The 101545-nt window shown below is 38.2% G+C and overlaps 2 protein-coding genes across 4 annotated transcripts; one reads left to right on the forward strand and one right to left on the reverse strand.

The window, feature by feature from the left end:
• Window positions 1–8263: 8263 nt before the first annotated feature.
• fam72a (family with sequence similarity 72 member A) lies at window positions 8264–11723 on the reverse strand. The gene is made up of 5 exons (XM_052609877.1): window positions 11584–11723; window positions 11043–11237; window positions 10862–10939; window positions 10143–10267; window positions 8264–9403 (listed from the first exon to the last, which is right to left on the reverse strand). The coding sequence occupies exons 2-5, from the start codon at window positions 11186–11188 to the stop codon at window positions 9309–9311; spliced, it is 444 nt and encodes a 147-aa protein (XP_052465837.1). The 5' UTR covers window positions 11189–11237; window positions 11584–11723; the 3' UTR covers window positions 8264–9308.
• Window positions 11724–12788: 1065 nt separating this feature from the next.
• srgap2 (SLIT-ROBO Rho GTPase activating protein 2) lies at window positions 12789–98078 on the forward strand. Of its 3 annotated transcripts, none has more exons than XM_052609872.1 (23): window positions 12789–12934; window positions 13516–13948; window positions 53924–54116; window positions 64095–64257; window positions 72203–72265; window positions 75398–75613; window positions 77154–77282; window positions 78515–78736; window positions 80047–80148; window positions 80559–80756; window positions 82588–82672; window positions 85581–85608; window positions 86137–86167; window positions 87375–87435; window positions 88449–88526; window positions 88632–88766; window positions 88896–89001; window positions 91214–91438; window positions 93313–93392; window positions 93675–93882; window positions 93996–94142; window positions 94293–94611; window positions 95551–98078. In XM_052609872.1, the coding sequence occupies exons 2-23, from the start codon at window positions 13882–13884 to the stop codon at window positions 96007–96009; spliced, it is 3315 nt and encodes a 1104-aa protein (XP_052465832.1). In that variant the 5' UTR covers window positions 12789–12934; window positions 13516–13881; the 3' UTR covers window positions 96010–98078. The 3 variants fall into 3 exon arrangements, with proteins under 3 accessions (XP_052465832.1, XP_052465834.1, XP_052465833.1); XM_052609874.1 differs by having other exon boundaries at window positions 93702–93882; XM_052609873.1 differs by lacking the exons at window positions 12789–12934; window positions 13516–13948 and adding an exon at window positions 52507–52713.
• The last annotated feature ends 3467 nt before the right edge of the window (window positions 98079–101545 follow it).

Raw genomic sequence — 101545 nt, forward strand, 5'->3', positions numbered from 1 at the left:
GTGGTCCATCTAGATTAAACACATTTGAACCTGAGATCTTAGGGAATAAGGATAGTACCTATCAGACGTTTTTTGGCTTGGTTTTATTTTCATCTAGATCTCTAGTGTCACATATTTCACAACAAAAAGTCTGTTTCTTCCTGGCTCCAGATTTTGGAAGTGCTGTCAAAACAGAAGACAACAACAAGTGTTGGTCATCATCGCTACAGCCCCTGGGAGCATCGCTGTTTGCTCATAACAGACATCTGGCTATTGTTAACAACGGCTGCTTCGCTAACCCTGAACTGTTGACATCCGGTGTATCTTTTACAATTTGGAAAGACTGCAGCGATTAAAGGAACACAATGTTCTTTCTGAATTCAAGGCCAGCGTCCAATGATGTGTCCTGCCAGATCATTAGTTAGATTTTTTAGATCAATGAGAAATGAGTTATATTTTTAAGGTATAAGAAAGCTGAGGCAAAAAGAGGAGGTGGGCTATTACTAACACCCTCTTCCCCCTCCTTTTTTTCCTCCATAACCCTTATCGTCTTCGGACTAGAGGGACTTTCGTAGGCTATAGGCACCTGCAAATTACAACTTAGTACTCGAAGAGTTAAGAATGTGTTTCTTTCAGGCTATTGTTGGAGTGCGCGGGTCAGGGGGTGGGGCGAACAGATTCTGGTAAGAGCCTTTAATCCACAGGCTGTCAGGCCCAAACCCTGCTTGACGCCCTATTGAAGTGTAACAGAACAAAACACTGGGCCCCTCACTAAGCTCCTGCCCGGGCCCCATTCACAGCGACAGGAGAGCGAATTCTTCAGCTGCAAAGAGCCCCCTTCTTAAAGGGGAACACGCAAACTTCAAAACAATGCAACACACAGGACGAACTCATAAATGGCCAATCATTGTCGAGAGTGCGTTTGTCAGGGACAGAAAATCTTTTTCCATCTGCATTTTCAAATCGCAATCCCACTATAAAACATTGACCCTTACTACAATTATAACATATTGAATAGACTGCAACAATGCCGGCATACTGCAATGGAAAATATGAAAACGTACCATTGAAATCAAGGCATTTTAAAGAGTTATTTGTGCAATGTGTGGTCTTTCTACTACTATTACTATTTAATATTACTACATTTATTATTTGAAGTAATCTAAAACTGAAGGTCTTAATATTAAGTACCTTGGCAATTGGCAACCCCATATGAAAGGAAAATATATTTACCAATATATTTCTTAAAATAGATTGTGATATATTGTAATATATTATTTTCCCTTTTTATTTTCTAATATATTATATATTTGAATACATTTAATAATATATTAATGATACATATATTATATCATATATTGCAAAATATACAAATGATTGCCATTTTCAATATATTGCAATATATTGGAAAAAAATATATATATAAGAATATATGCCTAATATATTACATATTTTCCAATATACTGCAATATATTTTTGTTTCATAAGGGACTGGCAAAAAAAAAACAACAACAAAAAAAAAGTACTTTGCCACCCTGATGTCCTTGTGAAATTTATTTACATTAATTTGGTTTTAGTGCTTTTAGTTTTAGTATACAACTTTAGCCACACATTCAATTTAAACTGAAGAATGAAAAGGAGACATATATATGTATGTGCGTGTGTGTGTGTGTGTGTGTGTGTGTGTGTTGCGAAAATGCCTTTTAACTCTGAAGGCTTGAAAACAGATGTTAACGCTGCACATTTGAGTACATTTGACCCAACTCAGAATACTGGGAATCAGAAATGGAAATACCAAATGTACAACAAAATATGACAAGTTTTATTACATTGTGATCAGCGAGGATTGTTTTACCCTTTGATGAGGAGAGTAATAATTTCATGAAAATGAACGTAATACTTTAATTTCAACTAATGAAAGCCCTGTGGAAATGTTCTGAAGGTTAACTATATACTGTTCAAATTAGATTTAATTGTGCTATGAGTAAGATCGTGTCCTGTTCATTTTACTCAGGCTAAAAAGTCAATGAATTAAAATGGCCTGCCTTTGAAAACAAACAAAGAATAAAAATAAAATCAATTAATAAAAATAGTGTAATTAATTTTATGAAAAGTGAAATAGCTGTAATCATTTAATTTTTAATATCTAAAGAGTTATTCAGACTACAAAAAGTATATCTGCTGTATCTGAGAAGAGCATGCATATATTAGACAAAACTTGCATTAATCAGATGGATCCACTGACCAACCACAGCCTTAATGCTCTAGGTTAAGAGATGCATATTCATGATACATGTATTCAAATGCACAGACATGTCCGACAGACCCAACCCCCTTCACAAGAACCCAAACCACCCCATACCTCTTATTACCCTTTTAATTACAAAACGGTGCTGCCGTATTAAAGGTTTGTTTAGATAAAGGAGAGCATCTGCTGAGATTAGCACTACATTATTCTTAGGGAGCAGAATAAAATGTTAAAACTGAAGACCGTCAGGGATCTGTCTCCTGCAAAAGGACTGCCGTTTAAACATTGATCATTTTGAATCCGTAAATCAGAAATAAATGATGTATTCTCTAAATATTCACATGGCACCAGATGAGAAAGAATCATGAACATAATGAATACTGAATAAATAATGAGTGAGGGTCAAAGTTAACCTGTAAAATCAAGCTGATCAGTATACAAAATTATATTGATATATTTGCTTTTTATCATGGTCAATACAGACATTTGAAAGGCTGAAGGTAAGTATAGTGAAATTAGTCCATGCAATAACCCTGGTCTCTTGAACTGAAAATAAAAGAAATATTTTTAAGGAGGGAAACTGTAATACATAGTGTTGAAAAAAATAGCGATCAATCAATTTTCTAAACATGCAAAACGATAATATTAGTATATAAAAATTTGCACAGCTTACAATACTAAGTAGACTATATTTATTTGTCATATATTTACTGCAGAAACACAATCTAAAAAAATGCAGCTTTTGGTCGTTTCTAGATGACTTTTAGATATTAGACTTTTAGGTTTTTAGACAAAAAAAAAAAAAAAAAATCAAACTCCTCCACTAAATTACTACAAACTATTAGATTCACTGCAATGCTCAGGGTTACAGAACAAAATATATATTTTAGTATTTTAGGCCTATATGATATACTAGGCTAAACGATATGAAAACGTTTGTTATACAAACAGCAATTTGCACTTTTAAAATTATAATATTACATTTTTGGGAAAAGGTTCTTAGACAATATGACACAATAAAATTATATCTACGTATTTAACTTCAAATTATCGTTCTCATACACAGAACGCATGAGTGGCACTTCATTGATTTAAATGGGCATTTTTAGGTAAAAGATTGACAGCTATTTATCTGAACAGACGTCCCTTCAGAAAATTAATTACAACCTTCAAAAACGCAGTAAAATCAAACGGCTCATGCAGAGATACTCCAGCCTTTTCTTATTGTAATGGCGTTGACTGTTGTTTATTGCAAGAAGCGTGCTGAATGAATTCACGTAGAGTACAACACAGGTTCTGTATTATCAATTCGTTTTTATAATAGTTTATTTAGTCCAAATAAAATGTACAAATAACATATCCATTATTGCTGATCACCCGTACAATATTTGGAGTTTAGGAAAGAGTGGAGAATATGTAGGGGCATTTCAATTGCATATACATAACGAAAATATCATCATATTATCAGTCTACAAAACCGAAAGTGATTCTGGAACGAGCTGCGGACCTGAAAAGCTGAAAACTGATCTACAACGATAAAAGTGTACTAGGCGATGAATATTTTCCCCTCCTCAATCCTTGTATAATGACGCCCTCTTGCGCCACTGAGGCTTTCATTCACTCTTTCATTCCCTAACACTTTGCCTAACATCTCATTTTGTGTTCCACTGAAGAATTGGTCAAATCAAATTACTGTTTCTAATATTAAGATGATAAACATTAATTTGAATGCACACAATTATTTCCAAATCTATCTTTAGGGAATGGCAAAGCATTCATAAACCAATCCTGGTGAAGACAAACTGCATGTTATGAATAACCAGCAGATGGAGCCAATTACCATTTATAGACACATGCCCAGCCAATTCATATTTATTTTCGGTCTTCACTGCATGTTCACTGCATGCAACCCCTGTGTGAAACCTGGAAATAATTTCACAAAATCATAAAGAAATAAAGTAAGGTTTACATTCCTTCCATTTATATGTTAATTTGATGTCCAGCCAATATTGTCCAAGCTGTCATCCACTGATTCCCTGTTTATCCACCACAAAAAAATAACAAAAACAAAAAAAGGTATAAAAACACACAAAAAAACACATACAAAATGCTGCGTCATTTGTTGTTTTAAATGTCTACTGGCCTGTTTAAATATCTTGTTCCAGGACAGCACAATCATGATCACTCTTTTTTGTCGAAAAACTAATGACGCGCGATATTTGTATTTCTTGTCATCTTTTGGACAAGCTTGTTCCGCCTTTTGTTGTGTGTAGGCACCAATATCAAAAACATATTTAAGTCTGTCAGTTTGTGAAGGCAGTTTGTTTTATTTTCGTTTCCTCCCTAATAGTTTCTGAGCGTTTGATGATGGCTCTGTTTGATGCAAAAACACGCTGTTTACATGATAACTACAGCTGCAAGTAGCAGGTGAATGTTGACTTTTAAGCTGACCCACAGTAATAGCTATTGATAGAGAAAAATGCAATTGAACAAGTATACTATAACTACTACGCAGTATAAGTTCACACTGTTGCAAACTTTCCAGCTCACCTAAAATGCACATGCGTGCTCTGAAAGCCAAACGTTGCGTTTGGCCTTGTCCCAAACGGCGCTCTAAAATCCATCAGATGTAAAGTAGCCTACTGTTGAGTAGTATGCTGTAAAGAGCACGCTTGTGGGTAAGGGAAGACACTCCTGAACACCTTTTTGAAATCCCTAACAAGAAATACTAGGCATAGGCTTCATATGGCCAAAGAAAGTCCCAGGTTACACATTCATCCAAAGGGAAATGATGGATTTAAACATTGTTGGATTTCAGGATAAATGCTATATATTTTATTCTCCAATTATATTCTTGACATTCTTGTCTTGATTGACAGGCCCTGTCAGTGACTGACAATGTAGCAATATAGTCCCTGTCAGTGATGCAAAAAACAACAACAACATACTTTCACCCACACAGTATAAAATGTTGAAGTATCCTATGTTGGGGCAACACAGCATGCTAAATTACCCATGATTGCTGAATCTCTATTTGCATGTTTGAACAAATATAAGGGATAAAGGCCAATGTTTACCCTTCTTTGTTTGTTCGATCAGGGATGCTTTTTTTTTTTGCAGCTCTCTGCATTGGCAGTCCCTCATTGTGATTGTGCAGTCCTAAAATCTCAAATTTAATGCAGATTAATCATTTTGCGAAAATAAATAAATAAATAAGTAAATAACAGCTTTATGTGTATTGGAGTACTTAATGGTTTCTGAAACTGAAATAATTCATATTTATTTGTAAACTAATAGATTTGTACCCTTAAATGAATCAAAATTAATTAGAAATAAACAGAGTTTTGGCTCACGTTAAGTCAAGGTTATCTCAAAGTTGCAAATACAATGTTCAGTAACATTACTTTCCAGACTTAACAAAAATCTCAAAATATTAACATGAAAACACAAATCATACTTTGTGTTTATACTTAAATCAAAGAATTAATATTTTAAGGACATAAAAATGTCTAGCTTATTTCTGTTGGTCTTAAGTAGGTGTATGATGTGCAATTTTGTATGAATTTGTACCATCGGAGTCATACAAAAACAAAACAAATAAAAAAAGTCACTCTTGGGGGCATGAGCAGATCATACATGAACATAAAAAAGAGTTAGTATGAATTCAAGCATATTCGCAACTTATTCACCAAACTGCTAAATAATCATGAGCTATAGTACAAGCTATAGACAAATTATTGTGGTAGAACCACACCTCACACTCTTAGGAATTTTTATTTATTAGTTTTTGTTGGCATTGATGGTCCCATCTCTCCATTGCACAAAAGTGGAAAAAGTTATTTTGCTTATTAAAATGTTCTTCACACCAAAAGAAAAGAAAAGAAAAAGAGGTTCTTTTAAGGACTGTTTCCTGAAAGGTTATTTAGGGAACCAAAATGGTTATAAAATGTTATTTTATTTACTGTCGATTTAGATTCAGCACACAAGCCAATCTCATGTTTGACAACATTTAACCATTAGCAGGTCGCTGAAAGTGGCAAAACTAAACATTTTGTGTGGTGTCATTATGTTGAACTATATATTATTTCTAATGTTTATTGCTTTTTAACACTGCGTTTGACGGGAGGTGTGTTTATAAAGACAAAGGCTGTTTTGATAGATAGGCCTGCAGTTAAGAGTACGTCAGCATTTTCCAGAGAAAAATAAGGTTATTCTCAAATGGAAAAGATCTTATTTGTGGATGTGGTTTCGGGTTGCTGAAATAGCCCATGTTTGATTCCCACATCTTCCTTTTATGGGCAATCATATTTGCTCATTTGAGATTATGGGCATGGATTTTGGCCTGTTGTGCTGAGTGACCGATCAAATATTTTGACATTTCAAATGCAGTAGTTACCAATTTAAACTTCTTAAAGGAATGACATTTTTAGGCTGTCCAAGATAAAGATGAGTTTGTTTCTCCATATCTGGAGAAATTTAGCATTACATCACCTGCTCACCAGTGGGTCTTCTGCAGTGAATGGGTGCCGTCAGAATGAGAGTTCAAACAGCTTATAAATACAACACAATAATCCACATCAATGTCTAACAATCAATGTCATGATGTGAAAAGCTGTAATAAATCCATCATTTAAACAAACTTGTGATGTTTGAGCCGTGAACTGTTTCAGATGGTTCTAATCATTTCGCTTCATAACACCTCAGTATATCGTCAGGAGTCATGGGTATTAATTTTGTTTAAAAAAAAAAACATTTTCTCAGGCACTGAATCAGCAAGGACCACGGTTTCAGCTAAAAATCTTCTTTACTGTACTACTAAAGAGAACAAGATTCACCTACATCCTGGATGGCCTGAGGCGGAGTAAATTAACAGCAAGTTAAAACGTTTTTTTTTTTTTTTTACTTCCAAATGTCACTACATTAGCCCAAATTTAATAGAGAATGTCTGTGAACTGCAATGTTCAAGTCATACAGGTTTTTTATTTGGATTCAAATCTGGGTCATTCCAGCCTTGTTTATTCAAATGAATTATTTCATAGCTCCTGCTTTGTGTTATAGTTCTGCTGAAATATGATTCTTTTTACGATATGCACATATGTGGTTTAATGAAATATAGTCTATGATTTGAAATGTGTTATATGATTTGACTGTTTAGTTTCTATTTATCAACCTTCCTGCTGAAAATGCTTATGTATATTATTGCTTTCTCTGGATTCTAGTGAATTGTGGGTCACGCTTACTGCAGGCATTTCTTTCATCTGTCTGTCCACTCTCAGAGGTGAATCAGAGAAATATTGAAGATATGGCTTTAGAGTTTATGCAATTCCAAAAAAAATAGCTCTACATCTGTGTTAGCATTGTAGCTAAACTAACCAAACCCCAAACCTATGAATAATAGTGTAGGTTTTGATCTGTCATGCGATCTATATCAATTCATAAGGATTAATGTTTTAAACCGATTGAAAATGACAGTATTGACCTTTGGTGAATAAAGGAAATGTACAAAGGCATATCCACATTAAAAGGTTTAATATCAAGAAATTCAGCATACAAAATAACCCAAAGTTTAAACCAACAACATATTGTCAGTGCAGATCAAAAGTATACAAATTATTATTTTTTTCTCTCATCCTCACATGGCGCAAATTAAATCACGTCAGTATAAATACAGTACCGTGTCTGTTAATAAATACATTCAAAACCCATAACTTAAATCAATTAAATCCTCTGTTAATAAGTTAAAATGCAAAACAGATTTGCCATGGTTTCATTTTGGTCATAAATGCATACTAAAGATTGCTTCAAGGCATAAAAAGCCAACCTCTAAAAATGCTACACCTGAAAGCTATCACAATAGTGGTTGTTTATTCTTTTGCTGTTATTTTGACTGAAAATGCAACCTTAAATACATTTACATTTACAGTTGGGCATAATAGCCTTCTTATTTTTAAATATTTAAAAATGATCATCACAGTGAAATGGTAAACAGGATTGTGAAAAGAAAAAAAAACTGCTACTGACGGACTGTATCATGTCTTAATAAATCAAAATGGAAGAGGATGTAAGTCATTTTGTTACCTCCATGGAAAAAAAAATCTGAAATCTTAAAAATGCTTTGTCCAGTATGTCACAGTTTCATGTAGCATTTACAGTAATTAAGTGCAGATTTCTTTCTGTCATTTTTTTCTTCATGATTGCTCTGTTGACAAACAGTGAAACATAACTTTATTAAAAAAAACACACATTTTAAACTATAAATAAAAATAATAAAATCATGAAACTGCATTCATTGAAAAGAGTGTGCCATAAAAATGTTAAATCAAAGTTGTTCAAATGCCAAATGTCACCGAGCTGAGACCTAACTACTCAAAGTTACCAAATCATTTTGTGCCACTTCAAAATTTCAAAGCCATGAAAAATTGAAATACAGAAAATAATCAGATGAAAGACAAGATTAAGCCTAGTTTAGGATACATGTATCAATTCATATTCATCTTCAGGAGACAATGTGTGACATTCAATAAAAATGGACAAATATACTGGTAAACCATTAAAACATGGTTAATGTCAGTCATTTTCATCCTATAAAACCACCTACACTTGTGGAACCAGCATACAATTTTGCACGATTGTTAATCCTTATCTATCTATCTATCTATCTATCTATGAAAAAAAATTGTTAGCTGGCTGGCCATTTGGCTGCCTTTCAAAAACTGCTTTCGTAACGGAGCAAATCAATTCTATTAACACCTCAAAGTAACACTGCTGTTAATCTTCGTGAACCATTTGTGAATCCTGAATAAAGACATACCGTATGAGGATAACATCATAAATCTTTAAATCCAATCATCATGTATTGTGCTACTGTAACCGCAAAGCAAAGAAAACGGAAACATTGTTTGCTAATGGCACTCTGACATGCTTAAACTAAAGTGAGAGAATGCAGAACGAAAATGCATATAAATCAAGCTGGGATGGTAAAGATTTTGTTTTCCTTTTGCCCGTTCCCAGTCAGCTGAAGAGAAGACAATGTGCTTTAAACGGAGATTTATGTAAATCTACTTCATTTAGACGTGTGTTTCTATCTGAGGTACTCTTCTTCTGACAGACTGTCCAGGCTTTCGTCATCACTGTCCTCCAGTTCTGGAAGATCTCCCCACAGCAGCAGGTTCTGCCCTATGAAAGACACAGACTTGAATTATTAACGTTTGAAGCATTTTTAACACAAATGCAATTGTTACACTACCATTCAAACGTTTTGGGGTCTGTAAGAGCCGTTAACAGCCATTACTAGAGTCTTCAGTGTCACACAATCCTTCAAAAATCATTCTTATATGCTGCTCAAGAAATATTTCTTATTATCAATATTGAAAACGGTTTTGCTTATTAATATTTTTGTGGAACCACTTAATATTTTCAGCAGAAAAGTTCACAAGATCAGCATTTTTAAAACACAATTATTTCGTAAATACTAAAAATTTATTTCCTGTCACTTTTGATCAACATTTTTTTTTTACCTTTTAAAATGCACTTTTGTAGAAGACCAAAATAAAAAGAATATAAATCTGTATCAGAAGATATCCTTTTACTATTTTTTTTTTCCACAATTCATTTGCCAAATATTTTAATCTTTCATTGGGTAATATTTCAACTCATTGTACATGCTCCACCTGCATTTAAAAACATTTTGTGAGAACATCCATGTCTACTAATGTGTGTTAAAACATCCTAATCACAAGCAACTAAACAAGTTACTGCTCTTTAAGTATAATTATACACTATATAATTATATGGGTGCTTATACAGGATCTTTTTGATGGCTATGAGCAGATAATCACTGAAACAATGGTAAGCAGAAGTTATCTGAACATAAGCAGTGGGCATAGACAGTGTTTTTGCACCAGACGTCTCAAACCTGTTGCATCCAGTCTATTGATGGTGGACACAGCTTCACTGTTGAACATCCAGAAGTGACCATTGTTGCAGGACAGCAAGCAGGGCTTGCATGGGGCCACCACGTGATATCCCACAACATTCCCACTGAATGGGCAGAAAGAGCCAGAGAGAGAGAGTCAAAAACACCTGATTCAAATGCTTTGTGGGACACAATGAAACAGAACAGCAAATGGCTCAGTGTTAACAATGGACTGAACATTACCAAAACACATTTGATGCCAGCCTACAAGTCTAAATGCAGCAGTGTAAATAAAAAAGGATAATACACTACCATTCAAAAGTTTAGAGTTGGTAATATTTTTATGTAAAATTGTAAAGCTGAATTGCCACCATTCCAATCCTAAGTGTTCAATAAACATTCCTTATTATTATCAAAGCTGAAATGTTTTGTGCTGCTATTTTTATTTTATAAATGTTTTAGTGTAAAAGGGATTTCCACGATTTTTTTCGGACGTATAGAAGGTTAAATTATATTTACATGAAATATAAATATTTTATAATATTATATAACTGTCACTTTTGATACATTTAATGAATCCATGCTGAACAAAAATATATATAAAAAAAACTTACTCAGATTTTGAACAGTAGTATATAATATTTGTAATACATTTTATTTTCTGATTCCAAACACTATGAGTAAAAACTAAGTGATAATAAATATAAAGACCTCTTTACCATTTCAAACAAGCAATATCTCTTAATTTGCATTTGCAGCTTTCAGTGGAATAGCAGCTGGCCACAAAATCAACAGTCCTACATGAAGAAAACAACACAGACTCGTTCATATTAGGCATTGAACACAAAGCATGTGATGATCATGATTATATATGTGAAATCTGATCGCGGAAAGCCTCACCTATTTGGTGGTATGTCGGTTGAGAACAACTCTATTTCCGTGTCAGCCAAAAGTACAGCTTTCATCCCTCTCATACACAGCAGATTGTCACAGTATATACAGTTGACTTGCGTCACACACTTATTCTTGAAATTTGAAGTAGACATTGTTGAGTTGAGATCTTCTCAAGTAAAGCTCTTAACAAAACGCCGGGTCCTGTTGGTTTAAAACGACAATAAAGAGTCAGCACCTGCAGTGAAGGACACAGCAGATGTTTATCTGAGACGACCTGCACCTGTCTGGCTATAGCTAGCTCGAGCCTGTTTGCACCTGTATTACACGTTTGCAGTATCTCCAAGTTAGAGTCTGTTGATCCCAAAAACGGAAAAGCCCTTCAAATTAACAGTATTGATATAAATCACAGTAATTCCTGATCATTTTACTCTTCTGTTAAAATATAGAAAAACTGTTATTTTCTTATTATTATACAGCTAAGTTAGCCTGCTAACTAAAAAGACTTTTTTTTTTTTTTTTACTAAGCATACCATAAAACCATTCTTACCTGGTACCGGATATCAGATCGTTCTAGATCTAGACGGCAGAGAAACACATTGTACTACGGTACAATCTCTCAATGGTTACAGCAAGGCTTAGATTGCTAAGCTACGTTTGTTTACGTCCGCGTCAAAGCGGATATACGCTTCCTGAAAGATTTTCAAACAGTCCGATCTCTAACGTTGATTGGTGCCAAATTACCATATCTCACACATGATTGGTCAGCTCAGATTCCATGGGTGATTGGTTGCAGTGACTTTGCGCAAACCACAAAACCACTAGGGAGGGGCAGTCCAACTCGATTCTGCAAATCGGTTCTTTTGAACGAGTTGTTTCAAAGATTTGGTTCACAAGAGGTTCTGTGATTCTATTATCACGTGGTCACTGACATCCCGTTGTGGTAGATTGTTTATTCCAAAAATGCAATTTGTAGGCACATGTTGTTGTATATTACGTTTATTTTGATTCATTATTATTATTAAGGATGTTTATTTTGATGCCATGTGTTCCAGTTTAGTTTGCTGAAGCATTTCAGCTCATAGAATCAGAAAGCACCTAAAACCTAAACAAAAATTATTCTTGAGTACATTTAGCTTTTAGTGAGGATACACAAATGCATCATATGAAAAGTATTTTTTGTCACATCCGATGAACGCAGACATTATCATCACCTTTCAAGCAAAACATAATTTGCACTTAGTTCGCACAGGTTGTTTGACCGACTCGTGAATTAGTCAATGAATCGTTCAGTTCGATTTGTAAATGAATAATTTTTCAGACCGGCCGGTTTTTGAACCGATTCATTTAAAAGATCCGACTCGCAAGGATTAATTCACGAATCAGACATCGCTAGAAAAATAAAAAAATAAAATAAAAAATGAAATAAAAATAAAATAAAAAAATAAAAATAATAAAAAATACATAAAATATTTTCTGATGATTATTACATGTTTTATTGTGAAGACAAGGACGACATAAATAAAAATGAAAAAATAAAACAAATAAAAATAACCCAAAAATTAAAAAAAAGAGGATTTAAAATTGCGGTTTGTGAATTTCACTCAAGCCTTTAAAATATCCGACATGGCCTTATGAGATAAAATAGTATTAATGCCTCAGAAATCTATCTTTTGGCAGTTTGATAGATTCACGCATAGACAGTAAAAGCAAGGATTCAAGTCGTGTTCGCATGTTGTGACCGGTTGTGACCAATGACAATAGAGGGGGGTTGTTCTTTCTCTTCCATGAAAAGAGGCGGGGTTTGAGTTTGGGAAAATTCAGAGAAAAAGCGTAACTAGTCAGGAGGGAGAAATCTGGTATATCAAACTCGATTTTAAACATGGAAATCGTCTTTTAAGGTAAGTGGTTTACAGATTCAATGGCACAGTATATGATTGGGCACGAGAAACCTCCGCAATCGTCCGGATGAAATGCAGGAATCTCCTAAAGGAAAGCCCTGAACTATTCAGACAGTAACCAGGGGCCTCTGCTTTTCACATCACGTTAACTTACTCGACAGACTGCCTCTTGTTGCTCATAGCCTCTTTCATTTTAGGACTGGAGATTTAAAGTCCTCAACATCCCTGCAGTCTACAAGATTGGCAGCTTCTATTTAAACGCGTTTTACATTTTATGACAGCGTTAAAGTAAAGTACTCTTAACCTCATCTTTCCATTTGACCAAAATACTTGACACATTTGTTTCAGGGTTTTCTTATCCTATGGCAAAATTGAAGTTGTCATGATTGTACATTTTAATTTTCTTTAATCGTCTTAAAAAAAATCATAATATCATACCTAAACATTGTAAAGAGGAGCGTCGATGGGGTTGAACGTCTGTTTTGAACAAATGAAAGAAATCGAAAATAGTTTGAGGAAGTTTACTGGAAGGAAGTAGCCTTTAGAAATCTGATCCAGTGAACTTGTTTGTTTGTGTGCAGTGTGATGCTGGGAAGTCTAATTCATGCCTTCATCATCCTGCCCCGAGAAGACTCTAGCCTCTCTCTCTCACACACACATCTGACCGCTTAAGGAAGGCGCAAACTTTGGAAGGCGCTGCGTCTTGTCGCTCGTGTCCAGTGTGAGTGAACGGTGCGATGAAACTATTCTTTTTTGGCTTCACTCCTCGCGTGCTGTCACGGACATATTCCACCTAGGAAGCCAACGGCAGCTCCAGCTAATAATGCGGCGTGATTGATCATCGGTAGGAGACAATACCCATCCACTCTTTTGGATATCTGTGGACGAAGAGGCGTTTGTTCCGCGGTGTTTCTCGCTGTGACAGGACTTACTTCTTTTAGATCAGTATGACGTCTCCGGCTAAATTCCGAAAGGACAAGGAGATTATAGCCGAATATGAAACGCAAGTCAAAGGTAAGTGAAATGTGTCGCTAATGTGTTTTTCCTGCACGGCTACCATTGTGTTTCTTGTTGGATGGGTTACAGTGCATGTATGAGCGCAAGTGGTGCAAACGCAGTCGTATTTACCAAAGAAAAACGCTATTTATTTGACTTTGTCAGAAACAATGCTAGCTCGTCACTACATGTGGCAGTGTGTCCAAACGGAATGATGGATGTGCGGTCGGTCAGTCAGTCAGTCGCCTGTGTGAGAAGCGATATTCTCAATCAATACTAACTCAAACTGGGTTTTACTATTAAACATATGTCATTTCTGTGACGTTTGTGTTGTTTTTTTTGTTGTGTTTCCTTCAGTCAGCTTGTGTAGGTTGTACGTATAGTCAAGGCAGGGCGTTTTCTTTTGCCCTGCGCGTCTCTGTGCGAGCTGGTGTGGTGCTGTGTTCAACATTGATTTTTGAAACATGTCATGCTGGCTGACAGAGATGTTTTGCAGTAGGTCACGGATTTAAGCAACACGTTTAAAGCCGTTTTGAATTTTATTTGACCGAGAAACGTTCTACTGTCTGTGCGTGAATGAAGTAAAGGTGTGTTGCTCGGTGACAGCTCGGTTATTGCTGTAACCTCATTAATGTTATTCTTACTACGATGTGGTTGGTAACCGTTTAAAGCACTAGCCTGAAGGCTTCGAGAATATTTTCGCCTATTCTGAGAGGTAATGTAGTATTTAATGAAGTAATTTTAACAGTACACTGTGCTTGTTTCATTTGTGTGTTTTTGTCTCACTGAAGGGATTGTGTTCCCATAGAAACGTCTGTCTGATGAGGCAAAACGAAGCTGTTGATTGACTGATGCACTTCATTAGTGAAGCTCGGTATCACGTTATTCACGCAGTTATGTATTGTGCACTTTGAGTTGAGCAACTGATGAGCCCTGCCTGTTGCTGCTAAGTGAGGGGAAAAGCTCCTTTAATAAGAGCCAGTGGGTTTCTCATCTATGAGAGTTTTCATTCAAGTAGGTCATTGTGACATACATATTGCTAAACAGAGCATGAACCTAGTTTAGGGTGTTTAAATGTTTTGCATTGAAATATAGCTAAAACCATTCAAACTAGCCTAAGCTGGTATGATGATTTTCCCAGCTTGGTCTTTTAGCTGTTTTTTTTAAAGGGGTTTTTGTCAGCTTTTCAAGTAATCCTGCTGGAGGCCATCTTAAACCATTTAAATGAAGCGGGACCATTAAAAGTCATTACAATTATTAAATATCAGTTCTTGTAGTTATGCTCGGCTCACTGGTTTTCAACAAAGGGGGCCAGGGCCCATTAGAGGGCTGCAATATGATTTAAAATAAGTTATATGACAAATAAATCTAGCGTAATTAAAATTACAACTAAATTAATATTTCATACGTCATTCATTTTCAGTGTGAGCTGCCAACTTTATAAAAAATATTTAAAAAATCTATTCCACCAATCACAAATTGATGGAAAAGTGATTCATTGGTCACCTGAATGTCTGGATAACCTGAATGTCAATTGCGACTGTTGCCATTTTTTACCTGCCTTTTAAGTTGAGCCTTTTAGTGTCTTTAACAGGTGAACTGCAGAATTGAAGAATAATTGCATTCACATCCCTGAGAAATGCTAGCCCCAACACATTGATCTGTTTCAGTTGCTGAAATAAATGCACATCTATAAACCTGATATTAATTCTGCACTATTGTTCCTCCTCCAGCTCCTCTCTCTGGATGCTGTGTCATATCACTTTCTCTTACCTGTTTGAACCCCCAGCCTCCCTCACAAGCAAATGAATCCCTATTACTCTGCCATTCCTGAAAAAAAAAAAAAATTCTTATGGATCAGTTTGATCAAATATCTTGAGATGACAGGATCTGGAAAGAAACAATAATATGCATGATTTTCTTCTCTCAGGAATTGCAAGGGTGCACACAGAAAAATTGGCTAGATTTCGAAAGCATCCTTGCCTAGTGAAACATCGCTGATTTGGCTTAATAATCTGTCATAAATTAGTGGCAGAAGAGGAAGCAGTAATTGCTTGGTGATCTATTTCTGTGCTGAGGCAACCAGACTTGAGAAGAAAATCTAAAAATGGAGAAGTCAGAGAGAGACACATCAAAGCTGCGTACATTTCTAACTGAATTATCATTGATTAACATCAGCTTGATGCAGAACATAGAGTTTTCCCATCAAAATCATGCTCTTATTCTCAGTGCCCTGGAGTTGGTGCTATAAGCTATTATCCATATCTCAATGATCAGACTCTTTTCAGCCATTCTCAGTACCTTGGCTTCTCCATTCAGATTTTTATAAAGGAATCACAAATGAGACCAACTCAAAGGCTCACTTATGGCTCAGGTACGAGCTTCTCTTACCAGAAACAAGCTGAAGGAGATGGAAGACTGGGCTTGACGTTTCCAAGGATTGGCAGGAAATGTACATCTGTTTTTTTACCATGGCTGTTTGGAAGGATTGGTTAATGTAGCTATAATCCTTCAGACATGGGAAGTGAGCCTGTCAAGCATGTGAAAAGTGACTATGCGTATAAGAGCGTTCTCAAGCTGTGGGAAACAAAATGATTGACTGCTCTAATTGGCATCATTAATAAAAAAAGAAAAGCCTGGAAGATGCTTTGCCCCTCTTTTTGTGCTATGCCTGATGTCTTTTTAACAATGGAAAGAGAACCAAAAGCATTTGGAGAAATTGTTTTAGTGAAGATTTGAAGATGGACATTTCCATTAGTTCCTGTAATTTAAAGATGGCAGAGAAACTGTGCAGTGCAAAATGGATTAGAACTTTGTTGATTTTTAATAGTAACTTCACGCCTATGTATGTAGGTCACTGTTGAATTCTGTTTGAAGTGCTTATGGTGTTTCGGGGGGAGGGTGCAACAGCCTACTAACATTTTCCCTCTCAACATATTTCGGCAGAGTTTCTCACATTTCCCGGTTTGAATGTCAGTAATCACTGCGTTCATCCAGTTTCACAGCATCTGAGGCCCAAAACAGACCATTGCTTTTGATCAGTTATACTATATCCTCTGTGTTCTCGATCCTACGCTTTGAATGCTCATTTGAATGTGTTTCTGCTGACAAGCGAAATAGTGGAGTCTTCACAACCCAAGCAGCTGTTCTTTGGCTTTATGTGGCAAAAAAGAGATGGAATGAGAAAACCTTCACTTGGTTTCATTAGCAGTGGTTTTGGTGTTTTCAAACATCTGGTTCTTTGAGCAGACAGTGAGATATTGATTGGTTGAGGAGAGTGAAAGATTCAGAGGCTGATCCAAAGAGAGACATCATGATGTGTTAACATTATTGATCGAAATATGGACCAAGCTGATTATTTGGCTGATATTTAATGTTTAGAGCTTGTCAGCGTTGGTTGTGCAATGTCCCTGACAAATGAGAGAGAGCGGAAGAAAGAGAGAGTTTTTAAATAATTTTTATGAATAAATCTTATCAATAAAGTAAAAAATAATAATAAATACAGATTTTTATATTACAACAGGGATATAATTGGTTGTTGGGTAACTATTTGGCCACTGTGACCCCTATGATCTCATTGTGATACCTATTATACATCAACTCTGGCTTTTTTCCATTTTGGTTAGATATTGTTTTGAAGGATGTGTTTAAACGGCACTGCTTGTTAGATGTCACCCCAAAGGTTATGGATTGGTTGGTTTTTAAAAAGTGGCATCACCTCTTCCAACCCATCCCAAAATGTTCAGTTAATCTACAAGGTCGATGATTAGAAGGTCTTTTGGGTTTACGGCTCTGCATCAGCCTTTGTTTGCTCACGCTGCAGCTGCAATGAATCTTTACAATTCCACTAATCTCTTCTTGTCCTTTTTAATACCCTTCCCCTAACAAGTTTGCCTCAATTAGAACAGGCCAGCATTGATCCATGGCTCCTGCTCCGGCCAAGACTCTCCACTTTAGCACTTAATGAGTCCGTGGAATGGATGGTGTGCCCGGTATGGCGCTAGAATACAGTATGCAAATGTTCTTTATGTGGAAATGCTTACTTGATCTGAAATAATCTTCCCCAGGAAGGATGTTTGTTTAAGGAAGATGAGGAGAGGAAGGAGGGGGAGACAGTGCACAACACACATGTATTGTTGCTATTGTGTGCTCCTGAATTGAAAACTCACCCCCGATTTCTGGACTTCCTGTCAGAGGACCAGCCCTGAGGGAGTTGACCTGGATAACTTGTTGAGTTGGTCCAGATTTAAGTTTTTATCATTTATTTGATTAACTTGTGGATTAACAGAAGAGGCCAAGTTATATCTGTAAAAGAGACAACCCATTCTTGTAGGAATTGGTCTCTGCAGCTTTCCTCATACCATTGTAGTAGTTCTCACACTTGCATTCACTTTAGAGAGCTCTTTAACCAATTAATCATCAGTGTTTCCAACATCTGTTATGTACTAAATGCCTCCTATGCAGAATAACTTTTTGGTTGCCTCAATCCACTAATAGACAGCGTAATGTTTGTGGATGCAACAGAAAGGTCATAATTGACAACAGATGCCCGATCCCTCAGGATGCACATGACTAAATGCACAAAACTGTTACCTGACATAGAATAGGAAGGAATGGGGCCGAAATCACACCCCTCAAAACTCCATTATACTGTTTGTACTACATCAGCATAATTTACTGTGGAAATGAAAATGCCTGGATCGACTTTCTGTTGCCTCTAATTAATCTCCCGCTGTGATTCTCAACAAATGAACACCAGGTGAATCCCAGTCCAAATTTTAAAACTCTGCAAGACTGGATCACAAACATATGGATGAAACTCAAGGGAAGATGGATGCTCCGCTTACCTGCCATCATGAACCTGCTTCTGCTTGAGAACTTGCCCAGGGACCAGCTATTTCCAAACCCCCTTTCTTCTTATTTTTCTATACATTAGCAAGCATGCAAGTCATGCACACATGCTCATTTTCATGGCCTGATGACATTTCATCTCCCTGATGGGTAACGCTGGACTAAATAATGTGATTTCTCTGTCAGTTCATGCTAAATGTCCTGAAGTCCAGCAGACCTTCAAATAGGCACGGTAAAGTCATCAAGCACTTTCCCGGCGATCAGCCAAGGGAAGGTGTGGGGGAGGGTTAGAGAGAGCCTGCAAAGTGGAAAACCATTTACATTCTGTCTTCCATTTACTTCTTTGTCAGACTGAAATGGCCAGTCTTGGTTTTAGTGGAGTTTTGCATTCTGCATGACAGTAGAACACATGCCAGTCGTCGACATCAAAACAGACTGTGAGGTTAATTCTAAGACCCGGAACAGAAATTTTTACTCAGACGTTTTGTTTTAATTTAAAGAGCAGATCAAATCAAATAGGTCAGAGTCCACACTTTGTATATATTTCCATGTTTCGGCTGTTCTGATTGGAGGATAGCAGACAGGAAGGGGCTTACCTTTTAAGAAGTGACATGGCTGTTCCACCTTTTGAGGATGTTGGATTTCCACAAGGTAGAGTCTTGGGGCAAATAATTGAAGTAGATGCACATAAATGTTAGTATTGAAATTATTTAATAATTGTTGCAAAGTGGTCATCTCAATGGCTGCTTATTGATAATCCAAAAAAAAGGGTATGTTGAAGCACCAAAGGGAAATACAGATTGCTTGTTAGTGGTTGTTGTTATTATTATTAGCAAATGAAGGTTAAATGTTCAATGTTTGCACAACTAAGGGCAACCCCATAGTTGCGCAAATTTGCTCACTTCAGGAGCAGTTTACTGAAGAAAACGATTATTTAAAGGGTACATACACAGTTTCACCTAATCTCATGTTTATCTTGAGTACCTATAGAGTAGTACTGCATCTCTAAACTGTCTTTAGTTTTATCATATTTATAAAAGAAGAATACAGATTTCCGATTCTTTACAGAAAATCCGAGTTCCTGGAGGCGTGCCGTGAGCGGAGCTATAATACTGATGTTTCGTGTTGTTTCCATTAACATATATTCACTTATGTGCTGATTTCCAACAAAATGCAGAAATCTGATGCATTGTACTTACATGAATGGGGTCTTTTATCACAGGGACGGCTCCATGTTTTAATAGCAAACGATGTGCAAGTCTAGAGTCGACTTGGGCCTTGTTTATAAAACATTCATCACTCAAATGAACAGAACACACTTGATACACTCCGTTGTTGCCTCGGAAAAACAAACTACATCCACTGTTCATGTAACGCTGGGTTCTTGGGGAAGCTGAACACGGTAAACTTTCCCTCACATCCAAAATCGCACTTATTTTGAAGCATTCTCGAAAAAATCCTATGCAGCGCTGCCGACGATTTTGAAGCGTGTTGAAGTGTCCTCTGGCCAACATGTGCCCGGACACGTTTTTTCCGGGAGAAATGCTCATATAAGAAGTTCTGCTCTATGTTCCGCTCTTGTCTACGTCATTAGGTCCACGATGGAAACCAGCCGAATCTTGTATCAACCCGGAAGTAAGATCTTCGGCACAAAAATTCTCAGTCATTCTTCTGAATTATTTTAGAAAACTTTGGCCATGTTTAGCATGAGAATCCATCTCTTTAACACTGTGAACAACTCTGAATGCACAAAACACCATTTGTAGCCCCCCCCCCCCTTAATACACTCATGATGCGTTTATTGTGCTTGTGTATTGTATTTTTGAGTTTGTCCCCATTCCCTTTTATTATACAAACATCTTTTTTGTGTGTTCCACAAAAGATAGCAAGTAAATAAAACCGAATTTAAATTTTTTGGTTGAACTGTGCCTTTAAGATGGCTGTCTTTTAGCTCTTTGTTAGCTAGAACAGTGATTCAGTTTGAATGAATCTAGTGGTATTTATGCTGAAATTTGCATACTGCCAACAGACTCATTCATCCATCAGCTTGTCCGCTATGCAAAATCTGAATGGCAGCTCAACGCAACTCACCTTCTCAACATCTTCTCTTTGACTGTGTGGAGTGTTTTTATTAAAATGAGGAAGCATTTTCTACTCGGTTTTTCCCAAAGGATATCTCGGTTCCTCCTCTCACTTAAGCCTGGCCGCTGTGGGAACGAAGTCCACGTCTCACACGGCAACAGACCTGAAACCTGTAGGAATGTGCAACATGAGTCAGGACCACCGTCTTTGGAGAGCACCAGTGTCTTTTCTTTCTCCTTCTCCTTTCTTTCCAGATCTGCTGTGGTTCTGGACTAACAATAAGAGCATTGTATAGAACTGCAGGACCAAAGCGGTCTCTGTTCTTCTATTGTTCTTTTTTTCGTGGCCTGCTCACTCCTACTTTTCTCGCAACTCCTGAAATGACGGTTTGCCATTCAGGATGAAATATGAAACATTGGTTTTTGGTGTTTTCCTCCCCCTCCCCCTTCTTGACCAGACTTTTAATAATTGCAAACACATGACGTTTTTACACACGGTTGACCACACACTTGGGCATGTTGTTTTCTGCTTTGTATTCATTTCCATATATCATACAGTGTAGAGACCGTTTAATGAGAGACCACAGGCTATATTGCCTGTGTAATAATTATGATTGATCGTGTATAATATCCACATCATGGCTCTACACTGCTTGTAAATATGATTCAAAATATAGAAAGATTTAGATTTACAAGACTGACAAAATCCGTTCAGGTTTTAGAAATACACACAATAAGCAAAGAGCTATAAAAACCCATGTACATCAACAAAAGAAGATTAAAATCCTCAGTTTAAAAGTCAATAAATAAAGGGCAGCAGTTCCTCTAAATAAACCCAGCCTTAATGAAAAACAATTGAAACCGAGGTATTGGATGTCTGAGAAGTCCCTTGGGTCAGGACTGGAGAGGAAACAGATTTTTTCTTTATGTTAAGGCCTGCTTTGTTTCCTGCGTTTGTTAGGCCGGTTCATGATTACAGTTACTGACCGCTAGGTTACTTTCTGGTTCTCTTCCTATAATCCACCATGTTTTAATCCACCGTGGTTTATAGTTAATGGTTCAAACAATGGTGAGCTCTGAAATTAAGTTGATAAAGAATACAGAATTGTGGGATTGTGTGAAGAATGATGTAATATCTACCATCCTCAGTATTCAGACACTCTCAAATGTCTTGTTGTTGACTATTTCTTTGTGCTGCAGATTGGAAAAAGTATTGGCTGCCAAGAACAAGACACCTACCTTCATCTTTTGTATATTTATGGGTGTAAGAATGATATTAGGTGTGTCTCTTTTCAGCATAAATAAACGTTGCCTTCATCTCAATACCACAGACATGGTTTTCCTCCAAACCCAAACTTTTTTAGGTGTCTCTTTTCCTGTCAACTCTTATCACGAAAGTCTGACAAGTCGAATGTCTTCTCTCCAAGATTGAACCTTTATGTCACTGGTCTTTGCCACATGAGTCTTCTCTGTGCCATTTATATAATTTCATTTCAGACTGAACGTTTTTTTTTAATGATATGGCTATTAAGTGGCTTTTAATTCATTACTAACCACGAGAGTTGAGTACTTGCTTTAAGGGGAGTCTGTATGGTTGTCATGCCTTTTCTGAGTGCTTAGCCATTTATTCATTTGTTTATATTTCCATTATTTATCTGTTTATTTTTATTTTCCCTTTTTTAATATTTATATCAAATCTGACAGTTTTATTTTTGGATATATCTCAGCCTGAATTTTAATATTATGTATTCCTGCGGTGTTTACAATATAACTGCTAAAAGACACGCTCTTTTTGGCTGTAAATGAAGAATATTGGCAGAGATATGGGCCTAGCCATTAGCCCAAATCCACACTATCAGGTATAAGATAGCAGCAGGATTTTCAGCATTGGAAATGAGGTGCTACACTGCACCATTGCCACGAGCCATGCTGCAGGGACCATGCCTGTCTGACTGGGTCACACTTCTACTAATGCTTTTTTAATGAAGCAATTCATCACTGCTTTTTGTTTTTCTCTTAATATGTGGTCTCTCTTTGTTCCCCCCTCCACAAACATGCTCGGGTTTGCACCTGATCTGATGCTGGGTGAGAGGAGATGAGCCAAATGTATGCTTCATCTATATTCTGATGTGCTAGCACAAATTACTTGGAGCCATTTTAGGTGAACCAAAAAATATCAAAGCATTTTTCATTTTTTTCAAGGGAGCGTAGGAGAGCCGAATTCCTCTTCCTCATGATCCAGATACAGTAATCCCACAGTTACACACGTAAACCTTTTATACCTGTGTAACTTCCCAGGTTCACAAATAGCCTTAAACCAAACGCACATTACAGGCAGAGGGTCATCATTGTGTGTACACTTTACTCAACCAAATCAGACTAGTTTCTGTGAGAAAAGGAAAGAAAGACATGTATAAAGATGTTTTACATAGAAAAATGTTTAAAAAAATACTTTAATTGACTTATTCTTATATGTTAGATGTTAAAATATGTCAAATCTATATTTTATGGTAAATATTTTCAATATTATTTTTTTTATTGTTAATTTTTTTTTTTATCATGAATGGTTAATTAATAAATTCTGTCTCATCTCATATTATGTATATTTATTTGAATTGATTTTTATTTTTACATGAATAAAACACATTTATGGCTGATAACTAAGGTATTGTTTTAAGAAACTGTATTATTTTACTGAGATTTTTTTTCTTTTCTTTATGATATCAAGACCAGACCTGTTGCAGACTTCAGTTTTGTAGTGTGCGTTTTGCAGGAAAGAAAAATAAATGCACTGTCTGTGTACTGAGCCATTGAGTGGTTCCATACACTGAAACCAACATTGTGTGTGTTGGATTACCCACAGACCCTTGATGAGCGACCCTTGGAGGTTCCTGTGAATGGGGGACAGGCGGATCCCTGCCCGCCGTGGGCTTTCTAGACTCTGACTTGGTTTTACTCAATCCAGATGTCTGCTCACCCTGCACATGACACCATAATGAGAGCCAAACCCGAGACTCTCATTCCTTTGCTTCATGCACAATATTCCTCCTTACGTAATAATTTACTGCCTTATTTTAAAGGATATAGGAGGTTGTGCTCCTTTGAAGTGTTTGCACAGCCCCACTGTGTGCTGGTACTTGTTTTTGACTTCTGTCCAGCTCATATATTGACTGCACGTCTGCATAATGATAATTAAACCGAGATGAAACTCCGGGGTGTGCTGTAAATGTTTATCATTTTATTGCTCCAGAATGGTATTGTCCATTAGTGTGATTTGCATATTTTGATACATCTTGAAATATTCCTGTGTAGTACAAAGTTTGCATTGTGTAACTAAGTACATATACAGTTACAAGAAAATGTTGGGTTATGCAACTATACGTGTATAAACACGTCCTGCTGCCAACAAGCAGAGAAATAACATACAGGAAAAGCAACTGTTTGTTCAGTTTCAGGTGACCGAAAATCAACAATACCTGTGTTTACATCTCAGTGAACTGGTTCTATTCAAGAAAAGATATTGCTTAATATCACTCAATCAACCTGTTAAACAAACAAAAGTAATTTTAAGGGTCAGATCAGGTAAAATATGTAAAAGACTTCCTATTTACCAGATAGTTTTATTATTATTATTATTATTATTATTATTATTATTATATAAAAAAGAAATGTTAGCTTAAGTGGTCAGACCTTAGAGGATAATTGTCAACTAAATGTTTTACTTCTGTTTTTATATATATATATATATATATATATATATATATATTAGGGGTGTAACGATACGCGTATTCGTATTGAACCGTTCGGTACGACGCTTTCGGTTCGGTACGCGGTACGCATTATGTATACCGAACGGTTCGTTGGAGTAATTAATTATATTTGAAAAAAAAAAAAAAGAGAGAGAGAGAAATATAATGATATGCGTTCAACAAGGTAGCCCAATAACCCAAACAACGTAACAGGCAACGCCCCTGACACTCCTGAAGAAGAAAAAAACACCATCTTATATGTTTATGTTAGGCTACTCAGCAGGCGCTCGCTCACTCAGTACGCGCTGAAGGCTCGTTGCAAAATAGCCAATGCGTTTAACAGACTAGAAATGAGAAGATCCTCCAATAACCAACAGGTCTGGTGTTTGGGTGCACTTTGGATTCCCTTTAAGCTATAATGGTGATGGCAAGAGAGTGGTGGATAAAAAAACAACGGTATGTCGCATCTGCAACATGACAGGGTACACCAGCGGGAATACAAAAAAAAAAAAAAAACACCAGCGGGAATATCTGGGATATATGCGTCAGTACTATCTGGGAAAAGACGAAAAAAAGGAGAAACATGCACGCAGCAAACTATCCCTGCAGCATTTAGACACTATAGCTTACAGGGAATCCAACCCAAACACCACACCTGTTGGTTATTTTAGGATCTTATATTTCTGGTCTGTTAAAGGCATTCGACATTTTGCAACGAGCCTTCAGCGCGTGCTGAGTGAGCGAGCGCCTTAGGGGCCGTTCACATATCGTGCCTAAAAACGCATGGAAAACGCTAAGCGCGTCTTTCTCCTCCTTTCCAAAGCGCTTGGGCAGAAGCGCTCATGAGGCGTCTGTCTTTGCTAAGCAACAATGACGTGATCTCTCCATGAGACGCGGAAATTTCTGCGAAGGATAAATGGATTTGCAGCTCTAAAAATCGCTTGCAGTAGCTCTGCTACTAAATTTATTTCAAAATTGCAATCCATATACAACTATGATCAGCTGATCCTTCATCTTGGCTGAGCTCTCAACGTTGTTACGGGAAAGGATGAAGCTGATTGGTTAGTTCTTGTCACATGACCCGCGGTGCGCTTGCGGCATTCTGAAAAGTTGAGATGTTTTTACATTTTGCTGTATCTAAAACGTATCGAACCGAACCGAACCGAACCGTGACATCAGTGTATCGTATCGAACCGAACCGTGAATTTTGTGAACCGTTACACCCCTAATATATATATAATATAATTAATATTGCACTTTAATTAAGCAAAAAGACATTTTATCCAATTACTCGATTAATCGATGGAATTTTTGGTAGAATACTCGATTACTAAAATATTCGATAGCTACAGCCCATATATATATATATATATATGTATAAATCTGTCATATGCTGCCTGCCAGCAAAGTTATTTAATAGATCTACAGAGTTTCCTTGTGCTCTAATCTGAATTATTGACATTATGTCATGTACATTTTTGTTGCTGCCGTTTTACTTGGGAGAATAGTTCACAGTTAAGCAGTTCATAAATACTGCAATCCCTGACCACAGCACTCTCACCAATGCCAGTGTGGTCAACGATCAAATGTAAATCCGTTGGAAAGCAGTGGGCCTCTATAGTTTTTCCTCAAAGTGGCAGTTTAGTGTGATGTTTCTAGCCTCTCATCTTTATATGTTGGTTTCCCATGGTTACTTTTTAGTACTTTATGATTAAATTTGATCATTCTGACATGACTTGAAGGCATCATTAAAGACTTTAAAGGTGATCTGTGATGCTTGCATGAAGATTTGAACAAATCCAGCCTGCTGTAAGCAGCAGTCATCAGTCACTCATTACCTGATGTCCAATGCGCCCTGATTATCTTTTCAGATTGTGAGAATACGTTTCCCTGTGTATCTTTTTTACAATTAATGTTTCACACCTCAGATTATTATAGGGATACACTGGTGCTCAGACATAAATTTATAAGATCATGTGCTTATGCTAAGCCTATTCTGCATCAACTCAAGGCACCCAAAATGTCACATGTGCTTACACTGCCTCTCCACAGATGTAAACATGTGCTCTGTCTCTGTCTTTCCTAGTACTTTTCTCACTCTCTCCATGAGTCTGTTTTACCCTGACACTTTACAAAGGCCCCATTGGAGTGGGAGGTAATTCGTCTTGACACTAAGGAGCCCCGGCCATCTGACCCCACACTGGAATGCTGAAAGTACAGAAATCTCTTGTAGTGCTATATGATTTAATTACATAACTGTAAGGTATTTCTTAGTAGCTCACTGTATAATTTATGACATGATAAAATGTCATCCTCCAGCAGCCTCTGAATCCACCAGTGTAACAGTCATGGGAGGAAACACAGAGCCCTTTTGCTATATGGATAGATTATTTGTACTTTATAATAGCAAGAATATTTGTGAAGTTTTTTTTTTTTTTTTTTTAACTAAAACAAAAACCCCAAAAACTGTGTGTGTGTTTGTGTGTATGTTTTTTTTTTTTTTTTACTTTTTAATTACCTGATTTTTATATTAACTTGTACATCTCTTCTTTTTTTTAAGTTTAGCACACTGGAAAAAAAAGGGTTGGATTTACTCAATTCAATAATGAACACTGGTTCCACATAATTCGTGTTTACAGTACCCTACACATTCACATTCAATAGTTTTGTGTTCATCAGAAAAGAGAACATGCTCTAATGAAGTTATCCTAAAATAATTCAATCATGTTAACTTTACATCATCTCTCTCCAGCTGTAATGCTTTAGGTTGATAATGTTCCATTTTATTTTTTAATAACGCAAACACGACAGCTTTCTTCTATCGTGAGGGGGTTTGGCGCCACGGTATCTTTGTTTCCAGGCAGAACATTAAAGAACGCGACACACACGTCTCACAAAAATCCTTTAGAATTCAACCAATCCGATAACAAATTAGAAATTTGCTGAAGTGTTTCCACTTTTGTGTCCCATATGCTTCAGATGTTTAGCCAACGGTCCGTGGGTGTGATGTCACATCTGAGGCTGAGACTAAGGGCTGTATTTTCTGCAGTTTAGCAGCCTCCTTTTTACCAATTGATTGGAAAAGTATTCTTAAAATGCATTCCAAATTCTGTATAATTTGTAATATATAATTATTCACGGTATTTAGAAGTGCCCACGATAACCATATCATGCATATTCATTACCATGATATATCACATTACCGAATACCGGCACATGTCTAGTGTTGACTTAGAAGGAAGTTGGCTTTTGGAGATAGAGAGAGAGAGAGAGAGAGAGAGAGAGAGAGAGAATTGCTGACTGTAGCTCTAAAGTTCAGATACAGTTGTAGTGTTTGAGCTCAGCGACATCAAACAGCTTCCTGGTTGATGTGTTTCCAGTCTCCCTTTAATGTTCTTCAGATAAAATGAATATTTAAAGGTGGCCCAAAAAAAAAAAAAAAAAAAAGGAATGCAATCTGGGATCGCAGCATTCTTCCTTTCCAGCCTGCCATTTTGAAGCAGACATTATTTAGTCAGGAAATAGCAGACATGTTCCAGATGATCAGTAGCTTGTATCTTCCTATGAGTTAACGCATAGTTATATCATTGTGGTAGTTGTATTATCTAGCCGGCAGTGTCTGTTTTTAAAGGATGTCTTAAATAAGATATGGCATCTACATCAATCGAATATTTTGTTTCCATTTAATCAGATGTGTGATGTTTGAGTTGATTTTATCTTCATATCGACATGGCCACTTCAGATTGAATAATGAGAAAGCATTCAGTTTTGTCATTCATCTCTTTGGGTAGAATTAAACTGTTGTAATTCACAGATTGTTTGTCTCTCAGTAAATAATAGATTATCTTTTCCTCTGTACATCAGACCTTGCTGTTTATATTCAAGGTGTGATGTACCTATTCTGCATATGTAACAAATTTACTACTGCACATATGGGGAATAGGTTGTAAATGTGTTTTTGGTGACCCGACTAGCAGTTTAAAATTGATTGACCCTTTCAATCGTTATGCACATCTTGTGTTGACCGCTCAGAAGGTTTGCAGACAACTAGTCATGTGCAGAGTCATGTGCAGTGTTTACTATCATCACTCAGTCCAGATTCCTCTTTACATCACTTCTGTATAGCTGGTTAAGGGTTGGGGTCGCTGGTCCCTGGTGGTTAAGCTCTGTTTATCCTTCATCCTCTATTTATCTTTCCACTAAATAGACTGTTCAATTGTTTTGTCAGTGCTTCATTTATTAACATCTGAATTTATTCCATTCAAAGCAAAAATATAATGAAATAGGGCTAAATCGAGCTGACTATATCAGAAGCTACACCATATATATATATATATATATACACCAGCTACAGATATATACTCATAGAACTTTTAAGTATTTGTGGGGGGGGGGGTAATTTAGAGGAGATAAACTCTGAAACATCACTTGTTGAAGAAATCTTAGCATTGTGCGTGTGTGTTTGGATTCTTTGGATTCTCTTCCTCACTCCCTCGCCCTTAGCAGTATGACAAGTTCTTCAATAATCAAACAGCTGATGAAGAAAACATGAAGTAGGCAGCAGAAGCCACCAAACATCTTTGTTCACTTTCTTTCATCCTCCTCTCTATAGTATAGGGGAAACCCAAAGCAGAAGTTTAATAGGTGAGCCTTTGCCCTCAGCTTCAATAACAAACGATCCCACGAGCTGGAGATCCGTGAAGAGGGGTGTGTTGGAAGAGACCAGGGAGTTTTGTGGTGGAAGATGGAGAGGTTGGCTTTCGCTTTGTTTGCATTGGCTGTTACTGCCCTGTTCAAGGCCTCTGATAACACGACCCCTCTACTGCTGGAATATCCGTCATGTGGCCCAATCTTATTTATTCAGCTCGGAAGAGCCAGATCCTTCGTCCTCCTGGTCCCTCAAGCCACCAGAAGGAAAGGGTGTGGCTTCAGAACACAGCCATTGTCTTTCTACAATATCTTACAGTGGAACATTTATTGTTTTTTTTTTTATGACCGCAGTAGCTGAATACACAGTGCATCAATGCAGGCTTTTCTCTTGGACACCCAAACTCACTTCGTGCCCACTTTGCATTGTTTAATGATGCCTGTTGGGGGGTGGGGATTCTGGCATCTCGCCTGTGACCCCTGCTCTTCGACAGCCATGAGCCTGTCAGTGCCATTTCCATGGCAACAGTTGACACCCTACCACAATGCCTAGTAACAGTCTAATACATTATGTTGCTGTGGAACACTTGGACAAATGGCACAACGCTGATCAGAGCTCAATCCCAAGCATCCGTCAACAGGTGATGGTGAGTGGTATTTGCCTTGTCGCAGCTAATGTGCAGTAGACTGTGAATCTGAATGCGATACTGAGGTCGTCCTTCTCCCCCGACCAGCTTCACAAGCTTTGCCTCATTTGGCATTCTGACTCCATTGCTCTGGAGTAGTAAGAACTGACCCATTTGCTTTTAAAACCGATCACCTGACCTTTTTATCAAAGCGATAACATCCTTAATTCGATTTTTGCCTCAGTAGTTCAGAGCATTTGAGAGAAATATCATCACATGTTTGCAGTTTCTTGGCTATTAAGCTAGTGTAAAGGAACACCGATCCATTCCCCCTTTTTCTTTTCACTCGTCTCGTAAAACACAATGCAGGAGTCCTCAATAAGCCTCTCCCATCTTCCTAAACCACATAAACCATCTTGAAGTGGATGAATGTAGTATTGATTGATGCTCGGGTGATCGTTTTGGTCTCATTTTAGATTTTTAAGGTCGGTAGAGGTGAAATGCTATACAGACACATGCTGATTCTCCAACGCAGAACTTGAATCTTGCATTGCCAGTCACTGGGAATTGAAGCTAAGCTTTCTGACCTCCAGGCGCTGTGGACTGAGTGTTCCTAAGCTCTTGTGGAGGGGGCTTTGGAAGTCAAACACATCTCAAGGGATCTTTTAAGCAACTTTACACATAGCTGGGTAGCTGCCTCTGGAAACTTAATGCTATGTACAAATAAATTGTAAATTGTTGTTCAACTCAAATCTTCAGTTGATTCTTGCTGAAGGCTAGCAATGCAGCCTCTCTACAATATGTTCAAAATGTTGAATTCTTTTATTAACAATGGTTATTCACAAGTAAATATTTCAGCATTACCGTAATTACCATAACCACAGCAGGCTAATCAGGTTTTATAGTTCTCTAAATTTCCTTTTGCCACTATGTGCACAATCTGGAGATATTTAGCATTTGTAAATTCAGTTATTCACATTGGTATAATGCAGTGGATTCTGAGAAGCTTCATGGAATTTTCTCCTTTCCATTGAAGGACAGTCTTGGACTTCTGTGCAGAACCATAAAAAAAGACTTGGGAATGATTGGCTCCTAAAATGAAACATTAAGGAGCCAAATGGCTTTTTTACTTGCTAAATTATAGAATTGCTAGTTAAAGAAGGTTGTTCAGAAGCACTTCAGTTCATAGCTTTTTACTTTTAGTTTTTAACAGTCACTGTAGTGTGATGAAGGGAATGTGCATCATATAGACTAAGATGATTTAAGTTACATGAACTGCAGTGCTGTCTAATTTTATTTAGTAAAATTGTGTTTTGAAAGAATATTTCTCTCTGTTTGAAAATCTAAAAATTAAACCTGTTTATTGGACCTCATGAGTTAATATGATTGGTGAACTCAGTAAACTCTCTGAGTCTGAGTGATATTCAGTCAGTGAACTCACAAGTGAGTTTCATAAATCTTTAAGTCTCATTAAAAAGCTCTGGTTCAAAGGAGTAATTTGTTGATGAATCAGACATCACACCCTATGTTATTATAGTTTTTGGTAAAATTGGAGTTGTGCCATGTAAGATTGACTTTTTAAAGAATATTTCGGTTTGTTTGGGGGAAAAAATAGGCTAAAAATTAATTAATTTATTATTATTATTTGCTAAATATAGGAGTGTCTTTGTTTTTTACTTTATTAATTTTGTATTGGAGTCAGAACTGCTGTGATCCAGTTTTAACAGCTCTTAGTGACTCACTGACTGCCTCTTTTCTAAAAGTTTTGTGAACCTTTTTGTCTGAGGTTTGAAAGTCTTTTTTTTCATGAATCAGACATCATGACTCCTGTTGTGTTGTGTTGTTGCAGGCAATAATTACTAGCACACTCACTAAAAAGAGGTCACCTGACAAAACTGCATATGGATGCACACAGAGCTTTCCTGGAGAGGATTTAAAATATTGTCACATTTGTATGTTGTGTCGCTTTTGAGACCATTTTTGTCAGAGTATTGAGCACTGAGTAACATTGGGAAGTGGCCTGGGTATCCAGATTTCACTGTGGTTCTTATTTGTGTTCTTGCCAGATTGATTCTTTCAGTCTGTCAAATATAATCATGCCTCCTGCACCCGACACAAATGGCTGTACAGTTTTCTCAAGCTCACAACTCGACCCACCCCTGATTAAACCCAATGGGGAGATTAATTTCTCCTCATATAGCTCAGTGTGCTTGAGCTACAGCTGACAGCGTTCATTTTTCCAGATGGTTATTAACCTGATTCTTGCACTAAAAACCGGCAAGGTTTGCACAGCAATATTGCATCACTATATGATGCCCTCCATCAATTGTTATTGCAACATGGAATAGGACATCTCTCCTTATGTCATAGTGTTATATAACACCTGCAGTCACCTTATGGTGCATCGAATTCATTAAACACACAGGAACAGGTGATTTCTAGAACAATGTGTCCCAATGCATTGCAGCTTTCTGTGCCTGGGGGCTGCAGGAACTAGAACAGTACCACACATTCCCCAGCAAGCGAGGGAAAAGAAGAAGCTTGCAATGAAAGGAATTGCAGTGGATCTTATAAGTTATAAAACCAGTTGCAAAGGATTGCAGAACTTGCAGTGCAAGCCATAAATAAGCACATCTTTCATGCAAGATTAAAAACAGGTCGAGATCTTTTTTTAGATGTTGTTTCTGAGTTGCATTTTTTTTTCAGGATTGCATGCAAGTTCAGGCTGGTTTCTGCATCAGTAAAATAACCTGTTATATCTATATAATATAATATAATAATCATATATTAAGATATTAAAATATTTAGACTTTCAACAGATTTCATTGCAGGAATGATCATTTTCCTCTTCTTTTTATTCATCTTTTCCAGAAGGTGTTTTGCTTTGCAGAGGTATTATTCAGCATGCCAGAGTGTATTTCTGCTGAGGTGTTGTAAGCCTCCCTCCCTTGTTCTCTTTCAGTCTGCATTGTCCTACTTCTTGTGTGTTGTGCATCTGCGGTAGAAGGTGAGGACAAAGGAAGCATCACCTTGTGCACAGTGGCATTGTGCAAAACCCACAATCCATCTTACATGAACAGGTCATGGGCTGATAATTACCGTCAAGTTATAGGTAGTTTTTCCCTTTGGCCTTTTTCAGCTATCTCAGATTTTTTTTTTATGGCCTCTTTGTTTTGCTAAATGATGCTGACAAGGTATATGGCTGTGGTATTGCAGCATCCTCCCATGTTTGCGGTTGAGCTGTGTGTTTTTCCAGCGCACCATCTCTCCTGGTGATTGCAGGCTTTCCTACATCTCTAAATGGCTGTCATATTTCACCTTGTATGCAGTGTCGCAGTCGCCACCCAGCCCAGAAAAACCTGCCGCTCTCCAAGTCATTACAGCGACACATTGCTGTTTCCCAATCGAGTGACTAAATCACTCTCACACACTGCAGGCTGCTGGGATGAGTTATACCACCCAAGAGTGAAGGGCGGTGGAGAGAGGAAGCTGCCGTGATTAAGAGATTGCAGTCATTGGAACAACTCATTCTGATTCAGCTCTTTCTTTCCTGCCTCTCTGTTCTCCTTGAGTGTAGATGAGACTGTATAACATCATTTCAGCACTACTCATCTAATAAGATTGTGAGAGAGAAGTTTTCCTCCCTATAAAAGCCAGATTATTTTGTTCTATCATCACAAAATCTTCATGTTGGGTATGAGTGTGATGTGTAGGGTTGGGAATGGATTATCGATTCTCATTCAGAACCAGGTTTTCATGTTTTGTTTAAAAAATATTCTAAATACAAATAAATACATGAATTTTAAAAAGCAGAATGAAATGCTAATACTTTAAATCTAAATTATTTATTTATTTTTATTTCTTGGTCTAACGACTCACTCTCTCAATGAATTGTTTGGAGAGGTTCATTCAAAAAGTTTTTTTTTTTTTTTCCAAGTAAAATAATAATTATTAATTAAATCATTAAGACTCCAGAATCGCTCAACACCTTTATAGTACCATAAATGTATTATATATTTTATATTAAATATATTTTTCTAAAAAAAAAAGTTGATGCAAAACAAATCATGGGTTTTGACAAAATGAAAAAACAGGATGCATTTATTTATTTACTTATTTAGTATTGTTATAGTTTTATTTTGTCTTGGTCTAATAACTCACTCCCTCAATTACAGAGATTCATTCAAAAAAAAGTCCTAGAAGAAGCATTAATCAAATCATTAAGACATCAGAATTGTTTGGTTCATTCTACACAATAATCTTAAAGGGATACTTCACCCCAAAATGAAAATTTTGTCATTAGTCACTTACCCCCATGTCATTCCTAACCAGTAAATGCTTTCTTCGTCTTCAGAACACATTTTAAGATATTTTTTATGAAAACTGGGAGGCTTGGCACATCACTCAAACAGCGTACACTATACTATGTCAGATTTGATGCTTTGATTTGAAAGAAAACAGCGCATCCTTGTGGCGCGGTTGACACAGACGAGCGTACGCTGTTTGAGTGATGTGGAGAGACACAGAGGAGACTGTTGACAAAGGAATTGTTGACTAAAGTCTTTATTTTTGTTTTCTTTGCGTACAAAAAGTATTCTCGTCACTTCATAACGTTACAGTTGGACCACTGATGGCAGATGGACTATTCTGATGACGTCTTTCATACTTGTCTGGACCTTGAGGGTGTTATTTACTTGGATAGTATATGAGACAGTCACAAGCCTTACAGTTTTCATCTAAAATATCTTAATAAAATATCTTGTGTTCCAAAGACGAACAAAGCTTTTCCGGGTTTGGAACGACATGGAGGTAAGTTATTAATGAAAAATGTTAATGTTGGGGTGGAGAATCAATTTAATATATCCCCATTTCTAATGCTACATGCTTTCTGCATCACTACTGTATATGATTTAATAAGCTGGAAGCCTTTTTACCATTTTAAGATGAGAAATGGTTCATTGATTCAGCGGGCTTAAAGTACCTTCCCTAAATCTTCACAGGCGAGCACCGTGGCTCTGGAATGTCTTCTTTGAATTTAGATTATTTAAAAGCAAATGTTTTGCTGTGGATTTTGGCAAGTCAGCAGCTCTAAAGTTCCCTGGGTCAGGGAATAGAATGGCAGTCGCTGAAAAGACTCCACATGTTCTTGGCAGTTTGGGCACTTCAGAATGGCCGCACCACTCCAGGCCCGGCCTGCTAGCACAATGCAAGTCTGTGTGTGAGGGCAGGAAGGGGGTTTGAAGTTTTACAGGACTTATAATGTCAGCCTTGTCTGAGCAGAGGAAATGCCGCTCAATTCGGAATGAGTTATGGCACACAAGACCAGACCTCGACAACGTTCTCCGCTCGATCCAAAGACAGGGTTTGTGAGCTACTGCCACAGCTACATCAAATTTAATTTGTAACACTAAATACTTTTGACACATCTGTGAATGTTATTACAACTTATATTTCTGTTATTTTTGCATCAATTTCCTCTGAATAATAGATGTTCAAGTCATCATTTGTTTTCATATCACAATATATATTGCAGAAAAACGAAATATTGCAATGTCAGTGTTTCCAATATCATGCAGTCCTGCCACAGTTACTTTGTTTTTGTCAATTCACCCAGTGCCTTGGGCATTTTCCATTATATCAGATTTTGCTGATGGGGTCACAGAGCTCATCCTGAGATCAAATTGCATTTCGCATCACCTGGGATCAGAGACCAGAAGCAGAAACGACTGTTTTATTGACCCGTAGCTATCAGGTTACCATGCTCGCTGACGATCACTTAACAAACAAGACGCCAAAGTGAGTTTTTATTGATCGGATGTAGAGCTGGTTAATCTTTTTGTGGTTGGGTTGTGGGTTATAAATGTATTGGACGTCTTGTATTCCGGCCATGTTCAGCAACAGGATGTCCGTGCTGTCTTGAAAGACGTGATGGTGCTCGGGTGTCGTGTATTGTGCGTTTATACTTGACAGGATGAGATCGAAATATCTCACCAAAGCAGTCTAAAAGTGATGCTCTTGCTCACTGGTTATGTTTAGACTAGCCTGTGGTATGTTCAGAAATGGGGTTTCAGGCTGCATCATTTGTTGTCCTCACCTACTGTACTGGCATTGCTACTGCTGTGAATGGGTAGCATTTTTTATTCCACTGCAAAATGAATTGAAATCAGACAGACGTGCAGTTTTACTTTTGGCATGTTTTGAGGGTTAACTTGTCAGTGTTTCTTGAAACTGTCTAGCCTATAGTTCTGATTGTATTGTATTTTTTTAAATTGGTGTCAGGCATTATTGTGGTCCTCCATATATAAGTGTTTCTACAATTTAGCTGACATTTATGTCTTGGGATTGGTTTGCTGTTTTTATTATGTGTTCATTATGAGCACATATGCTCTTTTTTTTAATGTCACATTACTCTCTTTTGGAAGCTTTTTACCACAAACAACATCATTTATTTTCAGTACTTTTATTTATAGATTTTATTATTTAACCCAATGTTTACCACAATATAATGTGTGCTTTTTTTCTGACCGTTTCCTTTGGTCTGGAGGAATGTCTGAGGGTATATACCAGAAAGTGTTGGGCGCAGGTAAACCGCCGCTAACTGACACAATTCAACACCGTTCCTTCATATAAATGCAGCGTCTTGCTGGAATTCAGTGTATGCCACAGCTTCATTGGGTGTGTGCAGTGTCCGCTAAGAGATCCGTAATTTAATAACCTCTTTATTTATGTAGTATTAAAAGGGTGTGTGGGTCCAAAGCCTTCTCGCCCGAGCTAGTAATTCATCATTACACAGACGCCGTTCTTTGAAATCTTAATGCCCTAATGCCATCTAATGCCCTCCTCAACACAGTCACACTTCAGGTTAGAGCAATAACACTCCAAACCCACAAAGTTTCATATTACCCCAGCTCCGGCATGAACAAATGTGGCCACAATTCAGATGTTCATATACGGCTGATGTGTGTGGGTTTTCTGGCGCACTGGTACCTGTGAGTTTAAGGTATAGAAAGCACCTCGATTTATCATCAGCTGTCAGGCAGATCTATTACGTGATTGGTTTTTTAGTACTGCCTCTGGTAGAAACTGCAGAGTAAGCGAAGTCTGCAGCGGATTCTTGAAACAGACGTCAGATCGTGTTGTGAGACACAAAATCACAAAACGGCTTTGAAAATTGAAAAGTGTGTTCACCCTCCATATACTGTGTAGATTTATAGTGTACATGTGTGTATGTTTTAGTGAGAAAGGTATCATAAAGTGGAGATGCACAATATTTCATCAGCAGATCGTGCATTGTCATTTTTTATTGGCTGATAGAAAATATTTACATTTTTCTATCATCTATCTATCTATCTATCTATCTATCTATCTATCTATCTATCTATCTATCTATCTATCTATCTATCTATCTATCTATCTATCTATCTATCTATCTATCTATCTATCTATCTATCTATCTATCTATCTATCTAGCGTTTTAGCATTTTATTGTTCTGTTCTGTCTTTTTATTTCTAATATTAATAATAATATTAATGAATGATATCTAGTTAATAATATTAGGCATTTATAGTTATCGATCATAACGTGACAATAATTGCTGCCTTATCATATCCTCTGAATGTCAATATCCCCATTCATATTATAAACATTAGAAACATACATTGTGTTCATTTGTTTTATTGTTTGACTCTGTTATCTCATTGCCAAAAAAGAGGGGCACCATCTCAGGACTTGTACCTGGCACACAAAAGCCCAGCACACATCAGCAGAACGACCGCTAACCATGGGCCCGTCAACTCCCTGAGTGGGTGCGATAATGCAGGCGTACAATGGGCAGACAATGGGCACCAGGCCGTCCTGTGTCCCGCTAATCTCATTTCTGCTTTCTAAGCAGCCAGTGCTATAGTCTCCTCCAAGAGAGGAGGGGGTGATCCGCCTGCCAGCTTACCTCACATGCCCGTAAACATCATCCCAGAGCTGTGAGGACTGCCTGACTGTAGCTAGTCACCAGCCAGAATCACGCTTTGGTTCATTTGCTCAAGATTCATTTTGAAGGCAACATGAGGAGGAGAGATATGATGTCATATTCTTCCACTGGCACCTTACAGTACAGCAGAATTAAACCGATCAAGAATTTTAATGTTGTTTTTGATCATTAATTAATGCATATTAGAAACACTGTTGGCCTGTACAAAGAAACATTTAAGTGTTTCCAAGAGTTTTAAGATTTATTTTTGGTAACACTTCAGAATAGGTAATACCTATTAGTTGCTTATTAGCATGCATATTACTAGATTATAAGCCATGTATTAGTGCTAATTAAGAACATATTAATGCCTTATTCTACTTGACCTTATTCTACATCCCTAATCCTACCCAATTCCTGAACATAACAACTACCCTACTAACTGTTAAGAAGCAGCAGTATAAGAATTTATTGAGAGAAATGTTGTAGTTAATATTATTTACTCTATGAAAGCCCTGCAGTTTTAATCAGTATAGACATCTGAAAGGAGATTTGTGGAATGTGTGGAATGGAGAAAGATGCCTGTTCATGTGGAATGGTTTCATGACAGTTTAGCCTAGCAATGCCTTTTGCCTTCATTTGAGGCAGATGAAGGTATGCTAGATATTCCTACAGAATTATTTCTGTGGAATATTATCAGATTGTCTTCAGATTTCTGGCTTGTATTTCTCTTTCTGTTATGATGATGTTGTTGTGAGATCTTTCTGATTGGAAGGCAGGTGATGGTATCGGTGTCCAGCACCACACTGGCGGTACAGAGCGGCTCCAGTGTCAGCTGTTATCTCCAGCATGGCAATGTGACGTTCTGATAAGCTCCCATCGAGTCCCTGCACCCTGACTCCATGCTCATTTATTTATCCATTTTCTCCGATCTGTATTGTTCCCTTTCTTTTACCGTCTCATCCTTCTTGCTCAGTCATAGGACTAGAAAAAGGAAGATCTGCTGCATGCAAATGAGTGTAGAATGTCAATGAACCACTCTTGAAAACATAGCACATGTCATTCCACTAGCGAATGAACAATATAAAGATGTTTGTTGTTATTGGTGATTATTCATATATATATATATATATATATATATAATTATAAAGTTTTAATAATCATTCTAATTCTTTATGAGTAGTTAAGTCCATTACTTTAACTATAACAACACAGAGGAAGTATATAATTAAAGTTGGTTTCAGAGCAATTTTTGGAGAATAAAAATCATTGACCAGATTCCATCCTGCTTTAATGAGCTCCAGCATTTAACGCAGAAGACAAAACTGCAGTGCATGCTTATAATAAACATAACGGAAATGTACTGGTGTGGATTCTAGTATAATTATCTTTATAATTATTGTTCCTGGTGTGAATGGGCCTTTAAAATGTCCTTATTTTAAATGCTAGTGATATTGGGTGGGTGACTGAATTCAGTTCTCGATTCAGACTGAATATCTGGTTCAGATTGCTAGAATAGTTTACTAGAAAAATTTCCTGTCAAAGCTCGCTGGATTAATTGTGCCCCTCCGAAATCCCTGGACTGGCAGTAAAGCTGATTATTATGCGTTGGCAAATTGTAAACAGACTGTGATGGTGTCTAAGTTCATCAAGCCTCATGGTGGAGTTTTGCATGTGCATGTGTGTGTGTGTGTGTGTGTGTTTGTGTGTGTGAAGTGTGGGTTGTCTGAATGTGGGAGTGAGAACTGTTTGGCTGCCCAGTGCTCCGAGTGATTTGTGTTAAAACCTAGTGTTTTTCCTCCAGAACACCGGCTCTACTTCTTACTTACTGTTAGCGTCTTCCTCCTGTATTTGATAGATGCTGCCTGTGCCGCTGAGGCGTTCAATAAAGCAATCTGTCCGTCAATCTCACAGAGAACTAGGTTTTCACCGTATGTGAAATTTCAGCTCTTCAAGCAGGTGTCATTGTAGACAAAGATTGGCTAAGGGTTTGTTTTTATTCCTTCAGCCAAAAGAATATAAAGTTCAACTGGATTTTTATATTTTCTGATGGAAATATGAGTGGTGCTTGCACATTCGGAAGCTGCTTTAAAGCTAGCATGTTGTGGGTGGTTGCTAGGGCAATGGTGTATGGTTGCTAAGGAGTTATGTGTCAATTTTAGACTGATGCTAAAATAGTAAGAAACGTTATTCAGCAACTTAATTGTCATCATGAGCTGCTTTTGATTTGATGATCAGAATTTAAATATGAATATTTGTTTGTTTACTTATTTGCTTGTTTGCTGCACCTCCCCCCTTTTAATCCCAGCGCCAAACCTGTTGTTCTGCTTTTGTTTTTCTTTCCTCTCTCTTCTTAACAAACCATATGATTTGATCATTCATTTGATCAGTCTTAGACATTCATGTTCAAACAGTGAAAAGCTTATCTCTCTATATGAGTAACCCCCGACTAGTAATATTACTGCTTGCCTATGCAAGAATCCCTTCTGTACAGTCTGATACTCTCTAGGGCTTTTAATTAGTTTATTATTAGTTCTTGCTGTATCTTTTCCATGCTAACATGGCCATGGTCAGGGAGCCTCAGTATGCCGTCCCGTAATTCCTGGCTGGGGTATCTTTCTTACCAGATGGCTGGTTGGGTTTACCGTGTGTAGAAGGAGCCATGCAGTACATGGCACACTGGAGAGAGGAGCAGGGGACCAGACTGCAGCACAGATGGCCGTGTCCGCTCATGGCATTGGGTCTGGGGAGGGCTGGGGATGCTGGGTGAGGTAAGGAAATGGCACCAGGGAAACAAGCCCTGAAAACAGACAGAAGGTCAACTCATTATTATTATAGCCAACAGCAGATCATCTACATCATGTTTGCTGTTTAAAAGCAATCCTGTATGCATGCACTATGAAACTTACTGTCTGTGTTCACGTTGGCAAACTAACATACTACTCATTCTGCAGTATGATATGATGTATGTATATCAGTGTTTTCTAAAGAATTGAGTTTCTTTTAGATTCCATAGTTGATCCGAACTACATGCCGAACAAAACAAGATGAGTTAAGATGAGTTTTATGAAGGCAAAACTATTCTATCTTTAGCTAACATCCTTTCAGTAAAACAGATGTCAATTCAGTAAGTACTTGTATGTAGTAAGCTGGTATAAGTGCTGTCTCAGTTTCAGGAACATTCTGTGTTCCCTTTGATTGGCTGTATGAAGTAAGGGGCGGAGCTGATAATGTGAAGGTTTAATGTCATGGCAGAGGGTGGTGGAAGGACACAGACGATTTCCTTAAATTATTTGACTGAAGGTCGATCACATGTGCCTTCAACCCTCGCTTCGATCTCAAACACATCTTTTGCGCACAGACTAACCCTTAAAGGTCACCAAATGAGTCAGAATTTGTGGCCTGGGCTCAAATCATGTGTTTCACAGGTTGAGGTTAAAAAGATGATGACTTTCTGTGGTTTGTTGTGTTTATGCTTTGCTATTGGTCTTGGTTTTTCTTCTTTACTATCAAATGGAACATTACTTCCATGCAGTGGAGCCTACAGACAACAGTTATACATTGTGTCGCATTCAGTTTTTCTGTTAAGTGAGAATATATTCTTATGAAAGTCTGAGAGAAAAGTACAGCAGCTTATGAAACACATTCCCTCCTCTCATTCTCTGTCTGTTAAGCAACCCAACATCTGCTGAGCTAATTGGCTGTGCTTCTCCTCCAGCGATGTCACAGATAGCAAAATAAATTTAATGAGAACTTGTGTAGGAAAATGTGTTTCAGTATGCTGATGCCACTCATCTAGCTGTGCCGTGCCATCTCAAAGCCTGTCTGGCTGCTGAAACAAAAATAAGCGCAAACCTGACTGAAACACACACACAGACACCTATATATATATATATATATATATATATATATATATATATATATATATATATATATATATATATATATATATATATATATAGATAGATAGATAGATAGATAGATAGATAGATAGATAGAAAGATATATATATATAACAAAAATAAGCGCAAACCTGACTGAAACACACACACAGACACCTATATATATATATATATAGATAGATAGATAGATAGATAGATAGATAGATAGAAAGATATCTATATATATATATAACAAAAATAAGCGCAAACCTGACTGAAACACACACACAGACACCTATATCTGACAGATATCTATATCTATATCTATATATATATATATATATATATATGTATATATAGATATCCATCCTTTTCCGGAGTCTATGATGCTTCCTTTTGTTTTTTTTAACAGGAATTTTTTTTTTTTTTTTTTTTTTTATTCATTAAAAAAAAAAACACTGAAAAAAGGTGTCAGTTTCCACAAAATATAAACTATTGATAATAATGGGAAATATTTCTTGAGCATTAATTTTTAAACTATGTTAAAATGGAACACAAATACTGTTTTACTGTATTTTCAATAATTTCTGCCATTGTGAGCATATGGAAATTCTTTCAAAAGCAAACTGAAGTGCTGTATTGTGCTCTATTTTTATAATCCGTGTTAATCAAAAACTAAACGGCTGTTTAAGCTTTGTAGTTTTACTGTTGATCTGAGTAACACAGCCTTTCTAAAACCATACCAGTAGTTATTGCACTCAACTTAATTACGGTCAACATCATTAATGTAATAAAGGTTACAGGTTACAGCAATATTTGCTAATAGTGATAGTGATTGTAAAAAGCTGTTTAACGTTGGTATGGATCAAGTGCTCGTGAGGAAGAACTTGACCTTATAAGCCTCCATTCTGTTCATTAAAGTTGTTCACTCTGAATGCAGTCACTTTGAGCAAGTCGAGCACATGAATTTTTAAATAAACCCAGGGAATTCTCGATCATTTGCTCTTCCGCAGTCAGTGTTTGTAAATAGACTTCTGAAAGTGTTAACAAAACCATGTCCCTATCGCTAATTGGAGTAGTCCAGCAGCCCCTGGCATAGATCATAAAAGACAATGTTGCATGATTGAGGACAGTGACACTGAAGTCATTTTTTACCTTGAGAAAGTCAAGTTTGTGGCAGGCATCGTCACTGGCTTCGCACCGGCTTGTGGAGTGGAGTAATGGTTGACTCTTGTTTTTTTAAACAGCCAAAGAATTTCCCTTCCACTCATGGCCAGAGCAAGTCTGGCCTGAGGCCTCGGTAAACAAGACTAGACTAGGAAATGGAATCTGCTAGTGTTAATGAAATGTTTTTTTGTTTGGCATCTTTCTTTCGTCTGCTTCAGTCACTCTCTTCCACTCTCCATGTAGTATAACACGACCTACCGAGCGATTCTGAGGCGGGCCTTAGAAACCTTCAAGAAGGTTAATCTCTCTTTCCCTCCAGTGCAGTTCCAGTACAGAGCTGGGCTTTATGGGAGGAATTTCACACTGCTGGGCGTACTCTCCTTTGGTCCATTCCTGACAAAACTTACTAGGGAAGAAGAACCACCCTTCATCCCCAAGATATTTTCTTTGGCACTTTGGTGGAATGCTCTGAACTTGTGCCATAAAATGGTGAACTGAACTCTTTAGGTAGTATGCAAACTATCAGCTTAAAGTGATAATTCACCCAAATATGTAAATACCGAGTTGATCCGGTTCTCAAAATCAGTTCATTAATTCAATAATTTGGTTGCAAAGGTAACATATTACAAGACGTGAAGTGTTTTTGGGGCAGGGGTGTCCTATCCTGCTCCTGTAGGGCCATTAGTTTAGCTCCATCCTAATCCAAAACACTTGCCTGTAAGTTTCTAGTAGTCCTGAAGTTGAAGTCATACAACGTTTGGTATGTTTAAATCACTTTTATCTAGGAAAACACCTTTTCTACCAAAAATGCATTTACAAAATAATGAATACAAATTAGCATCAGGTGTGTTTTTCTTTTTTTCTTTCTTTATTTATGAAGGTGCTGCAAACTGAATACATTTTCTATCATAATAATTCTGTTGTATTTTGTAGTTGGCACTTGGCTAGAGAACGGGTAAAACTGTTAATTCATTTCAACAAATTTACTGCTCAGAAACTCTGGGCTTGAAGAAAGTCACACATTTCCAAACGTAGCTACGACTTTGTGGTGACAGTCATGTGCATTTAACTTCTAAATATTTCACATTTCTGATGTGACTTAAAGGCATTACACTCTGCAGAACAGTGTCAGTCCAGGAACAGGTTTGGACAACCCCCGTTTCTAGATGGTTGTTTGGGCATTCTGTGTAGTTGCTAGATAGTTGTTTTCTGGTCCATGTCAAGACCCAGACTCTTTTTGTGATATTGGTCTATAAAAAAGGCTTTAGATATTTAGTGTGCTGTAAATCGGTGGAATTTTTCTTTGCCATTTTAGCATAAGACTGGTCACACTCCTCACTGTAAGCATAAGCACAAGCAAAATCATAGCACTATCTTTAGCAAAACCGTGAACTGTGAACTACAAGATACTTTTGGATTTACCTTCCTTTGTTTCCAACATCATGTTTTTTTTTTTTCTATTATTCCTTATTCCTTATGGTTTTTCAAGAGACAGAATTCTGTTAAGTGTGTGTGCATGTGTGAACTATCCTTGTTTTGTACGGATGAATAGGTGAAAACAGTTTTTCCACCCCACCGAATCTCTTGGCGTAACGTCAGCTGTGTAGATGGAGACTTTTCCCAATAGTCTCTCCTGAAGGAAAACCCCACGCTGGTTCCTGATTCACACTGAAATAGGCTAGCTGAGGAGGAGGAATTATGGGTCTCCACTCAACATCATAAAGCAATTATCTCCTTTTAAATGTTTTAATGATTAATCGAGGGAGTTCAGCGAGAGATTTTGATTTCCAATCTCAACTGTTCATGTACGATGTGGTTTCCACAGTAACTGGTTTGGTTAAGGAAATGGGGAGAGAATGAAGGCTATGATAATGTTCTGTCAGCTTGAGTTTCTTTTTTAATAATAATAATTTAGTCCACTAAATAAAAATAAAATTTTAATCTAGTTTTAGTCAGTGGAAACTTACACTTTTTTGTCATTTTCACTTTACTGTATAATGGTAAGTTATATTATTTTTTTCAGTATTAATTCCAATGATTGTCATTGTCATTTGGGAAATGTATTTTTACATTTCATCAGAAATTGCTCTTTGACCAATAAGCACAAATCAATAGAATATTGACTTGTATGCATGCTTTATTTTACCTCATCTAAAATTAGTGTACAGATTTATAACAGGATATCAATTAGAGGCTAAATAAACATCAAATATCTCTGATATACACTAGCCCTGTCTACATTCTTAAAAAATATGATAACAGAGAATTTCCTAATAGTAAAATTACATTTAAAGGGATATTCCACCCCAAAATTAAACTTTTGTCTTTAATCACCCCCTTGTTGTTCCATAGCCGTAAAAGCTTTGTTCGTCTTCGGAAAACAATTTAAGATATTTTGAATAAAAACCTGAAGGCTTGAGACTTCCATTGCTACCAAGTAAATAACAGTGTCAAGGTCCAAGGTTAAAATAAAACTGTTTTGGTAAAGTTTTTCTTTTAACTACAATTTAGTCATCTTTTTTCGTAAACAATATTGCATGTTCATTTAGTCTGATTTATTGTTTAATGACTTTATCGTCTCGTCGTCTCGTTTTCGTCAGGGTAAAAAACCTTGTGGATTAAAATTTTTCGTCATAGTTTTCATTAACAAAATTAACATGTGCAATAAGGGAAATGTTGCTTAATGCAAAATCTGGCTAATTACGGTATTTCTACTTTCCCTCCTAGCTTTCCCTCTACCTCTCCTGAAACTGTATCTCTTCCCCCCATTTCCCATTTCCTCCTCCATTCAATGAAAAATGCATCTTTCATTTGTGGATTAGGTTTGGCATGTCTAGAACTAATAGTGTCCGCACCGCTGAAATGTCATAAAATGATGAACAGACCAAAGTGGGACTCAAAGAATTGTACCGCATGTAACTAAAAGTGCTTTTCTTTAATGTTCCCTGTAATTTGGGCAATCAGTTGGCCTCAAACCATAGCTCAGGTGCAGGGCCTCATCCCAGCCAGCTGTTCTTCCCATTCTCCCAAGAGTCTTTGACCAATTCCTCTTGCATTGTGGAGCTCTCTCCCTGAATGGCCGTCTGCACAAACTGATTTCCTATCAGCTCCCTTATGCTTCCTGTTTGCTCTGATGAATGGATGGTTTCCTTCAAGCTGCCTTTGGTGACGCAAGTAGTGTACACCATCAAACCCCCTTGCTGGAAACAACTAGTCCCTTTCAGAATTGGATTCTTTTTTTCCCCCATAAAAATGTATGAAAACAATAGCTCAGCACAGAGCTGCACAATGCTATTTTTCACAAACCCACAAGTAAGTGCGTGAATCTTCCTTGTCTTCTCACACCCCAGCTGTGATTCAAAAGCGAATATGAATTTTTGTTATTGTTGCAAAATGCTACTTGTTCATGTACTTTGTATCAAAATTTAATATCTAAATAATTGAATATGATCTAGTTTATATGTTGATATGTTGAAGTGTATGGGCGTATTCAAGCCGCGTGCTTCAGTGAAACATTAGAATCCGAATTGCGCGGGGCGTGGACGCATTAGACGATAATGAAGCGAGATGTGAAAAACGGACATCGCGTTGTTTTCATATGGATTACTTTATCACAGAATATCTGTTTTTGGCAGCATTGCCAAAATTGTTTAGTTTAAAAGTAGACATGTCAGGCTTTCTATAGATATATCTCGTTGAGTATTCACGAAGTTACAGTTCATTTTAATTATGCGTGTCTAAATGAAGATCAGCACAGACAAAGGCTGCAGACAGCACACCTTGTTTGTTATCTTTATTTTATAAATGCACAAAGTTTTGTTGTTTTGTCTGTATACAAAAAAAGTAGACCCTTTACAGATTTGATTGATGTATTGCTCTCTGAAAGTGTAATTTAAGTTATTTTCGGGTTTATCAGGAAAAAATGCCTCATAACGCGTATACGCGTTAATCGACTTCAGAGGGTTAATACTTTAAAACCTCAGCAATGACATAAGTAAATAACATCACAATTTTAATTTATGGGTAAACAATCCATTAAAGTTTCTAAAACCCAACCACTGATGAAAATTGCCAACAAAACCCTTAATTGAATATGGTTTCTTTCAGATCTTCGCCGACAGATTGAAACTTGTTGAGATTTGTTGTTTACTGTTATATATTTAGGTGTCTTTTAGTTTTTTTGATTTTCTGAATGTGTCAGAAGGGTTTGCCTGCTGGTGAATACCTCAAACATCTACTTACCAACCGTGCGAGGATGACTAATCTCAAAACAACAGGCTTCCTGAGCTGTTTATGTTGGTTTCAGACACTTGAACCCATCTCGTTCTCTCTGTTAGTGCTGTCCTCAAGCTCAGTGAGGTTTCAGAGTGGCACTATGAACTCTAATCTCATCAGCTTAGTCATCATGGCACCCCAGCGTTCACAAACTTTGAGCGTGGCCTCTGTTTTTGAGGACAGCAGTTTTGCCGCCTACCTCCTGGTGATTTCTATCTCCTTGCTTTTAAAGCTCTGGCGACAAGCCTGGAGTTTGGTGCCCTTAGCCAGGGTTTGTAATGAGATATGACAGATTTGGGGTGGGGTTTTTAGGGGAGCCGGCTGAGATGCTCTCAGGGAAATGAGCAGAGTGACAGCTGGGATGAAGAGGGGAGGAGGATTGATTTGGCTTTGAAGAGACGGCAACATTACAGACCCCTTATAAGCAGTTACACTGTAGTCCTTAGAAATTTAATAGAGCTTATTTGTGTAGTGTTTTTCAGAATTCATGTCATATGTAACATGGCACACTCAAAAATATCTGCAACATGGCAATCTCAAAAATGTGGTGTACAACTGTCCTAATATAAAAATTAAGAAAGAAAATCCACAGAAGAAAAAAGTATATTGTTTGGCATTATATATATTGAAGCATTGTTCAAAAATAAATAAACAATTGACCTACCATCTGATATTGTTGGGCAAGATAAATGTCATGTGGTGTGACTCTCTCCCCAAAATTTTTTATTTATGAATTAATTACTTTTTTTATCTTAAAGTATATAAGTATTCAAGATGTTCGAAATCTGTGTGTGTGTATGTGTGTGTGTGTGTGTGTATATATTATTTAATTATTATTTAATTTCACTGTGATTTTGTTAAAATTCTTAAAAAAAAAAAAAATTGTGTGTGTGCTCTTGTTTTTGTGACCTATCAGGACACAACTCTGTATAATGACATGGGTATGACACAGGTATTACAAGGAGAGGGTGACTTATGAGGACATAACCCATGACCCCATTTTTCAAAATGTTTTTAAATCATACAGAATGAGGTTTTTTTGAGAAAGTAAAAATTGTGAGTTTCCTGTGAGGGTTATGGTTAAGTGTAGGGTTGGTGTAGGGACATAGAATATACAGATTGTACAGTATAAAAGCCATTACACCTATGGGATGAACCCACTTTTCACAAAAACAAACATGTGTGTGTGTGTGTGTGTGCGTGTGTGTGTGTGTGTGCTCTCTTATTTGTCACTGATGTGTAACATGCAGTGCTTGTCTTATATTTCAGTCCTTTGTCCAGTGCCAGCTTGTCAGTCAATCTGTTTTGCTCACTCCCGCCCTTCCTCTTAGTTCAAGGCAGTAGAATCAATAATGCATGGCTGTGTAATAACCTGACTGAGCAGATATCTCAGCAGGTAGCTGTGATGATTGTTGTTTGGGGACCAGCATGTATTACTCAACTCTATGTTTGGTTCTGTCCAATAATGAAGGTCCCAGACAGCACTTTGCAGAATGCAAAAGTTTGCATGCACGGCAGACTGCCGTTTAGACTTGAAAATATACAATGCTAGTTCAGAAAATACACACTCTAGGAGGCAGTGGTCACTGCTGTCTGATTACTCTGAGATTATTTAATCTTTTGTGTCACCTTAAGGGGGGGGGGGGGGGTTAAATGCTCGTTTTCACTCAATATCCTGTTAATCTTGAGTACCTATAGAGTAGTACTGCATCCTTCATAACTCCAAAAAGTCTTTAGTTTTATTATATTCATAAGAGAAAGATAGTCTGTACCGATTTTTCCCGGAAAAACACGAGCCGCTGGAGGCGTGACGTGTGGGCGGAGCTAAAGAATCACGAGCGCCAGTAGACTTTTGCGTTGAGAGCATGTGGAAACTGTGACATTACTGTGAGGGAAAAACCATCATCCAAAACAAACCATGGCTTACAGTCTGATTCAGCCGTTTATTTATGATCCAGAATCAGATCCCGAGGCTGAAACTGAACGAGAGCAGCAGCAACGACTCGCTCCGAGCGGGGCTCGAACCGGGGTCTCCGGCATGAGAGGGGACGCACTAACAAAGAGGCAGAGATATTTTAAGCAGTTTTACTCACCGCCTGCGGTTCCAACACACGATCGTGACCCTTTTTCATTGGGATTGCATCATCCTTAAGAATGGGATTGCATTCATCCTCACTCTGATCAGTGAATGTCTCTGCTCTCAGTGCTCTGCTATACGGGAGCGCGCGCTCTTCCGGCAGACGTGCCCTCAGGACCCATATAAGGAAATTCCGCTCCATCTAACGTCACACAGAGCCATACTCGAAAAAAACTTTCCGAAACTTGTGACAAACCGGAAGGAGTATTTTTGGAATAGAAATACTCCTTCAAACGTACAACTTAATTTTTGAAACTTATCTAATCTAACTCTTTAACAGTGTAAAAAACTCAGTATGCATGAAATAGCATTTCACCCACCCCCGCCCCCCCCCCCCCTTTAATGTTTATGACATGCTCAACTCAGGCACAGTCAAATAAGCCATTTAAAGCAAGGTCAGTTTACTTGTTTGTTGATTCAGAAGAAAAGAAAGAACTGCTCTTTCTTAAAAAAAAAAAAAAAAAAAGGAAAATTAAATGAAGTAGTTAGAATTACAGTGAGGAAAGAGTTGCTTTTTTTGTGGCAGCTGCAGAAGTAAAACCTCTGCTTCCTCTCTTGTGTAGAATGAACTTACTCTGTTGAATGTGTGTGCTAATATTTATGTGCTTCTATCTTAAATATCTAAAATTATTATTTATTTATTTTAATAATCCCTATCCATTTAATATCCATTTTAATGCCATGGACAAGTTTCTGACCTAAGGACTGATTGAATGTTTTTAAGAGGCATATTATGCTTGAAAAGCTTTTTATTAATGAATAATTCATAGAGTTCAGTCAGCCCGTGGAGGTGGATATGGAGCTAAAGAGAATTTTTAAATATCATTTTATTTTCAGTTTTCATTTTATTTTCTCTAACTGCGTGTAGGTGTTTGTTTTTTCCCACTCAGGGATTTTTTAAAGGATTTTCCCGTAGCTGTAGAACAGCAGGATGGCCAGAGAATTGGTAGCACAGTGTTTCTCAGACTTGGGAAACATTTTATGAGCACTTGAGACAAATGCAGAACATCTGACTTGAGTTTCCCTGAGAGTGTGGTTAGATTACACTCTTTCTGCTGTTGATGACAGTGATAGCGTTTACTGCTCTTCTCAAATCTCCACATAAAGAGGAGTGAAGATCACTTACTGTACATTTCAACTGATCCAGAGTTAATCAGTTGTCATGCTTGTTCTAACTTGTATTGCATTTGGCACAAACTGTTCAGGTTATACTTAATATTACTGTTTTACTTTTCCAGCAGAGACTTGCTTAATGTGCTGTCATTAGATCTATACCTCGGTTTCTTTCCCTAGCCCGCACGGCCCTGTTGGCTTCATGCCCTTCATCTATCCAATCAAGGGCTGAAGTTTTTACATACAGTATGCATGAATGATCACATTCAGCCATAAAAAACATCAGAATCACGCCACCACTATGATCTAGACACTTTAATGGACTCTTTACAATTCCAAAAATGCTTATCTACACCAAATCTCAGTCCCTCCAGAAAAACGCTGATATTTTTTTGTGATTGTTGCGGGCAAAATCCTTGATTTTGCGGCACGTTTTCTTAAAAAATGCGATGGAATATGCGGGATATTTTTGCAATTGTATGCGATGAAATTGCGTGAACTTGCAATAACTGCAGTTTGATGAAAAAGAGAAAAAAAGGTGATTTCCCCCAACACCTTTTTCTCACTAGGCTACTACCTTAATGTAAAGAGTAATTTCTTATTACTTCCTATGATAAGCGAGCATACTAAATCACAGAATATTTAAGTTGCAATCTCTTACTTCAGCGTAAATTATTTTACATACTACTAATATAATTACAACTGTATGTTTTTGGTACTGTTCTGTAACAAAAAAGTGCAATCTTACAACTGTAAAGTTGCATCAACTTCTGAATGAAACTACAACAGTGTTAGTAGCCTAGTGAGAAGGAGGTGTTGGGGGAATCACTTTTTTTTCTCTATTTCATCAAACCGCAGTTTTCGCAAATTCTCGCAATATAATATGGCTCCACTATCATGTAACAAATCGGGAAACTACTTTGTGCGTTCTTTTGCGCTTATTTTTGTTGGCAAATAAGAATGATTTGCGCGCTTCAAGTTTCACCGCAGGGTTTGCAGATGATGTTCACGTCATGTAATTACATCACTTCATAAGGTTCCCATGGCAATAGGGGGAAAATGGGGCTTTACTTGTGTGAAGTAAACGCAACATTTTTCAACTTTCTGCTAATATATATGTGAGTTTTTTGCAATGAAAATACAGGGATTATGAAATCATGCTAGCCCCGCATATTTTGCTTTCTGAAATCAGCAATTTATGCGGCAAAAGAGCGGCGTATTTGTAAAAATGCGACCCCGCATAAATATGCAGCCTTTGGCTGATTATGCATTAAACAGGCGATCGCATAATCGCGTTTTTCTGGAGGGACTGAAATCTTAGTTTTATTTTACCCCAGTTTGAAAACCACTGTTTTGAGGATTTATTCACTGCTTACATAGACATTTTTAAGGATGCCAGTATACAAATCTGGGTAACACTTTAGTATAGGGTACAATTCTCACTAATAACTAGTTGCTTATTAGCATGCCTAATATTAACATATTGGCTGTTTATTAGTGCTTATAAAGTACATATAATGCATGACATCCATAATCGTCACCAATACCCTAAACTTAACAACTGCCTTATAAACTATTAATAAGCAGCAAATTAGGAGTTAATTAAGGCAAAAGTCATAGTTAATGGTTAGTTAATAGTGAGAATTGGACCTTAAAATAAAGTGTGACCCAAATCTGTACTGTTTTCTTTTGTATCTCAATAAAAATGAAACAAATGAGCTCATAATTGCATTATTAAACCCATGAAGGCCTGACTGGCTCATTGACCATTCTGTCTGTGCGTGTTTGGAGATGCTTTGCTTTTTGCTACAATTATAGGGTTTATTAAGAGCTGAGGCATTACGATGTGTCACTGACTCATTTCCCATGATCATAAATTATACAGAGGGCAGAAAATTACACGTATCAGTGGTACTGACACATGTTTGCATGTCAGAAATAAGGCATGGGTCGTTATTTTCACAGACAAGGGCTGCCTTATGATATAGTCATGTAAAAATCACAGTGAGTCATATGAAGTGGGAAAAGCCCAGTCCTACAGTCCTAGGATGTAAATGGTGTGATCTTTGTTGTGTTTGACTTGACCGAGACACAGAGGCTGTGGAAATCCCACTTCTGTATGATGTCAGAATGAAAGTGTGGTCTCAGCGCAGAAGTACAATAGAGTCGGGACAGCTGGGTATCATAGCCCTAGGACTGTCACACCACGCTGGTCTCCTCTCTTCGGGCTGGAAAAATTAGAGCATATGGAGGCAAAAGTCATCAGATTTCTTTACAGCAGGAAATGCAAAGGTACTGTTGATTCTTGGACTTTCTCAGGTTGTTTTCTCATCACCTGTGACACTGGTTTGAAAGCGAACTCACGACTTGCTGTCAGTAGATCAACTGAAATGCGATTCTGGAACTGTAAACGATGAAATGGGTGCTAGCTTGTAGTTTTTCATGTTTGGATGAAGGACTAATTGAATAATTAAAGTGCTATACGACAGCTAAATTATATGGCTCTTCTGTATCGTGTCATGTTTTTTTAATTGGAGCTTTAGTATTCAGGTCAAGCAGGTATATCCATAGTTCTAGGCTTCCCAAGAGATCAATGTAAAGTTAAAAATCAAAATTCAATATTTCAATAGGTTCTCGGGATTGAGCGGAGTAGTGTGTGTGTGTGTGCATGATGGACCTCTGTGAAGAGCTCTCTTGACCCTATCTTTCTGTCTATTGAGAAGTGTTAATGTACCAATTGACTTAATGATGATCATAAATCCTGTTCTTTGAAACATTTGATTCTTTGAAACAAGGGCTGAAATGTCTGCTCACCAGCTATTTTTGACATGTTTTGAGGAACTAGACTAGAGCCGCATAGACTAGATTGTGAAATGTGGATGACAATTTTTTTTTTCTGTCTGAATCGGAGTTATATGTTATAGTGAGCAGTCCTACATTTAAATATTTTGCATTTTAATTGAGTTTTCCATGGAAAACAATGTCCAAAAGACACTTTCTTCCATAGAGGTTGAGTTTACCGGGCGTAGATTTTTATGGTTTGAGCATTTAAAAGAGAAATGCTTATTTCCCCAGTTAGTTATCAAATTACAGGAAAAAATTGGCATCTCATGATTTTATTCATGCATTGAGTATAATTTTGGTGGCTTAAGGAATATTCCACATATGTGGAGTTCTATAGAAAACCTAAACCTGAAGCATCCTAGATTAAATTATGATGGCAAACTTTCCATTTGGAGGGAAAAAAAAAATGTCTCTCATGGCCCTTGCTGAGGGATTATTTTTACCATAAGATAGAGTTTTTTCAAAAAATCTGACCAACCCCAAACTTTTAAATGTTAGTGTATGGTTAAGTTGTGTAGATAGATGATGATGGTGGTGGTGGTAAGTGTGTGATTTTTCAGTAGTACAATTTACATTCTGCTCTAAACACCTATAGAATGCATAACCGGGGTGTGAAGTATTGTAATAACTCTGCTTCTTCTCCTCCTCTGATTGGCAGAGATCCGAGCCCAGTTGGTGGAGCAGCTTAAGTGTTTGGACCAGCAATGTGAGATCCGTGTGCAGCTCCTGCAGGACCTGCAGGACTTCTTCCGCAAGAAGGCGGAGATCGAGATGGACTACTCCCGCAACCTAGAGAAACTAGCCGAGAGGTTCCTGGCCAAAACGCGTTACACAAAGGACCCTCAATTCAAGTAAGAGAGCATTTGGCCGTGTTTCCAGCAAGCCTTTTTTATTTAATTTGTTGCTGATACATCATAGTCCTGTGATCTGTGCCATTGCCTGGGCAAGGTTTGAAATCAATATGTTTATCCAGGTTTTATTTTCCATCTCTTACACAATCAAAAAGCTGTGTTGCAGTGAAAGTTGAGATGGTTGAGTCAACACCTGCCTTTTGGCTTATTCCAGATAAAGTCATTCAAATCTACGGTAAAAACTCATATTTTAGCATGTAGGCGTAAAGAGAGTCTCCTTGTTTGTCAGAATGATGATGAACCAGCTTCTGGCAATGTAAATACAGTAAGTCCTTTGAGGATTTCACAAGACCCCGCTGTTATTTAAGAGGGTTGTCTCATATCTCTGATGAGATAGCAGCAGGGATTCTGATCGTGGAATTAAATCGAGGATTTTCTTTTGAAGTTCTTGGTTCTGCTCCAGTGACCCATATTTGATCCTGATTCTGTAGCAGTTATTGTTATTATGGCATATTACAAAGAAACAGCTGGTGTAACGTAAAGAAAAGCAGTGGAAGTAGAGCAATTATGTTCTTACTCAAGATATAAATGTTTTTATTATCCTGTCTGATTGGCTATATTAGCTTATAATGTTAATTTTATTGTTTAGCATGAAACAAAACAGTCTTTTTAGTTACCCTGATATCATTTTTATACATAAAACTAGACTTTTGAACAGGCTTTTTAAAGCTTAGTTGTGTAGAAAGGCATGTGGCAATTATACTGAAGAGCTGGCATTAAATGAATGCAGGTTTTCCGATACCGACTAGCGAGCTTTGAGAATGATGCAATCTCACAGCAGTCATTATGACAGGATATGCCGCAGAAGAGCCTATTAATCAGTGGTACATAGTGTCTAAACGGATCTCTGTTGGATTCAGTTTGATCTTGTGAAGATGTGTTAACCTCATCCTCAAAGAATAGCAAAGAAGAGTTTAAAGACCAATTAAAACTCAAAAGTTTTAAGTATAATTGTTTGCGCTGGCTTATGTGTGAATTATTGCTCTTCTCGTTATCTGAAGCAGTTTGCGATTAGAACGTTTATGAAGGTAACAATAACATCTTCCCTGTCAACAAGCTTCCAGACTACTATAAAGTTTGCGTTCACATTTATCAAGGTGCTTTGGTAACTCCCGATGTTCTGTATTTGCAGTGACACATTGTCACTCTTTTATGCTTGCTGTGTAAATAGGTTGGACTGGATTTGAGTTGTTTTTCAGATTCTAGTGTGCGTACCTTGACAGGTTTCTTTCTGGCGGTTTTGCTCCAGGCGCTGTTTTGACATGGGGGATATCCAGTGCTTGAACTTTTCCTTTATTTCATTGTTTCTTTCATTTTCCACCTTGTCATAAGCTTCTCTTTGCTCCTTCCCTTTCCACTCTTTGACTTTTCATGTTGTTTTGCTCTTTGTATTTGCTCTTGACTCCTCAGCTCCCAATATAATGGTTTGGAGTGCTGAAGGCTTAAGTCTGGGAAAGTCAACATAAGGCTCTGTGACAGCTTCTAGAAATAATCAATAGATAGCACACATGTTTTTTTTGAGAGTGGTTTTGTGTGACAGCTCAGTGCTTTATCAGACCATGGTGCACATGAGACCCCTGTGTACCTTAGACCCTGGGAGAGGTTCAGTTTCAAAAAAGGAGAGCTACACGTGCTCTAGAATAAGCAATGGGTGTACACCACAATATTCATTTTTGGTCTACAGCAATATGTTATAAGATAGACTTATTTTTGTCTTTTCTTTTTTGAACAAAATGAATCAAGAAGTTACTGAAAAAATAAAATAATATTAATAATAATAAATTAACACTTTTATAATAAACAGTTTAAGAATAAGAATATATTTTATTTGAACATCTACATTTTAATTAAAAACATTTATAGAAAAGTATACATTATAATACATGATGAACTATAATCAATTATTACTGGTTTTTACAAATTTATAAATTGTATTAGTTTTTTAATCATTTTAATTAAGCTTATCAGAAATGAACTAATAATCATGGATTGATTGATGGAAAGTAATAAGAGAAGAAGAAAATGCATAGTTTTTATGATACAATTTGAAGCACTTAGTGAATTTAAATTTTCTAATCTTAAGCATTAAGAAGACTTCTCCATCAGGCATTTCTTTGCTCGCTTGTGCTTGCATTTCCTCATTTCTCACTCATTTCTTCATTTTAACATAATTTCTTCTGCTTGTCTACTGATTTCCTCATAGCTCACTTTTGTTCTTCTACATTTCCCCGCATTACAGCATCTCTTTCTCTGAACACCCCCTCACTACACCAAGACTCCAGTAACCCCTGCTCATGTAACCCCTGATTCCAGTGACCCCACTGAGATAAATGTTCTAATCGGATTATAATCTCGTCCTAAATTCCATCCCCTGCCCTCCGTGGGTCCCCTGAGCCCCAGGAATCTAGTTTCAACATCTGCATGTTTAACAGGGAAAAGGCAACATCTGGGACTATGATGCCAGGAAGGAATGTGAGGTATTTTCCGGCCTCGCTCTTCCAGAAGAACGTAGCTGTCGGTGAGGCCCCAAACCAATAAACTAAAGGGGATCTATTGGAGATTCCTGATATGCTGCTTATGTTCTCACAGGGTAGAGTTCAGCTCAATGCCTTCCGTCAAGGGTCAAATGGCTCCTCTATGTGTGGTATGACAGTGTACGTCATTTGTTCAGCAAGCCAGCGGGAGGCCCGATGACGAGTCTCCCAGCAATGAAAGGACAGCATGGTTAAGAAACACGCGGTCTGGAATGATAACACGCCGTGGTACTGACCTAATTTCTAACATGCCTGATTTTCTACAAATGGATTGAGTTGATACAAAGAAGCAACTGAAACTCACCACAACGTCTGGACTCATGACAAATAAGAAGTCCGGTGGTTACACTGGTGTCACACAAAAGCGGTGATGTGTCACACGCTTAATGGTCCACTGTGGTGATCCAAGATTACACCACGAGCCAAGAACAGGTTATGGACAATGGCGGTTTCATCATTTCATAGTTTTTTTAAATGTTGTCATATGGTGTTACCTCAATTCCTAATGTATTTACAAGATGAACGCACATGAACACCAAGTCATTATTACGAGTGGGAAACTCAACATTTTCTTTAAGCTATGAGTTGGGGGCATGTCAGTGAGAAAACATGTCAGATTTGTAAATTTAATATAAAAAAAAGCAAACCAACACAATGATGTACATTCTTATTCATCGTTTAATAGATGTAGAGTTAAAAGTTGAATTTTAAGTAGAAAAGTTAAATCCTCACCTTGTTTCGACCAAAGTGACTTACTTGATCACACCTGACATCGTAAATACGACTTGCCAACTCGTAAATATGAACTTCCTAGGAGGACTTGAATGCACCATTAAGGTGTGTTTACGCCATATCGAAATTCCTATAATTACGAGATTCCAACTTGTAAAAAGCGTTCATGTCCTCATAGCACTCGTAAATACAATTTGTGAACCAGGAGTTTTCTGAGAGCTACGACTTGTACCACGTGACCGCTGTACCAGGCATTGATGGTGTTGCCATAGAAAAGCAGAATCCTGAGTCAGAGGACATGAACAGCCATGTCACGTGTTGTCATCTTGAAATTACGAGATGGTAATTACGATATGGCATAAATGCACCATTAGTTCAGGGTTATCCAGCTCTACAAATGTGGGGCAACCAATCCTGCAGAGTTTAGCTTCAAACTGATCCAAAACACCTGCCTGGAAGTGTCTAGTCGTCTGTAAGACCTTAATTAACTGGTTCAGGTGTATTTAATTGAACCCTGCATTAATGGTACATTCAAGTCTTCTTGGGCAGTTAGTATTTACGATTGGGAGGTTGTAATTACGAGGTCAGGTGCATTCAATTTTATTTTATTTTTACATTCAAACCTTGGAGTAAGATTGTGATATACCTTTTCTACAGCAAGATTATGTATGGTGACGAATGTGCAGCAGGTGCTTTTTATTGTTTTATTCGTTTTGCAAAGGTGCATTAAAGTGAGTTATGGCACAATAATGTCATATGTTGTATAGTCAGCTTAGCTGGTTTTGTTGTAAATGTAATTTAGCATATTTAAACAAATTTACCACCAACTACAGAAATCAACAAATATACTGACAGTAAATATATTGTCAACAAGAATGGACACCCTTATCTGTCAGGAGACCAATGAACTTTGCCTGTGTTAGACTTCCCTATACAAGTGTCGCAATGTTGCCTGTCCGGCAGTATCCAGTGTCATGATACCTCCCGGGAGGTGTAAGGAAGAGCTCAGGGTTTAGTTTGACAAGAGGAAGTTAGTCTGTCTGGTCTGGTGTGTGTGCCTGTACTTCATAAGTGTGTGACGGTAAGAGAAAGCAGGCAGGGTAAGTTTCATTTCCTCTCCATTCTGACTAGCTTGACTGATGTCTTTCCAGCATCATGTCTGGACAGAAACCGAGGCCTTGTAAAACACTTCTCACCAGAGTGAAGAATTCCCCTCAACACTTTCTCATGTACCTTACAAACAAGACTGAGTGAATGAGGCCATCCTTAAAAATATTTTAGTTTGTAGTAACAGTAAAAAATAAAAATAAAAAAGGGCTTGTAGGTCGAAAAAATTAACATTTTGGTGATGGTGATTTACGTAGGTATGAATTTAAACAAATTAGCATATCGTGACGTCACTGACTGGGTCTTCAACCCGTGCCTTCGGCAAGTATAGGTCTCTGCAGGAAAGTAATGGGAGTTAGCAGATCAGGGTGTTTTTAGATCAAGATACCTGATTGGCTGTCGTCATAGTGATGGTAGGTTTAGGGGTGGGGTTAGGTAAGGGGGATCATTTTGATTGCATGATTTAGAAACAGTTTGTAAACACCCACAAGATCATAAACTCCCACTTTTGCTCTGCAGAGTCTCGCCTTCGGGCGCATCACTGCAAACCTCATTTTGATGCAGGCTATATAGACCACAAACAAATTGAAATCTTCGTCAAAAAATGTTTATTGCATGAATTTCAGGTGAGAAGAAAAAAATTAGGGTACTGTTATACTATTTTACTTGCAACCACCGCTAGGTGTCAATGCAACCTACAAATGAGAGACTGTTTACTTTGCTTTCTTGGGTTATCACTTTGAAAAAAATTGCATTTTATACAGCAAATAACACCAAATATAGGTAAATCCACGAACAAGCAGGACGAATGTAAAGATTCAATATATTGGTAAAGACCAATATTTCTGATGATTATTGGCGTGAAGTTACGTGCACAATGACAAACAGGAGAGCAACATTCTCGAAAAACAATAAGCAGAGTGGACTGGCATAACAATGCAAAACATTTACTGCAGGCTTCAACATGGCTGTGTTTACGATTAGAAATGTCAACAACAACAAAAAAATCGCATACGGCGATTCTAGCCCGAATCTGTATCTGTATGAATACCGGCAGAATTCACATTTATGTTGTAAAAAGAGAAACACTGTGCAGACATATTATTTGCTGTTATGCATGTGTCCGAAGCTGCAGTTGCTGTGAAAAGAAAAGAAAACTGGACGCGCTCCGAGAGAAGGCTTTTAAAATCAGTTTCCTATTTTTGTTTTCGAAACATGTGTTGGTTGGTCCAATCGATTCGTGCAATAGATTTTCAAAGTTTTAGACTAGACGCGAGAAGGTATGGGAAAAGATCTGGGCACCAAGCGATAACCGTTGACTCTGACAGTGAATGAGAGTATGAGACGAAGCGAACGCACAGGCCATAGTGTGACAACTGTGTAAACATAGATGACATCACAGGGGTTTTATTACAGAAAGAACCTAGTCTTCATTTGTATGTAGGCCTAGGCAATTTATTTGTTTACAATAATACATTACTAAAATATAATTAATATTATTTTATTGCTTTTGTATTAGTTGTTTGAAGAGTAAAAAAAAAATAAAAAATATAAATTGGTTGGTCTTAACATAAATGTACAAGTCGGTCGGACTAAAAGCAAAAAAAAAAAAAAAAAATTGAGTCGGTCCTAAATTGACGGGGTCGGTCGGGTAGGATGGCCTGAATCGGTCACTCTTCACAGTGTACATTTGACTCTTAATGTTGCTTAGCACGTGTTGATCAAAAATACAGTAAAACTGTAAAAATGTGAAAATGTTTCCTATTTTAATATATTTTAAAATGTAATTTATTCCTGTGATGGATGACAAAGCTTAATTTTCAGCAGCCGTTACTTCAGTCAGAAATCATTTATATGCTGAATGAATAAAAAAGATCTTTTGAAACATTAGACATGTCTTTACTGTCACTTTTGAACAATTTAATGCACCCTTGTTTAGGATTACTTTCTCCTCATGGTCCATGTCTAAGTTCAGGACTTCCTGCTGTGTAGTAGTATCATTGATGAGTCCTGTCATTTTAGTCAAACCGAATGTCAGGAATTCCTTCGTATTCTTCATCTCTCAAATTCTTCACATGCCACCATGTCACGTCCCTAGTGTATGTCACCTAGGAATTAGCCCTTCTTGGATTTGTGGACTGTTCCATTGGTGAAAGACCGGCTCTGTCTGCGATGACCTTGCTGTTAATTGGCCAATTCCTCCTCTCATGTGACCTCAGCTTTTTCATGGCCTTCCAGAAATGACCCGGAGCTCCCTCGCCTGAATACCCATTTAAGAACCCTTTTTCCGTCAGGCCATACTAATCTCATCAACGTCCCTTTGTTCATTTCTCAAGAGGAATTGGGTTTCTCCTAGGACTCCATCTTATGTGGTTAAGCATGTGTTTTGCTTCTTTGCATATGAAAGGATGTTTCTCAGGGATGTCAAAGTCTCAGTTTGGTTTTAATCATTCAACAATTAATAGACTTTCAGTTTCAAATTTGTATTCTTAGTTTTTATACACAATTTAGAATTTATGAAGATTTAAAGATTTGTTTTGATGGTTTATTCTCATGCTCCTTGTGTGGTTATATGTCCTACTCAATGACAATAACGGAGGTGATACCACCATTTTTTGGCACACATCTCCGTGGTTTAGCATCAGGAACTCTCCTTCTTTGAACCCTTGTTGTGCAAGACATTTATTTTTGCTTCACTTCTTGCTACATGCTCGAACCAGTTTCATTCTTCCCTGCTTCCCAAGTCTTGCTTTATACCAGCATATTGTGAGATCATTGGCAGAGCCAGCATCAAGATCTCATTCCTTTCTTTACCTCAGCCGTAGCCTCCAAACATCCAAATGCAATTATTTCTGCTACACTTCTTAACCGCTGTTGTTAAGATGGGGGAAAGTTGATGGAGAGATACGCTATTTGTGAGAGTGGTGTGCACACGGATGTTTTAAACATGCTGACTTTAGTTGCATTTGTAGTTGAATCACTAAAAATGATGTTTCCATTTGCAGAGCAGCATATACAGTATTTGAGCACTTGGGCTCCATGAACAAGCAATTACTGAAATTCAGCAGTCCGTCAAATAATTAAACTCTAATTATTTGAATCTCTTATCTTTATCATCTGTTGAAATACCTTGGCTGTTTGATGACAACAGTTAATTTGGTCGTTTTTATTCTGATTCCATCATCAGAAGAGTTACACGATGAAGTGAGATGTGTCATGTCCTTTCCACAACACTGACAGATGTTGAGTTTTGAGGGGAGAACAGGCTGTGATGTACCTCTGCCGAGCCCCCTACTGAGCTCTGAACGCTGGCTGATTTCCCCTCTCTTTGAACTCGTCGGGAGGAGTGTCTGTCTGAAGTCGTTTCGGCAGGCGAAGCTAGAGGGAATGTCCTGTACAGAGAGCCAGGGTCTCAGTCAAGTGATATGATTAATCCAGCATGTTCTTTAATATAGAGGATTGTGTCAGACACGTGTTAATACACATCTGTACATCGCTGGAGGCTTATTGCCCAGACTCAGACTACCTCAGGATATCAGAAGCGCTTGGTTTTAGCCCAGATTCAAATATGCTAAAGCAGTTTCAGATGATTCTGATGTCCTGCCATTTATGTAGTATGATTTGTGGAGCATATTCTGCACAAAAGTTAATATGGTTTTTGAAAAGGTACTATGATTTTGACCTGTGCTTTGAAATACCATGCAATGCACTTTTTAAATAATTTGGACCAAATTGTGGCAAAACATGGAAATAATTCGTTTTTATCCTATTGTTTACTATATTACTGTACTTGGTTGGTGTCTTTGTGAGTTTTGGACCTTTTGAAATAACTGAAATCATGAAGTAATATGCACATAGAATGCGCTCAAGACCTGCTTCAAACTACTTTAGCTGTGCATTTCCCTGAAAATAATTGCACAATTTAGAACGTTCGTCAGCCAATCAGATTCAAGCATTCAACAGGCCTGTGGTATAAATCTATTCAGTCCACCCCGTGGAAGTGTTTTTATGAGTTGCTGTCAATCTCAAATGAGAGTGGAAATGGAGTTGCCCTTGCAGGCCACAAATTGTTTAGGCCGTAAACGTACACATTGGAATCACACTGTTGAATTAAGTTGCTTGTTGTTTGGGTAGATGTGATGAATGGATGTTAGATCATTTTAGTTCTCACAGATGCTCAGTGTTAGCTTGAACAGCAGGACTAAGGTCATGTGTTAGCTGTTCCTCTGTAAACAGTCAGTCTGTAATACATTAACAGACAGCCAGATGGTTTCTTCGGGCTCTTTAGATGCAGTCTTTCCTGATTCTACCTCTCTGTGGACATTTCAGACTGTCTGGTCTGAAGAAACCTCAGGCTCTGCCTCACCCGTGCAGAGGCATTTTAGCAGCAGGGAACGGGCCCCACCTCATGGGCTTCTACGGAACCCTGAGCATCAGCTGTCTTCTCTGGCATGCAAAGGCCGCTAGGTCCATCCCTCCAGCATATGCCTGGAGTAACGTAGGGCTTAGCAGAATTCCTCTTTGGCATGACATCCATTGCTCTGTTGTCCATGAGTGAAATTCACATAGAGGGCAACAGGTTTATCAGGATGAATCTATATGCATGAGTAACCTTCTTAACCACAGAAACATTTAACATCCTGGACACATTCCCTATTAGAGCAGGAGTCTGCAGGGCTTTTTTGAGCTGATTTATCTGTAATGACGATGTGTGTGTCTCAAGGGCTGTTCACAGTGATTTGTAGTGACACAATGATCCGAAGTCATTAGTTTTCAAAAACTGTTGACTGTTTGAATGATTGATGGTAATGAGACTTTTTGCATTTATGAGCTTTATATGAGCAGTTGCTCATCTGCATAGAACTTAGTGTGTGTGTGTGTGTGTGTGCGTGTGTGGTCAGTATAGGGGTAATGTATATTTATAATGTATTTGAAATGATTTTGCTGGTGAAATAAAATGAAACAACTATATGTGAAAAATGTTGTGATTAAATTTTTTCGGGGCAAATTTCCTGAAGATTGTGTCGGTATATATTAATATACATTTTAAGAGTGCATCTAATTTAAACCAAAGAAAGAAAAAGTTTGAATCTTTTTCCATTAGTTTTTACAGGCATCAAACTATTTCAGTGATTTAAATCAAATCAGTGATTCAATTTCATTTGCATCATCACTCTAAAATGTTTACAGAAGTCCTTGTTTTCTGTATTAAAAATGTGTGGGAAAATATACCTTGTTTATTTAAGAAATATATATTTAAAAAAATTAGTTCTTATATTATTAAACATTTTAAATCTATTTTGCATGAAATTATTTGACTGAATCATTTGCTTATGGTTAAACGATTCTTCTGATTCCTTTTGATTATTTATTGTGATTGAATCACTGTCCAAAAAAAATAATAATAATAATTTGAAACTACTGCAAAATCATACCACCTAGAATGTATTTTTTTTTTTAAACTGCTTCTTTCAGCTGATTCATCTGCTCTCTCCTCTATAATGAGTGATGATAAATGTGTTTTTTGATTTGCTTTCCTCTGCAGAAAAGAGCAGAATGTCTTGTCTCCAGTCAACTGCTGGAACCTTCTCTTGTCTCAGGTGAAGAGAGAGAGTCGAGACCACGCCACACTCAGCGATCTCTACCTCAACAACATCATCCCACGCTTCGCCCAGGTCAGCGAGGACTCAGGACGCCTCTTCAAAAAGGTGATGTTTGTCTTTACATAGACCAGCCGATTTCTCCATTAAACCCTCTATAGTGGTCACTGAGCTTGACGCCTCATTTTTTACTGGATTTTCAGTTCGATCAATAATCTCTCTCTTCTCACTGACGTTTTCTTAGATCACAGTTGCATTGTATATATCATTTAGTTGTTTTATGTCTCATACATGATATAATTTGTCAATATTTAGATTATTTAGGGCTAGTAAAATGAACATGTTAACAGTTTGGTTCACAACTGTCCTCTGTTAATTCTTCTGCATTCTTCTGCTTTTTAAAGCTGTTAATGAGATGATCAGAATCTGAAGTTTCAATCTAAAAATCTGTACCCTGTTTTTATTTGCTCAAGTCAAGCTAATAGATGCAAGAGAGCATCATTCTCATTCCTCTTGGCTTGTCTAGACTGGTTAGACGGGCAGAAATTCAGGTCGCTCACTATCTAGACCCAGAGCTGTGAAAGAGATGCTTTCTTAACCACACATTTCCAGTGTTCATTGGTTATGGAGTTTGATCTGGTCTGTTTAAGGTCATATCCAGCTTTATTTATTGAGACGAAATGTCCTTAAAGTGATAGTGTACCCAAAAATACAAAAATTCTATCACCCAATTGTTGTTCCTAACCTTTATGAATTTCTTTCTTCTGTTAAACATAGAAAATATTTTGGAAATATTGTGGAACTGTGCATTTATTGGTCCCCATTGACATTGACCAATGTGGACCAGAAACTGTTTGGTTGATGATGACAGAATTTTCACTTTTGGGTGAACTATCCCTTTAAAGCAAGAACCCATCAGTTGAGCAGGGTGTTTTGGCACTTTTATCAGAAAGAGATTGAGAAGCTAATTCCGAATGATGTTCATTTGATAAGACCCGTTGTGATATAGTCAGAGGTCTCAGCTATGCATAATTTAAGGTTTATTGCAACTTTCTCTTCCTAAACTTTTCTAAAAATTCCAAATCGAGAGGGAGAAACAACTCACCTCAGTCTTAAATCACATTGCCCCCCCTGTATATCTAGCGGCAAGTCTCTTAGACCCCAATCAACACTTCTTTCTCTCCTGCTGTCTCTCTGTCTGTTCCTCCGTTCCCGTGAGAGAGAGATGAGCCTCTCCTCAACTTCCTCTGTCTCTTTCTCCTGTTGTTTTGCTTATCCACTCTCCATGCTGCAGAAATAACAGTCCTTTAATTGAACGCTCCTGGCCGGCCTCTCTCTAGAGGCTTCCTGGGAATCGCTGAAGTCTGTGCAATTGGACTTACCCCATGTCCCAGTGGTGCACATCTCCCACCTGTCTTAAAAGCGCTATGACATGCTGGAGAAATTCTGCACTCTAAATGCAAATATAGTCAAGGGAGCCGTGGCCGGAGGAGGTTTACGACTTTATTGAACTATAAGCACTGACACACAATAAAGGAAGACAATCTTAGAAGTGGAGAAAGAGAAGTTTTGGCCATCACATTTTGGATGAATCTTGTTTATTTAATCTCTTATTTAGTGCCTGATGAGGAATGTAGCACAATTTAATTCAACCACTTTTAGCTTCTAATATAATGTGATATGTAATTACATTTTAACAAGAGAAAAAATAAATGTTGTAAAATAATTTTCTGCCATCTCTTATTGGCAGCAAATAGTGGAGAGACAAAAAACAGTACAACATTGGTTATCATAGATTGACATAAAAAATTATATATATATATATATATATATATATATATATATATATATATATATATATATATATATATATATTTTTTTTTTTATATATATATATATATATATATATATTGTCACGGGAGGAGCACAAGACAGACACAGTGGGCGTGGCGTCAGGCCTCGGAGAGGCTTTTATTAACAGAAATCATAAAACAAAGGGAATAAAAGTGGCCAAAGGGGGAAAGTGTCCAAAATAACAGGGAATCTGGTGTCCTCGTCGTGCTGCGGGATTTGTGTAGGTCGGGCAGTGTTCATCAAGGAAGGGTCCAGGCAAGGGGCGGAGTCCGGCGGCCGCACGCGCTCCCCTCCTTGGTCCGGGGCGCGAGGGGCGGCGGCTTCTCCTAGCGGCCGCGTCTCTCTCGTTGGCCGCGGCGCTGGTAGGGGATGGACGGCCCGGCATCCTGGCCCGTCGGCCGTGTATACGGGTGCGGTTCCCATCCGGATCGCGGGTCCGGCAGCTCACGTCTTGGTGGCTCGGGAGTCCCTCAACGCACCCTTCCTGGACCCACGAGGACACCAGTGTGCATGCACGGGGAAGAGACCGGTCTCCTGAGGAGAGGCGCGTTGGGCTTTTAAACAGCGGCGGTAATGAGGCTCCACTTCCTTCAGGTGTGCCCCATCACACGCCGCCAGCCCTGACTCGTCCAGCGCCCCTCCTCTCACACACCCACTCCAGTCGGGAGCCTGGTGAAGGGCGGCGATTTAGGACGGGGTGCCGGTGACAATCAGGGAGGAGGCAGCTGACTCGTCACATTCCCCCTCCCAAGCGACATCCCCGTCCCCAGGGCGCCACCCACACGGGAGTGCTACCATCCTCAACCAGGCTCCAAACGGTCGGAGTGGGCGGGGCTTCCTCTCCGGGCGGTCCTCCCTCTCGCAGCGCACCAGAACAGGGACAGAGAAACCGGGTTTTAGTGACAGCCTCAACCAACCACCGGGCAAAATGACAATGGAAAAGTCACTTACCCCTTGTGTGGCTGGGAGGCTGTCCCCAGTTTTCCTCCGTCCCAGTCTGGGTTCTCACGAACGTTTGCAAGCGAGAGGGAGTGACGTCACCAGACGTTTCCCAACTGCGCTGTCTAGGCTCCGCCTGCCCGCATTCTCCACCAGTGTCACGGGAGGAGCACAAGACAGACACAGTGGGCGTGGCGTCAGGCCTCGGAGAGGCTTTTATTAACAGAAATCATAAAACAAAGGGAATAAAAGTGGCCAAAGGGGGAAAGTGTCCAAAACAACAGGGAATCTGGTGTCCTCGTCGTGCTGCGGGATTTGTGTAGGTCGGGCAGTGTTCATCAAGGAAGGGTCCAGGCAAGGGGCGGAGTCCGGCGGCCGCACGCGCTCCCCTCCTTGGTCCGGGGCGCGAGGGGCGGCGGCTTCTCCTAGCGGCCGCGTCTCTCTCGTTGGCCGCGGCGCTGGTAGGGGATGGACGGCCCGGCATCCTGGCCCGTCGGCCGTGTATACGGGTGCGGTTCCCATCCGGATCGCGGGTCCGGCAGCTCACGTCTTGGTGGCTCGGGAGTCCCTCAACGCACCCTTCCTGGACCCACGAGGACACCAGTGTGCATGCACGGGGAAGAGACCGGTCTCCTGAGGAGAGGCGCGTTGGGCTTTTAAACAGCGGCGGTAATGAGGCTCCACTTCCTTCAGGTGTGCCCCATCACACGCCGCCAGCCCTGACTCGTCCAGCGCCCCTCCTCTCACACACCCACTCCAGTCGGGAGCCTGGTGAAGGGCGGCGATTTAGGACGGGGTGCCGGTGACAATCAGGGAGGAGGCAGCTGACTCGTCACAATATATATATATATATATATATATATACAAATTATTTTAATAAAAGTAAAGTTAAAAGTAATCCACTACAAATTACTACTTTGAAATTGCAATTTGATTACATTACAGATTGCTGCATTTAAAAAGTAATCAGATTAATAATTACTTTCAAGTTACTTTCATGTTTACTCTATCAAAAATGCACTAAAAAGAGAGAAAAAAACTTTTATTTCAGTAATTTAATATTGACTGAAATAAATTACTTAAAGGGTTAGTTCACCCAAAAATAAAATTTAGCCCATAAATTACTCAACCTCAAGTTATCCTATGTGTATATGACTTTTTTCTTTCAGACAAATCCAGTCGGAGTTATATTAAAAATGGTCCTTTGATCCTTTCAAGCTGTTTAAAGGAAGCAAAGTGGAAAACCAGTCTCCTCTCGGCTTAAATTGAAATTATCAGACATTCTTCTTTACAAATCCTCATTTTGTACTTCTAATCAGTGAACGTTGTTTTGATCTCTGCCCAGTGCTTCCGTGTTCATCACTTCTGAGCAGTGTATGTGCAAAGCCAACCTCATACGTCATCTACAACAGTGAGCGCAAGCTAGATTAAATTATTAAATTTTAAATATGGTTATTTTTCTTACAAAAACAAATCGATTCGCTACAGGAAGACTTTGTTCACCCCCCAGAGCTGTGTGAGACACTTTTTTTTATTATGGATGGTTGGTTTTTATTTAACTTCTTTTGGAATGATGGACCGCAAAACCTGCTGAGTACCATTAAATGGCTTGAAATATCAAAGACAATTTTTTTATTTAACTCTGAATGGATTCGTATGAAAGAAGAAAGTAAAATACACCTAGGATGACTTGAGGGTAAGTAATTTATGGGCTTATTTAAATTTTTGAGTGAACTAACACTTTAAGTATGAAAAGAGCAACTTGAACGATCACTTACATTTTTTCCTGATAACAGCAAAAGAATAAACTTAACATTTTCCATCATTTTTGATCGTACAGATAAGAGTAATACATCATTTGAAACTGTAAAAGGTCTATACTCACATTATCAACAGAACGTTGTGCTTTTGTAAAATAAAGAAAGCAAACAGGGTGTACTTTCTGCCGTCTCAGTCTCTGTGAACTTCTTTCTAAAAAGTGTCACAAAAATTAACAAAAACTTCACAAACAGACATGAGAAATAAATCTATAGAAATACTGAAGTGTATATTTTTAAATAAAGTTTATAATATTCTCTGATAAAGTAATCCATATAAAAACCAACGTAAGGTTCAGTCTTTACTGTCTGGGCTCATTATCTGTAATGCGGTCACACCCACTCACAGCATGCGCTATTCATGCCGTATACATTCATGCACATGAGCCACGCAAACCTCTAAACACCCACATCAAATCCATAAGCAAAGCAGAAAGATTCATCACGTTTATCTAGGCTGCTTTTCATTTTTGGAAGAAGATGCACTGTGATGAATCACATTTTAACTCCCATTCTCTGGTGATTTATTAAAGGGGGTACTGTCATGCACAAAATGATTTATTTATTTATTTTGTAACTGTAATACATTTACATATGATTAAAATGTAATGCATTAAATTATTGCGTTATCAGAAAAATTATACCCAACTCAGGCCATTTATTATGAAAATAATTATTGGCTTTTCTGTGTAGTCCAGAATTTTAATATTGGTGCATAGATGTGTTTGGAAAACCTATTTGGAGACCCATTTAGTGACACTGACACTAACTGTGATGAAAATAGGTAATCAGGAAAAGACAATAGATTGGCTGTGCTTTGAACTCCAGTAACCAACAAACATTATTAATTTTGTGGACTTAATTTTCAAACATTTCTCTGCTGAAGCAGCTCTAATCACTGAGTACAAGTACAATGTGTGTGTGTGTCTTTTACTAAACATTGATTTAAGAGAAAGGATTTTCATCAATTCAGCCACATGCTCTTGTTTTTTGGGGGAATTAGTAGCAGAGGTGCAGGAACAATCTTTTGACATGTGGCTGATGTTGAGTGCCAGTAAACCAGTCCCCTCACACACACCCCAAAGTGATGCTTCTTTGACAGATTTGTGCAGGACCAAAACCAATCTCCTTCTGTCTCTGACAAACGTGTGATCATTTTCATTTAACAAGTGCATCTTGCCATTAAGGCTCATAAATCCATGTCTTCTCGTCCCAGTGTCTCTCCCCTGTTTCCCAATAGATTCAAAGAGGCCTCCATGGAAAATCAATAGTTTACTCCCTTTTTTTTGCTGCTTTTTGTGTTGTCTTTTGAGTGTGTCTCTGAACAGATGGAGTAATGCAGCTCTGTCTGCTCCGACCGCACTCTTCATGATCCATTTCACTGCAGGAGTGTTATGCTGCTTAGGGGAAGTGTTATGTGTGTCTGTGAGAGGAAGAGCAAGAGAGAGAGGAAGGAAAAGTGGAAGCGAGTAACTTACACCCAACAATCCTAATAGAAAGAGCAGACTGAATAAATCCATCAAATGTTTCTTATTGATCTGATCTGAAGTAGTGCACCAATTGGGCATACTGGAGCCAGACCCCACTTCACATGTCTCCCCCCAGCAGCTGGGGACACCATGTGCTTCTCCCACACCGCTCACACATGACAGGAAAATGTAATTCTCATAAATGAAGAATTTGGATGTTTGTTTGGAGGTATTTTTTGGCCTTTCCACTGGAGAAATGCACTGGTATACCTGACCACCACATTCCAAAGATAAAAATTGCTTTAATTTTATGTCTTAATGTCAATAAAAAATAGTTTGGACTTCATTGAAGTGGATGGAACTTCAACATTGTACAGCAGTGTTATTTGTAGATTTTAAATACTATTTTGGTGACATTTTAATATTTTAAAGAATTATATGCATACTTTACTGTTTTAAATTAGTATACATAAAATACTTTAAGTGTGATATTTTAATTATATGTTGACTAAATTCCTTAGACATGTTTAGAGAGGTGAGGTGAGTATCTCCAGACAGGCAGTTCATCCTCTGCTCTGAATTTGGGTGTTCTTGTGCATTCTTACATACAGTATTATCCAGTCCATTGCCTCCAAATAAAACCCATCAGAACACCATTATGAATGACTCCCCAAAGGGGATCTCCTATGGGATGCCTCCCCACAGCCTACTCATCCATCTCAGCTTTCAAATGGTTAAAATGAACTCCAGTCTTTCCATCCTGGATGAAACGGGAAGGGAACTGTGTGACTGCACAATCACTGTTTGTGAAGATTGACAGATTGACTGTGTGAACACTCTCTCAATTTTACTCTTTCACCCTTAACTTCCCTTCTGTCTTTTATGCCTGTGCACACACTTCATCGCAGTTCAGTCCCATATTTCCGTTTTCTTACATCATTTCCATCACTTCTCATCCTCAAGAACTCAAGAGCTGATTGACATCTGTCCAAAAACATCCATTAAAAAAAACCTCAATCAGACCTTCAAAAACAGGAAAACCCACAAAAAATTCAATGTGAGGAATAGAGAAGGAGTGACTAAGTCAATGCCCACAGTGAATGCTAGACATTTTCTTGGCTGGCTCTCAAGTTATCAGCCCACAGCGACTGAAGTTTGGACTTGAATTCGAACACTTCATCTTCATGTCATACTGTGCCTACGTTCCCGAACTTTCTCTTACAAAACACAGCATCCACCAGAGCGGCAAACCACCATTTCCATCTCACACAGTTTACCAGACCTCTTTATTCTAGTCTCAAAGAGGAAGTCTTATTAAAATCACAAATAATGGTTTCAAGTTTCAGTTCAACTGCAAACTTTTTGACATTCATTATATATTGATTGACACTGAACAGAAATAACAGAAGTGTAACCTTTAGACAAATGCAAAAGCAGAACTAACTGAAAATAGAGTTGCTTGTGACTTAAAGGAATAGTTCACCCCAAAACAAAAAGATTCATATTTGGTAGTACTTTAAAGGCATAAATAAATTGGTGTTTCAGCCCATTTTATTTCCATAATATGACATATTTCCGACTGAGAAACAGTGTACAAGTAGAAAAAGAAGCTTTGACCATTGTGTGCCATTCCTCATTCTTTAATAATTCTTTGAATGGTCCATTTTGTATGTGCCCAATTGCCCATATGGTTAAATCGGCTCACTGTGCAGTGGTCCAGTATAATGTGACTGTTTGGGCAGGACTGTATTGAGCTAGATGTGTTTGAGGTTAGTTGGTGATGACCTCCATTACTGAGGGAGCAGAAAAGTGTCTCATCAGTCTAACAGTGACTGCTCAGGGCTCACAGCCCAAAAAGGATGGTCAGGTTTAATAATAGAGAGCAGGGCACTATTGTTAATCATGATCTACACAATTATCTCCCTCTATTTCTTTTATATTCATGTTTTTTTTTTCTTTCTTTTTATCTTGCAGAGTAAAGAAGTGGGCCTCCAGCTGCAGGAGGATCTGATGAAGGTCCTCAATGAGTTGTACACGGTAAGATCCAAACAGCCTGGTCGAGGATGTCCTCTGTCTCTCTGGTTGCTCTGCATCAGCATGCTGCAGCGATGAGGCATCGAGTCTCTGCTTCAGCCGAGTGGTTATTTTGGTCTCTTGTGGTTGTGGTTCCAATCACTATTTTTGAGGCGTGGGGTGGCTATAGTTACTTTTTCTTCTTGTTGAAAATATTTCGAAAGCTTTTAGTCACTGTGTGCCCCCTGTGTGTGGTGGTTTTACAGGGTGTGTCCATGTGGAATCATTGAATCACTCCTTAATGGTTATGTTCCTTGAAATGCATTTGTGTGTTTATGAACAAAACAATGTTTTACCTGACAGTCTTTGTAATTCCTTACTTAGTAAGACAGAGGGACATGAACAAGTAGTGAATGATAGTTATTATAGTCATCAGTCAGCAGTGAATCTAGTCTGCTGGCATGCAGATGCAGATCTGTTGCATTTGCAGTGGCACAGAAGAGCACTGTGGAGTATAAGAGCTCTCCAAACAGTGATGATGCTCTCTGGATGGTAATGAACATCAACAGCTGTGGGTCGGAAGTGCAGAACCTAGTCTCAATCATTATTTACTGCAACCCTCGTAGAGTTTATGATATTCCAGTTATGCTGTATGTTTTATAGGCTTCCTCAAGTATCAGTTCCTTAAATTCTGTCCTAATTACTTGCCACGTGCTTTTTTTGAAATGTGAACAAGCTACATTTCCACTGATGAGGTCATGGCACTTTTCATGAACAGGGTACGAAATAGGGCCTGGAACTCTTAAACATGAAGGCTTTTTCAGTTAAATCATTTCAGTAAATCAATAAATCATTAAACGCAGGGTTATTTTAGTACAATTTATTTATTATAGTTTTAGTATTTTTGTGACGTGCGTTTGTCATTTTTGTTTAATGCTTATTTCTATTAAGCTTAATTCATTGTTTTTCAGGTGTAGTTTCAGTCATTTTAATTTTCCATAAATTTGCTTAATCATTTTTTCTTACAGTAAGATTGGTAACAGGGTTGAATGGTTGAGCTTGATGAATACAGACAGTAATGTTAAATACTAGCTCATTTTCATACTGTGCTAATTTAAAGTAATGATTTACGTTACGTAATCACTGTCATGAAAACAACATGCGATTTGGGCCTTTTACGCTATTTTTTTTTTCCTTCCTTTTTTTAAGTAGTGGAGAACCAACATGGACTATTTATAGGGACCTCCTTCAGTGTTTACATCTTAGCATGAAAAAACCTTTAATGGTAGTTAACCTCGGTTTTAACCCTCAATGGCAATATGATTACTGTCTTATAGACTTAGTGTTGCCATATCCGTACCACCACAGAGACCCATGTTCCCTGGCAGTGCTGAAATGAGCAGTGGTGCACGGAAAAATTCAGGGATGATTCAGTGGATTATAAGTCATGTTATTATCCTGCTCTATAGTAGAGTGCTGCTTTCTGATACACAGCACAGTGTTGCATGGGGCTTCCACGAGCACATGCCTTTAATTAGTATCACGGTTAAAATAATCCCAATGATGTCAGGCTTTTATTTCACTGGGCGAAGAAATTCAATTAGAAAAGCCCTTTGTAATTTGCTACATATTTTTGTATTCCTCGTTTTTGTGGGGGAGAAAGGAATAGTTTGGGGTTTTCAGGGTGGGGTGTTCTGGGCTCAAATGTGGTAGGAGGAGGACCCATGATACTGGCCTAATTTGAATGGTGACTGGATTCCCCCCCGTACGCATCCACACATGTTCTCCTGGGAAATGACTGTAACCGATTTCAATACCCCATAAAAAGTAAGCAAATCCTTTAATTAAAGAGTCAAGGATGTTGAAAATAAACCTGGCACCATTTTAGTGACATCTGTGCTTTAAATGAAGAAAGGAAGGAATGAATGGAAAAGCTGATGATTATCTCCGCCTTTTGGATCTGAGAGGAACCCCACAGGGCCGAAAATGGTGAAAAAACGTGACGAACTGAGTTTCCTCTTCATAATCTTTGCCATTCTTTTTCATAAGCTTAACAGTGGCTAGTTCAATATTTCACCCAAAAATTACAGTTCTGGCATTATGTACTCATCCTTGTGTCAATCCAAACCTGTTTGACTGTCTTCTGAGGAACATTTTTGGGTGAACTTTTCCTTTATGAAATGGACACTCATTTGCATTTTACAAGAGCAAGAAAAAGCTTTGAGACCCACCCACATTTATGTTTGCCAAATTCCTCCTGTAAGTGTTTCCTATTAATGAGGACATTGCAAAGAGCTTATTAAATTTATTATGCCCAACCATCATGGAGGCTGACACTCTCATGAAAGCCAGTTTAAATTGAGGCAAATGGAGCCCATTAACTATCTCTCTCTACCACAGACAGCGAGGGATGGCTTGGTATCATTTCTCCGGTCTTGGCAGTGTGTTTGATTGCAATCACAAGAATGGGGTCACTCTGTGTCATTCTTCTCAAAGGAGCAGAAGTTTGGAATGAGATCCTCCCCTTCAATCCCATTCCCAAATTTAGCATCTGCTGAATACTAAGTATCAAGCTTGTCCCGTTGCCTCTCTGCCTGTACAAACACATTGAGCTAAAAGGTTCTGCATGTCTGACTGGGAGTATAAAGCATTTGTGTAAATGATTTTGGGACTGTAGCAGTTTTTTAGTCTGATGTGTTGTGAATAAGTGTGTGCTGTTGAGGCTGATAGTCCTCAGGTCAGGTTTTTTTTCTCTTTCAGCCCGGTTCTTGTCTGTAATATGTTTATTTTCAACCTTTATGAGCACGACCTCCTGTAAGGATCCTTATAAAAAATAAAAAAAAACCACAAAGAAAATCAGTTTGACTCATGCTGAAATGTGTTTGTTGTTAATTATTCTTAAAGGAACACTCCACCTTTTTTTTAAATAGGCTAATTTTCATGAGTAATAGCACTTTTAGCTTAGCTTAGCATAGATCACTGAATCTGATTAGACCGTTAGCATCTTACCTACAGCAACTACAACAACAGCTATTGCGGCTACTTCACAAACTAGCTGGGGACTATCTGAGACGTGATAAACAACTTGATGCATGATGCATTTACTCGGTCTAACCTACGATTTAACCCACATTTAACCATTTTCTTATTGCACAGGTGATGAAGACCTATCACATGTACAACATGGACAGCATCAATGCCGAAAGCAAGCTGAAGGAGGCAGAAAAGCAGGAGGAGAAACAGATGAGCCGCAGCGTCCGACACGAGGACAGGCAGACCCCTCGCTCGCCCGACTCCCTGACAAACATCAAGATAGAGGAGAAACACGTACGCCGCAGCTCTGTCAAGAAGATCGAGAAAATGAAGGAGAAGGTGAGCAGCGAGGTCACAGGGGATCAAATGAGAAGGGAAGAGTTAATGCAAGGAGATATTTGAGTTTTTGTTCAACAGTTTAAACCGAGAATGTGGAGAAAGGTGAATGTGGGCAGAAGAATGAACAGATGGAGGGAGATTTCAGGGAAATGGGAAAGGTGATAGAGTGGGAGTTGACGGACAAAGGCTGAAAGAGGGAGAGCACAGGGAGCAATGAGCTGGTGAGAGAGACGGAGAATGCTGTCACTGCCAGATGGTTTTGAGGGTCCTAAACCTGATCCTCAACAGCTTTAATGACCTGTTGACAGTGGTTTAATCAGTTTATAACATGTGTCAGATGCTTAATCCATGCCTAAATAATACTGGTCTTATCAGCGCTCTGAAATACTTGATTCTGATTGGTTCGATCACTGCATGCTGCAGCAGTCAAATAAAATGAAAATTAAATAAAACGGGTTCTAGCAATGGTGCTTCCATATTTATTAAATAAAATAAAAATATAAGATAAAATAAAATAGCTATTTTCATGTCCAAAATATAAATAAATACAAATAAAATAGATCACCAACAGTGGACTTTTTATAATAATAATAAAAAAAAAGTAAGAAAATAAAATGGGGACAGTGGTCTTTTCATTACCTTTTACAAATGTATTTTGTAAGTAGGAATATAACATACAGCATAATGTATAATCAGCTGGTCATTTTCACCAAATAAACTGTTAGGGTAAAATAAGGCTGGAACTTCTCATATTTCTGAGATTCCAGGCTGCAAAATTCCATAAATTTCCAATTCGTTGTGGTAAACCTTAGCACTAAACGGCAGTTTAATTCATCAAATGAATGGCTCCCCTGTGACTGTATACACTGTGTTGTAGAATGTCATTGGATGATGTAATGAGATGACGGGGTCAGGGGTCAGGCATTAGCATGTCTGGGCTAGATATTGTTGTCAATCCATGCCTTTGTTCTTCTGGAGTCCCCTGGTTACCATCTCTGTCCAGTACCACCAGTTTACGGAATGATTGATGGGATCATCGCTGGGTTGTTCCAGGGCCACCTCTGTTTCTACAAGATCAACAGCAACTCCTCTATGTGCGTCCCACTAGAGAGAGAGCCTGTGGTCACCCCAGCAGCATTTACAGATGGAAATGTAGTGCAGTTTGTGGTGCCAGTCTTTTCAGGGAGGGCTAGTAGAAGCTAAACAAGGTGCCATCCATCATGAGCTCATGTTTAATGTTAGCTTTTAAAGGTTTTGTTCACTCAAACATGGGAGGTCTGTTATTATTTACTTTCCCTCATGCTGTTCCAAATTGTTTATGCTTTTATTTTTACACAAACAAAATAATAATATATATATATATATATAACTTTCCCCTATATTTCTATGACATGTTTGACTTATGGTTTTTGGTTGCAAGACTGTAGAAAACACTGACGTCTAAAGTTATTGACACCCAACTTTAACCATATTTCAGAGATTTTGGTCCTTATTCTGCTCCATTGTCTCATCCTCCTGGTTTTAATCTTTTTATTCTCAGCGGCAAGCAAAATACACTGAGAACAAGCTGAAAGCCATCAAGGCCAGGAATGAGTATCTTCTGGCTCTGGAGGCCACCAACAGCTGTGTCTTCAAATACTACATCCATGATCTGTCTGACCTCATAGATGTAAGTCACATTTATCTCATTCAAGTGTATTGTCAGAAACAAATGCTTAAAAAAATCTCTTGGTGTTTGCTAAAATGCAGTTAAACTCAACTTGTTTGAACCAGTGTTATTTTAGTATTTATGTAAAAATCAAGTTTTTATTAATATTTTAAATAAGCTTTTATCATTTCGCTAATTTTAAATACATTTGTAATTTTGATAGCTTTACATATGTGTGCATTTTTTGTATTTTTAGTTCTTAGTATCTTTTAGTATCTTTTTTTTATTCAATATTTATATTTAATTTAATTTAAACTTTCAGTTACTTCAGTTACCGAGTTGTTTAGTTTTAATTTAAAAATGTTAGTTTTGGTTGAACAACACTGGTTTGAACTAGTTTGATCTAAGGGTTTGTAAAACTTAGAAGTGCCAGGTTTTGGTGTCTCAGTTCTAAATCAATACCTTACGAAGTAAACAAGCTCAGGGCAGCTGATGAAATGAAACCAGGGCTGTCAGTGCATAAATATTTAATCATTAATCTTAACTTTTTGACTTTTTTTTTTTTTTAAACAGTTCTCACAAAAACCAGTTGATCATATGATGGTCTTCTCATTCATTTTTACATAGAAATATAATGAACATTATAAAAAAAATGATAAATAATAACCCAGTTAAACATGAATGTGGTAAAAGCATCAAGAGTTTCGTACCCCAGTACTTTTTTTATTTCAAGTATATTGTGCAGCCCTAAAAGAGTGTTTAAGTGTAATGCCCTAAATATGTACAGTGTCCCATGAAGCAATAATACCCTCTGACAGTGTGCTGCTTCATCAGACTACTTTATTCAAGTGTGACCCTGAAGGTAAATCTGTATCAGCCCCCTTTGTGAGCTCTGCAAGAGGGCCTACTTGTTTCATCAGATCTCCTAACCACGCACCAACAGAGTGCTGAAATCTCCTACTCGTATTACCCTCAGCTGCGGCACACGCAGAACTGAGAATGATGGATTTAGTCTGAACAGTCTTCATTTAAACCAATAAGAGCGTGGAAGTGAAGTTGTAACCTTGCGCAGGTTAATAACCAAAAATGGGTTCTGGTGCTTTAGTACTAATAAAAATTTACTTTTAAGTTTATTTAAATGAAAGTCTCTTTCAATTGCATAAATGTTGCATATTACTCTAGATTTTACTTCCTCAAAATTTCCATTCACAGCTCAAAATACCAACCGAATAGCTTTTTCCCCCCTCTCTCAGTGCTGTGACCTGGGCTACCATGCCAGCCTGAACCGTGCACTGCGTACCTACCTCTCGGCCGAGTTTAACGTGGAGACTTCCAAGCACTGTGGTCTGGAGACCATCGAGAACGCTGCTGAGAACCTAGAGGCCAACGCAGACAAACAAAGGCTCATGGAGACCTACAACAACGTCTTCTGCCCTCCGATGCGATTCGATTTCCAGTCTCACATGGGTGATATGGTCAGTTGGTGTGATTTATTATTGCTTATGACATGACACTGGTGAAATGAAGGAATGGAATATGCAATGATGGTAATTATTTTCCTGCCCCAAGCAATATACCAACAACAGAGTCACAATGTGGGTAAACAATGGCGCACAGAGATTCTTTGGCAACTGAGTGTGGCTTTACTGATGCCAAGTGCTTTTGCACCAATATATCAAACATCTTGATGATATCTGCTAAATACCAGTCAGTACGGTTACACAACGATCAGCACTGTCTCTGCTGTTACACATGACTCTTGCAAGACTGTGTCTCATTGCATGTCCAAACAAACCCAGACACATCAAGAGGAATGAAGCATTTCTCAATCAGATTGTTGCACAGTGACAGGCATGCCTGCTGAGAGACTGAGGCTTCAGCCCTGTGTTATTATATGTTGTCAGTAGACTGTCTAGTTATTGTGTTATATATTATTCATTATTAATATGGCAAGTCGACTGCTAATCTTATAGGTACTGTAATTTATATATTGAATCGCACCCAGAAATAATTTGGCTTTGTTTTTTTTTGTTTGTTTTTGTTTTGTTTGTTTTCATTTAATTGTATTTTTAAATTTGTTATTTATTATTATTGAAGGTAAGATGTTGTGTGTTTTTATTTGTTTAATTTGTTTATTCTTAATTATTTTTATTTACCTATTAATATTACTAAAATTATTAGTAATAGTAGTAGTAGTAATTAATTTTTTTTTTTTTTTTTTGGAAACAATGTCATTGTCTATTTTATAGTCCCGCCTCAATCTCACGCCATTGGCTGAGCTGATGTTGCGGTGTTGTATTCTCAAACAAAGCAATGTTTTTATAGCATCACAGAGACACTAGGACAGGAGAAAGTATTTTATCATTGAAAAAAAAAAAAAAAACATTTTTAATTTGATTGCATTTTTTTTCTGTGAACTCAATTAATGGAGTTTACTGCTTTGCTGAACTTTATGCTGCTGTTTTTGTCATTAGCCAACCTTGCATCAGGGGTCCTGGATGTTTGTATGTGTGTGATGAACAGAGCAGCTGGTTTTCCCCCGTGCACATGTGCCCTGTCGTGTGTTCAGCCCTCAGGGAGAGGGTGGACCACAGTGAGCCAGATGTTCCCCAGCTGTTATGGGCAAAAAAAGAGAGAGAGCAAGCAAGAGAGGCAGATTGGGTCACTCTGTTCTTCAGAGCGTATGGGGATGTCAGCTTTGTTTTCACTGCTGGAGATGGTCTTAGTTTAGTCCTTCATTCTGTTGTTGAAGTTCTTAACTCTTTCTTTTGTTTTTCTCTCTCAGGTGAGCCATATGTGTGCCCAGCTGCCCGTGCAGGGAGAGCTGATCCAGAGATGCCAGCAGCTACAGTCTCGCCTGTCAACACTGAAAATAGAGAATGAAGAGGTGACGTACACATGGTCCAACAAATACAATGTGCATAACAGATCTATGTTTATATTACAACTCATCTGTTAAACTTTACGTTTCTTTTTGCATCAGTGTCTTTTCTTCTGTTGATGTGCACTGTTTCTTATCAAAGCATTGGCTTGAATCAAAGCTTTTTTGATCTTTAAATGTCATCCTAAACCGAACCCATGACCTTGGCGCTACAAGAGTGTTTGCCCCTTAAGTGCTTCTTTATAAAGTATTCTGAAATAAGCTAATTTGATCAAATGTTAAACTACCTATCAGAGTGTAGCTCTGTTAAACATTACAATTAAACATGATTACAGCAGGAGGAGAACTTGCTCAATTTCACTCAAGTGCTCAAGTAATAGTACTCAAGAACTGTAATGGACATGCTCTTTCACCAGGTGAAGAAGACGATGGAGGCCACTCTGCAGACCATCCAGGACATGGTGACCATTGAGGACTTTGATGTGACTGACTGCTTCCACCACAGTAACTCAATGGAGTCGGTCAAGTCCACTGTCTCTGAATCTTTCATGAGCAAACCCAGCCTGGCCAAGAGACGAGCCAACCAGCAGGAGACGGAGCAGTTCTACTTCGCGGTAAATGAGATGGAGAGGGAGAGAAGTCCGTTTAATACAGGGTCAAAGGATTGAAGAAAGGGTGTGGAGGATTGGACGGTGGGAAATCTGTAGCTAGGGGCATGGAAGGACATGAAGAGAAACGGGAAAGGAAGGGTGATGAAGGGAGAGATGAGTGATGGAGTGTTTGAGATACAGTTAAATGTCCTTCCTTCTCTATCTTTTTAGTCTTTTTAGAAGCCTTTGATTGAAAAGATTGCAATTAGAGGAGACTGCTGCAGTTGACTGCTGTTCATTGATCTGTGCTTGTTTGTAGACAATTGAAACTGTTACGTAGTAATTCGACAAATAACATTACAGAGGAATTTGTTATTCGGATAGATTTGACAAAATACCCAGAACACAGTAGCAGCAGTTGAGCAATGCCCAGGGAGCCACTAACAGCACTTTGTGGCAACTTCATATGAGAAACTGGGGTCACATGTGTGTTCCTTTCAACTCAGTAGCTTAGATTAGATTTGAAATAAAAATATAAAAACAGTTAAATAAATTCTTTTTTTTCTCTCTAAGTATAGTTTTTGTATGACTGATTCAAACATCTAGTTAAAAAACCCCAAAATAATCATATTTAATATTGTTTATTTGCAAAATATCTTTATTTTTATTTTTTATTAGTCAATCGAACTACATATATATATATATATATATATATATATATATATATATACACACACACACACACACACACACACACACACACATATGTGTATATATACATATACACACATACATACACATACATATATATATATATATATATACATATTCAAAATGTATACAATATTTTTTATGTATATAGTATATTTTTATAATTAGTAGTTAATGATAATTTCATAATCTTACTGCTTTGTTGTTAATTAAAAAAATATATGTAATTGCATTTACTAGCCCCATATAGCGTGAAAGCTATTGTCAATATGTGTTCAGTGAACTGTATATTTTTTTCTGACCAATACTTATCAAAATGTTATTAAAATGATATGTCTATACAGAAATTGGTTTTCTGAAATAAGCCTCCTTTAAAAAAAAATAAATAAACACATTGAGTATAAAAGGTAAGAATAGAACAGTAAGAATATGAATTTCAATTCACTCTGGCCTAACATTACACATTTGATCAATGGAAGCACAAGATAAGCAAGCAGAGATTGTTCAGTTGATCTTGTGCAGGCTGCTTTATCACATCCTCTTCATTAGATCTTATCCTGATGTATTCCTCCTCTACATCTCCCTCTCTCCTCTTTCTCTTTAACTCCCTGTGTACATTCAGCTTTTCTCTTTCTGCCAAAAGCACTAGTGCATGGCTCCATGTGTTGGCTACGCTTCCTGTGTCTGCATGACTGTAATGCTGGAATGCCTGTGATATATGATGGATGGAATTGTAAGCATCTGTCTACCCAGCTCCCTCATTCCCTCCACAGTTCAGGTTTCTCTCCATCCGTCTCCTGACTCCTCTATCTGTCTCTCCGCTGTCAGGTTTCCATCAGGTCAGGGTTCTCACCCCCAAAGAGCAATAAGCTATTAGAGCAGATAGATCCGATGCCTCCCTGTGCTTCAGTAGATATGAAATTAATGTTTACGCCAACAAGATGTATAGGCTCAACACTACACAGCATATTGAAAGGGTTGGAGGAAGGATCCTGTGCCAGAAAGCTGAGAAAAGGAAGGAAGATTGATTATACTGCGCATTTAATAGCTATTGAAAAGAAAATTCACACTTATGTTTGTTCACAAGTGTTGAGATGGTCTTACAGTTCAATATGTTTCAAATGTTTTATATTCTCGGTTTCAGAAACTGAAGGAATTTCTGGAGGGCAGGAACCTCATCACCAAACTACAGGCTAAACATGACCTGATCCAAAAGACTTTGGGAGAAAGTGAGTAATCGTGCTCGATTGACGTTTGCATGTGTGTTGATCAGCTTTAGTTTCTGTGGACATTTGAATTTGAAGAACTAATGTCACTAAATATTGTGGGTGTAATATAGCTTTTCTTCAGAAACACGTTAATATGGAGTAAATTATATTTTAGACACAATAGTACCAGTTACTTTTTGCTTCACAAGAGAGAGTACTTCAAAACAAAACAAGTCAAAGCAAAATCCACCATTGTGCCTCTTAGAGCAACACAAAGTTCTCTAAAGGAAACAGTGTTTTGAATGAATTGGTTATGAAAATGATTCAGTTTGAAAGATTAAATTATCCGTTAGTAATCAGACTCAGTCGGATTGAAAGCCTTCATGTAGACATCTCAAGAAAACAGTTGAGAGAAAAAGATGCTTGTCTGTATATAAGATATGTGCTGGTCTTAAAGTGACAGCAGACTAACAGAGCTAAACATGCTGCCGCTTGTCATTAAAGGGATATTCATCCAAAAATTGTAATTCTGTCATATCATTTATTCACTCTCAAGTTGTTTTAAACCTGAATGGGTTTCTTGTCCACAATCAAAAATTGTGATGTCACACACCCCTGGGTTCATATAAACAAAACTTTGAGAATCTGAAATTGGATTGGATTCACTCGGATTGCTGAAAATTAGTGCATGTAAATGTACCTAGTCTCTTGTTTTATCCTGGAATGAATCTGTGTTTTTGAACAAATCATTTGAGGGAATGATTTAATTGACTCCCTCCTAAAGACAAAAAAAAATGAATCAAATATTTGAGTGAATTGAGTGAATGATACTCAACCAATCAAATTTGAGTACAGAAACATAATGTTGTTTTAATTAGCGTATGGTTTGTCATTAGTCTGTAATGTCCTCATTTAGATAGACAGCTAAGTAAATGTGTGTAAAATGATACATCAAATAAATAAAAAATTATTTCTTTATCTAAAATATTATGTTTTTTTTGTTTTTTTTATGTGTAGGGTTAGTGTTAATATCCATAGCCCCTTTCACACTGCACGTCGGAGCCGCAATATTTCCGGAACATTGCCGGGTCGCCTTCTGTGTGAAAGCAACCACGTCCCGGGACTGATTAACGAATTGAATCCGGGTCGGGGACCTAGTAACATTGCGGAGTTCGACCCGGGATGAGCGCTGTGTGAACAAAAGCCAGATCTAATTCCGTGTCGAAGTAACGCGCGACTCTTTTACCGGCTGTTTTGAAGGAAGATCAACGTTCGCGACGAAAATACATGTGCAAACTGTAATGAAGCAGAGATCAGTTAGTTCCTCACTTTCCGCGCTGACGCAGAGATCGTTTGCTTGCTTCAGTGAAAGTATAACATGCCTAACGTTTTCGACTCGTACATTACACGTCACGTGCTGATGTCACGTGTCGTTACGGGATCTTCAAGGGTTGTGTGTGAAAACACGCACATATCCCGGGTAATCACTGGCAGTGTGAAAGTGCAAAATCTAGCGACCAGGGAACAATTGCAGGAACACTTTACCCCTGTATTTGCCGGAATGGCAGTGTGAAAGGGGCTCATGTGTGGAGTGTTGCAGTGTCAGGCAGAGAGGAGGGTACTGAATTGACTGTGTGTGTGTGTGTGTTTGCTTGAGGATGGTACTGATGTCATCAGTCTCATAAGAGCATGAAGCTTTAACCGTGCACTGCCGCTCTGTACTGCTGTCCTCTGGACCTTAGCGTGATCGTATTCACTCACTCATAGACAGCCCTTGATGGTGGGGGTTAAAGGTCATGTGCCACGCTACAAGACAGAGAAAATGAGTCTGTGCACGAAAGAGAAGAGCACAGCAGGGATTTCCTGGAGTGTTTTCACTCTGATGTACCTCCCACGTTCATTTCTCCAGACTGAACAGAACTGTCAGCCAGCTGGTCCGAACTGCCACTGAACAGGAAGTGAAACTGAGAGAATCACATGATATGAAGAGATAATTATGTGTGTTGGAGAGAGCAGTGGTGTTGATTACTCTATCGTTGAATAAGCATGCTAGCTGAGACTAGTTCGGTCAGAAAGATGATCTAATAGTTTTTATTTAAAGGAATCATTTTGTAGATGTTAACTTTCTCCTCCATTACTCCACTCTTCAGTGTCACATGATCTTTCAGAAATCATTCTAATATGCTGTTCTGGTGCTCAACATTATAATGTACAGTATGAAAAATGATATTTAAGAGTGTGGTTAAAGTGTTGATTTAATTGAAATAAGCATAAGATAACTGCAGATGTAATCTAAATGTAAAATTTACATACATATAAATATCCAATATTATTCAATACTGATATAAACGACTGCATGGACAAACACCACTCACATTCTCTTCAGAGCACCTGGATCTTTTTCCCCACTGTGACATAATGGTTTTTGGATTTGTTGATCAAATTTAAACGCCTTAGTTATTCACAAGCTGTCTTATTAATTTTATCCAATGACAAAAACAGATTTTAACGTCAAAATGCCTCAGTAAATCCAGGGTTTTGTGTGAAACGGTGCTGGGTACAGTGTGTGCTAGCCCAGCTGCTGTTACTGAGGAAACTGACAGAATGTTCCAGCACAGATTGAGGAAACAGAGTGGATTGGGTGATTAGCTGATTGAAGTCGGTTGCACGTTTGGCATATGCTGTGTGTGATAGGGGAAGATAGCACGTTGTGATGTTGCTGAATGTATTTGGAGGGTAATGTGTGGATGTGGGGTCACGTCCCACAGGAAGGTCCTTTGTGACAACATAGACAAGAAGTGGGACAAGTGTTTCTATTCCCAAAAGGAAACCGTGTCCAGCTGTGGCTTCTTCCTCAAACATCCAGCCTCCCTCTAACCATTTCCTCTGTCTTTTTCCTTTTTTTTTCTCCTCGTATCTCTTCATTCAGGTCAGAAGACCGACTACTGCCTTGCCAGGTGAGTGCTGTGGGACAGCCAACAAATCCAAAACAGACACAAACCTTTTACGCACAAGAATTAATTTAGTACACATGTAGATGTTTGAGGGCCATTTATAGATGAATATCTCTTCTAGACATATTCATATTTTATTCACATACCTGTTTATTCATTTATTGAGGCCAGGGGTGGGTGATTTAATCTACAGTTATAATGGAGTAAGGAAAATGGAATGGACGTTTAAACAAGAGTTCACAAAGAAACAAAACAAGCGTTTTCACAACAACTGCTGTGTGTGTGTGTGTGTGTGTGTGTGTGTGTGTGTGTGTGTGTGTGTGTGTGTGTGTGTGTGTGTGTGTGTGTGTTTTAAGGCCAGTGTATTAAAATAGGACCCTTCTCAGTAGGGTGATTTCTAATGGTCTAATGACCACAGGCTGTTAGTAAATTGAATGTGGAGGAAAATGAAAGCAGTTTGAGTGAAAATGATCTATTGTAATGACAGCTTTCTCTTGTTCTCTCCAACTTTCTCTTGATTGTGTCTATCAGCGGACGGAGGAACTCCACTGTTCAGAAACAGGTAATGATCACCACTCGCTGGTAGAATTGACTCTGAATTGATTCTGGATCATTTCACAAACAATCATAATCGTCTGTTGTTATTGAAGTCAATATACAGGACAAAATATGACAATGATGTAAAGTGCTGTGAAAACAGTGCATTGGCATATATTATAAAAAAAATAATAATAATGTAATTAAATTAAATAACTACTAAAATAATTAATCTAAAAAAAAATAAAAGTACCTAATACCTAAAAATATAAAATAAAATCATATTACAAAATAAATTGTGTGAATGCTATTTATTCAGATAATAAATAGTATAAACGAACATGAACAATGAACAAATGGATAAATGCGCACATACATAATCCAAGATTCATAGGTGAACATTCCCAAGCTTACTTGCATGTGACATGTGTGATGTATATTTGTATTACTGCATGTGTACATTTTTTGCTGTAAATATGTACTCGTGTTCAGTGCATGTCTCTTTAGGATAAGTAAGATAACCGTAATATAACAGTGCCACCCTGCAATCATTATGCACCTGGCAGTGGGATAAATTGGTAAATAGGGCCAAGGAGATAAATTTAGTGTACACGTCCTACCACCTAAACACTACCGGGGTTTACCTCCCTGCAGTATAGGTGAACAAAGAAAAAGACCCACTGCATCTCTTCATCTGACCACCCCAATGTCTCCCTCTAGTGAAGGATAATAATATAAGAACAATAGTCTGTGACTTAAAGACTAATAATGATTTGAGAAAATAAGATTTGAGAAAAATTCATAAAAAAAATAAATAAAAAAAACATAAATCCATGATGCTTTATACTGATGTAAGAGTATGTATAAGAGTTTGTGAGCATGCCCTTTGAGCAGTAAAGTTCAGGCCAGACGTGGCCCAAATTCTACTTCACTTGCTCGCCCAAATAAACAAAAGGAAGCTGTGGAGAGAAGCGGTCTCCTAGCAACCGCTGCCCCATTCCCCATGGCTCAGACTGTGCTGCTGTGTAATCCCTCCCAAATTCTGTCTGATGCCTGCCTCCCTTTGCAAATATTATTATTATTTAAGCACTCTGCCGAGAAACAGAGACCCTTGTTCAGAAAGGTTTCCTGTGCTGCAAAATGTCCAGAAAAACCCCCCTGAACCATTTGAACAGACCAGCATATTTTCTCTTTCATATTTTGTTTTCTTTCTTTTTTTTTTCTTCTTTTAGGAGTCCTGCCAAATCATTCCCCTGATGGTGGAGAGTTGTATTCGCTTCATCAGTCGACATGGTGAGCTCTCTCTCGCTCTCAAACAATTTCTATTTCTTGCCCAAGGCACAATTGCTGTGTCGCTCTCTAGGCTTTCCCTGATGAAATAAAAAGTGTTCTGTTATGCTTCATTTATTTTTCTATCATATAGTTTATACCACTTCTATTCCTGTAGCAATTTTCTGTAGTTTTTTTTTGGGGGGGGGGGGGCATCTGAGGATTCAACTCAATTTATTCCAAACTAAGAACTAAACTAAATAATGGTATTTATGAATTATCAGGGAATTAATTATTTTCCAAAAGTTATTGAAATTATTAAAAACATTTTTAGTGAATATAAATGTTTTACATTGTTCTCAAACATTTTATCAGCTAGAAATTACTTTAAATTTGTAATGATTTTTCCATGGTGAAGTCATGGATACACAGTGGTCAAATAGGGTAAAACTCTCTGTATTTTGTCTTATAAATAAATGAGTCGGATACTTTCATAACTGCTCTGAATGATTGAATAGTTATTTATCATGTAAACAAAAATTTATATTTTTAAATGATTCATTGGGGGGGGGAAGGATTTTAAGAGTCATAATAATAAAGGTTCTTTCCATGAAGAACATCCATGGAACTTGTCTTTTGTAGAACTTTAACATGTTCTTCATACTAAAAAAGTTATTTTAAGAACTGTTACTTTAAGAAAAGTTTTTTTTTTTTTTTAAGGTATCAAAAATAGTACCACTATTGAATCACAAAAAAATAAAGTTTATAAAGTTTTATATAGTTTATAAGTCAGACTACTTTTGATATGAAGTGCGTTTTGATTTTTTTGATTTACATTTATTAGTTTATGATAAAATTCACGTTTCATGTATAATAATTATTATAATAATAAATAATTAAATATTCTAAGAGAAACTCAGGCAAACTAACAATCCAACACCATGATTGACCCAGCCTGAGTTAAGATTATGCCAGTATCTACTCTGAAGTACTGGACAAACACATCAACACTTCCTGTCATGTCTGTGTCTGTACAGGTCTCCATCACGAGGGGATATTCAGGGTGTCTGGCTCTCAGGTGGAAGTCAATGATATTAAGAATGCTTTTGAAAGAGGTGAGTCTATCTGGACTGTCCTATGCTGAGCCTTCAATTATCTGTTTTGAATCAAGCTTGTATTCTTAAAGGGTTCTTACTTACTTCTCCTTCGTTGTGTCTCAGGTGAGGACCCGCTGGCTGGGGACCAGAATGATCACGATATGGACTCCATCGCTGGAGTGTTAAAGCTCTACTTCAGAGGCCTGGAGAAAGCCCTCTTTCCTAAGGAAGTCTTCCATGACCTAATGTCCTGTGTCTGTGAGTGTCCGCTTTGTTTCCTACACCCAGGTTACACGTGTGTTCTGCAGACCAGTCTTACTAGATAAGACAATGGAGGAGCTTTTGTCCTAAACTAACTTATTTCTTGTCTATGTTGTATTTTTCCAGCCATGGAGAACCTCCAGGACAGAGCTGTCCACATCCGCAAAGTCCTGCTGTCTCTACCCAGCAGCACCCTGGTTATCATGAGATACCTGTTCGCTTTCCTCAACCAGTAAGTTCTGCTGATCAAAGCTTGTCTGGAATGAGTTTTCCCACCAGTGTTATTTTTTGTTAGTTCTTACGTCCAGGAAACACAAAAGTAGATGTTTTGCAGAATGTCCCAAGTGCCCTTTTCCATATGAAAGTGAATCGGGTCAATACTGTCGAGCTTCAGAAAAGACAAAAAAGGGCCCATTAATTAAACCTAGTCCATATGGCTTGTGCTCAATGTCCCACGTCATTCCATGGGCTATTATGTTATTATTCAATTAAAATTCCAAAAATCTGATGTCACTGGCACCTACGTTTGGTCAAAGAATGACTTGTTAAGATGCATCGCAAGTTTGATATCCGCGATGGCAAATGGCATTGGTTGACTGTGTGCCGTGATTGACAATGCCAGACAAAGTTTGATTTGTGGAATTGTGAATTGGATTAATTCTGCCAAAAAAAGCTTTATGGATTAACATTTGAAAGCAAAGAATATGTCCACAGAATATATGTCCATCAGCTTTTTTTTTACCCCTGATGACTTTGTATCCCTGAAGATATGAGATTTTCAGTGAGTAAAGGAATAAAAACAAAGTTAGCGGTTTGGAGCAACATGAGGGTGAAAAAATGATGCCAGAATTATTTGGGTGAATGATGCCTTTAAACCAGTGCCAGTTTATGGTGATGTCTTACAGCTTACCTTACCACAGCATACAAAGAGCTTATATACAATCTAAACTTACCATTTTACATGACCTTTTGTCTACCAATTTAAATATTGTATTACCAAAAAGAGAGGATTGGCCCATACCCAACCTCAGCGGAGGGCTACAGGCACTCAAGCTTTTTGGAACGTGTTCCTCCGTATCTTTGCCTCTCGTACATCCACTCTTTTCCACCCTGTGGTCCTTTTGAAAGACACTCCAGACCACAACACGATCTTAGCTTTTACTCCAGCCCGTTGTGCATGCAGGCATGTCTGGTTTTCCTAAAACATCTGGACCCTTTCCAGCCCTCGTATTACAGCCAGAAGGTGGAAGTGAATGTGTGTTGAAGTATGGTGTTGCCATCGAGCCACCATTAGTGTTCCTATGCTGGATTTCTGTAGCCCTCAGTAAATGCCTTCTCTGTTTGCTCCACGGCTGATACATCTTTCCTTTTCCTATAAAAGTCATTGGAAGTGCCAGAATGGGTCTCTAAAGAACTGCTGCTCTCTCTAATGTGCTATAGCCAGCGTTACAGCCAATCATGTGCGTCGTCCGTAGGAATGCATGGTATACACTCAGAAATACACATCAAGTGAGCTCACTTTGAATGTTATAGGCATTTGCAGACAGACAAAAAGAAAGACAGATGGGTAATTGGAGACCCTTGTTCAGTTGTAACTGTGTGGGCTGGACAGTACTCATAAATTTGGTTTAGAGCCTTTCCATGTGGACGTTTATGTGCCCCTACTGCTTTTATCCCAACCCCCCATCACAGAATACACACACATACAGTTAAGGATACCTGTCCCTACTTTTTGGACACATCCAAGTTTTCAGTAATCAAACAAAGTGGGCGAGTTGTGAAGTAAGAAGGGAAACAATTGTAACAATTCAGAACAGTCTCACAGACACATATAAATGGGAGATAGCTGGCTTAGGCTCATGATAAATGAGCTGTCGTAAGGAAGTGTAGATAGAGACTCAGTCTGGAACTCAGTCTGTTTTCCTCATTGGCCCAGCAGAGGCTGGTCTCTTCATGTGAAAAGTCATATGATCAAGGATTATTTTAACATGTTTCTGGATAATATGACTATCTTGTTGTGTTTTTTTATTATTAGGGGTTCAAGCACGTAGTGCTGAAACCCTATTGTAATTGTAAGGATTTTTTTTTTTTTTTTTTATATTCTTCTCCGGTAAAATGGATTTTGCAGAACAAACCTTAATGCCTAGAGAACTAAAATTTGGTCAGATCGCAGTAGTGTTGCTCACTACTCGGATCCGAAGACTTGGACTAAAGGGGGTACAGCGCAAAAAAATAAATTTTCAGACATTTTCAGACTCAAATCCTTGGGTCAACACGAACAAATGTGGAGTCAGACGGATTTCCTCTACGATGCATGGTTTTTCCGTAAAAGTAGTCCTAAGTTTTTTTGTCCCAATCGGAACCAAACCACTGCAGAAATATTCTCTGATAATTCTTATCAATTTATGTCTTTTTTTTTTTCTCTCTCTCTTTCTTTTAACTAGCCTGTCCCAGTACAGTGACGACAACATGATGGACCCTTACAACCTAGCTATCTGCTTCGGCCCCACACTCATGTCTGTGCCCGAGGGCCACGACCAAGTCTCCTGCCAGGCACATGTGAACGAGCTCATCAAAACCATCATTATCCATCATGAGTGCATCTTTCCAGGGCCCCGTGAGCTGGAGGGGCCCATCTATGAGCGTGGAGGAGCTGCTGAGGAATACTGGTGAGTCTAAAATGAGCGTTAGAGAATTTGGTTGCAAAAGAAAAAAGGATGCAAATGAAGCATATAATCTTGGCAAAACTCATTGGCAGTGAAAACTGGCCCCACATTTTATTTGAGCAGCTGCTAAGCAAACCAAACCAGAAATGAGTTGATCAGACGAGCTTGATTTAATGCAGAACCAGTCAGACATGATGGGTTGAGCATTATAAAGATAAAGAGACATTATAAAGACCAGCGGAGCCCTACAGGGAGCTTTTTAAAGTGTACATCCTATGTATATTATGCTCATTTAAGCCGACAGTTGAAGAGAGATACATTTCTGACCCAGCGTGTATCAGCACATGACCTAGTCTCCCGAAAGATGTCACAGTGAAAGCAACCAGAATACTGGCAGGCAGCCAGACTCGTAAAACCCCATCATGAGGTCTGTTTTTAAATTAAAAAAACGAGGTTATCGTTTCCTGCTCGAGGCTAAGTGCTAATGAAATGCCCTCCCACAGCTTTTTAATACCGGTTTTGGATTTCATAGAGGAAATGACTTCAGATTGCTGTCACCGTGAAAAGAGAGCGACGTGTCGAGATCAGGTTTGTTTGCGAGATGCAGGCTTAAAGACGGGGCTCATTTCATGTGGTTTTCATGCACGGGATTGTTTAGATTGCATGGGTGGTGTAATTAAGACTTTGAGCTGCTGAGATGATGGTTTTAGCTCAGGGTTTAGTCAGAGTCTCGTTTCAGCTTCCTGAAGCTTTAGGTCACTCCTTAGATGGAGTGACAGGAGGATCACAGGATCTTCTTGACTAGCTAACTACTCAATAGGGCCAGTCTGTCATTTTAATGATTCACTGAATCACTGATGGACGTGTGCTTTTCCAAACCTGTCGGACAGTGTCTCCCTACACGCAGCAGGCAGAGATTAGCACATTATATAGTCATTAGCCCCAAGTTCCTTCTGTCTAAAGCTGCTCTCTAATGAAACTAAGCTTTTCATTAGCCCAGGCTTCATGCTTGCCAACTGTATATGTAATAAACCAAGATGGCCTTCGTGAGATATATTCCAGCTGGGTAGAGTACTGCACTTTCACTCTACAGAGCTTGAATTTCCTCCGGCACATGTTACGAGACAGCGGCTTTTATTGGGACAGTGATGACAGTAAATTAGGCAGTGTTTTTGCTTGAGTGCTCAATAAGAGATCAGGTTGTTCAGTTGGATTGTGTGCTAAATGAATACTTGGGCTATTAGAGGGTTTCTGGGCCTGTGAATGGCATAACAGAGCTGTTATCAGCACCAAGGCCTTCGCGACTCTTCCTGTGCATTAGTGCAGTGTTTTCTGGACACATTAGATTCTCTAGTGGAGTTGAGTGAGGGCAGGTTCAGTTTAGAGTCAAGAGGCCACAGGAAAGTCCGGCTTTGATCCTTGTGTCTGTGGTCTACTTCCTGTTTGACTTCAAAGCATTAACCAGTTTATGTGCATATTTTAGATTTCTTCCTTCTGCTCTTCAGTCTTGTCTGTCTATATTTATTTACATTTTAAAAGTTTGGAGTCAGTAGTAAATTTCTTATATATATACTTTTATTCAGCAAGAATGAATTAAAATGATCAAAACTAAATGCATTTATAACATTGCAAACGATTAATTTCAAATATATTGAAATTAAAAAAAGTTATTTAAATTGTAATATTTCACAAAATTAGTTTTCTTTATATGTTTCTTTTTCTTTTTTTACATTTTACATGTAGATGTATGTGTGTATTGCATGTAAATGTTGCTTTCTGTATTAATGTAATGGTTTAAGTTTTTGTTGTTGTCATGCCTAATGTTGGTAATAATTGAGGTTTCCACTGATTGATGTTTCTTGTGGTCAATTCTCCAGTGATAATCCACACATTGAGCCCCCCCTAGTGGCTGAACCTGCACCTGACACCGCGTCTGTAATCCGCAACAGTGATGATGGTGAGTCCAGATGCCATTCAAACGAGCGTACTAACCAGAACACCAATCTTTCATTTAGACACACTGTCGCTGTCAGCCTCAGTCAGCTCCTGTCTCACGCCCTCATGTGTCCACGCACCCCTTCTGCAGCTCCAAACCTGATATGATAAATGTGCTCCAACCTGCCTGGCTTCCCACGCAATAACCTTTCCTCTTTCCCTTGTGCTCTTTCTTCCCTCTCGCTATCTCCGCTTCCTGTCCTCTCTCTTTTTGTCTTCCTCTGTTTTTCTTGTCTTTAAATAGTAAAGTCAGGGTCATTGAACGTTTCAGAGTCTGACCCCATTGAGGCCGTCGCACGTTTTGACTACTCTGGACGCACCGCCCGTGAGCTCTCCTTCAAGAAGGGGGCGTCTTTGCTGCTGTACCACCGTGCATCTGAGGATTGGTGGGAGGGTCGGCACAGCGGCACTGATGGACTGGTGCCGCACCAGTACATAAACATGCCAGACATGTAAGCTGTGCGGTTTATTGACTTGAACTGCTGAGATCAGTAGTTACTTATCTATTATTAAGACTTCTCATAGTGTATGTCAATTCTAGAGATTTTGTGATTTTGTGTGATAGGCCGGATGGATATACAGGCAGAGGAAGTCCCAAAGCTGACCTAGAGGCTTCCCATGATGCTGTGGAAGAGAAGGTGTCCACCAGAGCCAGTGCTGACTCACCCACCGGAGGTCACGTAGCTGATATCTACCTAGCTAACCTCAACAAGTAAGTCAACTGTTCATGTGGTCTTCATTAATAAAAAGAATATACATGTAGGTTTAAGTGTGTGTGTGTGTGTGTGTGTGTATGTGTGTGTGCGTGTGTGTGTGAAAATAATGACTTTCTATGATTTTATCTACACTTTTTCTATCTCAGGATGAGAAAACGGCCCGAAGCGACCAGCATCCGTAGAACAATCCGGCCTGTGGACGGACAAGGTGAGGGCTCATCCGGAGCAACAGGGGGTTTAAAGACCTCCTCTATGCCGGCAGGTGGATATGCAAAGGAGGGCACAGACAAGCGGCCGGTCAGTGCTCATAGTGTCCTAAACTCCATCACTCGACACTCCTCTCTAAAGACTAAGGTAGAAGGTCCTCAGCTCCGCAAGTCCACACCTGCAGGACGATCAAAGAGTTTCAGCAACCACAGACCACTGGAGCCGGAGGTCATCGCTCAGGTGGAGCACAGCTCTCAGGTACAACAAACCCAGAATCTGAGCATGTCATTCAGTGTTATTTAAATTCAGAAACATTCAGACCTGTCAGTTTTCATACACAGTTACGATGAATAAGAATGACAAAATCCATTTTGCAATCCGGAAATAATGCTGAGCTCTCCAGAGGAGTGTCTGTGTTTTTTAAAATGTCTTACTGAGCTGTAATTTCACGGCTGGATAGAGGGCCAGAATCGATCCCCACTGTGGTTATAATTGAGTTTGAGTTCCTGCGGTCCAGTCATTCTGAGTGTGGATATCTCACGATTTTATTATTTATTTTTATTTTTTTTCTTGCTACAGAACAGTTGTGTATATGTGCATTGCAGTTGTTGAATGTTGTCTTTTTGAAAAGGAGTGAAATATTCGAAAATGGCACTAAACTCCATCACACTGTGGTTACCATTCAAATTTTTTTCATAGAAAATTAAAATACAATTAAAAACACAGCCAGTTCTCCAGTAACTTTTTTGAAATTGCACCATATACATGGTTTAAATTGCGAAAAAAAAATAAAATGTATATACAAACTTTATATACAAAAATATTACAAACAAAATATGATCTATTAAACAGGGGTTACCTTTTATAGGGAATACATTTATTTGATGTTATCCTGACCTTTTTAAGATTATTTTAATTTTGGTTTTCTTTATGAGATCACAAATGTGTGAATTCAAGTGTGTTATTGTAAAATAAATTAAATCGAATGAAATCATAAGAATAAGCTATCACAAATATTCTCTAGAAAAAAAAGATAAATAAGTCTTTTGTTGCTGTACATACAATAAAATAAAACAAACAGATAATAAAGTAAGACGAAAATATGTTCATTAGGGAAAAAATTATAAAGGATTTTTAAAAAAATAATAATAATAGAATGTTTTATTTAATAAATATCCATATTTTCTGTTGTTTCAGGACATTGAAGCGACTATGAACACGGCTCTAAGTGAGCTGCGAGAGCTGGAGAGGCAGAGCAACGTCAAACACACTCCTGACGTGGTGCTTGACACTCTAGAGCAGCTGAAAAGCGGCGGGGCGTCTGAACCCTCCAGCCCGCTTCATTCCCGCCTGCTCCGTGAGGCCGACTCCTCCCAGCATCCTCTGCAGCGCAGCGCCAGTTCAGCCAGTGACATGCCCTCCACCTTCCGGCCCGGCAAGAGCTCGGGTCCCAAGAGCCCTCTGTCTACCACAGGTCTGTCGGCTTCCGGCTCCACCTTCAGAGATAACAAACCCCCAGCCACCAAACCCAAGCCTGTGGTGTTCCCGAAGAGCAGTTCGGCCGGGGGCAGTCCGGCGATGGGATCCCCGACCACCACCATACCGCCAACACCACCACCCCCTCCACCACCCACCGACAAGTCCTGCCCGGTCTGAGGGTTTACAGCCTCGATCCGTGATCCATCTTAGGAATTCCAAGTGCAACCTCTAACAATTTTAACAGAAAACTGCGGACAACTTCACAGACCTAAACTGATATTGAATGCTTGCGTGAGTGAGCACGAGTTTCTGTGTGTGTGTGTGTGGAATTCATAAACACTTGTGGAAATATTGGAGTGTTTTTAAAACACTGTTTTAGTTTGGATTGCGACATGGACATCCCTAATCATTCCTCTCCAATCCCAAAATTAGTGCTTTGGAGTTTTCCCGCCTGTGTATAGACTGATTTTATAGGAAAGGGGTCAAACTTTGGGAATGATGGAGCAGTGGACACTTCCTCTCTTCCCCTCAGACTTTAGTGCTGGTGCAGCGTGAAGCAGGTTACAGACGGCACAGCATCGTAGTGAATAGAAACACATTTTCCTGATATGAATTTGCCACTCCTTATCACACAACAGCATTGCAACCTGATCACAAATCTGTCTTTTTCTACAGATTCTACAATAATCAGTAGTTACAGTTCACATCACCCACATTGGCTCAGTCTCTGCATCTCTTTTTACTAATCTCGCCATCAACAGGCAACTAAACACTCCAAATACAGGAATGGGAACATCTCTGCATGAGGATTCATGGTACAAGAGAGTTGCATGGCAAATATGGATTAATTTCCATACACATCAGAAGCACTTCTGGAAATATTAACTGTCATTTTATTCTATTATATCAGCAGGCACATAAAAAGAGGGTGTTGTTTTGTACAAATCTAATAATCATGATTATAACTGGAAAAAAGTATCTAAAATTGAGGAATGTCATGCAAGCGCATTATTTCTTCATGGCCCATGTATAAATCAAAGCAGATTAAATAAAAAAATCCTTTTATTTAATGTTTTTCCCCTAGGTCATTACTCACCTTTGGGTCTGTATCATGGTATCTATGTATTAGTATGTGTGTTTTTGTACAGTGTGTAGATTCTTTTAGAGATTTACGGCTTTACAATGCAAAAAAAAAGGGAAAGACTTCAAACATGGGACACATGCAGAAACGTAGCTTGCTTGCCACCGTTTTTCCAACTCAGAAAGGATAAGTGTGCAGAAAGTCTCTTTAAAGACTGACAATCTTCATCACACGGTCGGCCTGATTATGCCTTTGACAGAATGGATCAGACGAGTCTGTATTTTCCTAAGCGAGGCCTTATTATCCTAGAAGAATGAGTTGTGGTGGTTTGCAAAAGTAGCCTGCTTCACTTTGAAGCATTACAAGCCCTGAACAGTCTAACATGCTGTTACTCTGCGACTGTGACTCCTGGAAAATACCTACGGACAGACTGAGATGTTTACAACCAAGGACATTTTTTTTTCTCTCCCCCAAATAACATTGAATTTTTGAGGACAAGCCTTTTCCTAACGTGTCATTTTCCGAATGTGTTGTCGTGTTCTGAAAAAGTCTTCACAGGTTTGTTCACGTGTTAATGATTGGACGTTTTCTGTGTGTTCCTGATACCTCATAAAGGCAACTGGAAACTGTCTTATTGGAGTTGTTTTGTGAGTTGGACTTTTTTAATGCAAATGACAGCAGGAAACTCATGGTGTGTGTTTAATGTGTAACGTTATAGTATGCTGTTGGCCGAGGCCTCTGTTTACACACATACTGTTCTCTTTCATTGTGTAAATTGAAATCAATCATTATACACTTGAATCTGGTTGTGTGTTTGTGAACAAATTAAGTGAGGGTGATTTTCTTTCTTTTTTTTGTAATCATAACTATTGTTAATGTAATTCCTGTCCAGTTGAAACAAGACTGTAAAATGAAACGTCTTGGCAGATATATTTATAGTTGTCCATTCAGATATCTGTTACCTGAGAAACCTGTGTTCAGATGTACTTTGTATATACAATAGTGTACATTACAGAGGTACATTCTTTTCCTTCTTCATTTTTTTTTTTTGGTACAATATTGTACAGTAAAGCAATAGTAGTTGCCACTCAGATATACATTATATAATTCCACGTGTAGTTCCTGTAGTTAACCTTTTTAAATAATAAAAAAATTGCCTGCTAAATGTGTATTTGATTAATTGTTTCAATAAAAAAGGTGCACAAATTAGAAAATTATCTTTTAGATAATATTGTCAGTCACTTGGTCATTTTACAAAAAAAAAAAAGCTTGGTAAATGTCTTTTTCGTAAATTTTTCATATATATATATTTTTTTTTACACTTTTTTCTTAATTACATTTTTTATTGGACCCTTGTCCAGCTTTTTTTTATTTTCCATTTGAATATGTAAGTGGGCATGGATCTCTTTCTGATATCTGAGATGGGATATCTTACATAGCCTACCCACCATTACACACAAAGTACCCACATTTAGCTTTCACACATTTGTCTCCGCCACTATCATGTTTTAAAAATACCTGAGTGTCTGCATTCTCTGCAGGTGTTCCTTCCCAGCAGCTCCCATAACTCATCAACTTCAGGTCTAATTCCTGATTCTTTAGTGTTTATTCACTGGGTCAAAAAAAAAACATGAATCCAACATAACTGTACAACATAACACATGTTTTTTGTTTGTTTGTTTTTCTTCCTGTGTTGTCAGTCAGTTAGTGTGATGACTATAAGGATGATGTTTGTGATGATCTGAAGAGGAAATCCTCCTCCTGGTCAGTGTATATTCTGTAGACTGTCGGCTGTTCATCCACACGCCGTCTTTCCATAATTAACTTACTTTTTTTATGAAATATGGTTATGTTTATGTGTCTTATGGGTTTGTAGGTTAAATAGAAAGAACATGGATTTTATTTGACGCTTCTGTTATGATGTGAGTGACATTTGAGACGTGTTGAGTTCACAGATTAACAGGTGAGTCCATTTTGCTTAATACAACAGTAACTTAGTTGGATGAGAGAAATGTATTTAGATTCTGTTTACCTTATTAGCTCTAAAAATGAAAGCACATATGTCCTTGTACTCACACATACACACACACACACGCTCACACACACACACAAAACATGTTTTGGTTGTATATAAAATATTCACGGCTAAATACCATACAATACCTTTCTATGAAGTTGTTGTTATTCCTCCCGTGCCACAGCCTTCATCTCATCCTTTAATCTGTTCATTCTGGAAACAAATTTTATTTAATGTATTAGATGGAATTAATAAATGCTATGTCATATTCATTGAAATGACTAACTTGAGAATCATGTACTCATCCTTCATCTTTCATCCAGCCCCTCAGCTTCCAGTTTATGCACATAGTCCAAGTCTTCTCTGTTTTTAATGCATCTCTGTGGCAGAATTGCAGCACCGCATACTGGTCTGGCATGCATACATTGTTTTGTGTTTTTTTTTTTTTTTTTTTTTTTTTTTGGTTTTGTGTGGATGCAGATATTTCTTGATACGAGGGAAAAAAAAAAAAGATCGGATAGGGAAAGCTCTGGCTTCATGTGGACGTAGCTTTAGTCAAAACATTTATTGTGCAAACTTTACAGAGATTATGTAAGGAAGAATATAGACATCTTCACTGTCTATTAAACACACAATTTATTCAGGGACAGCTATATAGGGCTAAAGACAGACTGTGTGTGTGTCTTCTGTTGGAAACTGGGCTGACCTGCTGCAGGACAACTTCAAAATCCTCTAGACTCGTCTGCACCTCAAACAGAACCCTGCAGAAACAACACTCACACGATAATCTCCATATGCTGCCCTACAACTGCTTTTTAGCTGCTTTATCCACATGATCTCTGATGTCACACCTGTTCCAGCTGCCAACAGACATCAGAACATCCTAGTATTTCTGCAAATATTCATCCTTGAATAAACTCTTGACCTTCTTTATGTACGAATACAGATTGAGCCTGGGTGGAAAATTGCCATTTCTCAGTTTAATTACAGTGGGAACAGACCCTCATTCAAGATGTGTTTAACACTTACTTCTCAAACTTGTGAATCTGTTCGTCATTGTAGCTGAGCTCTGGGACAGAATGTGAATAAATAAGTAGCAGTTAGAGAAATATTTCAAACCCAACACCGTTTTCTGTGTGACTTCTCAAGATAAGCACTATTTTAGCTGACTGGCTCCTCTGCACATTATCACTGCAGCCAGGCAAAAAAATGGGGTTATATTCCTCGTCTCCATGCTTGCGTTGTCTGGAATGGTTCTCGTTGTCAGATAAGGCAGCACAACAGTGCCTCCCTTCCCTGCAGCGCAGTACTGAGAACTAATCTGACTAATCTCAGCACTGGCTGCACTCATCAAACTCTAAATCCAGCTCCTGAAGTGCGAGAGACAGAAATGGGTCGCTGTTTAATGTGCAGTAAATTCTCACAGTTTGGTGAATTATCAGGTGACCAACTAATACAGAGTAGTATGCACTCACATGTAGCTATAGAACCCTGCAGAATCAGTTCCCTGATCTTTTGGAGTGAGCGGGCTATCCGCAGGTACTGATGGATGACGCCAACAATAGTCTTTAGGAGGAACAAAAACAACAGGACACAGTGTGAGGCTTAGGGATAATGGTTACAATGTTCACCTAAAATAAGAACCAGGGATAAATACAAAGGGGTTTGCTTACCTTGGGAAAAGTGTAATCTGCTTTGATGTCAAATGTTGTGGGTATCGTAGGAGCCTCAGCTACAGGATAAATAAAAGGAATTAGACAATGCTACCTCTTCATTCATTTGTGAAAAAGCATAAACTAAATTACACTGAATTACACTCAGACAGCTATAGGGTTGAACATAAAATTGGCACTGTGGCATCAGGCAGAAAAAAACAACACATTTATTGTGTCCTTACGTTCTCTGTTTGGATGTCTCTGGTCGTCAGCTGAGGAGAATGATAGGGCGGTCTGGAGTGGTGAGGGGAATTTTCACTACTTCCATGCTTGGCTTCAATATGAGAAGATGACCCTGAAACAGGTACTGTTGAGCTGCTGGTTCAATTCCAGTTTGGGCCTGAACATCTGCAAAAAAAATATTGAGACCCTTGAGGAGAACAGCAACAAAAACATTTTGCAATCACTGGGAAAAAGTTTCCCTCATGATTACCTTTCCTCCAATAATTACTGCATTTTCACTGCACAGTGGCCCCAAAACAGACATTTAACACACAGTCTCAGAACTTCACAACAAAACAAGTCAAGACACTTTTATTTAGAAAGGCATTTATTGGAGGGATATATATATATATATATATATATATATATATATATATATATATATATATAATAGCAAAGTAGTAATATCCTTGAAACCAAGAATAACCCTATCTATGTGGGCATGTTTTTGTGACATATCAGGACACAACTCTGTATAATGTCATGGGTATGACACCGGTATTACAAGGAGAGGGTGACTTATGAGGACATAACCCATGTCCCCATTTTTCAAAACGCTTATAAAGCAAAAAGAATGAGTTTTTTTGAGAAAGTAAAAATGCACAAAGTTTCCTGTGAGGGTTAGGGTTAGGTGTAGGGCAATATAATATACAGTCTGTACAGTATAAAAACCATTAC

Source organism: Carassius gibelio, chromosome A11, assembly GCF_023724105.1.
Source record: "Carassius gibelio isolate Cgi1373 ecotype wild population from Czech Republic chromosome A11, carGib1.2-hapl.c, whole genome shotgun sequence".
Lineage (NCBI taxonomy): Eukaryota > Metazoa > Chordata > Actinopteri > Cypriniformes > Cyprinidae > Carassius > Carassius gibelio.

Excerpts from the sequence above, each read along its gene's own strand:
- fam72a (XM_052609877.1), bottom strand. The coding sequence starts at position 11,188 with ATGTCTACTTCAAATTTCAAGAATAAGTGTGTGACGCAAGTCAACTGT. Across the intron at positions 10,940-11,042 it reads ACCGACATACCACCAAATAG|GACTGTTGATTTTGTGGCCA; the intron begins GTGAGGCTTTCC and ends TTCTTCATGTAG. Across the intron at positions 9,404-10,142 it reads CAATAGACTGGATGCAACAG|GGCAGAACCTGCTGCTGTGG; the intron begins GTTTGAGACGTC and ends TGTCTTTCATAG.
- srgap2 (XM_052609872.1), top strand. The coding sequence starts at position 13,882 with ATGACGTCTCCGGCTAAATTCCGAAAGGACAAGGAGATTATAGCCGAA. Across the intron at positions 93,393-93,674 it reads AATCCGCAACAGTGATGATG|TAAAGTCAGGGTCATTGAAC; the intron begins GTGAGTCCAGAT and ends GTCTTTAAATAG. Across the intron at positions 94,612-95,550 it reads AGGTGGAGCACAGCTCTCAG|GACATTGAAGCGACTATGAA; the intron begins GTACAACAAACC and ends CTGTTGTTTCAG.